This window comes from Passer montanus, unplaced genomic scaffold (assembly GCF_014805655.1).
Source record: "Passer montanus isolate IOZ18808 unplaced genomic scaffold, ASM1480565v1 scaffold84, whole genome shotgun sequence".
Taxonomy (NCBI): Eukaryota; Metazoa; Chordata; class Aves; order Passeriformes; family Passeridae; genus Passer; species Passer montanus.
Genome location: NW_024373701.1, coordinates 1,930,527 through 2,071,974, shown reverse-complemented (window position 1 = coordinate 2,071,974; position 141,448 = coordinate 1,930,527). Strand labels below are relative to the sequence as shown.

Below are 141,448 nucleotides of genomic sequence, written 5' to 3'. Positions count from 1 at the left end.
CTGCACAAGAATCTCTGTAGAGTCAGTGGTGCCTTGACTTCCCAAGTCTGCACTAGACTTTGCAGTGACGAGCTAAGTGGAGAAAATAAGGGGTTTGGGTTAAATCCAAAGGCTGGACCAGTGAACTTTTTCCTGATTACCTTCATGCCTCTCATACGCATGAAAATTATTTCCAAGAATTCTTGCTCCATGATTTTTCCAAGGATGGAGGTATTGCTCATAATAATTTTGTAATTACATTTTGTAATTGCTACAGAAGGATGGAGGTACTACTGCTGTTTCACATATCTTTATCCTTGCCCCCCCTAAAGGTGGGCATAATATTAGGTTTTTCATTCAACCTTTTCCCATTTGCCATGATATTCCACCATGACTGACAGCAGCTTCATTGGCATGAACTGATAATTCATCTGGGTTTGTGTCATCTATTCTATTCTTTAAGCAGTCCTTAAGCCTCACGTTTGGTCTTCCTACCTACTTCCAAAACCAAGCTGGTGAATGCAGACATCTGGGAGTCAGCTTTGCCTCCGAAGATGCTACAAAAATCTATTGATCATTGTGTTTTTTTTCCATATTGTCCAGTACCATAGTGTTTCCTCCATCTGTCAGTGGATGTGCATTTCCCCCAACTTCTAGAATACCTATAGGGTCCTGTTGTGATACCTTTAATGACCCTTTCTAGTCTGAGTTGTATGTGGAACTTGGCCATGCTCAATACCACCTCTAAGTACCCAAGCAAGCAATGTTTACTACATTCTTTTGCTATTGTAGTTCTCATTCTTACATGCTGCTTTGTTGTTGTCTTTGTTGTTTTTTGGGGGTTTTTGTTGTTTGGGTTTTTTTGTTTGGTTGGTTTTTGTTTGTTTTGGTTTTTATTTATTATTTTGCTACAAGAAGTGCTCTATTTAGTCAAGCAGGACTTCTAGTGAAATCCCCAATTTTCTTGCAGAAGGGAAGGCTTGGGATATTCAGGATGAACACTCTGAAAAAACCCTTCCCAAGGATGCAGTCCTGGGACAGCATACCGAGGTGCCACCTTGGGAGGTTTCAAGGGTTGATCAGTGGCTCCTGGGCTGTGTGACTGACACAGCAATAAACCAGACCCCCAGGAGCTCCAAGCCAGAGCCAGCAGAGCAGCAGGAATGCTGTCCCTGTGTGAAGGGACACTGCTGCACTAAGGTCATGGACAATGACAACAAGCCTGGAGAAGCCTGCAGAGCACTTCCAAGGAAAGAGCAGGGGGTTGCCTGTGCTTTCCAAACCTGCTTTACACTATATTTTACTAATCAGAACTTGGCATGGTGTTTACACTGTGACCATCTGCTGTGCTGCAGGAGAGAAAAGGAGGAGCTGTGAAACTTTCCAAGGCTGTGTCCAACTCACCCAGAGCTGGCAAACCTGTTCAGCCCATGTCTGGGACATGTGGAGGTGCTACTCACTGTTGGCACGTAGAAAATCACATTAAGAGCTCACTGACCACTGTTTTTGGTTTGTTGTTTTTTACATCCTCCAACTTTCTCTCAAGAGGGAGAGCAACAACTTAGTCAAAAAATGCAAAACATTGGTAGATTCCTATGTGAAAAAGAGTTTGAAAAGTCATCCCTCCAGCAACACCCCACCTAGCAAATGCCTCAGTTTTCTTTCCAAAAATACAACTGGAACAATTTTGGTGTTTTTTTTAATGGGGAAAAAAAAATCCTAGCCACTGTATCTCTTTCCCATGGGATTTAGTGACCCCTCTAAGGGAAATGTGCTGACAAGTCTTCACAGGGAAGAGCAGCACTGATGAAGGGGGTCTGGGGTCTGAGGTCACAGCACTCCAGAGCAGCCTGTGTTCCAGCAATGTGGGAGATGTCTCTGCAGCATAACTATTCTCCCCATTTCCAGAAATACTGTCAGAGATATGTGTACCCAAGGAAGAGTGAGATGTGCCAGAGAAGCAACCAGGACTGGAAAAAATCTGTATTGAAGGGAAAAGAGATTATTCTTCTGTTTGTGGTCCAAATTTCTTTGTCCTTCTGACTGTAGTACTACCAGAGCTGATGTGTTCTTACAGAGGAGGCAGTGGTATGGTCAGCCCTGGCACCTGGCATTAAATTAATGAATTTAATGCATCCACTCATCAATTATCAATGCCTGAGGATGTGCTTGACACAAGGAAGTGCAAAGGCTTTGTAAGGACAACAGTGGCACAGGTGAGGTGGGATGTGTTGGTGAAACAAGTCCCCAGAGGCAGGCTCAGAATGTCACAGAAGCATAGAATGGCTCGGGTTGAAAGGGACCTTTAAAGACCATCTAATTCTAACCTCCCTGCCATGGGCAGGGACACCTTGCCCTAAAGCAGATTGCTCAAAGCCCCATCCAGCCTGACTGAGCACTTCCAGGACTGGGGTATCCATGTCTCTCCTGTTTTGAGATGTCATGTGAGACAGTGTAAAACTCTTTGCACAAGTTCAGGTAGATAACATCTGATGTCCTGCAGAATGCCAAGTCTTGCTCATTTCAGGTGGAAAACACTGACTTTCTGCCTGTGTCTCTAAAACTTGCTTTCTCACCCAGCTGCTAGAAATTTGCTTCACATATTTACCAGGCCTGGGTGGTTTTCCAAACACAGGTCTAAGCAGGAGTCCTACAAGGGAGCTAAGGGGACAAGTTGGATGTCTCTGAAGCAATAGGAGGATGAAGACTACATCTTTCACTTCAACTGGACAAATCCCTGAGAGATGATAAAGTATGAATTCAGATTTACACTAGCTTTGAGTAAAGGGATTGAGCAATAGCCCTCAAGAGATATTCCCCTGCTGTAATCATTCTAAACCACCATCATACCCTTAGAAAACACAATTACAGAGTCAGCAATTGACTGTGTTTTGGTTACCTCTAACTTACATCAACATTGTGGTACTTCTCAGCAAGAATCCTGGAGAAATAAGGTCTCAGCACACCTTGTTGATGTAACAATGATTGCCCAGACAATACAGAAACAGGAATGGAAACTGGGATTTCTCAGATCTACTCAGCAGCCCTCCAAGTTGTGATCTCACTGCAATGAGAATTTCTGGCGGACAAGATGACATCTGATTTCAGAGGTGCCATGAGCCTTTAACATGTAAAGGGCTGCTGAATATCAGAGTCAGTGTTGGCTACTGCAAGCAGCAAGGCTGTGACTGGCTGATGTGGCTCTCTGCCTGAGAGTCTGCTCTCTGCAAAATTAGCTGCTTTGAGAACCAGCATGCCTAAACCACTGCCACTGGCCCGCCATTGAAGCATTTTGCTGCTCTGCAAAATTAGCTGCTTTGAGAACCAGCATGCCTAAACCACTGCCATTGAAGCATTTTGCTAGGGAGTGCTCTGTCCCACATGTGCTAATTATAATACTGCCCAAAGTCATGATTACACACATTGACATAATGCATTAAACCCATCGAGACTTGGAGCATTAGATGGGCACAAAAAGCTATGCTCAGACACACTCATGGCACCATGCACCCGCTATTGCTGGCTGAAAAGGGTTCTGCAACCAGGCAGATGATGAGAATATCCACCCTTAGAGATGTTCAAATGCCATCTGGACATGTCCTGCGTGATTGGCTCTGTGTGGCCTGGCTTGAGCAGGGGGCTTGGACCAGACAATCTCCAAAGCTCCCTTCCAACCTCAGCTGTGTGGTCCCCAGGAGAGCAGAGACGTGTGGAGCAAAGCTGTCCACAGCTCCACAGCTGTGGCACAGAAGCCCCCAGAATCACACCACATTTGGCATCCTGGCACTTCTTCCAGGCATCTGAGCTTCCAGACAGTTCTGAGCCCCTGTCCTCCAGCCCCTTTCCTGCACGCGCTGGCGGGTGCTGCTCTCCCAGACCGCAGCAGGTGCCTGACCCTGTTGCTCAGATGTGTTTCTCATTGCTCAGCTGCTGCTGGCTTTTCTTTGGAACACTTAACACAGGCTCACACCTAACCCACTGCCAGTGAGTTATTTATAGTCCTGGAACCTCTGCTTCTGGCCTGTTCCAAAACTCTCAAGGCCCCTGCTGCTATCGTGCCTACCTCACACATTAATAACAAGAGACACCTGGCACCACAGGCCAGTTCACACTCCAGGCACTCATGAAGAGTTGGCAACATGTATAACAGGCCACAACAGGGTCTTGGTATGCTGAGCATCCACTGTTTTAGTGTAAAGGCTGGGACTGTTACCCACCAGCATCAATGTTCTTTCTCATGGAGCCCCAGGTGACAGCAGAAAATGGCAAAAAACCAAATCTCAGAAATCTCAGAGCAAAAGCTCATCTTGCAACAACACAGCAAAGCTCACTGTTGGACTCTGTGGGAAGAGGGAGTACTTATTTTGAAACTAAGCCACTTGCCTCTTACTCACAAGGATTTTCAAGCTGAGAGCATCTGAGTGGTCTGTCCAGGAAAGCACCAAAATGCAAGCAGTCTGCCCAAGGACACTGAATGCTGATGCAGAGTTAAAGGGACACTCACTACTGAGATCTTATGATGGCTCCTGTGTTGTTACCTCAGGAAATGTGTGCTGCTTTTGTCTTGACTTTTGGTACCTGTTAGGAGCTGATGGTGACTGTGGTCTCTTGTCCGTGCATTTTCTTCATCTCTGCTCCTCTTCTGGGAACCACTAAGAAATACTCACTGTTCTTTGTCTCTTTGTCAGGATGCTTTACGTCTTGTATTCCAAAGACAACTTTTAGTGCCTTCAGTATCTCTTGCTTTAGGCTGTCAAATATTTGAGACCATCCTGGGGGTTGGAGTGGTCTGGAAAGCAGTTGGAACCTGTAGTCAGTTAATGCAGACGACATCCATGACTGCCTGCCTTGTGGCTGCTCCTGCCACTTGTTCCTGCAAGTGCTCCTGCACCCATGTACTCTCTATCCAGTCAACGAGTTCCTGACAGAATAAAAACAGTCAGCATAGGATTTCCATGAAGACAGAAGACCTAAGTGTAAGAGAACAGTTGGCACCTTATACAAATGTTGGTTTGACACTCAAGATTAACAAAGAAACTGAAAAAGTCACCCATGAGGCACAGTACTGTCAAATAAACTTGTTTTATTCTATTTTCCTTCCTTAAAGCAAAAACCAACAAAACCAAACAAAATAAAAACAACACAAAAGAATAAAAAGCAAGCGGTACAGGATTACTGCTTCAATCCAATAATGGGAATGGTGTTTGTGTTATATGATCAGATTTCCTCAAAGCATTTTTTCACTTAATATCACATGATGCTTCAGTAAGACCCATGCCTTATACAAAAGAAACAAGAGTTTTTAAATGGTCTGGCAACCTTTCAAAAAGTAGCTGTTGCAAAACCTGTAAGAAGTTTGCAGATGGCAGAAACATGGTGGCATGGCAAATGATGTCTCTGTTCCAGGAGGCTCTGGATCTAACCAAATCATTCCAGTTCGGTGAAGTAAACTTTAATAAATTACAAAAACATAACTGGAGGCAAATAATGTCAGATGTGAGATCTGCCTTGTTAAGCAGTGTTGCAGAGAGATTTAAGTGTATCTGTGGGTAACACCATGAGCTCTTTGTGCTGCAGTTAATGACAATAATGCAACCCCCAGGTGTAACAAAGTGGATAACAGCATTAGAAACAGGCAGCTTTTGCTTCTGTGCACAGCCCTGGTGGGCAAAGTACTCTGTTGCTGTCTGTATTTCCAGAAGATGAAGGACACATGCATATTCAAAGGACTGCAGAAATGAGCAAGGAGTGCTACAAAAATTAACCTTGTGCTGCACATCCAAGAGGGAAAGAGTGTCTCTGAGCCCAGTTCAGAGGTACAGGCAGCACAAGGGAGAAGGCCGTAATAGTCCCCTCTAGCCCCAAGTCAATAAAGTCTCTGCTGTGCTCCTCTCTCACACTGGGTGTATCTCTGAGGAGGAGGCACTGACAACTCTAAAGGAAACTTCTGTGTCTCTGTTGCAACAAGACTATAAGCCAGGGCTCAGGCTGCAGAGCTGGACACTGGCAGGAGTCAGGAAAAATTACTCCATGCCAACTGCATTTTATATTTTAGATCCTCACAAGTGTTTTGTAAGAGATAAAAGTGCTGAGCAAGTTTGGAAAAGCAGTGAGTTAAAATGATCAGTGTAAGAAGTATGCTCAAATGGCACGGGGTGGACAAGCAAAACTGAGCATACCTCAGAGCCAAGATGGAACTACAGATCTGAAGCCATTCCTCTGGGTGGATAATTTCACCTTAAAGGGCTGAAAGTATTAATTCCTAGTATTGTCTCAATACTCAGGGCATTTCCTTAGTTTCTGTGTGCACAGTATGAGCCCCATCACTTGGGTGTGTTTGGGACAGCCAATGCCTTGCGTCCACCTACCGAGGCACTCACTGTCTGTCCATCTTACCTCTGCAGCTTGTCCAGCTAGTGAGCCTATTTTTTCATATCACTTATTTTCCAAGCTACAGATGTGCACAGCCTCTTGGCCCCATCTGCCACCAAGAATGGTGGGATATGGACCTCGGCTCTAACAAATCCCTTGCTGCCTGTCAGTGAGAGAACAGCCCCTCTGCATGTGTCAGGTGCAAAAGCCCCAGTGTGGAGTCAGCAAAAGTGGACGCAGACATCTGGCTTTAGCAAACAAATTCTTCCTGAACTCCAAGCCAAGAGCAATGCAGTTTTTTCTTTATCCCTGGGAGGAGAGAACAAGACCCCAGATGTTTTCCGGCAGAACACTTATACAAAGCCTTCAGCAGTCTGCCAGAGGAGTGCCACATGTCCAGATAGATGTTAAACAGAGGTGGACCCTGAGGGGATTGGTGGTGAGACAGGGAATCTTGGCAGTTGAGAGCAACACAGCCCAGAACAGGAAGAAAAACAGATACGCCCCCAAAATCCCTGTGACAGTGCAGTACAGCTACTTGGCTTCCCAAAGAAATGCCTGAAACCTGCACGTGCTCTTACTGAAAGCGTCTGGTGCCAAAAAAAACAGAGGAAGCCCAGTGGATGGCTGCAAAGGAGAGGAGTTGCAGAGCAGAGTGGGAACAGATGCCCCTCTACCACCCTCACCCCTCTAGCTGTATTTCACCTTTCCTTGCAACTGCCTCAGAGCTGCCTCCCCAGCCCCACCAGCAGAGCTGATGTTAAGGCAGCACTGTGTCACCTGGGGCACAGGGAGGTGGGCTGATGTTTCATCCTAAACAAGCCAGGAGGCAGAGGAACTTGCACAGTTGTCAAATAACCAACCTCTCCTTATCTCTGTTGTGATTATTTCCTCCCTCTGCTGCATTCCTTGAATACCAATACTTGTTTTGGAAATTCCTCTCCCCAACAGTTTCAGGCTGGAAATCTTTGGGGATGCAGGAGCAGTCTGGTGTCAGAAGTTGCACTTACCCTGGATCTGTGTGACAGGCTGCCCTGCCCATGTGGACCCATGGGAATTCCTAGGGGAAGGAATGTCCCAGTCTGGCAGCTGCTATGTCATTTTTGTTTTTGTTGTCCCATCACTTACATTCCTTTCAGCACCTTGTTGCACAGCAGTGGTGGCACAGCAAAGCAGCTCATTCCTTCCAAACCTGCTGCTCCAGCTCCCAACTCTGCCTTGGCTTCAGGACTGTGCCAACCAAAGGAAAACTGTCTCCTATGGCTAAAGTACTGCAGCTCAGCAGAAGGGATCTGGCAGTAGTGCTGCCAAGCCATTTGGCATGTTTTGCTCTCTCTGGTGGCCACCACATGGTATTTCACGTTTTGCCCTCTAAAACATTCATGTCTGTACTGGGTGAGGGAGACCTGCAATCACAGCTGAGTCTGAGAGTATAGGTGCTTCCAGGGACAGCCCGGTGGTTAGGTGGGGGCTCCTGGCCTGTGTTTGACTATGCTGGCAGGAAGAGTAGTCTTTGGGCTGAAAACCACATTCTGGGAAGTCAAAAATCAAGGGAGGGAAGGGACTGTGGCATAGTTGTATGCTTTTCAACCCTGAATGGCTGGTTGGTCTCCTCAAGAGACAGCTGCAAACCAAGCACACAGAGAACATCCTGACCCCAAGAGGACTCAGTAGGGAAAAGGGCTGTTGGCACTGAACTGAGCAGATGTGTTCTTAACCTTAGCCTCATGTCAGCAATAGCTCACATGACTAGAAAGCAGATCAGTGCCACAGATCAGGGGCTTATCTGACACGTTTCTGGGGAGCAGAAGGCACAGAATGTGCTGATGCACAGGACAGTGCCATGATGCAGCACACACGGAACTCATCCCCACCTGTGAGACCCCGGACAGGCTGAAGGAGGGAAACCCAGGTCAGTTGCTATGCACACGCAATGAGTGCACACCTCATGCCAGCAAAGACCGTGCACATGTCTACAGGCCAGACCACCCGGAGGCACTGCTGTTGGGACCCCCAAAATCTGCCTGCTACAAAGCTGTACTGCTGCCAGCAGGCAGCAGACTTCTGCTTCAACCAGAAAGAGGCACTTCATCCACATGAAAGATCCTTAAAGTAAGAGAGCAAGTCCTTTGAACCATAAACTGACCCAAATGGGTGAGCAAAAAGAGATGGGAAACAGCCTGCAGAGCACCCATAAAGCCAGGTAGCATGGAGCTGGATCAGAAGCTGAAAACTTTCACCATACCCACACTCTCTCTCTCCTGCCCAAACACTGTGCAGCATTGTGCTGTGGTCCACACTGCATACGGAGCAACATGTCTGGGCTTACTGTACCTGGCAAAACACCATCCTGAGGATCGTGTATGTCTCTGTTCATACATCCAGTTCTGCAAGGTCCTTGTATATAAAAAGGCAACAGAGACATCTTGCACTGCAGCATAGGACAAAGAGTAAGGCTGCTGGGCTATGGAGGTGCCATAGCTCCAGGCAAATCTGGGTAGTTTTGGAGGTCAAAACCCCATTATAGGAGTGTTAGTCCTGTGAGTCAATTCATAGAAGAGAACCAATACAGTCCTGCACACCAAAATCCTATGGCAGAGAAAGCCTGAATTGCAACATTTGTTTTGGCAACTTCTAAGAAATAAATTACCTTCACTAATGCTAATTCACTTCACTGCACACACAGAGATTTATAAACACATTGTGAGGCAGATGATGAGTCATGGGAGCTGTGGCTGTATTGAGAAGAGGAGCTTGGGCAGGTTCTGTTACTGCGCTGGACAGACATTCTCGGCGGCAGATGGGACAAGGAGACTGGTCACAGGTTACAGGAGTTCAAAATCCGGACACACCTTTGGACGCGAGGAGGTGTGAAACCAGGCAAAGAGCTGTTAGGAGGAGGTGCCAACCACTTTACAGCGGAGAGGGACAGGGAACACACAGCCAAAAAGGGCGGCAGGGGGTTGGGGATGGACATGAGCCCTGAGGGATGGATATGGGACAGATTTTTCCACATTGTGCTTAATAAGAGCTGGATCTTGCTAGCAATCCTGTGATGCACCCAGAGGAAGAAAATGACCTTTCTCAGAGGAGTTTCATGTTTCAAGCATAGCTTGCTCCCAGCACACCAGTGTTTACTCAGCGCTTACTGGTCTCAAAATAGAGCACTTAAAGAAACACTGGGGGGTTTTCCCACATCCTTACAGTGCCATTTGTCACTGATCTGTTGTACAGGGGGACACAGTGAGCTCGTAATTTGAATCTGTTCACACATTCATTAGAAGAATGCCCCATCAGAACAAAATATATTTTGCTGCACAAGTAAGATTGAACCTTATCTGGAATGCCAGAAAATGTTAACAGTGCCCAAATGACTAATTATGTCTTTTCCCAGTCCCGGGAGGGGGAATTATCTCTCCATTTCTAATTGGCTTGCTTTTGGCCATCCTGAGCAGAGCCACTGAATCTTTTCTTAAACTCTGCACAGTGAGTGCTGAGGATATTCACCGAGTGCATACCCTGGCCAGGGGACCAGCATGGATGGATGCATGACGGATGAAGTCTTGCCTTTCCAGACAGACTCTCTCTTGACCATTCTCATTAAAAGCAGATGATCAGAGGCCAGGGCTTGTGGTGAACTGCCTGAGAGTTTTATGCCCTCTGACTCCCATGGATGCAGAAGGCAGAGTTTGCACTGCTGGTGGTAATGATAATTTGCAGGTCCCTGCTCAGTGCACAGTGCACAAAACTGCCTCAGTTGCAGTGGGCTATGAAGAGCTCAGAGTGGTGACTCCTGCTCTCAAATTGCAGCTGCAAAGACAAACACAGTTATCTCTGTGTTTGGGATGAGAGAGATAAGAGAGAACCATGAGAACCATGCTTCAGCTCTCCTGCCATCCAAGAAGTTTGAGGCAGCGCATATCTGGACACAGCATTTCACACACTTGCACAGCCCCAGCCAGCACATGGCAAGAGCACAAGCAGATATTCTTGGAAGAAGCTGGAAGGAGCTTCATGCTAAAGAGAGCACTCACCCTTCAGGTGGGCACAGCCAACCCCTATTATTCAAAAGGGATCCCCACATTTAGCTGTGAGAAAAACTGATTTGATCTTCTCTTTGGTATATTTCCTGCCCTCAGGGTGTACCTCAAACCTTATACACACTACCCTTGCCTGTTCCAGTGTTGTGTTTTCATGTGCCATGCCTGGAACACATCTTTCCAGCCACAGCAGCAGGGAGATGCTGACTCAGGCCTTCAGGCTGCTATGGCAACCATAGTCATCATGCCTGAAATGCCATCATACTCCCTTATGCAAACGAACCCCTTAAAACCCAGCGTAAAAGTCAGCTGTGGGCCAAACCCCTGCCTGGAAGGCACAGCTCCAACCCACTGGCAGCAGCTGAAACTGCAGGGAGAGACTCGCTGTGGCACTGCTGCCTGCAGGAGATGGTGAGAAAGCCCTGTCCTTGCCACCATCTCTCCTAACCGAACTCTGTGGAGAGGTACAGCAGGAGGGCAAACGAGGCTGGTCTCAACCTCAGGAAGTGCTTTTTCTGTTTCAGCTGCAGCCCCACTACAGACTACTGTACTGGGATTCCTTGCTACTTCCCCATGCAGGCTGAGTCACAGATGCCTCCCTGCCCCAAGACTCCTTCCCAATGGGCAGACAGTGCTTGTGGCCTCACTTCCCACTGCTGTCCCTCTGTGCCCAAGGAAGAGGATGTGTGTGGCAAAGGCACATGTTTATTTTACCATCATTTGGGCACAGAGAAACTGCTGTTTGGATGCAAGAAAAAAATGCTTCCCTGCAGAAGGGATGCAGACAAGTACCAGAGGGCTGGTAGCGTCTCTGGTCTTGGAGATACCACAAACATAAATTGATAAGGCTCAGAACAACTGGACCTGACACTGGGGTTAACCTGCTTTGAGCAGGGGATGTATTGAGAGCACTCCAGTTGTCCCTTCTGGTTTATTTTTCTGACTGCCTGATAGTATGAGCTGCCTGGTTGTCTAAGTTCCTGGAGGACATGTTCCATGGAAGACTGCCATTCCCTAAATTCAGGACTGTAACTTGCACAAGACCTAGCACTCTTCCTCCCTCTGCCATGACTGAAAACAAGGAAAAAGACTTAGGTGTTCTGGTTGACAAGAAGCTCAACAGGACCCTGCCATGGGCACTGCCAGCCCAGAAAGCCAAACGTGTCCTGGGCTGCATCCAAAGCAGCGTGGGCAGCAGGGGAGGGAGGGGATTCTGCCCCTCTGCTCTGCTCTGCTGAGAGCCCACCTGGAACCTGCACCCAGCTCTGGGGTCCCAGCACAGGGAGGACATGGAACTGCTGAACTGACTCCAGAACAGGCCACCAAGATGATCAGAGGGATGGACCATCTCTGCTATGAGGACAGTCCAAACAAGTTAGGGTGTTCCGCCTGAAGAGGAGAAGGCTCTGAGGTGACCTTGTAGCAGCCTTCCAGTACCTAAAGGGGCTACAAGAGGACTGGAGAGGAACTTTTTACAAGAGCACATAGTGATAAAACAAGGGGAAATGTCTTAAAACTGAAAAAATGCAGGTTCAGACTAGATATCAGGAAGAATTTATTACTGTGAGGGTGGTGAGGCATTGGAACAGGTTGCTCAGAGGTGTTGTGGATGCCCCAGCCCTGGAAGTGTTCAGTGTCAGATTGCATGGAGCTCTGAGCAATGAGGTCTAAAGGAAATGATCCTGCCTTGGTGGGGCCGGGATGGGGGGAGCAGCGGCAGGACTAACCTTTCAGTTTGCTTCCAACCCAAACCATTCTATGATTCTGTGATGTCCCAGCATAAATTGCTCATGCTACTTTAACACTGCAAACATGCAAAGGTTAACAGTCCTACAGAGTGACTGTTCTCTGGTGGATGCTGAAGGTACCAGCCACAGCAAACCTACCAGGAGAGGGGATCTCATGATTTAGCTTGGTGCCTTCCCCAGAGAGACAAACGAGGGACAACAGCTGATGTCAGATGACGTAACGTTTCACCGTTTGGGGACGTGACCCAGAAAGAGAATTAGTTCACAGCGGCTGCAAAAGCCCAGCCTGCAGGTGGATCATTAACACCTGATTGATTTAATCTTGATTGCCTCTGGCAAGGGGCCGGTGAATCATCTTCAAACGTGAGCGTGCAGGTAGAGAGAAAAGGACACATAAACATCACTCCAAGGGTTGAGGCTGTGAAAAAAGTAACCGGGGCACTTCCCAAATACAATTAAGGTCAGGTGCAGCCTTTAAGGAGGACTGAAGGCATCCCGCCCCTGCCCCAACTCTCGCGCTTCCCGTTGCGTTCGGGAGGTGCTGCCTGCAAACACGGGAGATGCGCAGGAGCGGCTCTGGGTGAAGCCCCACTCGCGTTTTTCTGCTCCACTTCCAGAATGACAGCAGGAGGAAAGCGGGCTGGCCCTTCACTTTGGGGTGTCTCCCGTTGGTGTGACCCAAGCTGAGCCATGCCCGGGCAGCACTCTCCACCCTGTTCCCCACCACAGGTCCAGCTCACGCACCAGACCCACGTGGGGACAGAGACCCAACCCAGCCCCTCCTCACCGTCCTCCAGACCTGCTTAGCTACCACGTAATGTTTCTCTGCACGAGCATCTCTTCCTGCCGCATCTCTTTAGTTCCAGCCAAGCCCAGGGCAAACAGCTCCACCCCAGCTCGCCAGAGTTTCATTCCCCTCGGGAAGCTGACTCCTCCCCGTCTACTTCTTCTTGGGTCCCTCAGTCCTAGGAATCCCGACCCAGGGATGCCCAAGCCGTTGGATGTGTTGACTGTAATTAATTACTCGTGCTGATTATGCATTGCTGGTTGACTAATATCCCCCAAACCAAACACCCATCTGTCTTCACATTTAAACATAGAAATGTTTTTCAGACCTGGTGTTAACAATCAGTGTTACCCATTTGCATTTGGGAGAACAAGAGGAAGACTGAAGAGGAGAAAAGGGAAGATGGCTCTTTTATAAGCAAATCTTTCTGTCATGCCTGGTTAGCTCTTGAGTCTCCGTCTCTCTGTGTGCAGAGGGGAGACAGATGTTGCTGATGCTCTGCTGTATTAGCTGTTGGTCCAAAATTTGTGCCTGGACCTGATTAAACTGAAATCTTATAGCTTCTCCAAAGTATTCCATCTATGGTAATGTGAACACACTAGACAAAAGAGTCCAAAGAAGAAAAATCTTCACCATTCTGGCATTTTTGAGCTAAGAATAATTACCAACAGAAAAAAACTTCAGACCAGGGCTCTTATTACAATACCAAGGAACCCTGTCTTCCATCCCCTCACTGGGCTCTCTTGTGAGAATAAACACAAAAACTGGAACAAAGGGATAAATTTAATTACTATGTTTGGAAAATTTTTGTTGGAAAAATAAAGCAGTAAGGAGTTCCTTTGTTTGCAAAGAAACTGCTGCTTCTTTTGTTAGCAGTTTCCATGTGGTCGTTGGTTGCACATGAGTAAGTGATTATCCTGTTTCAGTAACATCCAGGAAACTCTGAAAAAACCCAAGACATAATGCCATTGCAATGTCTTAACAAATCAAATTTCTAACCCCTGCCGTCAGAGTTACAGTATTTCTGGGACTACAACAGAAACTAAGGGCAGAGCTATAAAGATCCCCCTTCAGGGGAAATAGGCAACTCCTGCTAGTGTTTAATACCATGGCGGCTGCTGCACCAACAGCTTAGGGCAGAGACTGTTTCAGCCATTTCAGCAACCCCTGCTTCATGCAATATGAGATGGTGTGATAGTAAGAAACCCACCCAGCAGGAATCACAGTGGTATCAGAAAGAGCAAGACTGGAAACGCTGTGGCCAAGTACCCCAGAGAAAATGCCACCTAGCAGCAGCAAAACATGAAAATAAGCTGAGGGACAGTAGACAGTGCCAAAAACCTGCCATTTTGACTGAGAAGAGAACAGGCTGTATTGCAAGACTTACCTTAACCCTTACCTCACCAGCATACTGGAAGTGATGGGAGGAAGCGAAAAGGACAGTGTGGCTGGTACCCTGCATGCTGGCACAGCTCACAGGGCTGCCCTATCCAGGCAATGAGTTGTTTAGGCCATGCCAGCAGGCTGTGTATTGTTGATTCCAGCGTCTAACATACAGCAAGACATTTTGCCTGCTGTCTTCTGCTAGCATGCAGACACGCTTCACTCTCCCTGCTTACACACTTGGGTTTCCACTGCTCTGACTACCTGTAACCACAGCAGTTTTGCAGAGGGCTGTGGAAGAATCTAGAACTTGGCCAGCATCACTAGCCATTTCTCCTCACTGTAATGAATCATTTGGAAAAGCTTTCTGGAGTTGCAGGTATACAAGAGTTTCCAACACCCCTTCACTGGGCTGGCTGCAGTCCTCCTTGTACAGCTTAGTAAGCAGTTTGCATTATACACAATGAGAATTACTTTTGGCCCATGTTCAAGCTCTTTTCACAGTTACTTCCAAGTCCTATCCCCCAGTCACTTCTCAGTCTGAACCAATCCTCAGGGTTATTCCTCCCTCACCCCTGTGTATCAAATGCCACTGACACTTCTGCTTCCTGAGCTGTGTAAAACCCGTGGTGGTCCTGTCCTCCCGTTTAGGGATACCCGTCTGGGTATCTCTATCCAAGAGAGTACCCAAGGGTACCCAAGGCTCTGTCTTTCACCATGTCAGCCTCTCCCTCATAATGATTATTTCCAGCACTGTAAAAAACAGAAAAAGAATATGTAAGTATATATTTGCATATATATGTGTGGTGAAACAGACATATAACATTTCTGTCTTCTGCAGACATGTGCTGTTGCACTTTTGAGTTTTATGTTCCCTGGCACAGAAATACTTCCACTAAAAGTAATAAATATAAAAATACTCAAGGAATAAAATGAGTACAAAACAGGAGTCAAAGTTTTATTGAGGTTCATACCTGCAGATGCCAGTAACCATTTGGGACCTGTACTGGATCATCTTCTAAAACCATGGCCTGTGTGTACTGGAGTGGTGCTGTGACTTGGCCAACAAGAACAAAAAGCCCCAGGTGATCAAAGGACTGATACCGGGTGGCAACTTGCCATTTTGGTAAAATTCTTCTGGGGTGGCAATTAAAAAAAAAGGCTCTGTACAACCTTCTCACTCCAACAGTAGTCCAGCTATGACTAATTTGGTCTCAATAAGCTCTTGTTTAGAGGAAAATAAACAAAACCTAAGTACACATGCCATTACAGAAGTGTCCTGTGAAAATTTAGGTTGGAAGGGAACCTCTGGAGGTGCCCAGCTCCAAAGCTGTGCTCAGAGCAAGGACAGCTGCACGGGGCTTGCACAGCCAAGCTGGGAAGGCTCAAAAGTCTCCAGCAGGTCTCCTTCCCTTGTAGTGCAAACATCAGACTCACGGCCAACACCCATTGCATGGTGTGCCTGCTCAGACACCCTCAGCACAGGCAGGTGTTGTGCGTGTGCTTATTGCCATTGTTGCAAGCACAGGAATCCACCACCACAGCTGCCACAACTTGGACAGGAAAAGGTACAGTGCACGAGGGAGGGAGAAGGTCTCCATCCCTGGGGAGTGGCTCCTGGACACGGCTGCACAAAGCCACATCTATCCTGACATCATTCTGGGAAGAGAACTGTCATACGCCAGAGCAGGAGACCTTCAGAAGGCCCTGCTGGTTTTCGTGCTGCTGGGTCTCATGCAACCTTACATGTCACCCTGTGTTCAGCTGCAGACCCTGGCCATTCTGGGCAGGTGAGAGCAGGAGGAGTTGTGTGCACACAGAGGTGCACCGGGGGCTGCCCCGGGTGTTCACCTCTACTACCCCAGGGATATTTCCAACCCCTGTCACCTCCGAGTCGAGCTGCTTCAGGTTACTCATCCCTGGTTTAAACGGAGAGCTGTGAACTGGAGAACTCCAGAGGCTCCACCACCACGAGCACTGCTGGGGGGGCTGAAATCAGTCAGGTGAGACAAATTGGTCATAAAAGCAGTGGTGAAGGTGCTATACAAAATTACTCAATGAAGCGTAAAACGCGGTCTGTGGCAGACAATTGAGATTAAATCACTAGGTATTGCCTACAGCTTCTCAAGTTGCACAGATAAAAGAAAATCCTACCTAAGTGCAAATGCCTGCAAAGTTTGTCTTTGTTCTGAGATGAGTGCAAACTGACCCACCTGGCAGCCGTGTGTTCCCACCCTGGCTTAGAAGGGACTTTGCAGGCAACTGGGTTGTGGGATGGTGGGGTTTGTGGTTTTTGTTGTGTTTTTGTTTTTGTTTTTGGTTTTGGTTTTGGTTTTTTTTTCCTGCAAAGCTGGCTTTCCTCCCTTTTCCACGACGAGCTCGGCTTCCACCACTCGGCTTGGGGTTCTGACTATGAAAACAGTAGGAGGAGAGTGCCAGCAGATATTTCCAAGACTCTCAAACTTTTGCCTTCATCCCTTGTGAGAGGTGAGAGTGTGTGTGTGTGTGTGTGTGTGTGCGCTTCCCAGTGACAGGGACAGAATATCAAGGATGTCATCCAGCCACCCTGCAGCATGATGATATTACAGGTATTGATTAAAAACCAAATAAACCACCTGTAGTTGAAGGGTTATGCTAGTCAACCAGTTGTGCCTTGTCCACTCTGGTTTGTCATGGCCAGGCTACACACAAAGCAACAAGGACACCAGCTCCCATGCTGCCTCCACAGCCAAGCAGCAGTACTGGCTCCTGGAGTCTCTGTCCCAGTGCCAGTCCCTCCTGTCAGCTCAATTCTCTCTTGCCATCTGGGAAAAACAAAACAAAACAAAAAAAAGAAACAACTTGCTAAGTTTCCTCCCTTGCCAGGCTTCTACACAAATGGGTGAGAGGAGCAGTGGTTGTTGTGGACTCCCTCAGCCTGGGAGAAAGAACCCTTCTCCAGCTGGACACCAGCTGGTCTCCTGCCCTGAACCCCGCAAGAAACACCCGGAGGTGGAGACATGGCCAAATGAAGGACAAGCTGCTTGGACATTTTGAGGCACCGAGACTGCTTTTGTTTGGAGTACCAGGGAGGAACAGCCTGAAGGGAGAGCTCTTCCAAAAACAAGAAATTCCAGCTACCTGGATGCTTTCTTGCCATGGTGCACCAGGCAGAGTGGTGGCCAGTGCGTGCTATCAAACCCCTGCCCTCCAAGTCTGCAAACTGGGTGCAGATTCAGCCTCACCATGCTGTCAGACAGTTTGGTTTTCTCCAAAGCCAAGCCCCATCACAGGCTAAAAAGCATTTTACACTGGTGACAGAGCAGTGAGACCACTGGTCCTGGAGAGCAGACTGAGTGTCGTGCTGGTGCTGGTGATTTCAAGGCGAGGACTGGGCTGGGGCTAGCTCTGAAGAACAGCTGTTGCCTGACAAGGCACAAACACGATTTCCTGTCCCTTCCTTACTTTTACTGCTCATTTTTTTGCCTCTTGCCTCATTTTTATAAGCATCCAAGGGCCTTGTCCAAGATTACAGCTTGGAAGTGTAACACAGCCTGCAAGTTAAATATACTCAATCCTATCAAACGTCACCAGGGAGTGTCATTACTCATGATTAGTCTACAGTTACACAGAAATTAGTCTTCTCACAGTTCTCCCTTGTCTACAGTCCATAAAAATGAAAGACAATTGTCTTGATTCAGTTTTTACCTGTGAATAACAACTTTTCAGCCTAATTTTTAATTTCACTTCTAACCTTGAAGCAGTTTTGACATTACTCACCCATTAAAAACACTCAAATGGGTTGGAAAATCCAGCTTCTAACATAAGTATGTAGCATGGTCTCCCCCTCCAAGACGATACAGCTAAGTACACCATGCCACATTTTGTTTTCATGAGACCTCCTGTGCCCTGTATGTATCCAAATCACTGCCTGTCTGTCCTTGCATCACAAGCTGGTTTAGGATTTCAAAACTACACAGATTAGAAACATAGCAGCCAGCTCTGTGTAAACTGTGCTGGGGTGCCTGTGGCTTGATTGGTTTAATGCATCCAATGCCCCTGCACTGGTGCATAGCTGCAAACATGGCTTCTGCAGATATTTTCTGTTAATTGCATGTGGAAACACTACCTGAAAGCTGTCCTCTCTGGCAATCCCAGTGACTGCCCACCATCTGTGAGCTGTGCTGGGCCTCCCCATGCCCCTCACGGCAAACAGCAGAAAACCAACCTGCACAAAGCAGTGCTCAACCAGCCTCAAGCCAGCGAGCTGCTCCTTGCAGCCTGGGGAAGGTGGCAGTGCCTCCAAGATGCCCAAGCCAGGAGTCAGCTGGGCAGATGAACTCAGATGAAGCCAGTGGGTAGTCTGAGCATGGTCCCTTTACATGCTGCTGGAGACCCCCACACAGGCAAGCTGGAGACTCCCTGTCAGTCACCAGCTGTTTACCCACACCAGAGCTCAGCCCCTGCTGCGGCTGGACTCAGTGCTCCTCCCTGCAGCTGTGGGGCAGCTTTGGTATGAAACAGGATATGAAAACTCCCAGCCTAAGGACTGCAGGTGGGCACTAAATGTAGCTGTAGGAAATCTCTGACCACACTTGGGCCATCCTTTCACCTCTCAAAAGGAGAAGTAAGAATGACTCGAGCTCTAAATACACTCTCCACCAGTCATCTTTTGCAGCAAGGCCACTTTCCAGGGAAGCAGTAGTTCCTATTGCTCTCTCTGGATCCCTGGCCAAGAGAGATGGAAACTCTGGGCAGTTGTCAGGACCCGTGCCAACCCTCTGCACAGGCATCCGGTGTAAAGCAGATTTCAACCCATCACAAGGAGAGATAAGAAAAAGCCCATAATTAATGTCAACTGGTTGCTGTGTTTCAGGAGGAAGGCCTGTCACCTGATGGGATCTCAGCAGGTGGAGGAATGAGCCAGAAGCAGACTCATCAATTTCTGCACAGGAGAGTGATTCCTGCTCACCACTTTGTGCTGCTGAAAACTTGTCTCACTATTGCATCCTTCAGTTTGGGCCTACAAGGAAAACACTGACACACTGGAAAGGATCCAGCAGTGACCAGTGGAGTGGTGATGAAGCTGCAGCACAGGGTTCATGAAGAGACATTGAGGGAACTGGGCTGCTACAGCGTGGAGATGAGACAAGTGGGGAGTTCTCAAAGGTCACCCACTTCCTGAATGGTGGTAATGGAAAAAGCAGAGACAGACACTTCCAGAGGCAGACAAGGACAGGGCATGGGGAAACAGATAACATGCTGCAGGATGGGACATTCCAACTGAGCATGAAACAGTTCCTCCACTGAGGGTGGTACAACTCGGAGGCCAGGTCTCTGTCTTTGGAGGTATGCAGCACTCAACATGGCCGAACACAACCTGATCTAGCTTTGGACTGGGGAGTTGAACTGCACACCTCCAGAGATGCCTTCCTACAAAAACCTCCTGGAAATTTCATATTAGGTGGAATACAGCTGCCTTCCTTTGGAACTTTGGGTTCCCCCCTGCTCTGAAACATCCCTAGTGCCTAGGACATATCTGAGACACTATGTGCCTCTCCCTCACCATCCCTGGGCTGCTTGCCTCCTCGTGCTAACGTGGAACTGAGGTTTAGTGTGGTTTCTTCACAGCCTAGGAAAGGCTGGAAGCTGTGTCCCAGCAGGCTGTCCTGGAAGAAAGGTCTCAAAACCCAGAGCTGAGCTGGAGCAGGCACCACTGTACTGCATAGTGCTGTGCACTTTGAGTGGGCCCAGGAAATAACACAATGCTTTAACTCAGAGCCCTCTAACATGCCTTCTCTGCTACCTCTTTGAGAAGCATTTGTGTCTGTGCATCTACCGTTTTACTGATCAGAACAGTGACGAAGCAGCCAGGGGAATTGAGACAAGGATGGAAAATGACTGCAGGCATGTATTAAAGTATTCAGCTTGTCCAGCTGAAAGAGATTTTTGCCAAACGATTTTATAAGGAATGAGGCATTTTACAGGAAAAGTAGGGCCTCTCCTCTCATTTCCTTTCCCTTCTCCTCTATGAACTTCAAAGGAAAGAGGGGTCAAAACAGAGGCCAGGCAACTGGAACTGAATTCCTGAGCCCTAAGGCCTAATTAGTCCAAGATACCTTTCACTGGGTATCTTTCAGAGACTGGCCCAAATTACCAATCTCCCCTGCTGTGCTGCTGAGGGTCAGATGCAGCCAGAGTGTGGTCCACTGTTTGCAGGGCCCCAGCATCGCCAGAGCTCTTGGGGGGAGGGGGAAATGTTTCCGTTCAAGCCACACAGACACAAAGGCTCTCCCAGCCCCCTCCAGGCTTTCTGTGGCCACAAGAAAAACCCCCTCTTCAGGACAGAGAGTGTCTCCTCGACTAAAACGCCCTCTCTCCAAGGTCCCTACTTCCCTGGTGCTTGCCCCAGGGCTGCTGGTGACTGCAGCTGAAATGAATGGGGCAGGAGATCTTTCTCCTTTTTAATGCCTCTGTTAAAAAGAATCAGCTCAGGTGGGGAGAAATCGACGGGTCGCGCCCACGCCGCCGTTGCTTCCAGGAGTGGCACAGAGGAGGATGGTGCAGCTTTGTCCGCTGGTCTGCAGACAGAACTGGGGATTCCGTCCTCACAGGAGTGCAGGAAATTCCCACTTTTTTGGTCTAACATTCCAGGTCCTCTTTCTAGTTAAGACCGTAGGTTAGGGTGAGAAGTAAAAGGCTCTTAGCAGATACTGGATTAAGTTCCTCATCCTTAGACGTCACTTAGGTCTCTTAATTCCATGTTTTTAGGGTTTTTTTCCTGGAACGTTACAAAATCTGGTGAAATGCATTCTCACCTGCATACTAGCTCTGATGTCACTCCGCCCCTGCTACCTGCAGGGGTCTGGTGTCACCCCTGGCAAGCATCCAAGTGGGACAATGGCTAATTACCAACCATTAACAGGTAATTGCTGGTCCCCCTCCAGCTTCTCCACATCCTCCCCTACTGGGTACCCAGAAGAAGGGATAACCATGTCCTTTAATCTGTGTCTCCTCACGTGGCCCAGCACTTGGTTTGCCTCACCAGCAATGACAAGTAAAACTTGGTTTTGCACACAGGTCTAACAACTCTCTGGAACCACAAATCAGTCTCAGTTCATGGGTGTCTCCCTGTGAGACATGCTGGTCTTGGGGTGGGGTTTTTCTTTAGGGATCCACAAAAAGTATTCTCAAGAACTGAGAAACCACACAGGCTGCTTCCCCTGCACAGCCTCTCTCAAGAGGCTGGCCTCAGAGGTCAAGGGGTGCATCTTATTTTGAGACTACAGTAAATGCACTTTGACAGAAGGAATAATTTCTGGCCTTGTGGCCTAAAAGCTGAGAAAAGCCAAACTGCAGATCACCAGAGTAATTCAGAGAGCAGGGAAAGGACATCATTGTCACTGTAAGCTTATGCAGCCTCCTGGTGCCATGGCGTAGTTCTGGAGCATAGAAAACAAGCCTTGCAGCTTGTGGGGCAGCAGACAGCTGCTCCTGAAGTCAGATATCTGACTGGTGGGGAATGTGATGTCCTCATGGATGTGGGGTGGGCTGCTGCTCCCATCCGCTTCGTGCTCCTGCTTGACAGCCAGTGCAGATGCTGACCTGGCTGGCAGAAGGCACACCTCACTCCTGGTGCTCCAGCTGCTCTCCCAGAGAAGCAAAAGAGCAGGATGCATGAAGGAGGGAAAAGCAGGAAACTGACTACTTTTGAATCAGGAGGTATTAAAAAAATATTTTATTAAATTTTCTGCCAGAAAGCAAGGTAAACATATCGCCTTAAAAATTTTGATTCCAAGGTGCTGGCTCACATTCCATTTGAACAATGGGCCTGGGACCAACAAGGACTGGGGTCAGCTCCAGTGTACTACAGATAACTGTGCTGCCTAACTGCATCAAGACTGTTTATATCCCTTTGCATCCACTTCCCAATGGAGCCAAAATATATAATGGAAACCTCTCCTTCCCTTATGTAATGCTCCGCCAGAACTGGCATCCTGTGAGTGTTGGCTGGAAGGATCTCTGGAGGTCTCCAGACACTGGACTGGTGCCAGCACCAGATGAGATTGGCTGTAGCTGTGTCTAGCCTCGAAGTCTATGTCTGATTCTTGTGCGCTTGCACAGCACTTGGAGCACTGTGACTCTTTTCTCAGATGGAGAGCACAGGAAGGTTTACCTGGGGTGTCCACCTCCCTCGATCAGGGAAGGAGGGTCAGAAGGACTAGGTAAACCAGCACGCAGTCCGGTCTGTTAGCAGGTTCCTGTGCTGAATTCACCTCCCAGAAAAATGCCATTCTGAGGACAGGACAGTTCAGGACCAGATAACCTGTTGGTTTTTCCTGCTAGAGGCCATTAACACTGGAGGGAGAGCAGCAAGAGAGCACCAGTTGAATTTACTGAGGAATTGAGCCAGATTCCTATGTGCTGCCAGCACAAAAACAGCTGCCATCTTTAGCTTTTATAGCTTTTCTTTGTTAGAGTCTGGATCAGACTTGTTTTCAAAACAACCTTCAAACAACACAAATATACCTGTCATTGAAAACCATTAAACCTGGAACAATTAAACAACACTTCCCTGAAGTAATCCCTGCACCTCTGTAAAAGCAGTTAAAAAAATTAGTTGGAATCACAGAGAGGAAACAACAGAATGCAGAATGTTAGCCATGTACTTCACTCACTGTTTTTTCAACTTCATGCTATTGGATTACTTTCTTAAGTACTCTGGGGACAGAGACAGCAAAGAACAGCTTTCCTTGGCAAAGGGAGGAAGTTTCTCACACACCGCTGTATTTTCCATGGCTCATCTAGCAAAATGCACACGCCTGAAAAAACAGCAGGAAAAAGTCCATCTAAGAAGGGCCAATACCATGGATTCCACAGCCCCACGTACTGGCAGTCTAGCTCTGGTATCAGGCTGGGTGTTAGCACTGGATCACTGGGTGCAGGTGCTGCATGCCAGAAAGCCATGAGCCGCATGATCTTGGTGCTGCCCGGGGAACAAAGGGCCTCTCTTCCTGACAAAGAAGCCTGTGTGCAGCCAGGAGGGTCACAGTGAGTTGTACTCCCCTTGTAGCACTAACCAGGGCTACCTCAGTCAGAGTCCAAGCAGGACAGATGGACTGCCAGAGCCACCTTAAGTGTGTTTCAAGGCAAGTTGTCTTCTCATGCTCATCCAGGCACCACTGAAGGGCCCTGCCCACTAGGCCATAGTTTTCCCAATTCTTAGCCCATAATTAGAGCAATTAAGACTATGCTATTGATGTCCCTATTCATACTGCTTTGTGCACTGTCATTGTTTCATACATGACCACACTCTTGAGATGCAGAGCTCACAATGGCTTTTTAAGGCTTGCAAACTGCAAGTAACACCCAGGACTTGCACCTGCAAGTGCAAAGAAACACGTGCCCAAGGAAGTGCTTGTTCATCCTGTCTTTGCCAGAATGCCTGACCGGCAGCCTGCCATGCCTGTGTCACCACAGGGAATTCTGAGATCCCTATGAATGAACGACAGTAGGTGGAATCACACAATCATTTCGGTTGGAAAAAACCTCTGAGATCATTGAGCCCAACCTGTGACCAAACACCACCTTGTCAACCAGACCACAGCACTAAGAGCCATGTCCAGTCTTTCCTTAAACACCTTCAGGGACAGCGATTCCACCACCTCCCTGGGAAGCCTATTCCAATGCCTAATCCCCCTTCCTGTAAAGAAATCCTTCCTGATGTCTGCCCTGAAGATCTCCTGGTGCAGATTGAGGCACCACGTCCTCTTGTTCTGTCAGGGTCTGCCTGGGAAGAGGGCAATCCCCGCCGGGCTGCACCCTTTCAGGGATGAGCAGAGAGTGATATGGGCACTCCTGAGCCTCCTTTTCCCCAGGCCCAACACCCTCAGCCACTCCTCCCAGGGCTTGTGCTCCGCACCCTTAGCAGCTCCACTGCTCTCTGGCATCTCCATGTCCTCCCTGCCTTGGGAGGCCCAGAGCTGGGCACAGAACAGCACTCGCGCTGTGCCCTCAGCAGTGCCGACTGCAAGGGCACCGTCAGCCCGGGTCCTGCTGCTGATGCAGGCCAGGACACCTCTGTCCTTCTCGGCCACCCGGGCTCCGCCAGTCTCCCGCGGGGCTGAGGGCAGCAGGGCCGCCATCGCCGCTCCGGCGCCAGGGGGCGCGCAGGCCCCGCCGCTGCTCTGGACGGGGCCGCCCCGGGGGGGTGACGTCACCGCGCTAGGGGCAGGGCTGGGCGGGCGCGCGCGCCTATTTACGCGCAGGCGCGGCACGGGAAGGGGCAGTCTCTCTGGGAGCCGCGGCGGAAGGACTGGCGGAAGGCCTGGCAGCGCACCCACCTCCACTGCGACCACTGCGACTACTGCTAGCGGCGGCTCCGGCAGCAGCGGCACCTCAAGATGTCCATCGAAATCGAGTCCTCAGAGTAAGTGTACCGGTGGCGCGGGGTGGCCATGCGGCCCCGGGAGCGGGGAGGGAGCGGCTGGGCGGCCCCGGGCCTGAGCCAGGCCCCGGCGGCGCCGGGAGCGGGCGGCCCCGCGGCCGTGAGGGGGCCGAGGGTTGCTGACGGCGTGTCCGGGGCTGACCGAGCGCTGTGTCCTGCCCGCAGCGTGATCCGGCTGATCATGCAGTACCTGAAGGAAAACAGCCTCCACCGGGCGCTCGCCACCCTTCAGGAGGAGACCACCGTGTCCCTCAACACCGTGGACAGCATCGAGAGTTTCGTGGCGGACATCAACAGCGGGCACTGGGACACGGTGCTGCAGGCCATACAGTCTCTGAAGCTGCCCGACAAGACGCTCATCGATCTGTATGAGCAGGTGAGCAAGCGCGGGGCTCCTGCGGGCTCTGGTGGTCCCTGTGGAAACCTCTGTGCGGTGTTTTCCAGTAACCCTTTGCTGATGCAGACGTTTGTCTTTGGGTGCAGGTTGTGCTGGAGCTGATCGAGCTCCGAGAGCTGGGTGCTGCCAGGTCTCTCCTGAGGCAGACGGATCCCATGATCATGCTGAAACAAACTCAGCCAGAGCGCTACATCCACCTCGAAAACCTTCTGGCCAGGTCTTACTTTGATCCTCGAGAGGTATGTTAATCCTTTCTTTAAAGATCTCTGGCATGAGCCTGGGCATCATTGCAAGCTGCGGGTGGCTCACGGCTTTGGTTTTTTCCCTTTCCTTGGGGAGTGGGAATGTGCAGTTTCACAGCTGGGTGGTTTTACACCCTCTCTGTGGTGTGTGGGAAGTAGTGCATGATGCTTTATCGGGAGGGAGCACACCGGTGCTGCTTTTGGAGTTTGGGGATTTGGCCCTGTGTCCTGCCGCAGGATGACCTCTGCAGCTTGCCTTTTCAGTGTTACACGGGCAGCAGAGGAAACACAACCCGTGTGAACACACACAGTGCTGTGTAATAACAGTAAAAACAAAGCTTTTTTCCTGACTGATTACATCAGTCTGACAGTTTTTGTGAGAGCTTGTTGGGTTAGCTAACTTAGTTAAGGGATTGATTTTAGAGATATTTTCCAACCTGATGGCTCTTTGCTTTTAAGAGTGGTGTTAAAGAGAAAAGCTGTTTTGGAGGTTTGACAGAAAATTTACGTGGGAGGGGTTTTAATTTCAGAAAAACTGAGGTGTTTTTTGGAAAAAAAAATTACTCGGAGCAATAATCTCATGACACTAACTTTTCTGTAGGCGTACCCGGATGGGAGCAGCAAGGAGAAGCGGAGAGCTGCTATTGCACAGGCTTTGGCTGGAGAGGTCAGCGTGGTGCCTCCCTCTCGTCTCATGGCACTCCTGGGGCAGGTGAGTCTCGAAGGATGTTTTAGTAGCTATGTCTTTAGCTGGTTGCTGCATGAAACTAGTTGTGATGTAGTTGAGCTCAAGCTGTATAAAAACAAAGTTAAAACAGTTTTCCCATGTAGCGAGGATTTAGCAGCTGTAGAAAAAGCCATCACTAGCAATAGGTTTTTTCCAGTGGAACAAATATGCAGCACAGGGTGCACTTTGAGACTAACGTTCTGTAACACACGTTTTCTGGTGTGTTTTCAGCCCTTTCTGATTCTCAGAATACTTGGTGCAGACAGTGTTTCTGTGTGGTAGATCTGTGTTAACGGGTAGCTAATGGTGTGGCTTTCATCTCCAAAGGCACTGAAATGGCAGCAGCACCAGGGCCTGCTTCCTCCCGGTATGACAATTGACTTGTTCAGAGGCAAAGCGGCTGTGAAGGACGTAGAAGAAGAAAAGTTCCCCACGCAGCTGAGCAGGCATATTAAGGTAATGTTTGCTTTTGTGTGTTTCTGCTGCTCTTTGCTTTCCGTGCTTAATGTTGGGAGATAAAAGGAAATGTTATGAATACTTTTTTTCCCTTTATTGTAAGTAGTTCCCCCCCCCCCGCAGCTGTGTGTTTTACTCCCTTTTCTCTGCCTTATCTCCTGGGAGTCTGAGATTAGGTTTTTTAACAAGATTGGGTGCTTATGGTATTTGGCGTCTTAGACTCCACGGTTCAGAATCAATTATTTTACAGGAATTGGCATGGTCCCCTTTATTTTTGTGAGGCAGTACTTTTGTCTTAAACTGTTTTTCAGAAGCCATGAGCTTCAACTTCTGAGATCAGTTTGTGGTAACAAACTGTAACAACTTGCTAAAAATTCAGTAACAACTTGCTAAAAGTCTTTATTAGAACTTGTTTTGTTTGTCATTGCTGATCTTGTATTTTTGTTTAGGCTAGTGAAGTTTTTTTTTCTGTACTGAGTTGTCATGGCCACTTGTATTTAAAAATTTAGAAATCAAAAAATTGGACGCCTAAAAAACCAAACAAACGTTTTCTGTAAAAGTTACACTGGAGAAACATTACTCCAAATGAAGCAACTTTAGAAATTTTTTTAAGTTCCGAAGTCTGACTGCGATGTATATTAGGTATTGAAAAGGTGTTTGTTAACAGAGAATTCACTGCAAAAACAAAAATATTTGTGTATACATACCTGTAGAAGATACTGTATTTTTACCATCAGAATGATGGTACAGTTTTGTTTTAATGAGTTGTCTTTCAGATTGCTTATTAATCTTTATTTATGTTCTTTTTTAAACAGTTTGGGCAGAAGTCACATGTGGAGTGTGCTCGGTTTTCTCCAGATGGACAGTATCTGGTTACTGGCTCAGTTGATGGCTTCATTGAAGTATGGAACTTCACTACTGGAAAGATTAGGAAGGTAAGTTACTCCTTATTTCACACAGAGTGACTTAGGCATGCCAGAGTGCCTGGATCTATTCTTTGAGATTCTTTTAATTTTTTGGCGACTGTGAACCTGAGAAGATTGTCTGTTTAGGTACTGCAAATCAGTCTGGAATGTTATGTGGTGTACTTGTCTGGTTTGTCATAGATTTCTCTCTGTGATAACTTTACCTTCCTGCATTCTTCTCGTTGCCGTTAAAATGGCGACAGTGGTTAATGCCCTGTATTACAAGGCTATGAAGTCTGATTTACAGTAAGTTATAAAATATAAAACTGAAGTTAAAACTGTTAATAATTTTGCACTTTGCCATAAAATAGACTTCGTTGATTTCATTACATTGACCCATGAATCTTCTGCTTTTGTTTAGGATCTGAAGTATCAGGCACAAGATAACTTCATGATGATGGATGATGCAGTGCTGTGCATGTGCTTCAGTAGAGATACAGAAATGCTAGCAACTGGAGCACAGGATGGAAAGATCAAGGTACAAATGTTTTTGTGCTGTACTTTGGGAGAGGTGGTGACCAAAAAGACCAGTTTGCAATAGCAGTAATGTTCCCATTATGTATAAATTCAAAGGCAATTTAACATCTGTTTAACATATCTATTGGCTCTGATGTTTAGTCTCCTGTGTTGTCATTACAAAGTAATCACTTATTTGTTTCCTTTTCAGGTGTGGAAAATCCAGAGTGGTCAGTGTCTGAGAAGATTTGAACGAGCTCACAGTAAAGGAGTTACATGCCTCAGTTTCTCTAAAGACAGCAGCCAAATTCTGAGTGCTTCTTTTGATCAAACAATCAGGTAAATAAACTGAAAATGTGTGAGCTACAGTGTGGGAGAAAAGAAAACAGACTTTATTAGAAAGCAGTTTAACTATAAGATAAGTGTAATCTAGAGGGTGCCTGTAGAGGTCTCTCGGCCGCAATGCTTCTCAAAGCACAGCCAGCCTTTCAGTTAGGACAGCCTGTTCAGGGCCTTCTCCAGCTGTGCTTTCAGAATCCCCAGGGTGCAAGATCCCACTACTTCTCTTGGGAAAAATCCTTTTTGGGTTTAGGGAAGGATGTTTTGGGTTGGTGTGATTATGCTTGTTTGTTTTTTGTTTGGTTGGAGTTTTTTTGGTGGGGTGGTATTTTTTAATATCCCTTGCCTTTTGTACTTCAGCTGTACACCTTTTGAGTAGTCTAACTCCATTTATTCTGAAGACATGTTAGGGAGTGATGTTAACCCAATAGTTACAATTTTTTTAGGTGTTAAGGTGTTAAAATTATTTAGGGTGAGCCTTTCTCCTTTTCTCTTTCCCCCTTTTTTCTCTCCCCTTTTTCTTATTTTTTCCCTAAGGGTTTTGCAGGATAGGTTAGAAGTGGGAATAAATATACTCAGAAAAATACTCAAACACTGTTCTGATCTTAATAGGCAAGAGGCTCCTCATCAAACCCCTTTTCCTACAGTTCTTAGCATCTGGAAAGTGTTGATTCCTGTTCGTGTAATGCAAAATTCTGATCTTGCACCTGCTTGGTTACTGAGTGGAATTTGCGTACTCATTTCCACATCTGTTGTTTGACAGGATTCATGGTTTAAAATCTGGGAAGACCCTAAAGGAATTCCGTGGTCATTCTTCCTTTGTCAATGAAGCTACTTTTACCCAGGATGGCCACTATATTATCAGCGCATCCTCCGATGGCACAGTGAAGGTAAGATGGCATTTACCCTTATCTCTCCTTTGTTACAATTGTTGCAGTCATTGGAGAAGGACACAGGGTAATCTGCAGTAATGGGTGTGCTTGTGACTTTGCTGTAGATTTGTGTGAGAAGTGATGAAATCTGTTACAGTCTCTTGCAGAGCATGTCTCTGCTGCATTTATGAAATGGAGACATAAGTGCAGTGCTTTACTGCCTGTTCTGCTTTATTCTAGACTCAGAACTGACTGTGACTCTTCTTGTCCTATGGTGTGGGGATTCCCTTATCTGAAATAATTTCATATGAGCTCTTTATTGTAAGTTTTTAAAGCTAATTTTGTTTTATTTTTTGCACTAGGTTTGGAATGTGAAGACCACAGAGTGCTCCAACACCTTCAAGTCTCTGGGTAGCACTGCCGGGACAGACATTACTGTGAACAGTGTCATTCTGCTGCCTAAAAACCCCGAACACTTCGTTGTTTGCAACAGATCGAATACAGTCGTCATCATGAATATGCAAGGACAAGTATGTAGTCTTACTGGTATCCTTTCAGGTCACTCTGTCATTTCAAGAATGTAGAAAACCTAGTTAATAACCTAGCAGGGTTAAACCTGATTTCTCTGGTTTGCTTGACAAACTGTTTTGAACTCAAGTTTATAGAACACAAAAAGCTCTTGAAGCTGTGGAGAGATCTGTGTTCTGAACAGACCTAGTACTTATTTTACCCTATATAAATATATTTTTTACCCTATAAATATTTTTACCCTTAACATGGTATTGATATGCTGTTGTTTAATTCTGCTGTTTAAATGTTTTTGTGTGTGTGTCTTTTCAGATCGTAAGAAGTTTTAGCTCTGGTAAGAGAGAAGGTGGTGACTTTGTCTGCTGTGCACTTTCACCTCGTGGTGAATGGATCTACTGTGTTGGTGAAGATTTTGTGCTGTACTGCTTCAGCACAGTGACGGGCAAGCTGGAGAGAACTCTGACTGTAAGTTTTCAGCTCTGAGCTTTTCCAAAGTTTTAAACACAGGCATGATGTAAATGTTCATTATGAAGTCCAGTCTCAGACCAGGCAATCTTTTGTCTCTAAGAGACATGATTGGTAACAAATGAATTTCAGGAATTTAGCCATAGAATGTGTTTGGGGTTTTTAGAACTATTTAATTGTAGAAATTAGGGAAGTATTTACCCCTCAAGCAAAGACTGAATTGGTTCAGACTTCCTTGAATGAAGCCATATTTTGACCTGGGCTCTAGCTGGTGGAGAACCTGAAAAAGCCATCAGATTGAAAGCTGTTAAGTTTAAGTTTGCTTTAGATTGGATTTAAAGAGGAATACCAGTTGAATGTCTAAATTTAACGGGGAACACTTTGATATTGTGGATTTCAGTGGATGTAGACCTTTACTGAACCTTCCCTTGCCCAACAAACTGCCATGTCACAGAAATTATGACTGAAATTGAATGTTGGTGGGTGTACCTGTTTTTGCTTTATGCATAAAGCGCCTTAACTCTCAGTCCAGCTTTCCTTCACTTGTTTTTTGTAGAGTGTATTTGTCTTTAATGTGCTGAAGGAAGAGTCTCTTAATGTATCTTTCTGCTTACTCTCTAGGTCCATGAAAAAGATGTCATTGGCATTGCTCATCATCCCCACCAGAACCTGATTGCCACTTACAGTGAAGATGGCCTCCTCAAGCTCTGGAAACCATAGATTTGATTTTGCAGCAAGCTCTGAAGCATGCCTGTTAGTTGCAGGTTACTAGTGTTTGTGCTTTGACAACGTCTAAATATGCAGAGTGTGATACTTGCTCAATTTTCAGTTCAGGTTTCCAGAGAATTAAATTTTTACCTACCTAGAGTGGATTGATGCATAAATATAGCATCAGCTAATTTCATATACTTTTATTTTTACTAGAGTAGTTGAAGCAACTTCAGTGAGAATGCTTTTTCTGCCTCCTGAAGTCTGTACTCTTCCTACAATGTTTGTAAAAGTTCATGGAACCAGCAGCTGTACACTCTTAGGAGTGGTTGCTGACTTCCTGGAATACAGTAAAACGCCTTTTTTCTTTTTTTTTTCTTTTGAGAAAAATGTTGAATGGAAAGCTGTCTCTTCCCCACTGCTGAAACAGGAATAGTTTCCTGGAATGCAGATGAGGATACAGTATCATCAGCTTGAAGATGGGGTTATTTCTATGCCATTGGGCTTGGCTGTGTTCAGTTTTCACTGTCATTTTTCCAATTATTTTGGAATGTAGTGTCACACAGCTGCCTCAGAATGAAACTATCCTTCCCCATCTGCCAGCACTTCCTACTATAGACTGTAAACCTGCCTAATGTGGCAGTGAGATACAGTTGATTTTGTTTGGGGATTTTTGTTTTGTTTGTTATTTTGTTTTACTTCACTTCCAGACTAAAAGGAGTTACTACCGGGGCCCTCTTCCTATAAGTGCAAAATGTTTTCAGACCAGCTATAACTGAAACAGGCTCCAGGGGATCAATATTTTAAAACATGCAAAAGTTGCGTGTTTACATAGGCTGAGTTCCTAGTGCTGTGATAATGCTTTAAATAAATATTTTTAAGATTTTTTTTTTAATTTCATATGCGTGTGGACCTAGCTGAGGTTATGCTTAGGGGTCCCACAAGATGATAAAAAGATACTTGCAGGCTCTTCAATTTGAAGCATATGATTTTTTGTTGAGAGATTCTGACTAATGTACACTGTTCTGAATGTACACCAGAGTCTTCTAAAGTCTGACTGTGTCATTTCTAGGATGCAGAAAAATGAGTTTATTCCTGTAATGGTGAATCAAATGCATGTGGATTTGAATCTGCTACATTGTGTTCTGTCTTCATCTCTTGTAGAATGCTTCCTACTGCAGTAATAACTTGTCTTCAGCTTAATAAATTAGTTTCACTTTAAGTATTTTGTCTGTGTGTTCAGTGGTGTGGGGAAATGTAGAAGAAACTCAGCTGGAATTCTCCCACAGCACCTGTGCTGCAAGTGTGGTGTTCAGTTCTGTTGAGCTATCATGTCTGAATTTCCAGGTTGTTTCTTACTTCCACAGATATGAGGAAGTAACAGAGGGGGTTTTTAAATACTAAAAAGCAGTTATTTTTCCTGCCTGAAAAACCAGAAGTATCTGTCAGTGATACCTGACAAGCTCCATGTGCAGTTATTAATTCTGTTAAGGGGGAAGATCTTAACAAAATATTTTTAATAGTACTTTGCTTATAGAAGAGAGGCTCCCATTCTTTCAGCATCTTTGGCTGGTCTCTCTCCAGTACAACTCTGTCTCTTTTATGGGGAGACCCAAAACTAGATGTAACATTCCAGGTGTGTCCTCATTTTTGCTGAGTAGCTGGGAAGGATTTCCTCCCTCAACTGCTGTCAAACAGGACACCATTTGCCTTATTTCCAAAAAAAGATGGCTCAAGTTGAGCTTGGTGTCCACCAGGACCGTCAGCTTATTTCTTGGCTGTTTTCCATCCAAGTGCCCCCAGCATGTGCTGTTGCATTGGGGTGCTCTTCCCCAGGTGCAGCACTTTGCACTTCCCCTTGAATTTCATTATGTTCTTGCCAGCTCATCCCTCTGGATGGCAACTCTTGTTTTATCCGCTAGTTCTCCCTCTTCAGTGCCATCTGCAAGCTTGCTGAGGTGGTACTGACCCTGGGCCACTGCCCTCCTAGTGCACTTTGTTGCACTCGTCGCCATGCTCTGGGCCTGGCATTCAGCTGGTTTTCAATCCACTTTTCACCTGTCCCGTACCCCAACACCTCTGCATGGATTGAATGGAAGATGGTGCCTTACAGAAGTTGAGGGACACAATAGCCACTTCCCTCCTGTCGTGCACCATTGTAAATGTACCAGGTTGGCTAAGCATGACTTTTCCTTTGGTGAATCCCTCCTGACAACTTTGGATGGGTTTCCTGCTCTTGAAGTGCCTGCAAATGGTTTCTGTTTAGCTGCACTGTTACCTTCCAAGGGAGTGAGGTGAGGTTGACAGACTATTTCTTTGGATCCCTCTATCTTGCCCTTCTCAAAGACACATGTGACATTTACTTTCCCCCAGTTTTTGGGCACTTTTCCCAGTCACCATGATCAAGCAAAGATTGTCAAGAGGGGCCTTGCAATGACATCTGTCAGCTCCCAGAGCATGTGTGGATGCATCCTATTAGGGCCCATGGTTCTGTGTATGTTCAGTTTTCTCTGACCTCATCATCCTTACACAAAGGGAACATCCTCATTGGTCCAGACTTTCCCCTTGATCTCTGGAATTCTGAGAGCTTATGTTGTCACTAAGACTGAGGCAAAGAAGGTACTCAGCACCTCAACATTTTCCATATCATGTATGACCAGATGCCCCATTTAATTCTGTAATGACCCCACATTTTCCCTGCCCTTTCCCACTTTTGTACTTATAGAGGCCCTTCTTATACAGTTAAGCTTTAATTTCCATAGCTTCATCTCTGGATGCCCACACACTGCATCTGTGTTCCTCCCAATATACCAGACTTGGTTATACCCTCCAGATAATTCCTTTTTGTGTTCTAGTTTGGCCAGGAGTTCCTTGTGCATCCCCACACACCTGGCCATTTTTTCTGTCTTGCTGTTCACTGGGATGGACTGCTCTCAAGCCTGGAGGAGGTAAGCCTTGAATTTTAACTTTCTTGGGCTCTTCATTCCACAGCCTTATCCTTTGGAGTGCTTCTAAGCAGATCTTTGAAGAGAGTAGTCTGCTTTTCTGAAGTCTGGAGTTGGGAACTGGCTTTTCATCCTAGTTCTTCCTCTCAGTCTCCTGAACTTCACCATCTTGTGGTCACTGCAGCCAAGGCTGCCTTTGACCTTGACAGTCCCAACAAGCTCTTTGGTTTTGACTACAAGATCTAGAGCACCACTCCTAGTTGCTTCCACTATCAATTGTGTCAGGAAGTTCTCATCAATGTACTTCATGAGCCTCTTGGATTGATTATCACAGAACTAGAGTTGGAAGGAACTGCTGGAGATCTAATCCAACCCCTCCCAAGGCAGGGCCACTTAGAGCAGGCGGCTTTTGAATATCTCCAGAGAGGAGGAGAGCCAGTGCTCTGCCACCCTCTAAGTTCTTCCTCACATTGAGGTGACCTCAGCCACTCCTCATGTGGCTTCCCCTCAAGGCCCTTCACCATCTTATTTGCCTTCATTTGGATGCTCTGTATTGGCCTAATGCCTTTCTTAGACAGTGGCACCCACGGGACTTGAGGTGAGAGAGCAGAGCAGAGCAGGACAAGCCTCTCCCTTGCCCAGCTGGTAATGCTGTGCCTGGTGCACTCCAGGACAGAATTGATCCTCCTGGCTGCCAGGGCACACTGGAGAATTCTCACCCACAAACTCAGCTTGTTAATTTGTCCCTGGGTAGAGCTTGATACATTCCAGTTCCTCTCTCACATAAAGAGAAACTCCACCACTTTGCTTCTCTGACATTTCTCTGTTGTTTACAAAAAGGACATACCCATCCATGACTATTCCAGTCATGTAAGCTCTTCCACTATGCCTCAGCATTGCAGTGAGATCATGGCCCTGTGAATTACACCTTGTTCATTCTCCATGCTGCATTGTTTTGTATACTGACACTTTATGGATAATCAAAGAATGGGGTTTCCCAGAAGGGATGTGAGAGGATTCACCGTAGCCATAAGCACCTATGATATGTTTTTTGTTTTGATCCTCAACTTCAGGGGCAGCCAAGGAGCATCTGACTCTGCAGTGGTTGCTATGACCTGCTTCCCAGGAGGAAGCAATGGCGCAATTGTTGCCATTTGCACCCTGACTCCCAGTCCTTCGGATTAAAGCCCATCTCACCAGACTGGCCAGCCTGCTGCCAAAGACTCTCTGCCCTTTCTAGCTGGGGGATCCCCTTCCCTGTAACATCTAAAAACGATAAAAACACAACCCACCAAGATAAAAGCCAAAACTTTTTTGATAGCACCAGCCACAAGCCCAGACACTGATCTGCACAATGTGTCTGCCTCAGGCTGTCTTGATTTCTCTAACAGAGAGGACAGATAAGGAGATTATTTGGGCACAGGCACGACTTGTATATTTTTCACCTGCCTTGACAGGGCTTTATAGTCTTCTTTGATCCTACCTATTTCTTGGCTTGTGACATTTGTATCCATAGGAAAATGTGATGAGGGTAGTGGTCTTTGACAGGTCAGGGTGGCCTCTTGGCAACACCATGGATGCCAGTTCCTGGAGGGCAGGATGCCCCTTGTGACTGGCTATTAGGCTGGCAAATAGACAACTGAGTCCCCACTACAACCACTTCATCTGTAATCTGTATCATTATGATGCACTGCTGGTGAGGTTCCCTTTGTTGGCCATGATCATGGATATCTAAAGCCTTTCAAGCATCAGATTTGTACTTTTGGTCTGCAAGTTGAAGGGTAGAGATCAAATTGGAGATTGGAGCCCTGCTTTTGTGTGTCCCCAGGGTGCAAGGTGCCTCAGGCTCAGTGGTATCCATTGCAGGTGTGTGGCTCTGAACCCACTTACCTATCTCTGCTTTAGCCCCTCTATGTACTGCACAGCCAACTATCTCTTGTCATTCAGCCACCCTAGCAGCTGGTCATCCACCTGTGCACACGTTGTGCAGGTACCAGCCTTTCCTTCAGAAGTATCTGGGCATCCATGAAAATGTACTGCCTGTACTGACACCTGCCTCACCAGTTCTGTCTGCGTGGAAGCATCAGGCTTCTCAGGGGCTGTATCAGTAGACACACACTGGCTTTGGCTCAGGAATGCCTGCCATTGTGGCAGAGACCTAAAGCACTTAGCACTTATCTGAGATGTGGATCTACTTTTATTATTATTGTGTTTTCCTGACAGCAGTTAACAGGGTAGTTGAAGTCCCATTCTTTGAGTGCTCATTTTACTCCCTAACAAAACAGTAAGCTTGGCATTTGTTTATATGCTGTTTTCAAAAAGAGTGGTTTAAATCCAACCTCACTTTTCTTAGTGTGCTTTCCTAATGGTCTGAGCAGGAATCAATCACAAACATGTCTACCCAGGAAATCATAGGGCAAGTTGCTTACTTGCTTGACCTCGCATCACACTGCAAATTCAGAGCAGATTTGGGATGATTGAGTTTACACCCTTGGGCTGAACCAACCTTTTCCACTCTTGCTTGCCATCAGGTATTCAAAACTATGGGAAGGAGAGGACCTGTAGACTAAGGGCCTGTACACTGAAAGCACAGCCAAAATGAGAGTAGGCTCTTTCACAGCCAACTTGTGCAATAGTGGAGCTCCTAGTCTTATGGGAAAAATATGAAGTCCTAAATGTCTGGTGCACAGTGAAAAAAATAATTGTAATACACTAAAATATAAGTTTGATCATATGAATTAGATGGTGTTGAAACACTGGAAGTAATTGCAAACTCAGATTACAATAGGTCAGGTTACTATACTGGTAGTTACAGAAACAGCTCTTTTGTGCTACTGTATCCTCAGTTTCTACAGCTGTCCATTCTGTTTATTTCCCTGAACTAGAAACTGTATCCCACATCAAGCAACCAGCCACGAAAAAAAATCTTAATTTTTCAGTGGCACAGAGTACGTCCAGCTGCTTGCTCTTAGTGTATGATACCCAGGGCATCACGGGAAAACAAAGTCCTACTAGCTCTTGCCACCCATTCATTTTTGCCAAAAGCTTATTCTTCTGCTGCCAGTATGCATTTAGGGCACAGATTCTGTATCAGTAACCAGCTCATTTCAAAACAGAATACTAATCTGGTAGGGTTCCTACTGTCCTTCCTCCACTAGCAGAGCATCCTTCCTTGGACTGCTCTGCTAAATCTAGAGGCAGCTCCTGGTCAGCCACCCTCCTCCTGGAACCTGGCCAGCTGCTGTGGGGTCACCAAGCATGGAGCAGAATTGTCACCGCCTCCAGAGTAAGTCAAGAATGTAACCTCAACTATGCCAATGCAGCTATGGGCGAGTGTGGTGAAAGGAAAACCAGTGCTCCTGAGAAACTTTATGTAATTCAAAAAAAATATAACACACAGACAGCTGAAGCAAAATCATGTCTGTCAAGTTCAAGGCTATGAATGGTGTGTTGTCCTTTCTGTTTTGATCTAGTGGCTAAGGAAAAAATACCCCAAGGGTGCTTAGTGAGCTGGAAAAAAGTAGCTTATTTTACTGCTGTTTAAGTCTCAAGCACCTGTGCAGGAGTGAGCCCTAGTCAGAGGAAGATTACTTTCCGTTTCCCTCCTTGACTCAAACCATCCTGGTACAGCACATGCACCTGCAGGTCACATTTTTCAGCTCACTGATGAGCTCACTCAAGTAAAATTTGGAAAAACACTTGGCCTACAGGATTTTATTTCTATTGAGAAAGGAAACAGAAAACTAGGTGAAAGATGACAGTTCCGTAGGTACCTGAAAGGGACCTCATTTGAGGTACAAAATCCATGGTATACCAGCTGTCTTTATACAATGAAACTTGTAATGCTTAGATAAGTCAGAGATGTTTTTTTCTAAGAACTTCCAGATATTCAAGTTACAACACACGTATTGCCACGCAGCAGCTACTTAGATCTGAGTTCTCCTTGTGACGCTTTTGCTTCAAAGCGTGAAACTTGTAATGCTTAGATAAGTCAGAGATGTTTTTTTTCTAAGAACTTCCAGATATTCAAGTTACAACACACGTACTGCCATGCAGCAGCTACTTAGATCAGATTCTCCTTGTGACGCTTTTGCTTCAAAGCAGTATGAAAAGTGTAAGCTCTGTCTCAAGCCAGATGGTTGAGCAAGACTAAACTACCACACTAGAGGTTAAATCTGGACCTGTCCTCTCAGCATATTTTCTGAAAGAAGGTTTTAAAGATTTTTCTGTGATTAGCTGTCTAAAAAGAACGGGGTGGTGTTTTTGAACCAACATCTGGTCTAAGAAAAGAGGCAATGAACAATTTTGTAATTATATCGGAAACACTTCATCTACAATAATTAGAACATTCATACAGAAATTTAAGAGTCAGCTTGAAATAATGCACACAATACATTCATTTCAGAACATCCTAGACGCAGTGGTTGGTTGTATTCACTAGCCTTGTTTCCTCTGCAGGATCACAAATATCCACTAAGAGGACTGGTACTGCTCTCCACAACACACCAAGGGTATCCGATTTCAGTAACCAGGGTGTAAATCAAGCTTCACCTAGCAGCAGTCTGATGTTCCAAGCCACCTGCGTGCTGACAAAGCCAAGAGGATTTTACTAATGCACAGCAGCCAAGGCAGCTCCAAGCAACCACTGGCTCCACAGGCAGTGTGGCGCAGGACAGCAGGCCAACGGGAGTCACTGATGAAACAAGGCAAGCTTCACATCTAGCTCTGGGGTCAGCGCCAGTGAGGGCACAGGAAAGGACTATCTGACCTCACGTGCAATAGCATGGAGAGCTTGGGCATCTCACTACATTAATGGGCCTGTGAAGATTGACCACATCTGTGTCAGCCTCATCTGCCACGTGGGTGCATTACAGCCAGGCCCTGTTTAACAAACACCAGTACAAACCCAAACATTATTATCCTAACTAGTACAAAACTTTACTACATCTTACCATGGATTATAATTACTTGTGCATACTTTATTCACAGAGTTTAAGATCTAGAATTCCTAAAAAGCACATCACAGAATCTTAGTTTAAGCCTGGGCAATTGCACACATACAGGAAATTACAAGGTTTGGAATAAAAGACAAGCAGGTAAGGGAGTTTTCTGGACCAAGAGGCAGGGGTGAAGTGCAGTCAACTTCATTTCAGCTTGCAGCCTGGAGCTTTATACAAATCGCAAAGTCAGTTTAATTACTTAGTTTATTTCTTTATGCTTTTAGAAATTACTATGGCTGGATAAAACAACAAATAGCAGGTGAGGGCAAACTGCTTGTAGTCCTTCACTCATCCACTACTGCATATAAAACAAGCATCACAAGTTATTCACTGGCCCATTTATGATGTCTGGCACTGAACACCACCTCTAGGCTGATGCTCATCATCTTCATACACTTCCCCATTGTAGTGGTGTTTTCGCTTTTGAGATGGATCAAAGTCCACTAATTCCACCTGTTCCATTTCCTCAGTTTCTTCTATCTCCTGCCTTGTAGGTAGCAGTTTTTCGAGTAAGGACAGCTTATCTGAGGAGAGGAAGCCACTCTCTGGGAAGATCACCTGAAATCAAGAGCTAAGGTTACTAAAGTCTATCTGAATTGTTTTTTCATTAGGTCAAACAGACTTACAGGCTAAAGACCTGCCAAAGTCAGGTTTGTCGTCACAGATTACTTAAATTCAGAGCTTAAAAAAATAATCAGCATCACTAAGCTGCTTTTTAATGCCTACATGAAGTTAGCTTCTAACTCTGGCAACTCAATCAACACCTTTCTTCTGGCTCAGGCTGCCCTCTGGAATCAACCACAAAAGCAAAGTATATATGTAATATAATAGCACATACTACTACATATTTATTATACCATATACAACTGCATATTTAAATATAGATATGAACAAAATTTCAACTTCAGAGATATGGTTAAATATATTCGAAGCTGTAGCAGATGGGGCCCATTGCTATAGCTCCCAGTATTAGCTTCTCCCCAGAGAAGAAAACCAGCATTTTCCAACCTAATCTTCTGCTCCCGGGCAGAAGTTGAAATTACTCATGCATCCTTTCTACAGGACAAGAGAAACTAAAGAATATGTCAAGAAAATGGAAATTCACAAGATTGCTGAAGAAACTCCTCTGGTACCTAACGTATTTTACGCACACAGTGTTCTGGAAGTTTCTTTGCTCTGAACTGTAATTCTGATGAGTTGCATATTCCCACCATTGTAAAAAATGCCAAACAGGATATCTGATTATTGGTATCTCTTTTTGACTGAGGTAGTGCTTATTGGTTGAATTTTGGATGGATGTTCAGTCCTGGAATGCTGTGGAAGTGAGCTGATTCACTTACCCTGAATTCTATGATCAGACGTCCTTTTTCATATGGTCTGCGATAAATGGGCATACCTTCATTCAACACACACTTAATAGCCCCATGCTCAACAACCTGGCCTAAAAAAAAACAACAAAAAATTACCAAAAAAGGAAGGGACTCATGGAAGCAACAGAAGCAGCTTTAGTTGTAATTCCCTTCAATATTTATGTAGCTTTCTATATTGTGGTGAGGCAGCAACACCAACGTGTAGTAGTCTAACAGGAACTTACTGCCTGGTAACATATGAGTAGGAAAGCAGATTGATGTCTACATTACATTCCTGTAAACCTTGTTATGCTTCCCAAAGGAAGCATACTTACAAATTTATTAAGTGCTCCATCGCTTCCAGGGCTGAAAAAGTGGTTTTCAGAGACCCACGGCCTTCAATTCTCATGAGATATCCTCAGGATGCAAGTATGTCCATGAGGTAAGGTCTGTTACTACGTCACGCAAAGAGAAAGTTACTGCTGACTGCTATGCAAAAATCCTTTTTTATTTTAAGATTCGTACTGCAAAGACTAGGGCAAGGAATTTGATACCAGCACACATCCCTTCTACATCAAGTATGGGGTGCTTCTGTTCCTTTAGATTTCTAGCTTACATTCACTGTACGCTAGAACTTCCAACAGAAAGCAAACCAACTCTTACCAGGACGGGAGGTAATAATAATAGTTCTGTTATCCAGCGTTGTGATGGGCTTTTGAAAGCCACACAGTGCTTCAACCAGCTGAATATCCATAGACAGAAGTAGATCTTCATCTCGTCTAAGGCAGAACCAATCAACAACAGTCACAGTGAGAGAGAAGCAGTACAAGGATCATACCCAACTTCAACATTTAAAATCTGGAAATTACAAGAAGCTGTAATTATAACAGAAACCCAGGCAATTAAACAAAGAATACCAAATTCTAGTGTAGCTCTTCAATTACTAGAATGATAGCCTACTCTGAGAGCCATTATGATTACGTAAAGCTATCTAAAATGTTACAAGTGTTTATTGAAAATAAATAAATACAGTGAGGCCCACTTGCCTCTGGTTTCACTTCACTGCTCCTTCCCAATTAAAAAAAAATTTCCCAGCCTCATAAATACTCAAACTGGGACAATTAATTCATTTGTTTGCATAGATAAATGCCTTCTTAATTGCACTAGTTTGCACTATGGTGATCTGTTACACCCTGAAGATTTATTACCATGGAAATTTGAGCAGGTAATGGCCACTCTGGGTAACGATACAAGTACCAAGAAGTATTTGGAATAGATAGTGTTAATTACTTTAATTGTGTTCTGACTTCAGTATGGCAATGCTAGTAATTGTCTACATGTTCAAAGGCTACAAAATCCTTCATCTTATTCAAAGGATATAGAGCACTCAGTCTGTTTTTAAAACATCTCTGGCAGGAGACTTGAACGAAAAGCTAATTTTAGACTTTGACAGGAGAGGAGGAACATCCCACTTGTGTGAGAGCGTGACCTCAGCATAACCCCACAAGACGAGTCATATTAAGGGTTATTGAAAGACTCTAGAATTGAAAGCATCGGGCAGAAGGATAGACAAAAATAATCTAGCAGAATTGTGACTTCAGGTCCCAGGAAACCAATTTAGCATATCTGTATCAATGTCTGGTTTCACTGGAAGTTAAGAAAAATCAGCTGAGTAAGCTCATCCAAAGCAAACATAAGTGATTCTTAACCTGTGAGCTCAGTGTTCCTTGGCACAGAATTCTGGCACCAGCTTCAAGAGCTCAGTGCAATACATGACAGTCAGGCAGACCAGCTGCATGTTTCCCAAGAACCTTTGGCTCACCGCTCCTATTTACAAGCACAAGGTCAGTGCTAAGTTCTTTCTCTAAACCCACCACTTCCTTTGTAACTCCTCTGAGCAGCAGCGAGAAAAAAAACGCAACACACTTCTGTGAGATCATCAATGGTGCTTTTAACTGGACCAAAATATACTGGACAGACTAATTCCACAAACAGAAAGGCAAAAGAGGGAGGCATGCAACACCAAGCAGTACTGCCTGGGAACACAAAATAGTTGAGATGTGGTCAGCACTGCTTGAGTCACTTTTGCTTTCACAATAAAAAACAGGCAGGACCAATTATCCTGCCCACAGAACCCGGGCAGGAAATGAAGTGCACACTATACTGAGTAAGTTTGTCCTAAGTAAGATCCACAAACTCATGTGCACACACTCCAAGTTTTCCGTGTCTTGAGGCCATGTGGACAACAGTGGACTACTTTAAATGGCAATCTTCTGAGCTAAGTAATTGAAAGCAAGGAAACAGTCACAAATATTCAAAACTACTGAAAATCTGAGTATTTCAGTAACTTCTTAAAATTAAAGATTTGTAAACTCTTAACTCTAACTACTTTTGTTTGCCTTCTATCCCCTTCTGCTGCCAAAGCTTACAGGAGATTACCTCATGCTATTAAAACACAAGTGGCCAGACTAGTTGCACCAGAACTCACCTCCAGCACTCCTCTGACCACCCAGACAAATTCAGGATCACATGACTGTCACTCAGCCATATCTCCTGACACTCCAGTACCTACAAGATGAGTGGTAACCAAGGAAGCATGTGGAAAAACATCACAAGAGATAACATAAGAGAATTCAAGAGTCTTTTACCTTGTAAATACAGAGTGATCTTTCTGATCCAAGACAATAATAATATCCCCTGGCTCCAGACCTGGCTCTTGATCCCCTTCACCATGGAATGTTATTTTCTGACCATCCTTCATTCCTATTGCACAAAGCAATAAATATTTTTCTTATTTTTAAGATAGAAGCACCAACAGTGAACACTTTTATAGGCATGAGCTGGTGTCAAGATATCTCTGGATCTTTAAGCAAGAACATCAGGATCTTCTCTTGAAACATTTGTTTTTATTTTTTCTTTTAATCCACTCACTTGTTCAACAGATCTTAGCGGTGCTAACCTGATTTCAGTCTCAAGACCATCAAGTTTAACTGTACTGCCAAAAGAGCCACCAACAAAAAGTCCTGAAGGGAAATATCATCAAAACAACTTTCATTATACACACAAATACAAGAAAGAAATCAGAAACACTGCATACAAACTCTATTTCAAGAGCAATTGACCAGTCAGCTTCTTCAGTTTCATAAATACATGGCACATCTTATGAAGCATCATCTCAGTGCATGCCAAGTCAAAGAAGCATTCCCCACGGACTGAAAACCTCCTGCAAGGAACTTGTTTCACCCACACAAAAAGTCTATGAAACAAAAATACTGGCTTTCTTATGCTCTATCAGTCTCTTTTGCCTTCCTTCTTCAAAATATCAGTACTTCAAAATATCAGTGATATATCCCTTCTAGTCCTCATTTTTACTACTACTACTGTAGGATTCCCCCTACAAATTCAGGCATTGCATAAGCTGTGCTTACAGATGTAACAGTTGCAGCTCATAATCATGAGTGAGTCTGCAGAAGTCATGTACTTGTCAGCTTGCTCTGTCTTACAAGCTGCACTACTCCAAAGACTTCTCCCACCAGCTTTTGGGCAGCCCCCTCAACAGAGATGCATCTGTCACTCAATATCATTACGTTCACGTTGAGGGTTTGTGTATTGAGCTGCATTTTGCCAGGCAAGAAAGTAGTACCTGCGCTGGGCAGCACTGTCAGGGGTGTGTAGCCAACAGAACTCTAAGCACGAGAGGCTCAGCACTGTCTCTGCCCCCTATCACTATAGCAGACCTGGTTCCCCTTCGCACTGAAACACAGCGGAAGTGATCGGAGTCTGCAGGGTTTTGCTGCAGGCAGTGAAAATTTATTAGGCTACCTGATCACAAACTGGGCTTAGAGGGACCTGAAAAATAATTCACTGTTTAAAATAATGCAGGTTTCAGAATTCATTCTTAGTTATGCATCAGGCCTTAGAAGTGAACACAGAGCTTTCACCTTCCCAAGAAAACAACTCTACTTTTTGTAAGGCAGCAATAAGCAATTTTACTATGTATTCAGCACTGTTACTTACCAAATTAACATCACGTATTTCCTAAAACTGCTGTTTTAGTGCTGCCAAGTCAGTCAGTACATTCAAGTTCAACACTTCACCTCAGTGAGACACCTCACCTTTGTCAATGTGAACTTCCAGGATCTTCTTCTCTCGAACAATTTTTCTGCCATTGCAGCTCTTACACCGGTCCTTGGGGCTGATGCGCTCCCCATGCCCCTGACACTCCATACACACAGACTGGATCTGCTGCACCATTCCTGGCCCAATCTGGTGAATTCTGATCTGCATGCCTGTTCCCCTGCAATTGGGGCAGCATTCTACTGCACCTTTCTTACCACCACGACCTGAGAACAAAAATTGGAGATAGGAGGTTATGTGCTACCGGAAAAAAAACCCAAAAGCTTTACAAACATCTTCACTCTAGCTTCAGTTTCAACATTACCTTCACACTTGTCACAGATAACATTTTTCTGCAGTGCAAGTTTCCTCATTGCACCATTGTACATATCTTCTAAACTTACTGACAACTGGTGGACCACGTTTTTACCTGTAAAAGAACAGATATTTACTCAAGTTTAGAAGCTTGGTCTGCACACCTCCCTGCCAAGCCATGATAAACCAAGTCTCTGGGCTTTAACATCTTGTCTCAATAGAGCTTTGTCTTGTTTTGCTCGTATTAGTCAAAAGCCCCTTCTCAGCTGCTAACATATTAGATAACAGTTGTTATAACTTTGACAAGAGACCTTCTAGAAAAGTACAAACAGTAACAGCAACAGAACATACAGAACCTCAAATGTTTAAGTTCTGTAATGCAGGACCCTGGTTTCAACAAAGTCACCAAACAAATCTCCTACAAACAAGCGAGCAACTCTGTCTGGAATCTCCACTTCAGCACTTTCTTCCTCTCACCACGTCAGCATCTGGAACCAGAAACGACCAACTATATTTTTATCCTCAGGAACTCCTTAGCACTTCAGCTGCTGTAGGCTTAGTTTTCTAAAGGATGCTGAGCTCTAGGTTGTTACAAGTACTTTGACACAGTTAACACTTTGATACAAAACAATTTTTCTTCCCTTTTTCACCAGATCTGTCCTAAGAGGTGATGGGGTCAGCACTGCTCTTAACAAGTTTAAAGCTTCTCCCAGCGTGACTGAACTGGAGCCCAACTTCTGGGCAGCATTTTACTGCAGCTTCAACCTAACACCACGGCACAGTGCAGGAACACAGAGAAGTTTCACAGACTGAACTGGACCTTGATATCTTGTTGAGATAGCTGCTTTTAAATACTACATTTACAGTAGCTTAATTAATAAACCATTTTAAGCTACTTTACCCTTCCATTTCCTACTGTGTCTACTAGCAGCTGGGCTTACACTCAGCTAAAGGTACTGCGAACGCACCTGGTTAGCGATTAACAGGGCACAATGCACAGGAGACCAAACTACCACTGCACCAAACGCCCTCCCTCGGGGTTTCAGGCGATAAGGGACAACAGTCTTCTCCAATTTTCAGATTACGCCCGTAACTTCAGTTTAACTCTCTTTAAACTCCTACATCCACAACATCCTCCTCAGAAAACGCGATACCCCCGCCGACACGTTACCTCGCCTCTCCCCCCTCTGCATCCTCCCTCCGCTGAAGAACAAATCGAATATGTCCATGGGTGACCCGAAGCCGCCGCCGGAGCCGCCCTCCTTGATAGCTTGCTCGCCTCCTTTGTCGTACAGCTCCCTCTTCTTCGGGTCCGACAGCACTTCGTACGCCTGCGAGATCTGCTTGAACTGCGGAGAGGACAGCCACGGCACTCAGGCACCTGCAGCACCCCCACCCCGGCCCCTCCCGTCCCGTCCCGGCCCGGCCCGTCCCGTCCCGGCCCGTCCCGCCGACCTTCTCGCCCTCATTGGGGTTCTTGTCCGGGTGGTACTTCAGCGCGAGCTTGCGGTAGGCCTTCTTCAGCTCCTCGGCCGACGCGTTGGGCTTCACGCCCAGCACATCGTAGTAGGTGGTCTCCTTCACCATGGCGGCAGCAGGCCCCCGGGGCGGCGGGCGCAGATCCCAGTCCGCGCTGCTCCGATCCCGACTCTTCTGGAAAGTTCGGGCCGGTCCCGCAGCCCCGCCGCTTAGCAGCCGGCTCCACCCCGGAAGTCCTGCCCCGCCGCGCGCCGGGCCCGGGAGAGTGACCCACCAATGGCTGTGCGGGAGGGGAAGGCACTTGGCCAATCAGCGCCCGCCTTCGCCGCCCGCACTGAGCGCGGACCCCGCCCCGCCCGGCGCGGGCGGTGGCGTCCCCGCCCAGCCTTTGCTTCCCCTTGCGCCTGCGCGCTGGGCCGCCCCCGCCCTCGGAGGCACCGAGCTGCGCCGGGCACCGGACGTCGGCCCGGCCGCCGCCTTCCCGGCACTTTCCGTGCCTTTCCCCCCCTCTCCCTACGCGGGCCTGGCTCCGCGCCGCACAGGCCGGCCGGCGGCCCCGTCCGCTCCACTCTACCGCGCTTTTGCGAGGACCCAGTGCCCACTCCCGGGTGCGCGGGCCCAGTGCGCCTGCGCCGCGCGCCGAGGCGGGTGCCTCTGCCTGGTCACGCGGGGGACGCGCCGCAGCAGCTGATTGGCTGCGGCGGCGGCGCGAAGGTCGCGCGCGCGCGGTAAGGGGCGGGGGTGTGGGGGGGTGTGGGTGCCGGCGTTGCCATGGGAACGGGCCCGCGGGGGCGGCGGTGGCGCCGCCGGGGCCGCAGCCCTGGGGACAGCGCCGGGCAGGCCGGGCCTGAGGGATCCCTGCCGCCCTGTCACGGTGGTGCGGGCTTCAGGGCCTCGTAGCACGGCCCGAGTGCTGGCTGTTGCTGGGTGAAGCTGTCGCGGCTCTCTCGTCATCTCCTGCCTTCTGCTGCTCTCTCTTGTTTTGGTGGCTAAGTTCATCTCTCGGGTGAACTCTGATTCAGTGGGAAACAAATTGAGCTTTTTTTATGGCTAGGCTCTTCTGTCAGATGGAACTGTCAATCCAGTCGATTTTTCCTATATATGGTTCACGGATGTGGGAATGTATGGTGGTGTAGGAAGGAAAACAGGACTGCCCTTTCAACAGCTACCTGCCCTTGGATTATGCAGGTGCTGGTGACATGCTTTGCTTTGAATTTCAGAAACTTGAACCGAGTTAGCAGAATTGGCTCAGCTGATGGATGGGCTGGCCCAGAATTCATGGGCCATGTTCCGCAGGAAGGTGGCCCCTCTGCAAGTGGCGTGTTGGTAACACACTGTTTATTTTGCTCTGTAGCTCAGTGATGCGTGTGTGCTGGCTCGTGGGCAAAGAGGAATGCACTCAGCGAGTGAAACTGCCGCACTTGGAGGCTGTGGTGATTGGGCGTGGCCCAGAGACTGGGATAACGGATAAGAAGTGCTCGCGGCAGCAAGGTAACCTGATGTAGCTCAAATCCTGCTTTCCACCTGCAGCAGCAGCTGAGCTCGCCTCGTTCCTCTACGTGGTCTGCCATGCTGCCTGTTCCTGGAGTCATCAATCCTTTTTAATAAGCACTTACAGAGATCTCTGGGGCCTAACAATCAGAAACACCCAATGACAGGATGTCCACCTCCATAAACTAAAGCTTTGAATCTTCATGTGAATTCCCAGGCCCACAGTTGTGATTCACTGCCTGCATCCTTGGCTCATGAGCAGCACTTCTCCCTAGTATTCCACCAACTGATTTTTAGCATTGCTTGTTATTTTATACATAAAATAACATGATCTTGGATAATATATAAAAGTATCTGTCACCTATACAATACTGCACATCTTCCCTGCTCTATCTTCCGTGCCTCTGGACACAGTCTTGCTCTATGCCTTATTGTCCCAGAGGACTGGTAAGAATGTCAAGAATATGTATGAGACATGCACAGAATGCACCTTTGTTCTGAAGTAATTCTACCCTGGGCTCAGTGTGTGGGTTGGCTCTGTTTTACCTGTGGTCCTGGAAAGAAGAGACAAGGCAGAAATATTCTTGGCACACATTCACAAAAACCAGCTCCAGAAAGAAACAGCTCTTCAAAAAGAGGAGTGTTTTCTGCAGTGTGACGTTCAGCAGAGTTCTTTTTATTTGCATGGTTTTGTGACACTTTGTTCTTTGTTTTCCAGTTCAGTTAAAAGCAGACTGTAACAAGGGGTATGTCACAGTTAAACAGGTATGTTTTTATGTATGGATCTGCAGTATTTCTGGTACTTACTGGGACAGTTGTACTTAACTCCACAGATGCTCCAAATGATGATTCTGATCACTGAAACTTTCTTATCACCAAGGGAGGTTACAGCAAGTGGCCCTCAGAAGTGAACTGTGTTCTTTGTGTACCTCAGTGAAAGGCTGCACTATTCTTTCCAGATACATTCCAGTCTAAGACAGCCAGGCTAGCAGCATCAGCTGTTGTGAGTCCTCAGTCAGTTCTGTTGGGCGCTGCATTTGAGAGACTCTGGACTTCTTCTACTAAACTTATCTTTCTCCTGAGCCTTGGACTTCATAAGCTGAGGCAGCCCTTTGTTTAAGGTTGAATTTCCTGTGTTAATGGTACTACTCAGTAGCAGAAGATTTTTGTAGGTGAGCTGATAGAGCCAGAGATGTGGTTACTTGTGGGAAGAGATGGGATGTCAGACAGCACTGCAGGAATGCTCATGTCACCAGGTGGATGGAGGCAGGCCTACTCCCTCACACTTACGAGACCCAGTATCTCTGAGGTAACATGAAGAGAAAGGTGTCTGGTGCTGAGGATTGTGAGTGTGTGCCCACAGCACCAGCCTGCGTGGACAATGCAGCAAACAACATGTTCTACCTGCCGAGGGGGAACGTCTTTTCTCAAAATTCTTCCACAGCCCACTAAGCACAGGCACCCCAGGGGTGTCTGATCACTCTGGCAGAGATATCTAGGACAGTTTTTCTCAGAAATCTACCCTATGATTTGAATATTGTGTTACTGGAATCTCAAAACTGGGAATACTTTCTGGTGATGGGTGCTGGCATGTTTTCTCTGCCTGTTGAAGAGTTGCTCCCCAGGTGTGTGGCACAAGGTTCCAGTGGTCAGTTGTTTGATACTTTATTTGCTGATGGGAAGCATCCTTGACCTGAGTGAAACTGCAGAGCTGTAGAGTAATGAGATCCTGGCTGGAATCAGGTGTGAGCTTCATTGCAGTGAATAGCAAGTGAGAGGTATAGTACTGCCCTGTGAAGCACACAGGTGTGGCAGTGACAAAGATAATGAAAACTCTCTGACTGAGTTCATCAGTCGCAGGAGAGAGCTGATTTCCCAAAGCCTGTTTTGTGCATAAACGTTAACCAAAAGCATTGTGCTGAAGACTCCTAATTTTTGTAGGGTCACCCACATGATGATGTGGAATCCATCTATCAAGCAATCACTGTAGGTTGCCTACATCACAACATGATTGCACTGAAATAATTTGCTACAGTTACTCCTCAGAAACAGTTGCTGCTGTTACTAGTTGTTTAATAGGCTGTTAATTTGTGAGGGAAGTGCAGCACAAGTGACACTGTGACTGTGTAACTGCTGCATGCCCAGGCTCCCTGTGGCACCAGGCCCAGAGGTTGTGTGCTGACAGCTGTGACTGCAAGACTGGGGCACAAACAGATGCCCACAGTACTTTACTGCCTGGTCTGCTGAAGTGGGTTGATGTGGCAGGGTGGGCGGTGAATACAAAATGCATTTCCTTTCCAGGATAATGGTATTCCAGGAGAACTGAGCAGAAGTTGGCGATTACACTTAAAACATAATTTTCCACTATTTTTCCCTTTTTCTGTCTACCAAGATAGGGGTCAACCCAACTAGTGTTGATCTTGTGAATATTGGCAAGGATGAAGTGGTGAAAATGAAGCCAGGCCAAGTTCTGCATATTGTAAATAACCTTTACCCCTACATGGTGCAATTTGCCGAAGAGTCTGGGAAAACTGTTCCAAAAGCAGATAAGATTCCACATGAAGAGAATGATGATATAGAGCTTGTGCCCAGAAAAACCATGAAGCTGGAGGTGGTGGATACACAAGGCAGTTCTACAAATCCAAAGCTAAGCAATACCAGTGTATCTGCACAGGAAGGAACTTCGAGCAAAAAGGCAAGTGTGTTGGTATTAATACTTGTGCTGTTTCTCCTGGGGTTGTCTCCTCCTTGAGAGGAGACCTGGTCTTTTGCTTTTGTGGATTCTGCTGGTGGCAGGCATCTCAGGTGAACACAGATCCTCAAAGTATACAGAGCATGAGAGGTGTTATGTGCTCCTGACATCAGCCAGACCCTGTGAAAGTTACTTGGGACCCATTCTAACCTGACTTGAGGGTTAGGTGTGTGTGAGGATGAGCAAATGAGGATTTAATCTCTGGTTTCAGCTGCAGTTGCTGCTAGAAGGACAGTCCACGTGAGCTCCATTTAACTGCAGTCACCCAAGGTCCTGGCTCTTGAGTGGTTATCTAAAAGCAAGTGCACAGAGAACAGAACAACCTGAGCCTTTTCTCTTTAAAATCTCTTTATTTGTAATTGCATGAGGCTTTTTGTCTCCTCCTGCTTTGTTCATTCCATATGGCAGAACCATGTTTACATTAGTGAATGTTAGCAGCCAGAATCTTTGAAAGGGACTTTTTAGCCCTGTGACATGGACCAAATAAAAGACCTTAATGCATTTGGAACTAGTGCAGTGCTGGAGGAGAAGGCACAGAAATGAAACCCCTTAAGACAAAATTTTATTCTCAGGTTGCTGTGAGTTAACCACTTACTTAATTTGTGGACTTGGGCTAGTTATATTAGCTAGTTATATTGTGCTTGGGCCAGATTTGTGGTGGAATAAGCAGGGAGATGACAGCTCACACTATTTCCCTGCCAGCACTATAATAATTGAACGTCTTCCTTTCTAAGAATATTATGAATATCATTACTACTTTCAACAGTTAAAACATGTTTTGAGAAAGGTGCACTCAAGACACACCTTCTATTAGGTGTTCAGTAGCAAAGTTAAGAAATAGCTTGTGTTGGCTTGATCTTCCTGTGCTTTTATTCTTTTCTCTACAAGCCACTGCACAATATAAAAAAATCAATATATCTAATGATAAGGCCACACACTGCAACTACTTTTTTCTGTGCAGAGCAGTATGGGATAAGACAGTTGATGGAGATCTTTGTTCTTTCTTTGGTTTTTGTGATCCCTGAAGCAGAGGGCCTTGTGCCATGACAAGTGCAAGCAAATTATTAAATTTAAACGCATTTATAGGCTCCCTGCTGTTGAATTTCCAATGTTTGGAAGATTGAACTTTCCATCTTCACAGTATCTTGTTAAAAGTTTTCAAAAGTAGCTTTTTGGGGGCAGTTGGAGCAGGTATGTTGGCATTTTATAGAAGAGAAATAATTGACCTCTCATTCAGCTGTTACTGTACTGCTGTATACAAATGAATATTCTTAGCTGAATCCTTTGAAGTATATAATTGGACGCTTCATTATCTTACAATTTATTTTCCCATTCTGTGGTATAGGAACATTTAGGACACTGGAGTCAGGGTCTGAAGAGCTCCATGCAAGATCCAAAAATGCAGGTGAGAGGTGTATACTTTTACTTTACAGTAGATCCTGTCTAGTAAAGCTAAATGAGCTTTCTTTCTTCCTTCTGCAATTTGCTTTAACAGTCTGGTTAATCAGTGGAGTCCTGTGTAAGGGCTGAAATGTACTTGCATCTCTCTCTATAGTAACATTAACTTGGGAGTCGCTACTGATTTTGCAGGTTCTCATTGTGTTAAATTATCTTTGAGCTCTCTGTACTCTGAGATTTGGCCAACAGATTTCAAAAAGTTTGATTGAAGAGCCAGTGAGCCATGCAGTTACTTTGTTTCCTCAGGGAAACAAACTAAAATGGGGTTATCATTTGAAGCTGAGCAAGCCACAAAGGTTCCCATTCTCCAGCAGTCAATGCTGTCTTGTTTCTTAGTGCAGTTTCCTGGTTTCCAGCAAATTTTTAGCTTCTTAACTTTCACATCTTTATGTCAGCTGACATGATCTGACTCCTGGCCTCACTGGGCCCCTTCAGGTCGTGATCACTGTTAGGCTGAAGATAATTTAGAGTCATAGTGTCAGGATCATTGAATCCAACTCTTAGCCCTCACAGGACATCCCCAAAAATCACACCATGTACCTGAAAATGCTTCTTGAACTCTGACAGACCTGGTGCCATGACCACTTCCCTGGGTAGCCTATTCCAGTGCTCAGCCACCCTCTGGGTGAAGAACCTTTTCCTGATATCCAGCCTACACCTTCCCTGGCTCAGCTTCAGGCCATTCCCTCAAGTTCTGTCACTGATCATGAGAGTGAAGAGATCAGTGCCTGCTGCTTCTTGTCCCCTCACAAGGAAGTTGTAACTGCAGTGAGGTCTCCCCCCAGTCTCCTCCAGGCTGAACAGACCAAGAGACGTCAGCTGCTCCTCATATGGCTTCCTTTCAAGACCCTGCTCTAGCAGTGAGGTCTCCCCCCAGTCTCCTCCAGGCTGAACAGACCAAGAGACCTCAGCTGCTCCTTATATGGCTTCCTTTCAAGACCCTTCTCTGTCTTCTTAGCCCTCCTTTGGACATTTTCTAAGAGCTTTTTGTCTTCTATTGTGTGACCCCAAAGTGCCCCTAACCCTGGAGGTGAGGCTGCCCCAGAGCAGAGCAGGACAATCCCCTCCCCTGCCTGGCTGTGATGCTGTGCCTGACTGATGCCCCCAGGACATGGGTGACACTCCTGGCTGCCAGGGCACTGCTGGCTCCTGTTCAACTGGTCACTGACCAGGACCCCCAGCTCCCATTCCATGGAGCTGTTCTCCAGTCTCTTGCTCCCCAGTCTCTCTGTATGTCCAGGGCTGCCGTGTCCAAGGAGTAGAATCCAGCACTTTACCTTGTTAAACTTCTGCCCAGCTCTCTGATTTGTCCAGGTCTCTCTGCAGGGCCTTCCTGCCTTCAAGGGAGTTGACAGTTCTCCCAATTTAGTGTCATTAGCAAACTTCCTTTCTATTCCTTCCAGTCCTGTGTCCAGGTAATTTATTAAGCTGTTGAAGAGCACAGGGGTAAGGATGGAGCCCTGTGGAACCCCACCAGTGACAGTCACCAGTCTGATGTCACTCATTCACTGTAACTCTTTATGCCTGACCTGTGAGCCAGTTCCTCACTTAGCTGATAGCTAAACAGAAGGCTCCTATTTCTTGACTGATTTTTCTCCTAATTCAAGTGTGAAGTGTTGAACTGCATAGATTTACAGGAGAACTGGATGCCTATTGTCCTAGAATTGCCAGCACTTTCAGTTGAGTCTATCTATAAGGAATGATAAAACCATGGAAATTCTTCCGTACTTTTTAAACATGAAGCTTAATTTTTATCCCTGAAGCAGAAATCTACGTACTTATCAAAACAGGGTTTTTTTGACCCAAAATGTAAGCAGGTTTGAAAACCATTCTTTTAGTGTTACACACAAATAACTGTTTATGAGTGAAGGTTAGCTTTATTAGTTGCAGTTTCAATCTGAATACACAAACAACAGAACTCCTATATTTTCTTTTTAATCAAATATTAAATGGCAATATTTCTTTTTTCTGAAAAGATTTGAAGGTGATCCTGTTCCTTCTGGTGGCAGGAGCAGACACTACTAGTATGTATGTACAAAATATCTTGCTGCTGAAAGAATCTGTCCTATGATTTGTGTACTGATGGAACTCTAATCTTCTTTTCTGTAGAGTAAGACTGATGTGTATATAAACATACAAGAGTAATTAGAAAAGGTGACAAAGACATCATCCCTCTCTCATCAACTGGTGCACTGCTAAGAGACCAGAGACACAGTACACAGTTTCTGTGTCACAACCTGATGGCTTTTTATTGCTGGGCTCTCCCCACTGTTGTACACAAGCTTCCCAACCATTTCTCTTCCTCAGCTGTACTGAATTGTTGCAGAAGGCAAAACAAAATGAAAACAGGAAGAAGAACATGATAGACAGGAATCTGTTCTCCTTCTTGTGAGTGATCTTACAAAGCAGCAAACTGGGTAGGACAAACTGAAATAGCCCAGATTTGAATATTTTAATCTTTGTAGTGCTGGTGGAGGTCTGCAGCACACTGCTGGTAGCACATCTGAGATGTGTGCTTCACTCTGGATATCTGCAACCTAGTGCATTCCGACATATTCCGTATTGAGCACAGTGGTTTTGTTTGTGACTGCAGAGCTTGAACATAGCCTGATGGAAGTAGAGTTCTCTAGGCCTCACTGGTATCTCAGTCCAGGTGATTTTCAAGAACTCATATAGCTCTGTACTTATGGTTAACTTACTGTAAGTTAGATTAGAAAGCTTTTGAGCTTGAACATAGCCTGATGGAAGTAGAGTTCTCTAGGCCTCACTGGTGTCTCAGTCCAGGTGATTTTCAAGAAACTCATACAGCTCTGTACTTATGAGTACTACTTAACTAACTGTAAGTTAAAGTATATGAAGCCTTTTATAATAAAGTATATGAAAAAGGATACTGGAACACCTCTCCATAGCTGCCTGGTATATGTTATGGAAGAGGGTACTGGAGCAGCTTCATTCCAGCAGAAGTTTTCATTGGATAGCATCTCTCCACTAAATGTAGTGCTTATAGGAATAGTATATATAACTTTCAATCAGAAAGTAATCTAGTTGTTTCGTTTTTTGCAAGGTTTACAAAGATGAAAAGACTGTAGTCATCAAGGATAAATATCCCAAAGCACGTTACCACTGGCTTATCTTACCATGGGACCCTATTTCAAGTCTGAAATCAGTCACCAGGGACCACCTTGAACTCCTGGAACATATGCATGCTGTTGGGCAAAAAATGATCGAACAGTGCCCTGCCAGAGAGAGCCTGGAGTTCCGACTGGGTTACCATGCTATCCCCAGTATGAGGTAAGACCTAGAGGAGTCATGTGGACTTGCTAATGTTCTTCCAGTTACACAGATTTGGGGCTAAATCCGTGAGGAGATTTGGCATTGCTAAAGGAAAGGCAATCCTCCTCAACACTAGAGACAGCTTGGTGTGCAGTCCTCTGCCCCACACTGCTGTATAGATCCTGATGCACGGGCATCTTGGGCACACGGGGAGATGCCTCTTGGGCTTCTCTAGCCGAGGTTGGTGCCTGGGTCTGTGGGATGCCTGTGGTCCAGCCCCAGTGACAGGAGTACTGCTGCCATTGCCAGGGCATCCTGTTCCCAGGGCACCAGCATGAGATTAGAGACGGACTCCTAGATCTGTCAAGTACTGCCTAATACCGAGCAAGGATTTGAGTCTTTTGTCCAAGTCCAGACATGAAAGTGTCCAAGAGTTTCTTGATACTGCAGTCAGTTGTTCTCCAGTTCTTGAAGGAAGCTTTTGAGCTTTGACTGATCAAGTCCCATTCAGTTACTCTACAAATTATAAAACTTTGGTTTATTATTAAACCTTTATTAAACCTGTGGTTTGCTAACATTATGGTCTCCGTCTTTTTGGAAACTAGCAGGAATATAGACTGCAGAGAGGGACCAATGGAATATGCAGACTAGTGACCCTGACTGTTTATAAGTGAAATTCTTGGCAAGAGACAGTGCTTCCACAAGAAACTGTTTCCTCTGTCACAGGGTCAGGACTGACCCACAAGGCCAGCACCCTGCTGAATCATGTTTGCAACAGACACAACTGCAAAACAACTTTGAGCATTAACCTTCTTCTCTCATATCTACATTATATTTTTTTTCAGTCAGCTACATTTGCATGTAATCAGCCAGGATTTTGATTCTCCAGCCCTGAAAACCAAAAAGCACTGGAATTCTTTTACTACGGACTACTTCTTAAACTCTCAAGGTAATGATTAGAGAAAGTATTTCCTAACATATAATCCCACTTGCAGGTTATGGCTTTGGGCTTTTCTAAATGCGCAAGTCATTGCAGTAAAAGAAAGGTTTTATTTAATTTAATATATTGGGGAGTAGCACTGAGTAAAAGTCAACAAATTTTGCATCTGGTTTAAATTAGAATGCAGCAATGACACACTGTGCATGCAAATAATGCACAGAGATTTGCAGTGTCATGTGTCAGTGATGCTACATGGTCTCAATACCTATGGTCTTTTTTATTTTTATCCCCAGATGTGATAGAGATGGTAAGAAGCAAGGGAAAAGTGATGGTGAAAGACCATACCTCTGAACTTCTCAAACTTCCCCTCAGATGCCATCGCTGTAAACAACAGCTGTCCACAATCCCACAGTTAAAGGAACATCTTCGGAAACACTGGCCAAAATGATTTTGCAAAAAATCATCTTTCAGTCTGTCTTCAAATGTCAAGACAACACAAGACCACAAAATGTTAATGGAAATGTATGCTGCTGTTTCCAGGCCACTTTTCCGCACATTGCATGACAAATGTAATGTGGGGAAAAGTCGCCTGGAAACAGCAGCATACTAATTTAGTAATAGCATCAACAAAAACTCAAGCCCTTTTCTTCCTTCCTACTAAAAATATAAATAAAGTGACTTCTGAAATTGGACCTTTTTGGTTGCAGCTTTATTGTGGTACTGCCACACTAATCTGTAAGTGAACTGAAGTCTGGGAGAAGTGCTTTGTTGGGATGAAATTATTTATTTTAATTCAGAAGCTGAACTGAGCCCAGATCTGGGTTTCTACTGTGAAAGGAAACAATGATTTAGAGATCTTTCTCTTGATGTTTTCTGCCTACCACTGAAGTTCCTCCTGCGTGATGTTGCAGGCACTGGTGTGACTGACAGAACGTACTGTCAGTGGAGAGGAAAGAGCAGCAGCTGATCACTCCCACTTTGCTGTGCCACTGACAGGCCTGACAGTTCAGTGCTGCTGAACTGCCGCTCAGCTAGGGGACAGCCACTGCTCAGGCTCTAAGTGGAGCAAAAATCTCTTTTGGGTACAAGGATGTATTTAAACATTTTTTATGTAATACATTTGTAATACACAGTGACCAGCTTTACTGCTTCCCAGAGTAATAAAACTCTCAAGGTGTGCAGCTGCCTGTCTGCATATGCTGAGGATGGTGCAGAAGTTCTGTGGTTTAATCCCACACTGTTTCTCCAATCAGGATTTTAGTGAGCCTCTAATAATTTGATTGTTGTCAAGATGTGAACTTCCAGAAGCAGCAGGACAATACTAATAAAAATCTCTTGAGTCCAGATCTGGTTTGTACAGTTCAGCTTCATCCTAAGCCCAGCTTTGAGTTAAGATGCTCTCTGGGTGAAATGGCTTTCAGTAAAAGAGTGCACAGAGCTTCTGTTATACAAGCAAAATGCTGCTCCCAACAGTAACATTCTCTAGGAAGAGGGTGTTCTCTTCTTACATTCCCCGATGCAGCAGCATGTTGCTGTACCCACTCAAATGGGGCAAATAATAATATGATGTTGCTGGAAAATAATAAAGATGTTTCTGTCATAAAGTTGTCCCAAAAAATGTGTTCTTTCAACCTGGTATGCAAGAAACCAATCCACACAGAGGGTCACGTTTATTTCATGCTTGTGCAGAGATGAGTGCTGGGTGGTGAATCCACAGAGCCAGCACACCCAGTTCCAGCCAAGCGGTATAACTAAGATATTTTCAAAATATCTTAAGTCTGCACCCACCTGAAGTCTACCTGCCTACTCAATAGCTTGCCTGGTTCAATTTAAAGGTACAATGCATTTCAAATTTATTGTTCATGTTTCAGTAGGTAGGATTCTTCATTTGGAGGTGGGTAGTCTAAGCTTTAGAGATATGGCTTTCACATTATAATGAGTTAAGTTCATCTGAAGGATGTTTTTTTAGCTGATTTAATTAATTTCAGTAAAACCAGAATGTTGCCATATGGAATGCTGCCAAATGCAGGTGTCGAGTATCATGTGCACGATTTCTGTTTGTGTTCTCTACTTGTTTCAAAACTATTCTGCAAGACCTTGCCATTTCCCACTTTTCTGGGTCTTTAAAGTATTTATTGTTCTCCTATGACTCACTGTGCAAAATCTCTTTTTAAACCATCTTTCACCAGAATGGGGTACAGTAAGGTGAACAGTTGGCCATGGCCTAATTTAAAACACTAGTCACAGGTCAGCTATTGCTGACATCAGTAATATGCCTTAAATGACAACATTAAGCTTAGAGTAAGGAAAAATGACAAAAGCACTATGACAAAAATTCAGTCTGTAAATCCATTCTTGTCACAAACTAGGGCTTCAGCTGGCTCAAGGTAAAGTGATAATGCTTTGCAACTGGAACTGATTTGGACCAAGGCCAGTTGCAAATGCTCAAGAGCTGTGGTCTTCATCATAGCAGACACAGGCCAGAAAGGGAAGCCATGCTTCCTCACAGTGAAATGTGCTGCTTATGGCCCATGGGCCATCACATCTGCTTTAAGTACCTCTCAGAGCTGGTCAGAGTGAAGCATAAAGCCCTGCAATCCATCTGTTTGGAAGCAGTGTGCAGCTGAGTCACAGTTGCCACACACTCAAATGCGGAGCTCAGATTCAGAGGGACAAGCCTATGTACGATGTTGTAAATCAGTGACATCACCAGGAGAACCACTGTCACCAGGGCTGACCCAGGGGGAGGGATGGCAACACTGTGTGAGGTCACCACTGTATGGGAAAGGTCTGCAGGAATGGCAGCAGTGGACACAAACTCTCTGAAGCCAAAAAAGGACAGCCACCTGTAGGGGTAGCCTCAAGGCCACGAAGGAAACTAAGGCAGAAAACATAGATATTGTCACAAATTACTTTGTGCGTGGCTTTGCAGGGGAATCACAGCCTTCCTCCAATCTTTCCTCTACAGCTGGTAAGTGCATACAGGAGACTGAAAGCAACCAATACAACACCTTGGAAGAGAGCCACAGAATAGCAGCATAACCTTAACACTAATCAGCAGTGATGATAAAGCATCTCACTTCCCTACCTGGCTGTAATTACATCTCTTCTGGAGTTGTATTATCTTCCATGATACTGTTACAGGAATGGGGCCTAAAGCCAAGGAAGATGTGGTAAAGGATTTTCCATGAGAATGTCATGAGGTATGTGAAGGGATTAACATGGGCTGATGGGGTGACAGGTTATCAGGTGGAGGGCCAGATGACCCCTGCCCCAGCAGCCATCCAGGTGGAAGAGAATGGTACGAGAGTTCTATTCCACCCTTAGGAAAACCCCACTGCCTTTGTTCTCTTTGTAACTCTTAATACTCATTTACAAAGAAAGTTCTCTCCCCTTCCTCTCTGTTTATAATTGCAATTATAGAATATGAGACTATTGTCTCACCTCTGCTTCTCCCAAACATACTAAATTTATTCTTTGAAAGCCTCCAAGGCAGAGGATGAGAACATAACCACCTTGCAGAAAAGTCAAGGGTCTTACTCATCCCTCCCCCAGAGCAAGGGTGCCTCTTTGGAAAGATCTGTGAGTCTGACTACACTGGAGTATACCTGAGAAGACTTGTACAAAGCACTCCACACTTGTATCTGGCAGATGTGTTTATCACTGGCAATCTAACAAGAACTACAGTCTACTGCTCCAATGAACCACGCTGTTTGTGGATCTGTTCATGAAACTTCCTACTGAACTTGATGGATTTATTTTCCTTTTGTGTTTAATGAAGCTAATCAGCAGACAGGTGAAAAATATCTAACAAGAGAAGCAGGCTTCCATATAGCCATATTTGTTCAGAGGTTGAAACATTTTTAAAGTTAACTCCATATTTTTGCATTAATGGTTTACTTCCTGGTAACTCTGTTTGTAGGAGCCCCCACAGAATTCCTAAGAGTAAATTCAAAGTGTCTGTAATGACAGTAAGTAAAGCTGAGTATATTTCAAGATTACACACATCACTAATAAAGCAAAACAACATGGCAGCAGAAATCAAGGGAAAGCTGAGACTCCTAGCTGCTGCTGAGAAAAAACTAAGGTTCAGCAACTGCAGAAGTAGTAAGCAGGATCTCCCCCGCTGAGGCTCACCCACACTGCTGTTAGTGCTGCTCCCCGCTCAACTGCTCCCTACTCCAAGTTCACTCAGGAGAGAAAGAGCTAGGGGAAGACAGTAAGAATTTGATAAATGATTTAGAAGACTGGTCTTTCACTTGGATAGCAGACTTAAAGGAGTTTTGCCTTGGTGGGAGAACAAGAAAGCACACCTAACACAAAAGGATCTTAGGCTTTCCACCATCACCATGATGGAAAAAGAAATAGTACACATACTTAGGCACAAGCAGGAATCCTCAGTAAACCAGTGGGAATTTTATCTTTTCTTGTGTTCTCTTTCTAGACAATAGATTCGGTTGTGCAAGACCTCAGCATTTCTTGGCATCAGATTTAGGAATGTCAGGAATTACTGGTGTCATATTTCAGTTGCAGGGCCAGAGTGCTCTGCAGAGGAGCACAGACTCCCTCAGCAACCCTTTCTCCAGATCTGGTAGATGGCTTCTGTATTTCACCATGGACTATGCTCGGCTACCATTTTGAAACCCAGATTTGGTGAAACAGTCTTGTCCCATAAAATCTTTCATGTGTTTTGCCATCTCAAAAGGCTTTACTCTTGGAGAATGTCTTTCCAGTGTACTCACAGTATTTGACAACAGTCTTAAGTCACCCCCACACATCTCAGAACAGACCACGCAACTCAGAACAGCTGGAAACAAGATGTGCTCCAATGCTTCATGCAGAAAAAAGACTTTCACCACTCCCCTCCAGCAAGCCCAAGGCAGCACAACACAGCTGGTGCAAGACTAAATGGCCACCCCAATCTGATGGAGTTCTTGCCACACAAAAACAGCGACCTGCAGCACTGCACATGCTGTGCAGTCAGAACACAGTGCACTGCTGTGCCATTAAACAACTCCAACAAACAGTAAGCACCTTGTTTGTAAGGTGTTTTTCTGCAGGCCCCAATGGAAATGGCCTGAACACTGCAGCTGCCAGGCCAAAATTAACCAAGAAGGGGATGCTACCACTGAGAGGGTTTCCAGCCTCGTCTCCTTCCTCTGCTCTCAGAACTACTGCTGTCACATCCTGAATCAGACGACAGAAGTGTTCTGGGGTCCTAATTCTCAGTACAAAATCTAATTCTCAGTACAAGATCAGTTTCCAGATGACACAATTCTGCAATAGTGCACAGCATTATCAGGATACAGCTGCTTAGTCAGTGCCATAAAGCACTCCATCTTCTTTGATCTCAGATAATTAGGGTAGTATTATCCAGCATAGTGGGACACCAACACCTCTGCCCTGCTTTTATTCGTGTTTTCCTCTGTCCAAGACCTCCCTGCTGTGAACAGGCCCAATTTCAATACAACAATGGCTGTTGGCACTGCAGGATTCACTCTCATGTAACAAAGCAATGATGAAAATCTGGTATCAGCAACACTCAGCTTCAGCAGAGAGACACAACATTTGTTTGGCAACTAGAATAATTTGCTATTGGTACAGTCTTACAGCAGGTTCTCTAAAGCAGGCTGAAGTGCTTAAAAAGTGGCCCGTTATCATGGCAGGTTATCAGCTCTGGAAGGGAGGGATGGCAGTGAAGATAACCCATCCATAACTGGTGGAATTGCTTCATTCAGAAGGGGGGAACAGTAGGAGCTGTCAGAGCTGCATAACCTGCCTCATAAACCATCTCTGCAGTGGACATGAGTGGCTGTGCCCATAAGTGTGACACCATAGGGGTTGCAGTCACAGCTGCACCAGGTGGAGGGACCCTTCACTTGCACAGCCCTAAGAACAGTGTATCAGAAACACCAGAACAGCGATGGCTTCTGCAAAGATACAATGAAATTATACGAAAAGTTAAAAGAGTTCAGAGTCCACAGGGATTCCTTGGCTTCTGGTTATTGGAAAAGATGCAACTTCCACTGTAGATTTTTATTGAATTTTGGTGGAGTCAGTACTTCTGGATCTGAAAGACAAACGGACTAAGTGTCAGAACAGGGGGTAACAGCATAGAGTTTCCTCAAGCTGTCAACTACTTTGTTCACTTTTCTTACATCAAAGGATGCTGAGAAATCTCGACCATTATCCATTATCTCCCTGTAGTGACTGATCACCACCCTGCGCACAGGAGAGTGTCCTCAGAAGACCTGCTTTCACCAGGAAACGTCTGGGCACACCAAGTCCCCTCTCAACCGTTAAGTGTTACTGCTCAGAACGAGGAGGCACAGGCACAAAGGCACAACCATTGGTGACACAAAGCAGAACTCCATTCATTCACCTGTCACTGGCCCATCATGCACCAGTGAGTTGGCTCCTTCTGGAGTGAGTAAGAGACAAGGCTTTTTCTGAAGCCAGCCCTGGCAAGTGGCAATAAACAGGTTGCATCTATAGATTCAATAGAGAATCTCCTCAGGCAATTTCAGGACTAGCAGGGAAAGAGGATGTAGGACTAGGGGAAAGATGGATGACTGAGGAGTTGGGACCACCCTTTGCTAGGTCTCTCAGCCTTAATTTTGTATTCACTGCAAGGACTTTGAGATGGTAAAGTGACACAACAGATTGTAGCCTGGGCAAGGGCCTGGCCTGACTGCCAAAGCCAGAGAGAGAAATTCAGCAGGTAATTACAAAAAGGATTATCTAATACATTCCTTAAGAAATCAGATTTTCAATTCTCTTATAACAGACTGATATTACACACACAGTAACCCAAGAGCAGTTGAGATATTTTAGCACAGGAGACAGTTTTAAGCTGAAACAGTTTTAGAACACAAATTCAGAGCAAAATAAACTTTGTTAAGACAGCTGCTCACTTGCCACAAGGCAGGATGGAACACCATAAAGAAAGGCGAGGAACCACATAGCTGAGTAACTGGTACAACTGTTGGTTGGTAGCAGTGCTTGGAGAGCCTCCAAGCCCACTAACCTCCCTGACATTTCACACCCAAACTTAACTCAGAGCCTCAACTAACCTTGTACAACAGGAGGCATCATCCTCTTTTGCTGATAAGCAGCCATAATGCTGTTTGCAGTTGAATTGGGTCCCAAGACCTGAAAGAAGAAATAGCCATGTTCCAACCTGAACAATGCAAGGCACAAGCAGGGACACAATCAAAGGAAACTCTTGCTATGATTGTCCAAAACCAGAACACCTCACAGTACACAAAGTGAACAGGATCAAAGTGTGATTGGTGTGTTCAAAGCCCAGTAATGTCTCACAAAAGTTAACACAGGGGCAGAAAGAGAGAACTGCTGTCACACAGCTTTTCATGACACAGAACTCTTTTTCCAGCACCTACTTCTTCACAGCACCATAAATGTCATGATTCAGCAGGACTGGCTTCATTACAGCACCATCAGTATTTAAAGTTCATCTGGAAGTCTCTGTTCCCTGTCACACAGAACAATTTAAATCTGTCTTTAAGAGTCCTACTAATCAGCAGTTGGGGGGAAGATACTGGGGAACATTTTGTGTTCACCATAAATGCTCAGAAACCACTTATTCAAAATAAAGACTTTTTTTACTCTGGAAGGGAACTAACTAAAGCTCTTGTGATTTCCTTATTCTGCATTAAGCTGAAGCTTAGAAGCCTGACATAACCCTTCTTTATGTAACCTACTCCTTATAATATATATGGTTCAGACTTAATTGACCAATCCAGTAGCTTTTCACCTCACAAAGCCTACACCAGTACACTTCTACCATTAGGCCTAGAAAAGAAGGGAGTGTTCCCATATTCTACAAATTGCTTAAAATGGAGCTTACAAAAACAAGTCACCACTAGGACAAGGCAATACAAGCCTCAGACCTCATCACATCCAATGTGGCATTTAGTGCAGGGGTCACAGTAGGCTACACATTCATACCCATCTACAGTGTACTGACTCGGCAGGTCCTGTCCAGAATATTACTGAACCTCTAACAGAAAAAAACCCCAGATTTTGAAAGCCATGGAAGGATTCTAGGCTCTGTGCTGGAGAATGCAAAATACTGCTAAACACTTGATACTGTCTAGTGAGAGCAATAGGTATTGTGGATGAGCACAGACCAGGCCGACAGAGCTCTGTTGCAGGTCTGGAGTCCAGATTTCTGGGACTGAGGTCTCCATCAACTGCAAAACCTCTTCCAGGACTTGCTGCAGTGCTCCAGCTTGCTCATCATAACCAAAGAGCACAAGCTGCTTCAGAAGGATGTGTATCTCTCCTGCAGGAGGGAACAGAAGCAATAAAATAGCAATCAACACAGGTATACTAAATAAACAGCTGCATTTCTTTGCTATCAGCACACATGAAGGAGAACAGCAACTCAGAACTGGTTCTGTTCCAACTGAGCCCCAACAGTGTCCGAGAACAAAAACAAGACAAATCTGAAACGGTACTGAGGCGGCTTCTTTTCTCTGCTCCCACCTTCAAATGCAGAGAGTTCACATTATTCTGAGCACAGAGGCAGATTAACTAAACCAGAGTTGAGTGCAGAGAGCTGTACAGACCAGGTAGCTTTTCTCTCCAGCACAGACAGTAAGAACAAGAGGGGGCACACTACCTTAGCTGTCCTCATCCTCACAAGCTGCACCAACTGTCCTACCTTTCACAGTCTCAACAGCACGAACACTCTCTCCCAGGACTTCCAGAAGGGCAATATCTTCAAAAGGACTCCCCTCCTTCAGGCTGTATCTCTTACGCTCTGCCTTGCGTCGGTTCTTTGAGGACCGCCTGAAAAGAGCATGCTCAGTTACAGTGTGCACAACAGGATTAACTGTTAGAAGGGCTAAGTCTGAAGGAACATCAACAGTGTGCATGAAACTTGTCACTCAAGTCCTTGCCTTCTCCAGTGACAGAGGACTGCGTGTAACCTTAGGTACCTTGACAATGTTTTCAGCTCTATTTGACCAATATCCTTAGTGGTCTGAAACACAAGACAGGAGTCAGGCTGTTTCTCTGCTCCAAAAAGGACTACTCTATGTTCCAGCAAGGTTAAACGATGTCTGCAACACAAAGCAGGAGCTGCTCCAAGCACAAAGCAGTAGTCACTATCAGGCAAAGTTGAGGTCCACTTAAAACACTGGTGGCCAGGGTCTGTGCTTGGCTGTGAACATTTTCATTTCTGCCCTCTCCAAAGCCTGCTCAGCTTCTAACCATGACCACAGGAAAGCAACTTCCTTCATAGACCAGACCTACTTGCATAATGTTCCTAAGTCATCTGCACACTCTGATGCTGAATACTAAGGCTGCATTCTCCTTCTTGTTTTCACCTGGTTCACAAGAAAAAGAAGTGTCTAAAAAGTCCACATTTTCCCAACTGTATTCTTCCACAATGCAGCCAGGGAATTCAGAAATGGTCCCACAGACTACACCAGCCTGTTACACACTCCCCCCCCGCCGCCGCTCACACTCTTGACAGCGCTCAAAAACAATGCACACAGCCACCGTGGGAAAACATTGGCATGAGATCCAGTAGCAAGCCCCACACACCAGGCGTGAAACCTGGGCCAAAGAACACAAGACATGCGCACAAGCTGTTAATGTTTTAGAGGCTCTGCCTGTATTCTGCGTCTAGCTTTCTACAGCCAGCCATTCTGGCCACATGCCCAACATCCATGGGAGCCAGAATCCACCCAGAATCTGTACTTTTAGCTCCTCTGCTGTTTCTGTTGCACTAACAGCTTTTGGCTTTTTCTGCTCCTTCCCTTCCTTAATGAGAGTTAAAATAACCATGAAATGCCCATAATTAAAGCAGCTACAAGGCACGCACAGCTGCAAGGAGGAGCATGCCAAACATGAGCAAGCTAACCTCCCGAATGCTGATACGAGAACAGTCACTACCTGATTTGAACGCAGATACCTACGCTGATATTCTTGAATTGCTGTGTGTGTATTTGCTGTTCATGTCACTGGCTGTCACAACACTGCTGGTTTCAGAGAAAAGTTCCAATTCTGGGCAATTTGGCACTTCATAATCTGCAAAACACGGTAACAACTGTCATAGTATGGAAAAAGGTCATAATTACTTCAAGCTTTCTGACTGCTCTGTGTAGCTTGCTGGGCAGTGTCATTCTACCTGCTGGTGTTCTGGAGCCTTATGGCTCCCTACCCCACACAAGAGAAAACAGTAATTGTGAGAACAACACTGCTCCTCTGCCCTGGTGAGGATCGTGACATTGAACAGCATAATCAGAGGGATGACGATCTCAGTGCAGCAGATCTGGACTAGGACACAGTATTTTCAGCAGCAAGGACATGCTGAGCACTGTCTCACCCAGTCAAGCTGGTACTGTGGAGACAATGCTGTGTCATTTTGAAGAGCTTTCAGGTGCATTTTCATTGTGTGAAAGCTGTGATCCAAGGAAGAATTGAAAATACAAGGAAAACCACATTCCAAATATGGAGTGAGGAGGGGTTGAGAAGGGTGCTATTTTACTGCTGTAGGTCCCATTGGAACTAAAGGAGAGCACATCTCCATCAGCAAACAGAAACCACACACAAAAACATGATCTCAGTTACTTATGCAGTAGAAAGTCATATGCACTTCAATACCAACCCTGAATATTCTCACAGGCCTTCTCCTTCAGCTCTCGCACCACTTGCAGGCGATTCTTATGGCGAAGAAATGCTGCTTTCTGGGAATCTAGGAAGATCAGCTGACTTTTCTGAGCTGATCATTAAGAAAATCAAAACATAAACATTTGTGCAAGAGAAACAGGAAAGTATTTTTTACACAAGCACAGTCCTTCAACAAGCTCAGAAAAAAATCCCTCAACTCATAAAGCATGAAAAGGAAGAACAAGCAATAGTAATAAAACATTCTTCCTGCATGGAAGGGAGAAAAAAGCTATCAAATAATTTTTTAGCTCCAAAAACTACTCATCAAAGCTTACAGGACAGATAGCCATTTTCCTGGTCCATAGCTCTGCTGCCACATATGCTTTGGAACAAGGACTATTCTGCTTGTTCATGGACATGCAGACACAGACCTCTTTGCAGCTTTTGACTGTGAGGTCTGGAAAAGCTCCAAAGGAGCCTGATTAAGCTAAAAAGATCCCATGACACTGCAGGGCTTCAAGATGCACTGAGGACAGCCAAGTGCAGCTAACTGAGCAGCATCAATTAGATGGAAGCAAAGTATCCTTCCATACACCTTCCAGTACTGGAATGCTGTGACTTTTCACAGACCCAGCAAAGATCTTCTTTAACCTCTATGGCACAGAGAAATATCAGACACTTGCACGGACTCACCTTCCAAAATGGCAGGTTTCAAGTTGGTTTCCAAGATATCCAGTCTATCATACTTGTGAATCTGGATCAGGGAAAGAGAAGGTATCATTCAAGGATCTAACCCACATTACATCCCTCTGTTTTTGCACTCTGAAGGTTTATTTCCACTTCTGTTCTTGTGGTTTGAAATGTCTTACCAGTCTCAAAGCCTCTTCCCAAAGAGCCCCTTCTAAGAGCAGGAGAACAGCCTCTTCATAGTCCTAGAAGGAAAGAGCAACCATGGGTTGCTGCTGCTGTTACTAATACATGTTCAGGTAGAAGCTATTCGGATGGGTATTTCTATGCAGCAGTATTACAATCAAGAGAGGAAAACACTACCATGCCAGCTACTTCGAGGTGTTGACACAAAAACACAAACAAGCAAACAAACAAAAAAAAACCCACAAACCAACTCAGCAAAACTTCTCCCACGCTAAGGGGAAATCCCTCTGGAACTCTGTCTTCTTTATTCGAGTCCTCATGTTTCAGCTCTCTGAGAGAGCTCTCTGGGAATCTAGGAAGATCAGCTGACTTTTCTGAGCTGATCATTAAGATCATTCAGCTCTCTGAGAGAGCTGAAACATTTTTCACACCAAAGCACGGGAGACTTCATGAGTGGAAAAACTCAGGGACACAGCATTGATCCCCACCCTGTTCATGGCATCACCCAGGCCTGCTCTGCCCTCCCCAAGGGGCCGATGGCACAGACTGTTCTGCTGTCAGCATGCATGGAGTCACATGTGGTGCAGGAAAACAGAGAAAACATGGATAGCATATCTGACTGACAGATACTGGGCATTACTGGGCCACAGGCGGGAGGTTGATGACATTACCTGAGTGTACTGCTCCAGAAGTATGGCTGCCTCTGCATACTTTCTCTGTTCAACTAGTTTTCCTACAATAAAAAGTGGAGTTTCAGCTTTTCAGAAACAGCTAGATTTTGTGCCAAAAAACTACAAAGGAGAGGAAAAATACCATGCACTGAGACACTTTCTATCTGCTCACACATGTACTCAATTGTGAAATTACAGGTGTAATTTAAAAAGGACACCATAAAAAAGCATTAAAGGCATGAAGGATTTAAATCACACTAAGTGATGGAAAAAGCAAATACTGGAGTATCCGACTCTGGAAGACTGGACTTCCAGAAGCCATACTCCCTCTGTGTTAAGCGGCCCTTCATAAACTCTGCCTCTGAGTAATGATGGTCCATTCTCTTGCTGAAATAGATGAAATTTCTCTCGCTGAAATATAGACCAGATCCACAACACACCTCATGTCTGACATGTGCTAGTGAGTACAAATTCTGTGACCAGCTACCTTCTTCCCCTTAGGACAACATACAGATTTATGTACCAGCTGGTCCTAGCTGCTAGCTGGCTTCAAGGAGAAAACAACATGCAGCTTCAAATTATCCAACCTCTAAGGCTGGTGAACAGGCACAGCACTTGCATAGTTAATGTCTAGAGGCCTCAGTTACATCAGACACTTCAGCACAGGTACATTCCTTGGGGTTAACTAATGAGGCAATTTGGAAGAGCAGTCTGGCAACCAGCTGCAGGGAACAATGCAAGAAGCAGTCAGCACTGGGCAGCCAAGGGTACAGTTTGCTTGGTAGCTCCTGTGTTGCCTACCAATTCAGCTTCAGCATCTTTTGGTTCCTTTGAGAAACAAAGGTCATGTGGAAATGCACAAACCTTTTGGGGAAACATGGGATCTTTGTTCTCATTTAAGAAAACCGCTGCTGAATAATGAAGTTTTCATTCAATTCCAGGAAAAATTGAAGTGAACCATAAATAACAGCAGCCACTCTGCTCTGCACATTTAGATCTCTTCAAGGCCTACCTGCCATGCTCTGTGCCAGGCTGGACAGCTTATCCTTTGTGTAACCAAGCCGTGATGCCATGCACAGGGCTTGCTGCCAGTTGCCACTGCTCTGAAAAGCATCAAGTGCTTTTGCAAAGATGCCAGCACGAGCAAATATCAATGCAGCCTGTTCATACAGCTGCTTCTGAATCAAGTACTCTCCATATGAATCACTGATATCCTGAGAGACAGGGACAAAAAAAAAAAAAAAGAAAAAAAAGAAAGGTCAGTAGCAGTCCTCCATTAGTAAAAATTAAGGGCCCACCAACAAAAGCCTCTTACCCAGCTTCTCCAAGGAGTTTCTAGGCATGAAGTTTCTACCTAATTTCAAACTATATCAAGCCAAGGGCTGATCACAGCACATGGAGACTCTTCACAGAGCTACAGCAAGAGACACGGGGAGGCACCTGACTCTCCAAACCAAATGCTGGGTAAACTAGATCCTGCAGGAAACCAGACCCTTCCTCCCCACCCACATGAGCAGTTTTTGTTAGAATGTCTCTCTGAACCAACCCACTTTAGGAAACAAACACTGGCACAAGTGAACACGCAAACCCTGTAACTCTATAGGCACAGGCTACTCAAAGCTCACTATCTCCACAAAGAAGGGGCAAGTGGATTTCTCTGGAAGGATAAAGGGCAAATAATAAATTACTCCCAAGGAGTCATTCAGAAACAGACCTCCCTCATGCATGAAGACTCCTTTCTGCTTTCACTGTGCTGTAAATAGACTGATTTTCTCTATTTCCCCTCTCACTCAACTCCTCCTTGTACAAAGGCTTGAGTGTTGTGTATTTACAGTATCTACATTAGCTTGTACTAAATGCATTTACATTTTATCTCAGCCTTGGACAAGCTGAAGTTCTTCAGCAACACTGAAACCAATGTACACTATGTACTAGGAAACACCATATCTAAATGTGTCCAAATTCATCAGCACTTTTCAGAATAGTTTACGGATAATAAATTGTCCCCACACAATCTGCAAGCCACACAAAGGTCAAGACAGGGAGAAGTCTTCCTGAGGTTATAGGAGTTATTCAGCACACTACAAGATCATGCAGCAGAAGAACCAGGACTTCCAGGTGCTCTCTGAGTCACAGGATCAAAGGAATAACAACCACTGATGACCAAATCACACAGGGTTAGTGCTGAGAATCATTCCAGCTGTCATCTGAGAAGAGGGTCTCAGACAACATTGGAAGAGCAATGACCTACACAACTTGAACACAGGCAGCTGCAGTTTCATTCCTGGCCTCATGCAAGGTGTTGAGGAGATCCTAACACATGCATAAGGGAATATAAATCTTTGACACTGCACTGTCATGAGCTTACGCACCTTGTACTCCTGAGTGCTAGAAGGGTACAGCTTCAAGGCCTCAGAATACAGATTCTGATCTTTCACCAAGTTCAGAAATTCAGAGAAGTGTTCAGGACCTGCAGAAATAATTTACTTGTTGTAAAAATTAAAGAGAAAGTACATGGCCCTCCTGGCTCTCAGACAGTCTGGGTTCACAACATGAAGAATCAACTAGAGGTGCCTGGGTGGAAGATCACTCATTCTACTACTGTAAAATCAAAGCATTCACTTCCTTGAGGTTTTGCCAGAGATATTAACCAGGCACAATTCACTTGAACAGGAACAACACAAGACTTCATGTACCTCATGACCACAGAGGAGTAAACATTTCTTTCTTTCTGCACCATGCTACAGTACAAAAAGCAAGTAGCAGAAGTTCACCACCCATTACCAGATGGGAAGATGATCTTATGCAATCATTCTCCTTCTTTAGCTATTTCCTCTCAAAGGCTCTCCAAAGTGGACATGTTACACTGCATAAATCCTCCTTAGGACACCTACCACATTTGCTGAGGTGGCCAAGAGCTTTTGTGTACCTCTTCAAGTGTCTGTCTATTGTATATCGCTGATAATTGGTTTCCATCTTCCGGAGGGTATTTAAGAAGGGCAAGTATTCTTTTGGGTCCTGCAAAGAACAGTAAAAATGGCAATTGAGTTAATCTGCTAAAATGCTTATTTGCCCCCATCTTCACCAACAGACAGTTCCATATTTGAAAAAATATGACAATACACCAAAAAGGCTTTTTCCCCCCCAAATGTAAGCTATCTTAATAGATTTGTGCACATACTCTTGCCAGAAATAACTAACTTGAATTACCAGGCTCTCACACGGACTTCAACAGTATCTAAAGGATGGCAACATTTAAGATTCAAGCCTATGTGTCATACCAAATGTTGTTTTCTATTATCTATGATTATGTATAAATTTGCAGCCATAAAATTGATCAACTTCCCCACACCAAAGGCCAGAGAATACGGTGTCCTAACTGATGGGCAGCAGAATTTGCTGTAACATGAGGAAAGTGAAGATTCACATGGCCATTTCCATTCAGAGATTTCACACTAAACCCACACGGAAACACATGCTATTATCGGAACAACTAAATAAGCAAGAATAAAGAGTATAGAACAGAGAATGGAAGGCATGCAGTCACAAAACTTCCGATACAAATCCCTCCCTTCTCCAGAGCTATTTTGCCCTGCTGCTCTAGAAGAGCACTCTTTCACTGAACGCAAATCTTCAAAGCTGTGCTCAAGAAGAACCAAAGGATGCAGAGACATGACACTTGCCCTGCATCATCCCAAACACACATAGGATTTCTGAGCAACTAGAATCCTGCCTGGGTAGAGAGCCATTACTAAGAAAACATGCAGGCTGATCTGCAGACCACAAAGAACCTTTGAGAAAGTAGAAAAATAAGTTCCTTAGCTGGAATTATAAGCCAAGACCTTTTGAGACTTTTCTGCCACCATGACGACTAAATCAAAGTCATATGTCCCCAAGGAATAATCATACAATTCATTGACATCCACAAGGAAAAGCAGGTACTTCAGTGCTTCTTCTGCACTCACAGCTTGGACATCTGGTGTCATTCTTTCTGCAACAAGATAAAGCAGCACCTGTTACACCATCAGCAGGTGTGAGGAAAGGATGCATCATCAAGCACAACCTTGACATCAGAGACAGACCATCAGACTAACAGCTTGCTCTGTCTTGCACAAAGGTTACTTTGCCTTTACTGGGAAACTTCAAGGACCATCCCACCCATAGCACTGAGTGTGCAACTGTGCTGAACTCGAAGGATCAGCACAGAATAAAGGCCAAGTTTGCTAGTTTGGGATACCAGAATCCAAAATAGGAACTTCCTATCCCATGCTGGGAGAGCTAGAGCTCCAACTGGAAAGTGAGAACAGGTCCAACTCTGGGGTACCTGCCAACAGACCTAGTCAAAAAGGTGAGCTGAGGGCATGTACAGCAGCCTATCTTACCTGATAAGCTGCTGTACCTAAACACAGCTGGTTTCAAGACTATTTCGGGTTTTTGGCTTGCTCCACAAATAGCAACCTTAAAATAATTTTCTTGGTGAACCATGCTAATGATCAAAGTGTTGAGGAACACACTCAGTGCAGGATCTCAGGGTGCAGCTGTGCTGGGAGCTGCAGGTTGAGCTCTGAGTGGTGAGAACTCCAGTTTGAACTGCCAACCCTTTGCCTAACAAAGGGGACAGAGAGCTGTGAGACAGTGAGACACAGTAGGAACTGAGAGCTGAGGATTGCCAGATTTTTGCAGGGATAGACTGCAAAGGTATAAAAGTTCTCACAGGCCCAGGGGTTCCTTTGCTCAGGGTCCCTTCTCAGAGGTACTAGCTGGAGCTGCTATTTTGTTACTTAGTTATTGCACTGAGACTAAATTATACAAAGGATCAGGATGTCTGAGACTCTGCTATGGGAAACCTGAGGTGGAGCTGGCAAGGAATCCTGGTCTGACTGTGAGTGTGGGGGATGTAGCTGTGGGGGTGGTCCCAGCTCAGGTGGTGCTAATGTGACTGCCAGTCTGCCAGGCTCCTGGATGGTCAGATGGAGAAGTTTTTCCCTTAACAGTTTTGGTTGGACAGAGAAGTTTCCTTAACATAAAGCTCTTGCAAACCACTCATTTTCAAAACTTTTGAGTTTCTGATAAAACACCTCGAAGATTGTGAACCTTCTGGAGAGCAATTTCCAGTTCTGGAGGACTCTTCTTCACATGTGCTGTCAGTATTGATAGGCAGTATCTGAAGAAAAGAGAAGAAGCCAATGAGAAAGTGAGAAGGCAGAAACACAGCTTATTTCTTTTTTAGCACAGGTTGTGCAAGTTCTAGTTTATGTCCTAGTTAAAAAAAAAAAAAAAGAGAGAAAAAAGAAAGAAACTGCTCAGGCACTTTGATCCTCCTAGAAGAAGGCAGCAAAAAGGAAGAGAATATACCAGAAAGGTTCTTCCACTCAGCATGTCTTCCCAAACATGTAACAAAGCTGGAGGTGTGTTTTGAGTAGAATGAACTTCCTTCACCATGCCAGCCAGCATGATGAAGGAACTCAGAGAAAGTTCAGACAGCTGGATATGGTTTTCCAAATGAAATCTAGCAACAAAAATAGCCTTTTTTTAAAAAAGGACAGCGTCCTAGAGTGTTATTTATACTTCTATTCATCTCACATTTACTACTTCAAAATAGCTTTTCCAGCCAAGCAAATGCTTTGTTTTCTGAAACAGTTTGCTGGAAAGTGTCTAAATTCTCAGGGCTCAGCAGCTACTCACCACCTGTGCTCCCCTCTCCACTGTTTAACAATTAAGCTGCCAATAGTTTGGCACCATTTCACCAGGCATTGTTATTATCCTATTTTCTCGGCTTTGATCTTTATCTGGTGTTGATTCATCCAAGGAGGATGATTACCAAAAAGGTAATCAATCAGGAAAATGGAGCTGATAATTTACAAAGCAATTCAATCAAATGGAACAGCTGATATCTTTCCAAAGGTCTAGCTGCTTCAAACAATCAGCAACTCACCAAGATGAAAATCTTGCTCATGTCTCCATTCCCACAAAGACTGATCCTAAAGTGATACTAAAACTTTATAAGCGTCCTGCATCTATTATTTTAATTCTGGTAGTAAAATGTTGGTATGCTATCTATGGAACTATTAGATGTTTCCAGGACAGCACGCTCAGCAGAAGCAAGGCATGGTATAGTTAATTTTGTAGAGCACAAGCTCACCTCAGAGAACCTAGGGCCAAATAACTGACGTCAAGGACAGCTTTGCTTCCTGCCAATGACTTACTAGAAATCTCTCTAATGGTTCCTTCACCTACAGTAAGAAAGTGCTCACTTTTGAGGGTCAATGTGTTCCATGGCAGCTCTCATCACGTCACATATGAGGTTTACTTTTTTCTGATCAGGATGCTGGTATGGCTGGCTGTTACTGCTACCATTCAGAGACGGGTACATACTCTTCGTGAAATCTTCATCTCTACATAAAAACAGTTAATGTGAATAAGAGCACTGTCTACCACATAGCCCAGAACAAAGACAGTAAGGTTAAGGAACTCAAATGCATGCAGAAAATAACTACTCATTAACTGCCATGCTAACAGGAAGCTCTCCAAAAAGCTCTGTCAGCCCAAACTGATTGTCAGCCAAGGCATTAGAAAAACCCCTAAAACTGGTCAAACAATTACTTCAGTAGCACCAAAAAATCAGAAGACAAGATTTACACTGAACAATTCAGAAAAATAAGCATTTCCTGTTATTTCTGGCCAGGTCAAGACTGACAATCAAACCAAACACCTAAGTGATAGTACCAGTTCCTACAATTATTGACTTCAGCAAGCTTGAGAAGTCCTGAAACTACTATCACTGTAAAGGCTCATAACTGAGCCTTTAAGAGAGAAGTAAGGGGACTTGGTTTGAGGATCCAAGCAAGTATCTTGGCCTCAGATGAGATATGCACTGCCACCTTGCTCCTCTTTATGAGGGAACAAAACTTTCTCTGTTCTTACTTACTGCTCTACAGCAAACCAGCAGAGAAGTCAAAGCACACAGATAATGTACTAATTACTTGATACAAAAATCTAATGGCTGCCTGCAAACGGGAATTTCCAACAAGACATGCTATCCCTAAAACTATTGAGCCTACTTAAGCCAGTATGACTCAACATGCCAGTTTTCTGATTCCTTGCACCCACACTGAAGAGTTGCCAATATTTTGACAAAATAATGTACCACCACTGATTACATGCATGCTTCGATTTGCAGACTTATACTTACTTCAGTTCTGTGAAAAACAAGTTGATATAGTTCACAGAATCTATTTGCCTGATAAAAGTTTCCGTGTTTTCCAGAAATACCTGAAATGAACAAGAGTATTACCACTGATATTCTGAACAGCAACAACATGTACATCAAGTATACGAATAAATTCAGAGACCTTGTCTGAAAGTACAGGATGAAGGAATGCTAAATCGGATCTGTCTGTATGATAATGCTGCAGTGCAGAACAGCCATCACTGCTGAGAGCAGTACCACCTACACTTTTGAGCACACTGTTCAGTGGATTCCAGGGTAGATTAGTATGGCAAACAACACAAGAGAGCTGGGCAGACTTGCCTTGGGATTGTGGTCGTAGAGAAGATTGAGGTTGATTCGCAACTTCCTCATACACTGAAAAGCTTCCCTGAACATAAGCCTGGAGGAATGAGTCAAGCAGGACAGTTTACTTAGTGGGTAAGATGCAAACAAAGGCAACTGACTAGAGCTAAGAACAGAACCAGTGGGATGAGAACAGCCTACACAATAAGCTGTGTAGACAGTCTTCTGGAAAAATGTGCAAGGTCAATACAGTTCATTGCTGACCCTTGTAGTAGGACACACCAGCTTGCAAGGTTGATGAAACAATACAGAACTTAGATTATTTTTATTTCCATTATAAGAGTGTTACATTTTGTATCAATTTCCCTTTCTGAAAATTTCAATGTAAATGAATTCAGTAAAAAGTGGAAAACAGCCAGCTTAATCCTAAAGTGATTGAGATGTCTGGAGAATGGAGCAATGAAGATTTCTCCCACCCACGCAATTTCTGCACATGTAGATGAAGATTTCTCCCACCCACACAATTTTCAGCCCTCCAGTGGTGAAGTGAGAAGTACCTGGCACAGCTGAAAGCTAGACTTCTAGGTGGTCACCCACTTTTCCAGGTCAGTCAGCCTCTAATAGCTCAGACTGGAGGAGGGAAGACAAGAATACACCAGCACCATTTACCTGTCTAGCCACTTCCGAATCTGGGCAAGAACCAGAGCACGGTGGTGAATGGTCTCCAGATTTCCTCTTGGCATCTATAACACAAGATCCACACAATTACTTACTTTAGTTACTCTGCCTACATTGTGGGAAAAGTGAGGATTGGCCAGTTTCTTAGGCCTGTCTGCTACCTGTAAGTGCATGGGCTTGGCTGCTCACTTCAGAGGACATGCAATTTCAACAACTGTGGAAAAATACCTGAACATTCTCTCAGTCCAGAAACATTCCCTCCTCAGAGGGTTGGACTCTACCCAACCAGGAATGACCCAGAGCAACCTGATCAAATTTTCATGTTAGTCCTGCTCTGAGGAGGATGTTGGGCTCCACACTTCCGAAAGTGCCTCTCAAATTACATTCTTCTTCATTCTGTGAATCTCTGGCAGTTCTGAAGAGTGAGCTCAGCAAAAATTTAAGTGCCAGGGCTAATGGTGGGCTGCTAGTAAACATTAGGAAGTGAGTCTTGAGATTCGTGGTGAGAGGCCACAATATGAAGCACTACTCTATTTCAACCATTAGGAACTCAAATAGTCCTTCCAGTCCTTCCAGGACTTCCAGTTCTGCACATACCTATCTACCTCTACTGAACCTAACTCCCACAAGCATGTTCAAAATCCTTCTGCATCCAGCCAGGCAGCTGGAGATTTGTGAGGTGCTCTGCTACAGCACTGTAGGACACCAGCTTTGTAGCACTGGACACACTGTTTGCAGGTTGCCAAGGTTCAACAGAGAGACCCCTGCACATCCTGATAGCACATGTCAGCAGACATGGGCAGAGCACTGACCTGCAGCACCACCTTGGTGTCCTGGGGAACGACAGTGACGATACGTGAACCTCGCTCCACCTTCCGCAGGGTCTCACTGCTGGGTGCAGCAGCACTGCTCAGGCTAGCCTGGAGGGCTGAAGACAACATTTATCAGCATAATGGCACATGCAGCACAGTGCCCCATTTAGGACCTCCTATGTTTTAGGAGCCAGACAGGACCAACCAGGCCACCAGTACAACAGTCATCTTCAACAATTCCTGACAGGATGAGACCTTGAGGAGTGCTGATCACTGCTGAAGTTGTACACAAAGCAGAGCTACGTCTTCTGTATGTCATCACAACAGGTTGACAAAGCTCAACAGACCAGGTAAGAGTAGCATGGAAGGGTGTAAAAGGACCAGTAAGTTGTTATGCCTTTACCAAAGTCATCACACTTCTCAAAGCCAGACACCACAAGAAACTCTTTCTACAGTGATCCCCTCCCTATCACACACCCTCAAACAGCATACAGACTTCTTTTGAACATGGAGGGAAGGAAGACAATGCACGGCTAGGCTGTTGGAAACAGTGTAAGGGTCAACTACAGCACAAATTCTCTTCCCTGTGAGAAACACCTATACTTATATATAGTCAGCTCCCTGAGCTCCTTGCTCTCTGGTAGACTTCTGAAAGCAGCTGTCTTACTCTCATATCTTTAACACTTCCTTTGAGGAACCCAAATACAACAAGTTTGGATGTCAAAAATGGGGACATCTTGTGTTTCCAAGACAAATGCTACGAGTGAGCAACAGGGAGCCAGTGCTGATATTTACCCTTCACTGACAAGTTCTTCAAGCAGAAGCACTGACAGGTGTGTGAGTTGGTTGTCACCAACAAAAACTCATTGTATGTTGCAAATGATGTGATGTTAGAAGCAACCTGTAAAAAGACAAAGATTATCACAGTTTAGACCAGAATACAGAAGCTGCCTTTGGCAGAGGAAAAGGGCAGGAAACAAGGGGCAAAAGCTTTGTACCTCAAAATCATTAACAAAAAACCGGCATCGATCCGTGAGGCCCAAGATCACCTCCTGTAATTAAAATAATGACAACTATGAGCTATCACAACCTCCAGACTTCCACAACACTGACAAGCACTGGATTGAAGTATCTTATAATTAGGTAATGGGTACCTCATGTGAATTACTTAGTGAAGCCAGACAGAAAGTCATCCAAACTCTCTTCCATGACGACTTGAACATCTTTAAACACTGCTGGCTAAAAATCCAGCTTGGCCTACCCTGTAACTGCACAGTCACAAAATGGAAGCAGAAGCCATCTAGAAATGCTAGAAATCTAGGCTCTTCTATTCAGCAGTACTTGGTCTAGGATACCAGAGGAAAAGCTCCACTACAGAGCAGAGCAAAGCAGCTTCCTACAGCTGGGTGCATACTGAAGGAAGGAAACCCCTGAAATACCAGCAAAACAGCTGGTCATTTGTAAGCTGTTGTAACTATCAAGAAACCATCTCCAACAGGAAAAAGCAGTAGCAGGACACATCTGCAGTAACTCAGTGCAGCCATATTTGCTAATAGGTTAAGTTCAAATAAAACCAAGCAAGACAGTAATTTCAAAAAGAGTGTGGCAGTAACTGCTAGAAATTTCCAATCTGAATTTTCTCACTTTTTAATGAAATTATTGTATTCATAGAACAGGGTGATTGGGTGTTAACTGCAATCCATCAGAAATGCTCCAGAAGGCATGGGAAGATAAGCTTTCAGCTATACAAAGGGCCTTATGAAGAACATCATGAACAAGTATCACTGGGCCCTGGGTAGAAGACCATAGTGTACTTTTGGCACAGAAAACAACTGAGTAGGGAATTTAATCTGCTTGCAGTGTCACTTACTTCACCACTGATCCTCGTGATGGAAGTCTGCACACAACGGTAGGGGAACTGAACAGCAGAGCTACTGCTGCTCTGCCAGGGCTCAAGGGCTGGAGTAGAAGCCTCTGCGGAGCAAAGAAGATCTAATTGTTTTCCAGCCAAACAAAAACTCAGACATTAAAACCACATGACACATATCTTAAGAAAACCAGAACTGGGAATAAGCTATACTATTTGAAAGAAGGGAGGAATGCTGGCACAGAAATCCCTGACACAGTGGACAAAAATGTGGTAACTTCTAGGTGCCTTTATTCTACTGTGGAATGAGAGTGAAGAACAATTAATGAGGCAGTCAGCACTGAGCTCTGTATGTGCATATTCGTGTTAACATATGCATGTGTAAATGTGGTAACTTCTAGGTGCCTTTATTCTACTGTGGAATGAGAGTGAAGAACAATGAATGAGGCAGTCAGTCAGCACTGAACTCTGTATATGCATATTCGTGTTAACATATGCATGTGCATATATATAAAGTTACCTTTAACTGAATTCTGACACAAACCATTAATTTCAGCCCATTTCTGGGAGGAGAGGAAATATAAAAGCAGCACCAACTACACAGCAAGAGTCACTCAAGTCCCTGGGTCAAATCATCTCATTAAACCTTTCAAGAAATATGTTAACAACTACACCGAAGACCAGATACTTTAACAGGGCCTAGCTTACCCCACAGGTATTTTAGGATCCGTCTATCAGTCAGTTGCAGAGCTACAGTTTTGGTCACTGGGCTGCAGCACAGGCTGATCACTTCTCCATCTACAGGCACTGACAACCTGATGCAAGACAGAGGAAATACAGAATGTCAATCACAGCAGACACACTTAAGAGCAGGTATCTTGTTCCTGCCTTTCTTGTAGCCAGATGAAAAGATGCACATCTCCAGCATGGACATACTTTGTTCATGTAAGGATCTTCTGCAGTCTTCTCACACCTATGTTAGCTGCCAGTGGCAGCACAGAGCACCAGCAACTCCAGCCAACAGCCATCTGCCTAACTGTGCTGGTCACTGTCTGCACTGCAGCACTCTGCAAACACACCCCTTTTTCTGTTCTACAGTTCACATGCAAATCATTCTGTCTTTGCTGGGTGAGTGCTGCAAAAAGCAGCTCTCCTGATCTCTTTGGGAACCATTTTTCTGCAACCCAGGTGGCTTTCTTCTGTGTCTGGTTTTAGCTCAACTGGCCCCACAAAGACCAGCAGGTGAAGAGGAGGAAAAGAAGGAGGAGGATGGCAACTTCAATGGCTACTGGTCCCCTCCTGGACCTTGATAATGGTGGGCAAAGGAATGGAGGAATTCAGTGTCATGTGCCATGCCCTCTCCCCTCCTCTACAAGGAACAGAGCGAACAGAGTCCTCCTGTACTGATACAGGCATGTTTAGCATGCACCCTTGCCAGGCTGGGTGTAGGCATCAGGACTGTAGCCAAGTGCTGACCAGTAGGCAGCTTCATGAGCTGCTTGGTTCTCCTGTCGGAAGACAGCCAAATTCCTTAACCCATGGCCTCCAGGCTAATAAGAGACTTAATTCCTTCTAGGCACTGTACAGAAAGCGTTCTCAGACTTCAACCACAACTGACAGATCTCTAGTACCGTAAATTCAGGAACTCTTCTTCAGCTCCAGCCACGTGAGGCACTGCAGTCAGATGGTGAAGGACAGACTGAGCAGCATGCTGACCTTGACCAACAACCAGGAAGCTGTCATCTGGCAGCCAGGTAAGAAATCGGAGCCCCAGAGGATTCATCACTTCATTGCTGCTGCTGCTCACATCAATTCTGCCACAAAACAGGAGAGGTTGGGACACAAATAGAACCTGATTTCAATAGGCAACCTCACTAAACAGGCAGAGTACTTGCTAAAGACAGCCTGGCTGTTTAAATACACAGCATGGCTGGGAGGGCTCCAGTGCAGAAACACCAATATCCAAAGCATTAATCCTATCACAGGCTGAGCTGGAGATAAAGAATGAGACCTAGAAAGCTCCATCTGTTTCCCTAAGGAGTACTGCTTCCATGCCAACTACCTCTAGGAACAAACAGAGAGCATGGTGGGATTTTTAACATCAACACTGTCTCTACCATGCAAGCAGCTCTGTTGCTCTGTGTGATGTGATCATGGGTCTGGGCACTGCACCATCATTCCTTTGTGCACCAGGCACAGGAAGGCACAGGAAGAGATATTTCACTGCTGTCATTAGCAGTCATTGGTTCTGCTAGATTGAGACCTCAGAAAAGGGTGTTTCAAAGCACTAGTTGCAGGCACAGTGTCTACAAAATGAAATCATGTTATCCGATAGCCTCTTAATAATCTTAGGAAAAGCTTGGTAAGAGCTGTGACCTCTAAAGCATCCAGTCAGGTACAACCTTCTTCTCCTCTCTACAGCTGTAGTAGCTCCGTATTACCTATAGATTTTATCCAAGTACGGTGTTTCTACAGATGCTTTAAAGCCATCTCCTCCCACAGCTCCAAACTTGACAGAAGGGTCATTCACTGTACTTTGTCCTAGCAAACAGGAAGCAAAACAAAGCAGAGTTTAGAGATCTACCCAACAGAGCCCCTTCCATCTCCAATCTTCACAAAAAGTAGATGCTACGTGGAAGTATTAAAAAAGTCAGAAAATGCCATCCCTACTTTTACAGCCAAAATGTTAATTCTCATTAACATTCACTTTGAGGAAGACAGTCACATTCCAACACTGCAGTACAAAACAGCCGTTTCCTCATAACACTCTGTGTGTGGGAAGTGCTGGGTGCCCCAGACACGTTCTCAGACACTTCCCAGTGACAGTCATCATCATGGTATCAGAGCAGCTTATGCAAGATACCATGTGCTGCACTCAAGTTGAAGCTAGGCAGGGGAATATTACCAGCACAATGACATAGTCAAGCGCCAAACACTATCTTCTCACAAAGTCAATGCATCACCAAAATGCTTCTATGTCACTCAAGCTACTGGAAATGAGAGCAGAGCTGGAACTCACACTTAAACTACGTATGTCTTGCGTAAAGATTTAAGTGACCACTACCTTATTAGTCTCCTAAGGAAGAGTTCTCAAGAACACAGGGTTTCTTTTAACAAGGTTGCAACATGCTCTCACCATATCTGTACACAAAGATCCTGTTATCAGCATCCAGGACAGCCATGTCCCCACTATGTCTGGGATCTGTGTGAAATGCAACCTGATTGACTGCCTGTTGGAGCTGGAGCTCATAGGTACACATGGGTGGAGGCACCACAGCGTGCTGGAAGGCTGTGACAAGCACTTTATCTGTGGAAGAAAAGAGAAGAAATCCAAGATGAACCTCAGTCCAAATGTTAGTGAAGCTCTTCCTGGATTCTTTATTTGAAGCAGAAATAATGTTACAGGAAAATGGCTGCTGTGCTTAGTGGTTATCTTAATTGAGCTAACCCTGAAGCATCTATCAATTACATGGACCCCTTCCTGAAAGTGTTGTAGAAACAACTAAAAGAAGAACTGAATACAAAAGGCTACCCCACCTCTTCTGACCCTAGAGCTGGAAAGCTGTCCCACTGCTTACCTCCATCTATAACAGCCACATTTGCCATATGCTGACTATTCTCCCCCAGCCCATGATCTGTGGTCCAGTGCCAGTCATAGAAGAGATAATGCCAGTCCTGGCAGAGGATATGTAGCCTGTACAGGTTCTCTCGGTCCCACAGCAGTGACACCAACCGATTTTCCTCCAAGCTACCGAAGTGTAGGCTTTGCTTTAGGTACCAGTGATAGTTCCCTGTGGTCCAGAGCTGAACTGCAGAAAAACAAATAGTTACTACAGACTAGTATTTGAGACCCAGCTCAAACCCTCCCTCCCAATCACCACTGCCCTTCTACGGGTGGGTTAAGTGCAATTAAAATAAAGGTTCTAGTCTTCAGTCCATGAGCTATGTCATACAACACACAGCACAAGAAAACAACATACTGTGCAAAAGTCAATCCTAAAATTCACTGAACTACCCTTTGAGACAGTACCCTTGTTTAATGAAGGACCCAGATCTTTACTATTCCATTTGTACCACTTCCATTTACAGCAGCCTGGAAGATGCCTTGAACTCAGGCTGAACTACCAGTTCCTCCTCACCAGCTGAGCTGGTTTTGGTTGGGATAGTTAATTTTCTTCACAGTGTCAACTATGGGACTGTGTTTTGGATTTAAACACAGCATGGATAAGTGATGTTTTAGTTATTGTTAAGCAGGGCTTACAGAAAGCCAATGTCTTTTCTGCTTTTTGTACTGCCAAACTGCCAAGCTGGCAAGCAACTTGGGGATGCACAGGAGGTCAGAAGGGCACAGTCAGGACAGGAGACCCCAGCTGATTAAAAGGATACTTCAAACCACATGACGTCATGTTCATATGTAATGTGAGAGGAAGAATGAGGAAGAGTGGGCATTTGGAGTGATGGCATTTTTCTTCCCAAGTAACCATTACATGTGATGGGTCCCTGCTGTCCTGGAGATGGCTGAACACCTGCCTGCCCATGGGAAGTGGTGAATTAATTCCTTGCTTTGCTTTTTATGGCATGCATAGCTTTTTTTTTTCATAGTAAACTGTTACTATCTCAACCCATGAGTTTTCCAGCTTTTACCCGCCTGATTCTCTCCCCGATACTGCTGGTGGGGAAGTGGGCAAGTGACTGTGGGGCTTGGCTGCTAAGTTAAACTGGCTGCATGGTTAAACCATGACACCAGCACAGTGGTCTCAAAGCCACTGGCAAGCCACCACAGTGTCTCCTACCTTGCAGGTAAGTACCTGCTGCTAATGACATTTTGCAGGCAAGCGTTAAGAGCCAGAGCCCCATGGAGTGCTCTCACCATAAGTGTTTGGGTTGGAGTTTTCCACCTTCATGTCTTCCAGCCATATAGCCAGAATTGTAGAATCTGCATTCCAAAGCATTTCATTAACCTGCAGAAACAAACATGGCTGTGGATGATAATTCTTGCTCCCAGAAAGTTTACAAGACCAGGAGGTGCTCCAACAACAACAGGTACATTGGTTAATATACAAACAGAGCCCACATGTATCGCAAAGCTCCTGACAAGGCATCCTGAGAAGACCACAGGTGAAGAGGCCACAGAAATGCCAGCAGCCTTCTCTCTGCTTTCCTTGACACTGAGTTAAGCATTTGCCAAAAGACAACTCAGCATCCAAGCACGGAAGCTGAAGTAATGCCCTAGCAATAGCTTCTCACTCATTTGGGATAATATGAGTAGACAACCTCACTCTTTGCAATGGCTGACATGCTGAAAAGTACTTTTGAATCATTTGTCTAGTATAAAGTAGATAGAGCACAGAAGTACCCCAGGGCTACAATCATCCTTTACTATGTGTCTTTGTACTACGGGCTTGCAGAGGGCATTGCATCTTCTCCACAGGCCTCTTCATTGTTCTCTTTTCAGGTCACTCCTCCCATTAGGATAAGCACAAAGTATTAGGTTAAAAACCTCTTCCTAGAATCTGGAAGATATCTAGTCCTCTTCTCCATTACACTCTCATCAAAGAAGCCCAGACAAGGAACTTACTTTGACCTGCCCTTTCTGGAAAGGGAGGGTGAACTCTCCATGAAGAAGTCCATTCTTTTCCAAAAAAACCACATCATGTCTGTTGGGTTTTTCTTGTGTAGATGCTATCAGGTTTCCTGAGGGCCTTAAAAAAGAGCCAAATGAAAATTCATTGCTCACACAATCACTGACTGTCATTCTAAACCCCAGTCATCTCACATTTTTTCCAGTGACATGAAGAAAAATGCAGCAGAGGATGTGTTTTCCTCAGCACTGTTCAGACAGTCATAGATTCAGCACAGATCAGAGCTTAGGATAGCCATAGGTGACCAAATAAATGTCAGCACTAGGAAAGGAACCTGTAATATTTCTTTTTATACAGCTGAGCCCAAACCCACTTGACACTGACTTTATGCAGAGACTCTACCCCTTCTTCCCACTTGTGATGCAAGTATTAGGATTTTCAGGGTTTAAAGGGCTACTCTTTCTCATGCTGAATCAGAAGGCAACTTTCTTCAAGTTTTGGGAAAAAATCAACAAAACACTGAAGAAATTAAAATGATGCTGATCAAAGACTGTGACCAGGGAATAACAAGCACCATGGCTGTTGGCATGTAGACTACAGTACTACTCACTTCCAGGACAGTGCTTGTTCTAATCCTGAGATAGGCTCACTTGTTGACTGCAGCACAAGCTCTCTGCTCCATACCCGGACCTTCCGAGCACCTACAGGTTGAGAGAGCAATGAGACAAAAGTCTAAGAAAACTGGGAATAGACTTTCCTAATTTTATGAGTAGAAGAGCAAATTTTCATGCACATGCATAAAAAGGAGATTTCTCTCGTACACCTTAAGGGCTAAGAATTTATTCTGTGTCAGGCAGTTCTCCCATAGCAACCAAGTGATTAAAGGAACTCTGTTAGGAATTTCAGTATGATGTAGTTCAGTCATAATCATCTGCTCCAGCTTTCACCATGGAAACGTTAAAATCTTGCTATAAGTTTACAATCCTCCCTTATCTGAAGGGAAGAGCAGTGCAATCTGATGCAGTTCCATCTGCTCCAGCTTTCACCATGGAAACGTTAAAATCTTGCTATAAGTTTACAATCCTCCCTTATCTGAAGGTAAAAATCCAAACCAGTGGAAGAGCAGTGAAATCTGATGCAGTTTGATATGTTAACCAATATATTTAAACTGCTCAGAAAGTAGCATTCATCATGGAAAACACCAGTTACAGTCTTAGAAGTAATGCATATGTTCAGCATCTCTTTGACTTCAGGGCAAAATCAAGGGAAAAGTATCAACATTATCTTAAAAAAAGTGTGCAAGGCTAAACTCTAGTATGAGGGACAGTGGGTATATGAACCCAAACATATTCATCCATTTGGCATTAAGAGCCTATCAGGTATTGCTTAAAGCTTGAGCAGGTGAAAGAAATAGTTCAGATAGTATCTGCAAAGTAGTACTCCCTCCTGGCATCTCACTGAACTGAAAACCAAACCACAAAGAAAGTATTCAAAATATCGTATCCATAAAATGGCTCTGAGAACATCAGAGCAGAGAAAAGGGTGATTAAATAGCTCAACTCACCCTCATTCTAAGTGGTCAACAGATCACAAACACTCCTTATCTAGGCCTTACCTAGATTCTGCTTAAGAAGCCCTTTACACAAGCTGATATTTCAAAGAAGTGTGGTGCCATACCTGTCTCTGGACAGACAGCACTCACTGCAACAAACTGCCCGTCTCCTCTCCACGTCACGCGAGGCCTGCCATCATCCCAGGCTGATGCTGGTAACACTTCCTGAAGTCACACAAAAGAAAGTTGCACCAAAGCTTGGGAAGGCAACTGCTGTCTTTGTCTACACAGACTGCTCTTTCAAGAGCCTTAGGATGAAATCCATCCATCCATTAAAAAGAGTCAAGACTAGTAAGTTAAAAGCTCACTATTCAAAATGTTGTTTCAGGCAACACTAGAATTAAGACTATTTAATTCAATCTGTGCCTCCTCCAAGTGCATATGTCTCTTCACATGACCACACACTATCCTTCCCATCCACTGGGGTCTCTACTTATAGACAGCAGTGAATAAGGTGGACACATGGCCAATTGAGATTTGCTCAAGATTGCTGCTGGAATGGCTGCAAATCTTACTTTTAGCTCTGTTTGAAAAGTAAGTACTCCCTGATGCTTTCTGGAATTCAAAGAAAGATAAGAATGTATGATTTCAGACAACACAGAAACAAACAGAAGTAGCATATGAAGACAGCTACCAAAAAAGTGGTGGCAAATTAGCATCACAGGAATAACACAAACTCTTTTTATGAATGTTTTTTTCTGAGAGCATTGGTTTGACACAAAAAAAAGCAGTATAATACCGTCTGTTTGCGATGTGCTGCCTGTTTCCCTTCTGATCCATGGAATTGTGTCTCCTTTTTACCCCAGCCAAGAGCAACAAACTTTCCTGGAAAAAGAAATAATCCTTGTAGTGGAAGATTTACAGATAATACCTTAACTACTGTGCACTATGTACACAACCACAGCCTTAAGCAACCCACACCTTTGTGGACGCCACAGTCTGCAGACAGAAAGCCAGATAAACTTTCCCAGGAATTGTTCTGGGGAGTTTTGACAAGGCTGAGAGAAAGCATTAAAACAATCTTGCAGCTGGTATTTTGAACAGTTGTTTTCCCATTGTATGTTTACCAAAGAGCTTCTTTTTAATTAGCCACTGGTTACAGTTGTTTCCCCATTGCATGTTTACCAAAGAGCTTCTTTTTAATTAGCCAGTGGTTACAGGGTGCTGATTAAATGGCCAATCAGGTCCACCTGTATTGGAACGGTGCATAAAAACAATGGGTTTCTAATAAAACTCATATTAGCCTGCTGAAGAGACTAAATGTGTCACCTCACTCCCGTTCTAATAAAACTCATATTAGCCTGCTGAAGAGAGTTAATGTGTCACCTCATTCCCATTCCGGACTCAACGGTGACACACCTTCTCCCCAGATTTTATTCTAAAAACTAGCTGGGAAGTTATGTAGTCTAGAAAGTACTTTGGTACGTGGAACTTACTTGAATTTATGCTGACAAACAAGAATACTGACTTTACCCTTTGGCTGTCCAGCAGAATTACAATCTAAAGAAAATGTCTCCTGAGGCATCAAAGTGCTCAGCTCCATGTCCTTATTTTCCATGTGCTTACAACATATCAATTATATCAGCTAGGGCAACTTAATTTCAGTGCACCTCTCACCTTCTCCAAACTCATCTTGGTGGATTTGCTTCTCAGTAATTGGTTCAAAATCCCTTGTCATCATGATGAGTGTCTGCTGACCTGCAAGACAGATATTAAATACAGTATTGGTAATGGTATCTGCAGCAAATAAAACTCAACTGTTCTCCTGTATGCACCTATTGTTCTGTCATGGACCTGAATACAGAAAACATAGTACTAGAGAGAACATAGCCTTCAAAGCATGAAACCTCATACTGGAACAGAACACTTCCAAGTTTTTCTCCTCAAAAATACGCTTCCTGGCCTAACTTTAGTAAGTTTTTCCACCTTCCTGGTTCCTTTTCTCTGGAGATATGAAGGACCAGAAGGCTACAGGGAATAGTCACCACAGATTCATGAAAAGGAAATCATACCATCCAACAACCTAACCTCCTACAACAAGATGACCAGCTTGTGGATATGGGGAGAATGGTGGATCTCATTTATCTTGACTCTAATAAGGCTTTTGATGCTGTGTGCCACCACGTGATCACAGACAAACCTATGAAGTATGGCAGAGATAAAAGGACAGTGAGAACCAGCTGAACTGCCAAGCTCAAAAGCTTGCCAGCACTGTCAGTACATGCAGCTCAAGGTCAATCACTGGTGTGCCCCTGGACACTAGGGGCAATGATTAACATTGTCCTTAATGACCTCTGGGTCATTAAGGGACCCTTTGCAAGTTTGTACATGACACAGAACTGGGAAAAGCAGCAGGTACAGCAGAAGGTTGTGCTGTGGTCCACAGGGACCCTGTCATGTAGGCAAGATGGGCTGCCCAGAACTTCATAAAGCTCAAGAACAAAAACATGTCCCGCATATGGAAAATAACAAGCTCAGGAACTAAGACAGACTGGGAATCAAGTGGCTGGAGAGCAGCTTGGGAAAAAACGACAAACTATGTTTCCTGAGGCACCAAGCTGAACTAGCTAGCAGTACGCCCTGCTGCACAGGTGGACAAGAGCATCCTGGCTGCATTAGGAGTGCTGCCAGCAGGTTGTGGGAGGTGATCTTGCTCCTCTACTCCGTGTTGGAATGCTGACTCCATTTTTGGGCTTCCTAGTGCAAGACAGACATACTGGAGTGAGTCTTGCAAAGGGTCAAAATGATGATTCAGGGCTTGAAAAATCTGTCACATGAGTGGAGGCTGAGACAAGCCAGACTGCCCTGGAGAGAAGGCTTCAGGGGAATCTCACTAGTGTGTGTAAATGTATTATGTGGGAGGTGGGGTACAGTAAAGAAGACACAGCCACGTTGTTTGTGGTGCTGAGGGACAGCACAAGATGCAGTGGGCACAAACTAAAATACAGAAAATTCCCTTAAAACCTAAAAAAAGGTGGTTTTTTTTTTTTTTTTTTAACTCTGAGAGTGGTCACAGATAGAAAGAGATGCCCAGAGGGTTGTGGGTGTCTCAAACCTAACTGGGCAAAATCCCCAAACAACTTGCTCTAGGTAACACACATTGAGCCATGTAGTTGGAATAGGCAATCTCCAGAGTTTTCTTTCAGTCTCAACTCTATGATTCTGTTTTGTCTGAAGCTAATTTTATTTTCTAGATGAGTCATACCTGCAGTTAATTAGGGCCTGTGACACATATATTTCATCCCAAAGGCCAAGACACAGTTTTTGCCATGAAGAAGCCAAATGGTGATATAAAGGAGTCTTTATGTTTTTGAGGCAAGATCAAATGTACTCCCTGGGAAGATTTTAAGGACTAAAAACTCTTCCACAAAGCAGCTTTTTGGGCATAACCAATTTCTGCTTGGATCTCTGAAACACCTTACGAACCATGAAATAAATCTAATATACAGGATCTGGTAGAGTTTTTTCCACTTTAAGTCCCAGTCCCAGTTTTGTAACTTTTTCATCCTCTCTCTCAATTTTGGTTATGTTTTGTGCTTTGGCCATAGAGAGTTTCACTCCTACAGGCAGAAAGCTTACAGGCTGTTGTTGATACCTGTTGCAAGCAGAACAAGCTCTTGGTCAGGACTCCAGCTCATCACACTCAGACCGCTATCCACACTTCCAACACATTCCACCTGCAAGACCAAAACAAGATCACAGGAACATGAGTGCAGCACTATCCCAGCATAAAAGCAAACAGTCACCAAGGGAAAAGAAAATTGTCTTCTACTTAAATAAAGATCTAAACTTCACGTTTGTGTTGAACAAAGACACATTTCTGACTAAAAACAGTTCCAGAATGCTTACAAATGAGAGCCCAGGTAAGGTAAAGTCTAGCACATTCTACTATACAATGTTTTAGAAAGAGCTTTATTCTGCAAGTCTCAATCTTATGTCAGCACATATAGTGCAATACTAACATGGCCTGATAGGGCTTGTGATTACATTGGTAAATATTCCTCAGTAACAAAACACAAACATAATGATTCTTACCTAGAGAATTCCAACACACAGGTAAACTCTGACCAGCCTGTGAATGATGAACTTGACAACTGTATATACCTGCACCAATGTCAAAGTTTATGGAAAATTGGGCTAGTTTTACTGGGCCATCATGAGCAAGTACTAGCAGCAGGTAGAGAACTTTTGTTATGGATGGTTACCCTGATTTGCAAAAGGCATGGAACAGAACAACAAATATACCACTCACTGTGATAAAAAGCAAGATTACGCCATTCAAGAAATTAAGCTTGGGTGTCACAAACTTTCCAGGTAAGAAAAGTGAGACTGGGCACCTGTCAGCAAAGTAACTATCACTCACACAGAGTGTGTGGGTCTCAGAATAAGCAGAAGAGTCTTCCAGACCTCCTTCTCGGTGCCCAGAAAAAGCAAAAACCAGAAAAGCAAGCCAAAACCCCACAAAATAAAGAATGTGAAGTTAAACCTGTTCTCTGATGCAACTATACTGCATCTATACTATAATTTTTATTCCCGCATTATATATTGTAAATAGAACATATTTTCAACACAGGACACATTTTTCCGATACAGCTAACTGCATATTTAAGTGGTAAGCAAGCCAAAACCCCACAAAATAAAGAATCTGAAGTTAAACCTGTTCTCTGATGCAACTACACTGCATCTATACTATAATTTTTATTTCCTCATTATATATTGTAAATAGAACATATTTGATCTGCAAATCAAGTGCAAACTGCAAATAACCACAATTTTACAGCTAACCCAGACAGACTATCATCATCTCATGCCCACTTAAACCTGCACTGTTGGACTGGTATTGTGGGAGCTGACTCAAATTTCAGAGGGTGCTGCTGTGGTGTTTAAGAGTCTTGCTGAAGATGATACAAGACACTGAGGAAGGAACAGAAAGCAAGTATCTCAGTTTCTGCCACATCCTAAATCATGTCAACATGTATCAACTGATAACAAAACGGTAGCTACACAGTGGATTATGAATGGATTACTTTATTCTTTACCTAATCTCAGCAATATCCTGTTTCTGTAAAACTCTCCAGCAGATCCTTTGCTGCTAAGAACCCACTGAGCAAACTTAGAGGCTGTGCACAGGCAAATCATCATTTCAATTCAAGTTCTTTCAATTCAATCCATCCATTCAATTATTCTTTAGTGAGTATATATTCTGTCTTTAGTCATTCCTAAAGCTACCACAAAAAATCAGCTGTCTGCCCAGAAAATGGAGACTAGCCACAGCTCAGTATCTATGCAGTGAGTGCACAACTGGCCCCTGAAGAAATTTTAAGTGTTACTCTCTCCTCTGAATTTCCTCAGTACTGTTGAGTCTTTCCTGCCACGTTACCTGTTCCGTGCTCAGATTGCACAGGAGGATGTCTCCAGCTGCTGTAGCAACACACACACTCTCCTGCTCTGGAAGATCTTCAACACCCACGATGCAGCCACTTCCATCCTCAGGCAAGAACCCATCCACAGTCAGGGAAACTTGTCTTGACACCTTGACACAGAAAAGCCAATGGCTTACTAATTATACATCACCTCCCTGGGATTTTTGCAGAAATGACAATGCAAAAGACACAGGTTTATTTCATCCTACTGCAGTTACACAAAGCACTACACAGTAGAAGAGTGCGTGAATGCCACCAGAAAAAAAGCCAGCCTATCTTCACTTATGCTAAAAGTGATAGAAGAAAATGAGAAAACCCACATATGGAAGCAAATAATACACTACTTCCCATTTGCCCTGCTAATTATCTTTCAACATCTTTTTCACATTTCACCAGAGTATCAACATTAAGAAATGCATGGGTGGCTGCTTAAAGTGTCCCACTGCTCTTAAGGAGACATGCAAACTACTAGACACAGCATAAAATATGATTTCTAAGGAAAATCATTTTGATAGTTAAGGTACAGCAATCTTTGAAAATTAAACCCCTGGAAAGGTCCAAAGGTTTTTTGTCAGTTAATTTCAGAACTGAATGTACTGAAGGAATTAGATACCTCAGAGTTGCACAGTGAGAAGAAAGCAACCCAGCTCTAACAGGAATTCATTATATTCATATAATATTAATTTCATTCTAAAGCATTCTATTACTTTAGCGGTATGTTGGGCTTTTCCCCCCACCAGTGCAAAGTTTCCAAAGTTTCTTCTTGTACTGTTCACCATCTCTTCGCCTGCTTGGTTCTGTTTTGTGAACCTATCCGGATACAACTGTTCGCCAGGTCGTGCTTAAGACTAAACCACGCGAATGACACGCGTCTAACACAGCCACGCTCTTAAAAAGGCAGATTTAGTATTTTAGAAGCACAGAAAGCCTCTTCAGCCACGGAGACCACAGTGCAGCGGCTTCCACGGCACCGTGAGACGGCAGCAAGCGGCGGCGGGGAGCAGCGGGAGGGTCCAGACCGCGCAGACACCGCCGCGAAGCGGGAACCGCAGGAGGAGACAGGACAGCCGAATGCCCGGCGAGCTCCCGCTGGCGGAAGCTTTGCAACCAAAGCCGACCCCAACACGCCGGCAAGCACCAGAACCCTGCCCGCAGCCGCGGCGCTCACCGAGTCCCCGCCGGGGCGCAGCTCCACGAGCCCGTACTGGGAACCCACAAAAACCGCGCCGGGCTCGGCGCCGAGGCAGAAGCACTGCGGGGTGCCTGTGGAGGCGGCGGAGCGGCACCCGCCGGCCCGCAGCAGCTGCAGGTTCCTCATGGCGCAGGGAGCGAGCGATGGAGGCCGGGCAGCGCGGGGCGCCAGGCACCGGGACCGCCTCAGGGCGCCGCCATGTCGCGCAGCGCGGGCGGGCGGCGCAGGCGCCGTGCGCGGGTGTCGCTGGCAGGGCGGAGCGCGGCCCTCAGCCGCTGCCGGGAAAGGCCGCGCTGCGAGCCCTCAGGAGCTCGGCTCTCTGTGAGCCCGCACGAGTAACAGAATCGCCGAGTCTGGAGGAGAGCTTTATGGTCACCCAGTCCGACCATGCACCCGGCACTGCCACTGTAACCCTTAAACCCCGTGTCCAAATCCAGATGCTTAAACACGAGGGATGGGAAACCCCACCGCCTCCCGGGGAAACCTATTCCAATGCCTGACCATCCTGACAGTGACAATTTGATTTTTTTTTTTTTCTAATATCTAACCTGAATCTCCGATGTCGCAGATTAAGGCCATTTCCTCTTGTCCTCTCACTGCAGGCACGGCAGGACAGACTGACCCCCACCTCACTACACCCTCCTTCCAGGGAGTTTACACAGCAATGGGGTCAGCCCTGAGCCTCCTCTTCTGGGGACTAAACAACCCCATCTCTCTCAGCTAGTCCTCATAAGACATGTTTTCTATCCTTTCGTGAGCCTTGTTCCTTTCTCTGGACACACTCCAGCACATCAATGTCCTTTTTAAAGTGAGCAGCCAAGAACTGGACACGGCACTTGATGTGCAGCCTTGCCAGTGCCAGTGTATAAGGAGACAGTGGGAGCAGGATGATTCTTTTGGAGCCATTTGGGCACTAGCCAGCTGAAGCGCTCCAGCTGAGGCTTCCAAGGCACTTACAGGCCAGCCTTCACACAGGTTAGTGCTGTCCTGATGCCACTGCTTCTGTCACACTCTGCCACCTCCCTCCAGGTGTGGCCGAGGGGGAGAAGGTAGTTCAGCCTTCAGGGCAAAGAAGGACTTTGTGCAATCAGTTAAACTCCTCAAACTTCCCCCTTTTCCTAGTGGAGCTAGACTCAGTCAGTACTGATGATAAGAAAGACATAGAGCTATTGGAGAAGGTCCAGTGGAGACAAACATAATTTGGGGCCTGGAGCTTCTCTCTTATGAGGAGAGTGTGGGACCTGGTCCTGTTCAGTCCAGAAAAGACTGAGAGGGGATCTCATCAATACACCCAAATATTTCAAAGGCAGGTGACAAGAAGATGATGCCAGATTCTTTTCAGTGGTGCCCAGTGACAGGATGGGAAGCAATGGTCATAAACTGAAACACAAGAACTTTCACCTTGGCACGAGGAAGAACTTTATGTTGAAGTCGGCAGAGCACAGAAACAGGCTGCCCAGGGAGGTTGTGGAGTTTCCCTCTCCAGAGACATTAAAATCCTACCTCAATGCATTCTACTCTGGGCGATTCTGCCTTGGCAGGGAGGGTTGGACTAGATGGTCTCCAGAGATCGCTTCCAACCCTAACAATTCTGTGTGATTCTATAATCCAGTCTACTGGCCAAGTACCAACAAAAGACAAATCTGAGACAAATTGTTTTTTGCTATGGCAATCTGTAAACTTTGCATGTTGTAATCAGCTTTATGTGCTCCACAGTTTGGCAGTTTAGGCCAGTGTTAAGATGGGCCACACCTGGACAGGTTTGCTTTTTGCTGTTCTGGTATGAAACTTGGCTAAAGTCAGTGATAAAACTCAGTAACGCTTTCTGAACTCAGAGAGTAGCTTTTTTGAGACCAGTGGAAAAGGTACAACTGTGACTGCACACGAGGAAAATTAAAGCCATCCAGACTCCTTATTTTTGGGATAAAGGCATAAGAAGTGGTTTCCCGGGCCAGTACAGCACCTGCCAAGGCCAGCAGTGCCTGGCTGTACTGGCAGGAGGAAAGGCGAATGTCAGAGAGCATGTGAACCTGGCTGTGCTGTGTGTCTCGTCCCCTGTGCCCCCAGGACCTACACTGCTTCATTAGGGTGGTCTGACACCCCTATTCCTTGCCGTACCTTTTCCAGAGGCTTTTTCCTTTGGCGCAGCTTGATCCTATCAGCTTCCAATATCCCAACTCAACAATTTCCCACTACTCTTACCCTGTGAAATGGGCTTGGCTGAGCTGAGCTGCCGCAGCTGACTGCACAGCCGTTCGTCTCGCAGCGTCTGCATCCACCACCCGGTGGTTTTGCAGCTCAGGGGAGAAGTGCCCCCACGGCAGACGGCACTTGCTCTCCCGTCTAGCCCAGCAGCTGTCCCTCTCTGCTTGCTTGCCTTCCGTGGGTCGCATCGCCCTGATTAATCACTTTCTTCCCGAAACGCCCGATATCGTTATTATTTTTCCCGGGGCTGCAGCCGACGTCCCCCGCCCCGCTGCCCTCCGGCTCCGCCGCCGCGTCCCCGCCGCTGTCCCGGGGCCCCGCCCCGCCGGCCCCGCCGCAGACCGGCCCGGCAGGAAGCGCGGGGCGGCGGCCACCGCAGGTATTCCCGGCAGGAGCTGCGGGCTGCCGCGCCGCCACTTCCCTCCCCCCCTTCCCAAAATCCCCGAGCGGCGAGCGGCTCGGCTGCCCCCCCGCCCCAGCCGGGCGCTGGTACACGCGGTGCCAGGCTCGGCCAGCCCGGTGCCAGGCTCTGGCCAGCCCGGTGCCGGGCTCGGCCAGCCCCGTGCCAGGCTCCGGCCGCCGTCGCTGGCAGCCCGCGCGGTGCAGCTGGGCTGGGCGGCGCCTCTGCGGCAGGCGCGGGCAGTGGCCACGGGGGCTGCCTTGTGCTGATCGCGCCAGCAGCTCCGGAAAGGTTCTTGCAAGGGAAGAACCTTTCCGCCCTGATCCGTTTTCATTGGTGAGTCAGAGTCGGGACAGCTTTCGGCTAAACATATCTTTCAGAGAGCTCCCCGGCAGTAGCTGGATCGGAGAAAACCTGAGACAGACGCTGCTTTTCTGTTGCTGTTGGATTTGTTGCTGTGTGTACCTGCTTGGTGGTGCTTGCAGCAATAGCTTTATGCCAGGAGACGGTGATTTCCAGGAGCTCCTCATTACTTCCCCTAAGGAGGTGAGGTCTTATCTAGAGGTCTTGGAATGCAGCTCTGACATGGTTCCTAATAACTTGTTTCTTGAACCTAATGCTTACTAAATAACTTAAATTAAATTACCTAAAATGCTTGCTTGGTCCTGTTCATGGTGTGGACCCATGGACCATCACCCTGGTAAGAAGTAGAAGTGTGATGGAATCTGCAGAGGGTACAGAAGATACTTATACTGGTACTGGCATAAAAGCCCCAGCGTCTCTTTCAGAAAATTGAGTGTTTGTTCCTCCTGATGATATTACCTTTGTGACAAGCAAAAACAGCTTGGAAATGAAGTTTTTTTGTGTGTGTTTCAGAAGCGTAGTTGAGGCAACACCTTCTGAAGGAGTGCTTGTTGTTGGCGTTTGTGAATGTGTTCAGCACCATGATCCACAGTGTCGTGGGAGTGAGCTAAAAGAATTTAAGTAGCTTTTCACAAAGAGTGAACATTATTGATAGTTGTCTGTAAAGCTAATGTGGGAACAGGAGGGGGCAGCAATAAACATGATGGGGCTTAGCCAGTGCTAGGATGTATAAACCTTCTTTCAGTCTTGAGGACAAGTTGTTCCTAAGAGCAGAGGAAAAAGATCAGCTTGGGAAACGATTTCAGTGTGCTCCATTGTATTATCTCTTTGACATGTTGCCATACAGCTGGATATTGTGTTGAATACTTTTGTGTCTGCAGTTGGATTCACAGTAACTTAACACTGCAGTGATTTATTTGCTCACATATTTGCTTCAGCTATGTTAGTGTCGGGAATTGAAGTTTCAAAAAATGCGAGAACTTGAGATTTACAAAGATCTCCTCCAGCCTGAATTTCATCTTTTTCTTTTACACTTCTGGGACCCAGGTGGTTACTTTGGTCAGTAAGGCAACCAAGTCTCTTTTGCAATGACCACAGAATTACTTTCTCTGGTGCATAATCCATCACATGAATCCATCCTACTGGATGAAGAACTAACATGTAACATGTAGACATTTTAAAAGCTGTAGTCAGCTGACACGAATTATTCATAAGGATACAGCATAATACTGGATTTTTCACCATATGCCATGGTTTAAAATATTAGTTGAACATTCAGTGCAAATACCAGGACACACTTACCTGCAATTCCTTGACCTGACTATGTGCCTACCCCCAGAGCTTGTTATCTTGCCATGTTTTCTGCAGTTGTTCCTTAACGTTAAGTACTGAATGCCCTGGTTATTGCTATTGATCTGGTATGCTCACAGGCTCTACATATTTTTGCCACAAGAGATTATGGTACTGTTTCTTGGCTGCTAGTGCAGCCTAATTTAGGCATGAAGAAGGGAGAAAACAGGTATTAGAGGTCATCTGAGCAGAGGAGGGCAGGGAGCAATGACCAAAAGTAGAGTTGGAGACCTTGTCTGGGTAGTTTGAAAGCTAACAAGTATCTTTTGTCATATAGCAGACCTGAACATATTACTTCCTTTTCTTGTTGTCTGCAGGTTCTGTGACAGTAATAATATAATGAGGATCAGCTTATTTATCTAGAGAATTTCCTGTTTCAATCTACTTCCTTAAAGAGATGAAGAAAGGACCAGAAAGTGGAGCATGTACGCTTGCTGCTCCAGGCAATTTAGTGGAGTCAGATCCAGATACTAACAGCAGCAATGGAACCTCAGCAAGAGAGAAAGACATGCTTCCTTCTCCTGGAGAACTGGCAGATGTACCACTGAAAACCAGCACAGAAACATTCAAAAAGAAACTCTGTGGCTATTTAAATAAGCTGGGCATCAAGGGGCCAATCAAGACCTGGAAGTCTCGCTGGTTCTTTTACGATGAAAACAAATGTCGTTTACTGTACTACAGAACTGCCCAGGACATTAATCCTTTGGGGTCTATTGATCTCTCCAGTGCCAGCTTTGACTGCAAAATGGAAAATGGGGAAGGAGTTTTTGAGATCAGAACACCAAGCAGAACTTTTACTTTGAAGGTAATGAAAAATTCTCACTCAGGACAGACATATTTGTGCTAAGCTATCTTTTAGCTTGAGTTTCATTTGAGTCCTCATAGCTTGGATGCTACTACTTGGACGTAAATTACTTGTGTTGTTTTGGCAAGTCTGGGACTCTTTACCTGTGAGATGGCTGTTGTTTAATAGTAGGAATAAAAGCTGAACTGTGTGCCAGATTAAAGTAATTGAGGAGTCCTGCAGTCCATATGTAATTTACAGACCAGAAATGAACCCCTCTGTCTAAAATGGTTGTTCCAGGAGGATTCTTTGCTGGACTTTTATTTCTGTGTAAGTAATTGTTAAAAAGCTCTGGGAATGCTTCCTGTCTAAAATGATTGGGACATTTCTGCTTAGTCTTGGACCATAATAAACCAAAACACATTTGAAATTAGGTCAGTGGTCTGCTGAGATTCTACTTCTTAAGGCCATACTTAAGATTTCCTCTGTCTTCCCAATTCAGTGTTAGGACCAGAGGATACAGATATAGCATAGGCTTGATACAGCTGACCTCTTTTCCTGCTGGCTTGTGCAGGAAAGTGGTGGTCATCTCCTCAGGCTGTGTCTTGTGTTGATGAGATGATTCCCCTCCCTTTCCTGTTTTGTTAGGCAATCAGCAAACAGGCAATGATGTACTGGCTGCAGCAGCTGCAAATGAGACGTTGGGAATTTTGCAACACTCAGAGCAGATTTCCTGTGGGCAGCTCCCAGCTTGTGAATGAACCTCTGGCTGGAAGAACAAGTAGGTGTTGCACATGTTAGCCTTTCTTTTGGTTTCAAACCCCTGGTGATGAATGTGTTCCTCATCTGGAAGTGGGTAAAAGTTTTGGCCAGGCTTTTAAATGCAGGTGCCAACTATCAGTACTTGGCCAATGTTTGACACTTCTGCCTTATTATGTACAAAAGTGAGTAAGCTGCTTCCTAATCCACAGCATGTGTTTGGAGATTTTCAGGTGTCTTGTGATCATCTTGATTTTCCTCACTCATGTGAAATGTACACATTTGATATATCACCTTACCAAGGCCTCTGAAATTTAGAGCAAGTAAGGTTTTTTTCAGCAGTGGGCTGAAGATATCCATTCCTGAAAGTGGTAGTAGACAGGTCAGTGGATCAGGGGAGGGCACAGCCAGGGTATCCACCTGTTTGGTAATGACTAGATGCACATTTTGTTTGAAACAAGTAATACCCTCCCTAGTAAGTGTCTGCTCTAAAAGGTTCTGGCATCTTGCTACAGCAGGCAAAAATTTGGTAACAGACTGTCCTTGCAGGGTGATAGCTGCACATTAAAACTATCAAATGTGATTTGGAATGTCGGAAGAGAAGCAAGATTCTCCTTCCCTATACCTTTGGGCAGTAAAATTTTGATTAATTTTAGTCATGCTCATATATATGGTTGAAATCACTTGATTATCCTTGAGGAGATCATTCTGTTTGTACATGGAAACTTATGTAATTTGACCTAAAATTAAGGAAGCCTACCCTACTGGCCTTGACCACTTGAACATGTAATGTATACCTATAGTAAACTGTTGTGGCTGTCAGATTACACAAAGGACCCAAAGCCCAATGGAATTCTGTCTTGCTAATTTGCTTCTCTGTCCTACTTTGTTTTTACATTTGTAGATGTAGTTGATAATGAAGACTTTCTGCCTCTTGTGAAAACACCAACAGAAGCAGTGGGTTTAAAGGCAGCATCTTTGCCTGCACCCCAAACATCTACTGCTTTGCAGAACATCTCCCTTAAGCACCCTTGGACAGAGATACAGTAAGTGCATGAAAAGAACTGCAGTATGGTTGACATGCTGGCCTGCCACTGTGTGCCTTCCTTGCCTGTCGTGTATTGTGTGAAATGGGACTCTTGCCTAGGTGGGAGAACTGTGAAGCACCTTTTTGGAGGCTAGTCCAGGCCAAAGTAAACTTCCTGCAGATGGGTCTTTCACGTCCCCCTGTTCTGATGCATTTCACATAATCTAGTTCTCTTAGCAAAGATCCTGGTAGCAGACCTAAGACTAGGTTAAGCTCTCTTCAGTGTAGTCAGTACTTTGCATGCCTAGTGTGATGCATCTGCACAGCAGTCTTGGAAGGGCACATGGTTGTGTTCAGCTGTACTCAGTAGGCAGTCGTAGAAGCCCATTAGTAGTTTCAAAGGACCTTGACTGTAGTGTATTCTCCAAAGCAGGAACTCCTGGGAAAAGGAGCTTGAGGCTGTAACGTGGCCTGACTGCACAACTTGCTCTTGCTTGCTGAGTTTTGAGGTTGTTAGTATTCCTACTGCCTGCTTCTATCTGCTGTTGAAATGGATAGCCCCATCAGGTTAAAAGTTTATAGTCTTGGGAAGTTACAGTTTCACAAAGACAACCTCATCAGTATCTCTGTAAGTGTTTCCTAGTCATTTATTTACACATCATCAAAAATGAGGTAGCCATAGGTGTGGTAGGCAGCTAGGCTCCTGCCAAATACTGTTGGTGTGGAAGTTGCCTGCAGTTTTTTTACCACCACTGCTGCAGCTGCAATCTGATGCTTATATGAAGAAAGATTCCCTCATGAGACCAAAATTTTTTGTTAGCAGCTTCATTTACAGTTAGGAAAGCAGCAGGCACTGAGTCTTTTACAGACCTCAAAATAAGAGACTTGTTTTGTTTTAGCTGATGGACAGCACAGGAGGAGAAGAAAAGGACCTGTATTGCATACTTTCTGGTATAGGTTTTACACAAACTACCTCTATATTTGTAGTTCCTCAAAGTCAGCTGTTCTGTTTTTCAGGCTATGCATTCTTTCCTACTTACATTGATTAAAAATTAACACAGACATGTCTTTGGCCTCTGCTCTCGTGCTGAGCTTTTACTCAAGCGTGAGCTTGAGTAACAATTATCTCTTTCCAGCTTCAAGCTGTATTGCTCCCCTTGTTCAGTAAACATTTTGCCAGACCCTATCACCGTTTGGCTGGCTCTTTATGAGCGTAGCACATCTGGATCCCTGAGCTGCCATAGATTCATGGAGAAAACGGTGCAGCATTTAATAGGGAAAAGTAGGAAAATTGGATTGCATGCGTTGGATTGCATGTATTGCATGCATTGGATGAGTAGTAACTGCAGACTACTGAAGGTCTGCTAGTCTTACACACCAGTATGTTCTCCGAGGTCTGCAATGTCTGCTCTTCTGCTCCGGAGCCTTAGAGTAGCAAGGCAAAAGGGTAATAGTACCTAAATGGCAACTTCATTTACAGTTAGGAAAGCAGTGACCACTGAATCTTTTATAGATCTCAAAACAAGGGACTTGTTTTTTGTTTTAGTTGAAGGACAGCACAGAAGGAGAAGAAAAAGACTTGTATGCATGCTTTCTGGTACAGGTTTTACACAAACTACCTGTACATTTGTAGTTCCCCGTGTTTCTGTAAAGTCATCTCTTAGTGCTTCTGGCAATATCTGATAGCAGCAGTTGTAACAAACTGTTCCTGGGTCTGACTGCAGTTTTGTTCCGGAAACTCTTTACTACATTTTAGTTTATGACTTTGTAAATAACCTTTGGCAAGGTTATTTATTAAATGTTTCAGAGCACAGGACCTATGGCTACTTCACATGTGATCATTTGTCCCAGTTTTGGCTGTGTTGTAGGTAACTGAGCTTCTCTTGGCAGCCTTTCTTGGCAGCTGGGGATTTCTGCAGTGAACTAAGGATAGGGATGGATGAAGGAAGTGAAGGAGAGAGGGAAGGATGTGATTGGTCTACTGTTACCTTTGATCCCTCTCTTTGATCTGATGTGTTTATGTATAGGGCTCAAGCACATGGGGAAAGATCATCTGGTTTGACATTGCTGTGCTGTACTGATTCTGTGGCATCTTCCTGCTTTACACTGGTTACAGCCTTGCTCTCCTCAAATCCACCAATTCTATAAAGAGTTCATTTTCTCAGCATATGAAGGAGATAAGTTTTGGGAGGAGAGGTGAGAAGTAAGGGGAGAGGTAAGGAATTGAATAGTTTGAATATGCACTGGCTGGTTGCAGTGATCATGACTTCTGTTCACTAGGCTGTCTTTCTTGATATTTTCTTGTTTCAGAAACACTGTCTACAATATTTGTGGCTCCAAGCAGCTCTGGGGGAGCAGCAGGAATGTCTTTAGCTTTGATGAATTCCAAGAGCATCCTGAGAATGTGGATGAGGAGCAAGAGGCAGAAGGTGCAGGTGATTGTTACTAAGCTGTGTGAGCTGCCTGGGATGCCTTCTAGCAGGGATTAGCAGGAATGGAAATGAGATGGTGGCAAGTTTTCAAGGGATATGAGACTCTATTACATTGTCTCAAGTCTCTTGTGTTGTTGCCACAAGACTGACTCTTTTGGCTCCACTTCAGGCTCATTCTGTGTCTATCTTCTACGTCTGGAACCTCCTGCAGAAGCCAAAAAAAGCCCCCAAAAAACCAAAGAAATAAAATCTACCAGATTTATTTCTTTGAGGTAAAAGTATAATTGCTGTACAGTCACAAGCTAAGTGTGGCATCTCTACTGCATGCATACCTTTCCATGGTGGTAACTTCCATTTGCTTTTGGCCAGATTCATGAGCAGGGTGCAAGGTGGGTTTAACAGGTCCCATCACAATTTTGTTTATTGTGGGCATATCGGTGTCTCATCCCTACTGGTTTTGCACCAATCCTGTGGGTCAATTTTCCGTGTCCTGTATGTCAGCCTTCTCTGTGGAACTGTTGAGTTCCCATAGCTAGACTTGGAGTCCATAGTAGAAAAGTAATTCTGTCTAAATGAAATCTATCTCCCCTCAGTTAAGGAAGGGACCTTGGAAGATGGGAGGATGGGGCCCAGGCTGAACTGGATTAGGAAGGCCAGGTGGATGAACAGTGGCTTCCTAGGCTCTGAAGAACTGTCAAGAGAGAAGACCTCAGTGGATAAAGTGAGTGTCCTTCAGCAACAGATTCTGACGCTCACAGAGGAAGTCAAGTCACAGAAGGTGAGTATGGTGAAGAGACTGGTATTTCTAAGGGTCAGGGCCCTGAGGCTAGTCACAGGGACTCCCTTACACATTGGTGTGGAAAAAGCACTAAGAAGTACTCAGCAGGCAGTAACAGGAGACCAGTTGAAGCTCCTGATGTTAGCACCTTGTGTGTGCCTAAGTGTGCCCAGCACAAAAGAAGACCTTCAACCGTATCTAGGAAGTGCAGTAGATGTAAGAGGATGGTAAAACAAATCCAAGTGTACTCTGCTGTTATCTTGTTTCTGCATCTCTGTTGCTCACTAAGTACAGTCCTGAATAGGTACTGTGACACTGGTGAGAACTGCCAGGTGGAGTCACGGTGGTAACAGCAGATCATTCTTTTTGAACACTGACCCACCTTTAAGGTGTGATTTGGCTGTAAGAAGTCAGGGCATAGGTCACTGCAAGGGCTGTCTCTCATGAATGAAACTGTTCTTCAAAGCATTGAGCAATGCCAGGTTCTCTGCTAATGATGCTGGTAGCTCTTCCAGCTGAAGAGGCAGGAGAGCCAAGTCCCATGTAGGGCAGTTACGTACATCCTTGATATGCTTTCTTAAGTGTCTGAGATGGCAGAGCCTGAATCAGCAGTGTGTTATGGGGTATGGTTCCATGCCTTCATGCAGGATAGAGTGAGGGAGGGCTCTGTCAGAAGGAAAGTTAAAATGAATACTGCAGTTTCCTTCTTGTAGCACAGGTAGTTGCAGACTGCATTATTTCCCTCCCACTTTACCACACTGCTGACCAGATCTCCATGTTCGCTTCTGGACCTCCCAAGAATGACTGTAGGAAAGCCAGAGTTCAGATAGTATGGGCAGCAGCTTTTATGCTACCAATCCATGTCAAGTCATCTGTGAACTGCCACAGAGACCTTTCGGGCCCAGCTCTGAGAGCAGAATGTCTCACCGTGGTGTCACTGTGGATTCAAGATTTCTGTATTGTTTTCCTTCTGAAAGGAGTCAATTTCAAGATATTTCACTGTTGGGTCTGTGCTGTCATAATGCCATTGCCCTGGACAGCACAGTGATGTGATGGTTTTGCATTCCCTTTCCAGGAACTGGTCAAACTTCTCCACAAAGCTCTGGAAGCAGCCCAGCAGGAGAAGCGAATATCTAGCACGTATCTCACTGCAGCAGAAGATAAGGACAGGCTGGAGCTGGTGCGCCACAAAGTGAGACAAATTGCAGATCTGACAAGTCGACTGGAAGCTCTTGAACAAGAAAAGAAGGAACTGGAGCAGATACTGACTTTGAGAGACAGCCATATTCAGGAGCTCAAGGAACATGTGCAGCTTCTGATGGAGAAGAACCATGCCAAACAAGAAGTCATCATGACCTTGACAGAACAGATGGCCCGAGAGCTCTCTGACCCTCTGCAAGAAGCCAACACTATCACTGTAGAGACATTGTATAAGCAGCAGGAGGAGATTGAGCATCTGAAGGTGTGTGAGATGGCACACGTCTTTTGGGTCTATTTTTATGCCCTCAGGTTCAGTGTGAGGATGTTCTTTGCACTAAGCACAGAATATACTTCTGCTGGTTGCTCCATCCCTCTCCAAACGAGAGGAAGGTGGAAGGAGCTCACCTGATGCCAGTAGGGTCCTAGAAAGCATCTGGGTCAATTTCAGCTTCAGCTTAGAGCCTGTTTTGTTTGACTTCCTGTCATCATTCAGTGCCTGCCACTTTCTTTTCTTTCTTTTTTTCACAGCTGCAGCCTGACTTGCTGCCTTCACTTACTTCGTTGCTCTATGTTTCTGTCTTGCAGTTTCCCAATACATCCTGGTTCTTTCAGGCGCAGGCTGTTGTATGTGCATGGCTGTAATTATGGGTTAGTGTCAGGTGGAGAATTGCCGAAAGAGCCACTTTCTTGGAGAGTTCATTTTTCCTGCCAGCCATGGGGCTAAGATTTGTTTCATATAAAAAAACCCCAAAACAACCAATCAAAATTAAACCAATTGACCAAACAAAACCCAAACAAAACACATATATTCTTAATCTTATTTAAGTGCATCCCTGGCTTTTTATGATCTGGATCTCTCCAGTGTTTTAAGTGTATATGCACATTTAGCATTTTCAAGTGTCTTGCTGATGCATGACAGTATTGTGCCTTGATTTCCTTTTTAGGCAATATTTGTACTGGGGAGTCCTGTCTGCTCCTCAGAACACAGAAGTTTTGAGATATTTTATTGTCCTTAATTTAATCTGATGTCCCTGAAATGGGAGGGATTTTAAGCATCTCAAGAGCTCTCCTTGTGTGACTGTTTTGCTTCATGGCAGGATGATATTGATGCGTACAAAACCCAGAACCAGTTTCTCAATTCCGAGATCCACCAGGTAACTCGACTGTGGACAAGTGTTGCTGAGAATGAAAAAGCTCTTCTAATGAAGGTAAGGCTGAATGACCTTTTTCCTTGGTGTGAACTGTTAGTAATTTATTTTCAAAGTTTCTATTCTGTGGCACCAGAATACATTTTGACCCACAAGGAATAAGCTTTCTTAGTGTTTTTCTTAGTGTGACCTCTTTACTGCTTTGTGTTGTTCCCAAATTAGACATATAATTAGATAATTTTAATTCTTCAACAGAAGTAAAATACCTGAGAAGCTCAGTCTTAAAGGTGCTGAAACTTAACCCAAATTTCTGCATTTCAGTTATGCAGATTAATAAACAACCCTGTGTAGGCAATCAGAAAAGTTTTCTGAGAGCTGACAGATTGAGTCCTGGCTCCATCTAGTCATGGTTTCTCTTCTGGACTTGGCACTGCTAGTTGGCAGCACACTTAAGTCAGAGTTCTTATGTTTTCCTAAGTTGTATTTTTATTTCTAGCTCTGTAAGTGTGAAAAACCTGGTTACTATCAGACTTGTCTAACCCTATTTTCTGGTCCTGAACCACTCTCAAGGCTGGAGCTGTGTGCTGGCATTTGTTTTGTGGGTTTGCCTAGGATTTACTTCCCTGGGTTTTAAGGTATCATTGTGAATGAGTGTCTTAGGTTGCTTAAAGAATCACTGGCAAAGGTTAGGCGTAGCAGGTTCAATATTGAAGTGAAAGCATGGCTAAGCTCTTTGCCAAGGCTCACTCTACTACTTACTAGATGGTTAAAGCACACAAAGATGAAATAGTACTAACCTATAATCAGTCAATCCAAAACTAAAATCAATTAAAAATCTATATGGAAGCTGGGGATGGAAAAGGGTAAGGATGGGAAAGCTTTAGCATAAAGGGAATAAGGGAGGCCCTCCCATTGAGCCACAAGGTTCAGTGTGGACTCCTGTGCAAAACTTAGCTCTGGACTTGAACAATAGTTTGGGCCTAAAGATTTTAATGCATTTAAACTTAACAGCACTTAAACAATGGCTGAATTTAAACAGTTTACAAAGATTCTATGGAATTTACTGTAATCACAACAGTAACTCACGTATAGGCCTAACTTACTTGCTAACCTAAAATACTTGAGAAACTAATATTCCAGGTACATTTTCTGTAGCATATTCACACAGACCTAGAGTACGTACAAGGTACCTGTGAAAATTCTCCCTCATGCTCAGTGAAGTGCTCATGTCAGATGTCTGCATCTTCTCTGAAATCAAAGGAATGAGCCTCAAGGAGTGGGGGTATTGGCCCAGGCTTTGTCATCGTTGTTTGGCAGTGGTGCTCCAAGTACAGCAAATCTGAGAGTTCTCTGGCTCTGAGAGGCCCCACTCAAAGGGAGGTTCCTGGTCACAGCCCACTATGGTCCAGGAGAGCTCAAAACTGTTGGGACCACTGTTTATAGGTTTATAAGAGAATTGCCTTTAGTCATAGTAATTTGCCATCCTGGCTGCAATTGGTAACTTTTGAAAATTTGATGACAAAAATGTTCCTCCACCTGAGTTTACAAGAAAATTAAGTTCCCAATTGTGTTTGTTAAAAACCAAAGCTGATTAGCACCAATTCCTGGGAGCAGACAATATTTCTAATAAACACAAGAGCTTAGTCCAGGTGCTGCTCATCAAGACTGAGGCCTAACAAGCATTTCCGAGATTGTAATGTGGCCTCAGATGGGGCAGTGCACCCTACAGGTATGTCTTTACAGTCATGACTTCTGGGACAGGGCAAAAAGCTGCTTCTGGACTGTTATTGTCATTCTCACATCTGTTTGCTTTCTACTTCTTTGAAGCCCTGCCTTCCTCCTAACTTACTGCCCTCTCATCCTGACACTTCCATAACATTCAAAAAGGAGGTAATCACATGAGCCCAGCATGCTCAGTGTGAGGTAAAATGCTGACTAAAGTGGTAGTATGAAAGAAACCATGCTCCTTTCTGTCCCCTCTATATGCAACCTAATTCTCTGTGTTTTGTTCTTGTTTTCAACTTCTGCATCCCACTGAACAGGAGTCTTCACTGAGCTTCCTGTGAGACACTGGGTGAGTCTTGTCACCTATGTGGCCTCAGTTCCCCACTTGTGGAGTGCATTAATAATCCTTATTCTTTTTTTTTTTTGCTTTCTGTGAGCAGGACTAAGGTGGTGGCAGGTACTGTCCAGCTGTTTGATCTCAGTTGGGCTTCCTGTGCGTGAGAAATGATGTGTACCAGTGCCATGGGACTGGGGATGCTGAGGGGCATGTGGTCTCCTAGTCTGTGGTGCTACCATGTATCCTGAAAATGCTATACCTACAGCTCAGTCTCTGGAGTGGTATGTTTTGTCAGGATACAGCTCACTGTGGTGTAGAGAGCTTGTCTGAGGATGAGGGGAAAAGGCAGCAGAGAACTCAGTTGCAGAGCTGGCTCTTAGACTGTGTCCTTAGTTGATCTGGTGGGGTGTGGCCATCTACTGATGCAATGCAGTAGTTAAAGTAGGTGATGATGTAGTAGGTCTCCCACCCAATAAGCAACTTCTGTTGCATGCTAGCTACTGCAGCTTGTGCTTGTTCATAGGCTGTCATGATTTATTCATGGCTGCAATTCCACTGGTTGTGGAAAACTACTAAATGTGTTTCCTGGGGCTTTGCTCTGCAGAGGTCTTTACTTTAAGTGCAGACCAGGCCAGTAGCGAGCAGTGGTAACACAGGAAGGACTACCACTGAGCGAGCTCTTTCCTTCTTGTTTCCACATCAGTGTGCTTGTCTGCAAGCAAGAAACTGCCAGATGGAGAGCAAATATCTGACAGTCTTGAGAAAGCTGCAGGAGGCTGTGCCTGGCCTGCCCAACTCGCATGCTGAATTGGTGAAGAACCTCATCCAGGAAGCTCTCCAGTGGGATGTGAAGGAAGAAGCAGAAGAAGGTTTTAACTTGAACCCTGTAAGGTAAGAGTTGAGAGCACGGGGATATTCACAGCTTTGTAGAAGCCTGTCTGCAAAGGGAAGTTTGCAGGCAAGATACATCTAACAACATTTTAGAGCAGGGCCTACATTTGTGTCTATGCCTTCCTGCACAGTCAGGGCCCCTGTTCTGTAGCAGTTCCCATTTTATCTGTTTGGTCAGTCTTACAGGTTCTCCACATAGCTTTGGAGATGAGACCCCTTAGGTCTCTTTATCAAGAATATGATGATACCTTATAAGTTTCCCACCTTGTGGACAGATGGTGTACAAACCTTTACAAGCTGTACTATCTGTACTCTTGGTGTGTTCTCATCAGTAAGATATTCGCATTGTGTACAAGGAGACATCAGAAGGGACTGTGGATCTCTGTTCTTTGATCTCATGTCCCAAAGCCTTTCTAGTCCTCTCTTACTGAGCTCTGCACTGGGACGGGACAGGGAGAAGGTATACAGGGTGAGCTCAGTATTTCTTCAGGAGCTGATGAGGGGTCTGCTGAGGATGGTCTGCAGCTCAGAGCAAAGTTACATTTGAGTTAGTGTGTGTATGCCAGTGCTGCAGGTTCTCATTTCTCTTTAAGGCTCTGAGGTAGGCAGTCACATGCAGAGAAGCGAAGGAGTACTGTTACAAAGGAGTGTTTGAGATCACTTAAAAAAATCCCTTACAAGAGTATCAGAAAAACCCAGATTTACTATTAAGTGACAGCACAACAAAGTGAAGTTGAGGCCTAAGGAGCATTTCTCAGATCATAGTGCAGCCTGGAAAAGGAGCGGGATAGGAGGATGCACACCCACAAGTTCTTGTGCTCTGGTATTGGTGATGTGAGCCTGGCAGTAGGCTGCAGCTGGGATGATCCCAAACAGTAAGTGTCCTTGACACAGGTACCAGCACTGTCATTTGGACTAAACACTGCTTTGTGTTCCTCCAGTGAGTATGATGAGTACGGGTTTATGACTGTACCTGACTATGAAATTGAGGACTGGAAACTCCTGGCCAAAATTCAAGCCCTTGAGATAAAGTCCAACAAACTGCGGAGCCAGGAAGTGGTGGAAAAGCCCCTCCGTGACAGATGGAACAGCATTGGAGAGCTGAACCCCTGTGCAGAGCTGAAGAGTCTGATCCGAAGTGGCATCCCAGTGGAGCATCGTCAGCGGGTGTGGAGGTGGATGGTCAGCCGGCACTGCAGCCCAGTGCCTGGCCACTACCAGCGGCTGCTGGAGCAGAGCAGGAGCACTGAGCACCCGGCCTGCCGGCAGATTGAGCTTGACCTGCCCCGCACACTGACCAACAACAAGCATTTCTCCTCTCCCACCTCCCAGCTGATCCCCAGGCTCCGGAGGGTGTTATTGGCGTTCTCCTGGCACAATCCTGCCATTGGATACTGCCAGGGATTGAACAGGTATGCTGTTTCTTCATGAGATGGCACTGAAAAGGTGTAGACACATGCTTTAGGCTGTGATGCAAACAGCCTCAGACTCTTACCTCTCTACAGTTCTGTCCTAGCTGTAGGTATTTAATTGCAGAATTCTGCATTTGGTGACTTATTTTTCATCCAGTGTTGTTACTGGGATCCAGAAAGCAGCAGGATGCACTTGCCTGACATCTGTATAGTTACAGAATGGGAAAGAATAGCTGTAGGTGGAAGAGTGAAGCAGTCCCAGAATAACACCACGAGGCTGGAGCTTAATTTTAGTAATGTGAAGTAGTGATTCCCTTTTTACCTGAGAACAGTTGGAGGAAATGTTGGGAAGTGTTAACATGCAAGGGAGCATGCAGCAAATGACGCAAAGAGAGACTGAGGAAACCACAGTTGTTCTGTCAGGAAAAGAGAAGATTTAGACAATATAAAAGTTTCTTTCACTTCCTAAAGAAGGAAAGATGAACTTAAATTTCTTAGAATTGTGCTGCCAAGTAGAAAAGGCAGTAGGCATTAGCTGTAAGAAGGAAATTTCTAGTTAGACCTTTTCACATGAGGGAGGTCTGTGTAAGCTATTTATTCCTAATGATTTTTGGATGGTCTTCAGAAGGACAATAGAAACTTTCCTCCAGAGAGCCCTTAATATAAGGTATAATCTTTCTAGTCTGTCTAAAAGGCAGTAAGTCACAGCTGAAGGAGGTCAGGGCTGTAAAAGAATGTATGGAGAGATGAACTATATCACATAATATGAAGTACCTCTGTGTGACTTCTATTTGAAGTAACCCAGATCAGCACACTACTAACTTCAGCAGATCTACAGAAGATTCCATTAGCTGGGAAACCTGGCTTTGTCACACCAGTTCCATATGTTCTGACAGAGCCACATGAGAAAGACAATCACATCCCTGTGGTTCCTTCAGAACCAGATCACTTGCCTCTGTCTGGCTGTCCTGCCACATTTGATATTTTGGATGCTGATGGAGCTGGAAACATGCAAAAAGACCTCTTGTATTCTTCAGTTCCTGTGTTGATGACTCCTCCTGCAGTACTGAATTCTCTCACTGTGTCTTGTCCATCACAGATTGGCAGCTGTTGCTCTTCTGGTCCTTGAAGATGAGGAAAGTGCTTTCTGGTGTCTAGTCTATATTGTGGAGAACCTAATGCCAGCAGACTACTACAGTGACACACTAATAACATCACAGGTGAGCTGAGTACCCTCGCATCTGCTTGGACTCTTGTACCGTGATGTGCAGTAAAGATTTAAAAGTCAGTAGTCAACCTACTGTGTGTTTGATTTCTCACAGGATAGTGATACCACCTTACAATCCCTTCCATTGCAGAGGTATTGGAGACTTGAGAGTGTAAAATTGTTACAATCACACAGAGCAGCAAAATTGGTCACCAGCTCTAGGAAATGAGGTACCACTCCCGAGTAATAAAATGAAATCAGGTTAGTCAGATGGAAAGCGCCCATTAATTGCACAGTTACTTATGTTAAAGAAGCTTTAATAGAGGTGAAGCAGCAAATTCTGGTATGTATAGACTGAATATGAGGAGGGCACCGTTTTGCAGCCCTTCAGTTTTTGAAGCTGCACTCTGTCTTTAGAGTGCCATATACGCATGGATGAAAATGCTGAGATTTTTATATTCACTATATTTGCCTCAGTTCATGATCTAGCATGGTGTTAGTTCTCACTGTGGGGCTCTCTGCACATCAGAAAAGATGGCGGCCTTTTGATATCAACTGTTATGCTGCAAATAGCTTACCCACCTGATTGAAAATTGTTGGATTTCAAGGTTTTCAGTGTGTCTTGTGTCAGATATACTATGTCCTCCCAGCCAGACAGAGATAAATGAACTCTTCAAAGGAATTGTAACTGTGTGCCCATACCACCCACACCCATCAGTGCCCGGTCTGGTAAGCCTTGCTGTGACCATGGTGTCTCTGTTGTGTGTGATCTTTTCAGGGAAAAAAAAGGTTTGTTTTTGTCTATGGGCCCACAGTAGAGGAGGCTTCCAGATCAGTAGCTGAGTGTGACTGATACCACTGAATTTGTTGACTAACTTTTACTGGGACAGTGGTGTGGTAGTGGAGAGGCCAACTCACAGATGGGGGAAACAGTTAAAATCACCTTGAAGAGAGCAAAATGTTTCTCCAGAGGAGGTTGTGTTAGCTGTGGGATTTAGGTGGCAGCACTCAATACTGAACAAGTAGAGAATGACAGGGAAAATATTATAGACTGAAGAGGCTCGCCTACATTCGGTGAGAAAACACTGTCAGCTGAAAGTCTTCTTTGGAAAGAATTTCTGACCTCATGGTTGGTATCTGAAAGTCTAGCCAAAACCCATGTAAACAGGAACATCTGAGGTGATGCTTTGTGGGTTGACTTGATAAAGTGAGATGGCTGAAAAACGTAAAATTGCAAATTTTGAAGACAAAGCATATTACCTGTATGGTTTGTACCCCTGTGCCAAAGCTAAGTGGGCTGATACAGCTGGGGCATTAATATACGGCAGAGGGAAGCCCTGAACATGACCCTGCTCTTTAGCACTTACCCTCCAGAAAGCACAGCTCTGCTAACATGAAACCTTTACAAACCTGTATCAAGGATTTCACTGACTGCATGTCTGTGTTTTGGCTCATGCAACCAGAAGCAAAGCAGAGACAGTACTCAGACCACAAAGAGAAGCTTAAGTGAGAAGATCAGTTTCTGCTTCCAAAGTTAGACGTATTCAAATTGTTCAGTCTGCTGGGCCATGCAGAGTCCTGCAGACCTGGGCAGGTTTTAATGCCTGTCATTCAATTGGATGCTCATGGTATCACAGAAAATCCCAGTAAGACCAGTGCAGGAAAATGTGTCAGATTTTCCCTCTTGATTTTGAGATTGGGAAGGAATATGATTCTTTGCGTGAGAAGAACATATCTGCTTATATCTAGGCCTTGTTTCAGCTCCATGCTTTGCTCTGGATGCCACATACAAGTACACTGCTTAGTGAGTTTGAAGGTTTGGGAGACAAAGGATGTTCTGCTCCTTTGGATGCCAGCTGGACAGGGAGAGAGAAATGGCAATCATTTCTCACAGCGGCTTGTGACAATTTTAGGGAGTTGAAGGAATGTGATAACTTGTTAGTATAAACAATCTGCAGGTGGTGTTCTTCCACGTTGCTTTCCTGTCCTTCTTAAGGATGGTGTGTGAGAAAGCTGTTTTTTATTGACTAGCCAATCAAGTGGAATGTGTTGTATCGGTCTATAAAAACTGAAGGATCTTTTGTAGTAAAGCCTTCTTTTCTCCTCTTGCATTTGGGTCTCTCGTCTGTTCTTGTGTCATTCTTGGCTCAAGGGTGACACAGCTCCTCCTAGGGTGTGGTTCACCTTCTACACCTCCTAGGGTGTAGAAGGCAGTGCCAGTGGTGACCCTGACGTGCAAGGGCCATTGTCCTGTTGCACCACTCCTCTCCTCTAACAGCAGGACTGCTCTTGACTAGGACTTCATTGTTTTCTTTTTTGTCAATCTTAGGTAGATCAGAGAGTCTTCAAAGACTTCCTGTCCGAGAAGCTGCCTCGCCTCATGGCTCATTTTGAACAATATCACATTGATGTCTCCCTCATCACCTTCAACTGGTTTCTGGTGGCCTTTGTGGACAGCTTGGTCAGCGACATCCTCCTGCGAGTGTGGGATGCCTTCTTGTATGAGGGAACTAAGGTACAACTCTCAGTCTAAGCCTTCCTCCCATCTGTACAACCTCTGTGGCATAGTGATGATGGGCATACACATATATCAAGCATACGTGAGGTTGAACTGCTTGGTCTACCCTGCCTGTTTGGTGGCATGCCTTGATGTCTCCAAGCCCCTGTTTTCTATGTACTTGCTGCTAGTAGGCAGACCTAGTCTTTGATTCTGTGCACTTGGTACTTTTTAGCGGATAGTTGTGCTATGCAAAACATCTCCCCGATAGGCCATGATGTCTCCTGCTCTGTGACACAACTAAGAGCATTACAGATAAAGGGAACATAAGATAGACAGTATCTGAAAATGAGTCCTGCATTGTCCCTGTGCATAGGGCGAACTGCAGAACCCTTGTGAAATCCCTGTGGGGTACTTTTGTAGAGCCTGGTATTCTCTGAGAGCAGGAGCAACCCTGGATCTAGTCTGTACTGCAGTGCTATGTGTCCAGCACCGTCTTTCATTCCAGGATGGCCTGGACCTTAAGTTATTTAAAACTTTATCCACTCAAATACCTTTTAACCCTCCAGGTCATTTTCCGCTATGCTCTTGCGATTTTTAAGTACAATGAGGAGGAAATCCTAAGAATTCATGACAGTGTGGAGATCTACCAGTACCTACGCTTTTTCACAAGAATGATCACGGATGGCAGGTAGGACTGAGTTGCAGACAAGCTTCCATTCTGTATTTGTATTTGCTTGCCTGTTGGCAGGCAAGCTTAACAGGAGTTGTGACTATTTAGTTTATTAAGAGAGATGCAGATGCATTGATAGGACTATGGGACATGGATCTGTTTTTCTCTTTTTGACTTTCCCTTCATGGCATTACTTAAAATCTTTTTGGCTTAAGCAAAGGCATGCTACAGCAGAGCAAGACACAAAGTCTGGGTCAGTCTTCTTGTAGCAGCTGGTACTTGTGCTAGTGATTGTTGGGTTTTTTCAGCTGTAGTAGGGGTGTTTGGGAACATAGCATAACCCATGACCTCGAATGCCAGCATGTCTCTGAGATGAAGGTTTCTGTGATCAGAAAAGCTCAACATCAGGAATATTCCTCCCTGACAGGCCATCAGAATTGGCATCTGATCCATTTTCTCCTAAATGATGGCTGCACATTGATATCTTTAAAGGTGGGATGTGAAGTACTGCTTGGGTTGGTGTGTATGTGTGGGAAAGAATCCCTTTAAGACTTGGCTGTTTGGTGACTTCTTAGCTCAGAGAGCTGAAGTCTGCCCCTACTCTTTCATGCCACAGAATGCTCTTGGTATATCTGTTACCATGTCTTACCAGCCAGTAAATAAGTTGACCACAGCTGTCCTTTCTATCGTAGGAAGCTGATGAACATTGCCTTCAATGACTTAAACCCTTTCCCCATGAAACTGCTGAGGAACCGTCGGTCAATGCACAGAGAAGAGCTGGAGGCAGAGCTGTGTGAACTTGAACAGATCAAGGCAGCCTATGTGAAAGAGAGAGCAGAGCAGGGACCTCAGGACCTGGAGGAGGTTGTTAGTGAAGAAGAAGAAGAAGAAGAAGAGAGCTAACAAAAAGAGAGTTTGTCATCACTTCCCTCCCATATTGCAGAAGGTCATCAATAGCAACTGTCAGTAAGAAATGGACCAGAGGGGGAAGTGTGGTCACAGGAGTTCATCTGCCCCAATAAGCAAGGCTGTAGTTATGGGACCATTTGGAATCAGATTTATAATGGATTGGAAGGTGTCAGAGGAGTTTAATCCTCTTCTGTATTTCTCCCCATTGAGCCCATCCTGTCCTGTGCAGTTCAGGATTACAGCTGAGGGTGCAGAAGAAATATCAGTTGTGGTGTCATGACAGGAACTGACATGATGCAAAAGACCAAGCAGGGCTTTTATACATTTTGTGATATAGGCTTGAATGAGATCTTTACCGACAAGTAAAATCTCCAGAGATAATGAACCAAGAACACTCCCTTGTTACCTAAAGCTTCTGAACTGGTCAGGAAAAAGACTTCTCTTAGAGGGTGCCTTCAGCAGCTAGCTGCCAGGAGAGTGTTTTTAACATTGTTACTGATCAAGACACAGTCTCCAGATAAGTTTAGGTCTGTGAAGGCTCTGAAATCTGGAGGACGTCATCCCATGGGATGCAGGCTGGGACAAGGAAACAAATTGTGAGAGTAGAGTTGCTTCTCCAGTTTGGTTCCTGTAGGAAGTTCATGGGAGCACAAGGTGTGTCTCGTGCTTGGCTGGGAAATGTTGTGAGCTTTCTATCCTCATGTTTAGCTTACAGGCCCTGGCATCACTCTGTGCTGGTGAGTTTGCCCTATGGAGGAACTCTAATCTCTGCATGAAACCAGCCTTTCTGCAGGCACGGCCTAGTGTTATGTGGACTTTTAATGGGGACAGCTGGATTTTCTGATAGCCTCACTCCTGGCCATCTCTCTGCCCCACAATTACAGTCCTCCTGTGCTGGGTTTTTACATTGATATCCCTCTCTCTGACTTCCATTCATTATGGGAGGAACAAGGGCTTTTTCATAGGAGTTTATGATACTGGAGGTGTTTTGTCCATTGCATATGGCTGGTAGTGAACCTGAAAACCCTGGAAACAAGGTCAAAAAAGATGACTTGATATTCTTTAGAAAAAACCATTAATGTCCCCTGAACCAAGGAGCTGGACTCCATAGGTCTAGCACACAGAGATGCCCTCTCTGCTTCAGGGAATGGGGTCTGATAGCCTTCTGCCCTGCCTCACAGGCTCACCCATCCCCTGGCCTAGATACCCTGCCTGTGCAGCTCAGCCCTCCACAGACCCAGGATGAGTCAAGTATTTAGATAAATACAACTTCTTTTCCTTAACATGATGGCAGATCCTGCTGCCCCACTTTTCTGCTAAGTGGTATATTACTCCAGGTGTGCCTGCAGTGCTGGCACTGACAGCATGCAGCAGACCCTGCTATAAGGGGGGTCTGCTCTGTTTTTAGACTGACCTTGAACCCAAGTGGCTTATGCCTTCTTTAAATATCTGGTGGGGTTGATAACCCAACCCTTCAAGTTGTGAGTGCTTGTAGAGGAAGGAAGGGGAGGAATTCGTAGCCCACAGTGTTCTCAGTCCTGTGGACTGTAGCCAAGATGACAGACTCTAGGGGAAACATTGCTTGTTCACCTGAGACATGCGGTCTGCCTCACTGGACAAGTCCGCCAGTTTCAATGCATCATAGAAGACTGAGATGGGAGAGAGCTATGGAGGCTAACCACACAGCATAGGAGTAATCAAAGTGGAAGTGAAGTTTTGGGAAGACTGGATAGATCCCCTAAAGGTCACCGAGAGCTGCACACATTAAAAACATGGGATGAGAAGAAAATGTTACTGGAAGCCTACTACAGCATCTCAAAAAAAAAAGAACTCATTGTACAAGTATGCCATGTAGATAGGGAAGTCTAAAAGACAGAAGGTTTTTCTTCACAGATGATATTGCTAATCTAATTTATTTGATTTATTTATACTCTTATGTTCACAAGTGCACACAGAATTTTGCTGTTGTTACAGACATTATCTTCTAAATCAAGACTATGAAAATTAGAAGTTTACTTAAAATTTTGTTTCCTAGAGCTTTCTGTAAGAGCTTAAAAATCCTTCCTCCTGACTTACCCTTATGTTAATAATAAAGACATTTGAAACATGTATTATTAGACTAAACCACAGCCTGACATGTGTACAGTATATAATAAACATTGGTCTATGTGATACATAAACTTTTTTGACATAGACATAAGGATCAAGGTATTGATCCTGATGGGGAATTCTGAAAATAATTTTTAAATTAAATTGGAAGGGAAGGCATGTGAGGGTTGTTATAAGTTTCTTTTGTTTTGTGTCCTCCTTCTTTTGCATCTCTTGGTTTTGGTCCACATGTATTTGCTGAGGACCATCTTCTCTGGTCATATTGATAACCAGTCACTTGTGGTCATTCTTTATTAAACTGTGGTGAATGCAGGAATATCTGCAAGACCTATAAAGACCTGCACCTTGGAGCCAAGCTCACATGTCCTCATGGGCTCTCATCTACTTTCCTTCTACTTCATAAACTTCAGTGGTACTGAAAAGCGCTCAGCTCAGGTCACAAAATTGCAGTTGGGCCAGACACAAATCCCTCAGCTCCCTGCAAGACCTGCAGTGACTATCAGTCAGTGCCACGGGTGTTCTGAACCTCCTGGTTACCTCTGCATGAAGTGCTCAAGAATGATTTGTGCTGCCCCTGCCAACTGTTGTGGCTGGGAAACAGTTTGACCTGGTTATGCAGCCCAGCAGCTCCTTCTGCCTGTGCTGGTGCCTGTGGTAAAACAGATGTCTTTCTACCCAGAACCAGTCTTTGCTAAGCTCTGCTGTATGCATAACATTACGTGTGAAATTAAGCTTTCTATCTTTGCATTAACCTCAACCTTAGGGTACCAGCTCCAACCCTAAAAAGGAAGGTTTTGATTTCCACACCCACCCTCCTCCCTATGATGTGCCATTAACTTGTAAGTTCACTTTGTTGCAGGATCTTGTGGCCACCAAAAGTTCATAGGGTTTGAGGGGATAAAGTGATGGAGTAGTGCCAAACACATAAAGCCAGTGCTGGTTCAATGAGTCCCTGAGCTGCCAACAAGAAGAGGCTGTGAAGCTTCCCTTTTTTACCCCTTTTTGGCCTAGCTGGCGTTGGGCTGGCAGGATCTGTACCTTCATATGCTGTGGCTAAGCCCTGTATTCTGGCGTGCTGCCAGAGTGGTAAGAGGCTACTGGGGAGGTTGTTTCTGGTTAATGTTTAGTCTAAGCTTGAGCTTCTCATCCAGGGTGAAGGTGAGAGCTATGGGGCAAGGCATTTTCCATGGGTGGATACCAACAACACCCTGTAGCAGGAGCCATACCACAGTGATGAGTTTCTTTTCCAGTCTGCAGGCTGGGCAACCTCCCGCCAGACACAAGGCCTCGGGCTTGCTCTCTTCCCATTTAAGAGCTCACTTGTGGCCTGAGAAAATGCTGAGACTTTTCCAGCCATTTCCCAGTGCTACGAGCTCCTTTACAAAACATTATCTTTGGTTTCTCTAGGGACATGCCAAGTGCAAGAAGACAAACCACTTTCTCATGAACGAGCCACAGTGCTGGAGCTGATATAATATAATGCCATGTGAGATAATTTAACCCCTTTCCTAAGTTCAGTGAGAGGCTGGGGCCTGCACAGATATGCTAAATCATGAGATTATCTGTGTGCTTTCTGTTCAACCTCAGGAGCTCTCCAGAGGGGAAAACAGTACACCAGGTTAGTTGGTGGAAGAGAGGGTATCCCTAACCATGACACATTTGGGGTGAAAGGTACCGTACTTTACTAGATGTTTGTTTTGTCACATGGTCCACTACCTTTGAGGTGAAGTCCTTATTTCTCCTTGTTACTAAATGACAGCTTCCTGCGAAGTGCAAAGTCTGCCTTTTGAGACTCCAGCTATTGGATCAGTATCTGATCTAATTTTGAGCTTAATTTTTATAACACAGAACCTCTGGCACATTCTGGTGTCTGTTTGAAGCTTGAGGACTTGGAGCAATATCCAGGATAAGCAGAATTAAATTTCAAGCCCCCTTGTCATACCAAAATTGTCCAGATAAAAACTTTCTAACACAGGTCTGAGTATTAGAAAGCACCATTCTTTATTGCAATGTGCTTGTCACTCAAAAAATCCTTCCTCTAAGTGCCTTGAGCATTGGGTAAATGCTCAAAACTGTGAGTTTTTAATCATACACACGGATGACATACTCATTGGCTATCCCTGATTACTTGATGTACATGTATTACTTTATTTCACATAGTTTCACCCCTTATTGCAAGTCCCAATGTGGTTCTTTGGGGCTTGTCTTTAATGTCCAGTGTCCTTTTTAGGTGGGTGCCAGTTCCTCAACTCTCATTTTGAGTAAATGCAATATGGTTGCTTTGCATAACATCTGCTTTCTCAGCCTTGCAAAGCTAAGCTGGCATCCTGTTTGTGTTTTGCATGAGTTTTTTTGTCTACTTCTCCAAGACTACATTGTTCCCTTTATTTGGTAAGAGTAAAATGTTTTTCTGTTCTACTGTCCTTATCATTTGGGAAGAAAATTGTACTCAGCCCAACATCACAATTCCATGCTGAAAATAATGCCTATATTTTTTTCTTTTACAAAGTCATTTTGTTGGTAGAAAAGTACTGTCTATGGGCATCATTCTGCAGGGAGGAAAAGTTCCAAAACAAAATTAAAAACAATTGATATTTTTTGCTACATCTTCCAATAACATTTTTCAACATCATAAAAGCTCTTGCACCTTGATGAAAAAATGCCAATGCCACAAACTCTGAAAAGGCTTCCAGTTTTGACACTACCATTGCAATGGTGTTTTAATCAGTCCCAAAGCTGGTAGGTTTTGTGCCCTCCATGCCACCCGCCTGCATACATGTGACAGTCAGTTATAGTGAACTGCATGGGGCTGGAAATAATTACAGTACGAAAAATAGGAACCAGTGAAGTTTTTTGTTAAAGATGAAGCTAATTGGTCATAACTAATTAGCAGCTTCCTCTGCATGTCTTCATCCAGAGACATGTCAGGCCCCTTGTCCTCTGCAGGCAGGAATAAAGCAGAGCTGAGAGTTTGCTGCAGTGTCTCCCGTTCAGTGCAGATGTACTGGGCTGTGTGCTGGTATAACTTAGCCTTGAATTAAATACACCTGAGGATATCATATCTGAAAACTGGTCATGCCTTATCACCGTGCAGAAAGCTAGTTCCCTTCTGTCTCTTCTCATCCACCTCTGTAAATGCTCTATGCCAGTCAGGACCTTGCTCCCAGGGAGCTGTGCCCGGCTGGGTGAAGTGCTTCATTGCTGCACAGACACATGAATGTGGGCATGCTGATGTAGCTCCTACAATGCAGACCAGCCACAACAGGTGCTCTGCTCTTCCAGTGGCTTGCCACAGTTTGAGATACTGCACATGACTAACAGGAGTGTTCTGTTGCACTGCTCTCAGGCTCCCCTTCATAACCAACTCTGCTGGAATGGTACCTTTACACTTCTCACTATTTTGCATGGGCCAGAAATAAATGGGTGGAATACCAGCCTGCCTGTTGGCCTGATTTCTGGCACCTAATGGTGTGGGAAGGCAGAGAGTTACAGAACGTGCTGCTCCAGCTTCTGCTGCTGGATCTCAACAGAAACCACAAACATATTGGCTGTTGAAGGCCCTTTACACAGCAGAAGTGTTGTATGGGAGAGCTCTTTCCCAAAAGCCACTTCTGTGGACACAGGCTGTCAGCAGCGGTTGTTCAGCCGGGCTCTTGCTGCTGGATGACCAGTTGAGACATCTCAGGGAACGCAACAGAGATAGCATTCACCCCAGTCACCAAGGACACCCCAGTCCCAGCCACCCAGTTTAAGATTGCAAAGGGGACTGGGGGGCAAAACTGGGGAGCACTTTGTCAGCACCTAAAACAGCTCTCAGGAATGGCACTTGCACATGAGTAGCACAGCCAGATGCCTACAGTGGACAGAGCTGTAGGTAGAAGAAATCTTTCCCACCAAAGACCCTAAACAAAGATGTCTTTGTCTCCCTGTCAGTCCTGCATGCAATCTTCTACAGCTTACTCAGGGTTGGAGCACAACATGTGTTAAAGGAAGCACTGGAAATCATCTGTGCATTAATACCTGACCTGTCTTGTACTTCTCCATGGGGAACATGTGTGCACACACCGCGAGAATCCTGAGGGCTACCAGAAGTCATCTCAACTCGTGTAGGCACGGCAGGCCCAGAACAGCTGCTCCACTAGCACCCACAATTTGTGTCCACAGGAATTCCTTCCTGTGCTCCATCCATGGATATTGCTTCTCAACAGTAGTCTGGTGTATCTGCTGAAGTGCCTCAGTCTCCTGGGATGTCCTGGACTGGCACCTGGTAGCAAAGGAGGAAGATCACTCTTAGTGGTTGCTGGTTGGTTCTGAAATTCTGCTTAACACCCTTGAAGAGTTCAGTGGATCTGGACCTTTCACAGGCATAATTTTTCTTCTCTGAAAGGACTTGATGTGTCCTGATAGGCATGCTAATGACAACATCACACATGCAGTCTCCTCTTTTACTAGAGCTGGGGTCTGTAGTGAGGAAGTGGTCACTGGGTTGGTGGTTGTGATCTCCTCTTGATGGAATTACGTTCCAGCTAAGGACACACTTCCTGCCTCTCTCTTGGCACTGTCAGCAGTTCCTACTGTTCCAATGATTTCAATCCATTATGTTGCCTGTTGTTGCTTTGGTTGAGTGTTTGAGACGTTTTTTGAAGGGTTCACAAGGCCTCTACCCCTTCTGTCTTTGTCTACATCTGCTATGGTTGATATACAGCTTCTTGATAAATAGTACTTTGCCTTGAGGAGTTAATAATTTGTAACAGCATCCATGCAATCATTTGGGCATGTATGCTTTTCTGTTTGTTCCCTTACACTGATCTGCAGCATCTCACTTGTGAAGGACACTGAGTCTCACAGTCTTGTCACAGCTGCTAGCTCAGCCCAGAGCTACCCAGTGAGTGACAGGACCAAGGTATGTCGATGAGCTATCTTCTCTCAGACTCTGATTAATCAGGCAGGACCAGAGTGGTGTTAGCTGAGGTGGTGACCTAGCAAAGAAACCTCCTCTGCTATTTGATCTTGGGTGCTGCTACTTACCAAGTTCCTCATTCAGGGCACTGAGGAGGTTTGCAGTGCTGCTAAGGTACCAGCTGACCCCAAAGTCTGAGTGTGACCTCTGTGAGAAGCTTTCTAGAGCCATATGCCATCAATAAAGGGCCTGCAGCTTTGGACCGGTCTCTCTCCATCTGCCAGGGACTGCTGAGACAGCCAGAGGCTTCCAGCTAAGGCTAGTACATTAAAACTGTTGCAGGGGTGTGTGCAGTGTTCAGGATGTGAGGTGCCTGATGGACACACTGAGGATACGGCACAGAGAACCCAGAAGCTCTCTGAGCTAATGCAAGGCCTGTGGTACTCTCACTGCAAGCGACGGCAACGTCCTGATGCTGTCAGGTCTATCTCGTAGGAGAATCACGCAACCACCTTTCACCATGTGCCTCCGGGCACAGAGTCGGGGACCTGGTGACGGCGAATGGCGCACGTCAGCCCGGGTGGGATGCTCCCAAGCCCAGGGCAGCGGAGAGGCACCTGAGCACCTTGCTGTGGCTGCGGAGGGGCTCTCCCCGCCACGGCACCAGCGCAAACCCTCGCTGGCCACGGCAGGTTGCTGCCAGGGGCGGCCACGGCGGCGGACCTGACGGCGCCCGGCAGGCGCTCCGGGGCCGCAGGGGCCCGGCGGCAGCCCCGGTGCCCGGGGGCACCGGCGGCCCGGGGATGCCGTGGGCGCCCGGCGCCGCGGGCCCCGGGCATCCCCCGTGCGGGCGGAGGGAGCGGGGCGTTCCCGCTGGCCGCGTCGGGGCAGCCGGTGCTGCCCTCGGTGGGTGAGACTCTCTCGCTCGGCAGTAGCGCCAGGGCTGTTCCTGCAGGGGTCTGCCGGCGGGATTTTCTGCGCGGGGTGTGGCGGACTGGCAGCCGGCCCGCGGCGGGAGCCCTGCGACCCGGGGTCTGCAGGCAGCGGTGCGCGGAGCAACAGGGCTTCTTGCCACCCGAGCCATCCTGCTGCTGCTCGGGAGGGCCGCGCCTCCTGCCAGCCCGGCTGGCCGGTGCCGCCGGTGGCACGGTTTGGCATCTGGGCAACTTCGCTTATTATTTGTACAGAAGCCTCACCTATGGCTATGTGTGCGATGAGTTAAATTTGGCCTTTTTTTTGCTGCGAGTGGGGAATTCGGGTGCTTGCTGTCAGGGTAGCTCACATCTTGCACAGAGCATTACATCAATGACTCTCTGGCACCGGGATCCCCTGGTTCCACTTCACCCTGAAGGGGGAACTGGCGCCTTGAAGGAGTCTTATTTCCAGGCAGCACAGCTTTGAACACTGCTTCTTCCATGGGTCTGGCTTTGATGCCGCAGGTCTGGCAAAGGCAGAGACAGGCTGTTGCAAAGGGATGTGTAACAGACAGCACTTTGCAGACTGATGGCCCGGTGAGGCCAGCTATGTGCAGTGTCTGAACACATTGTTCACTTTGCAGGGAGTGGTGCCCTCCTTGTCGTGCTCTGGAGCATCCTGTCTGTTCCTGATTCCCATGCCACCCTGCCCCAGCCCTTTTTATTTATACTTTCTACTTATAGTCCTTGTAAAGGGTATTTACCTGGACAGGCTTAGCCTCTTTTGGCCCCTTGGGTACTCAAGGGAAGTGATTTCTGCAGAGGATTCAGGGAACATTTGGGAGAAGGTTGACTGATGGTTGCCTTTAAGCTTCTCCAGTGCAGGCTCCCCAGTGGGTTAACAAAGGAGCAGCCTGTGTAGCCCTGCTGTTCCCTTTGTTCTTCCTCTGGCTGTGCCCTCTTTGGAGAGCTCTGATCTCTCCTGGTTTGATCAGAGATAGGGAGTGACTGATGGAGACACGAGGGAGTTCATGTTTTGGTTGTGAGCATTTCAGGAAACTCTGGAGCATTGGGAGGCAGAATAGGGGAGAGCTGACCTCTTCTTAGAGAAGGAAAAAAAAAGATGTGTTTTCATCTGTGGTGCTGTTATTTGGTGAATTATCATTATGACATCTATTATTATAGCTTCGATGAGCTGTATTTCAAATTTATACAATCTGTTACTCTGTAGCAACAAATCAGTGCCCATTATCTCGGTAGAGCTGCCTTAGACAGGAAACGTGAGACCCAGGTACTGATGTTTGGACAAAGAGCCAGACAATTCTGCTGCCTGCACCCCAACTCTGCCCTAAGCTCCTCCTGGCCCCTCTTCCTCTGAGGCAAAGCACCTAAGCGTGAGTGTGCCTGTTTTGCAAGTGTAGGGGTGAGGGAGAACACTGTCCCCTGTGTGGCAGCTGCGCCTGCCTGACCAGCAGCACCGATCACCTCCATCCCAGGCATCCAGCTGGCTGCTGGCTGTGTCTGTGCAGCAGGTGGATTTCCTGGTGGCAGGTCAGGGTATCTCCAGATGTTGTATGTCTCTCATTCTCCTTTTCTGCCTGGGTAATTACTGCCTGTCTTTCAAGTATGCTGGTTTGTCCCCTCTGAGCAAATGCCAGTAATGGATAAGATTTTCACGTTTCTATGTCCGCTACATTTGTTAGTAGCTGGATAATGAGTGGATTTCCAGTTGCCTAAGCCTGTGAGTCTCTTTCTAGGTGGACTGGCACCGGGCAGGCTGCTGTCTCTGGAACAGGTAGATGCTGCCTCTGCAAGGGGCAGTTGTCTCTTGCCTGTGGGCTGTCTGGACTGCCAGATGCCTGCATGTGGTGTGAGCTGTGTTTTGGGGATGAAAAGTTGAGTACAGAGCAGGTCCCTGTGCTGTAAGCTTCAGGTGCCCAAGCACTCGCTGTTACGGAGGCTTATGGAGAGAACTGAAAATTTTGGCATATCCCAGAAAAATAGGTGATGCTTTGAGTGACAGACAGTTGCCTTGGGGCAGGTTAAACTATATGTTATGCATGACCTTGCAGGCTGCTCATAATTTGTGGTCAGTTTGCTGCCTCTGACTTTTTTTGTATTCCTTGATCCACAGCGGCTGCATAGCATGAAGTCTTCATGCTACCTTGTTAGGTCCTGATTTCCCCAGCAGGGTTTTGACGGGCAAACTGTTGGGGAATGGGCTCTGACAGGGTATGACAGAGACTCTGTGAAGAAACAGTGTGGAGGGAAACTGTCCTAGATCATTTCCCCACCATCTACTCTTGGCTGGTTCAAGGGGACTCAGCCGCCTTTCACAGCCACACCCTGTTCTCCACTCTCATAGGAAAGTTTGTTTGAAGTGTTTGCTTCAACAAAAAAGCCCCACAAAATGGCAGCACCTTATCTGAATGTTCCTGACTCCCAGTTATAAACACCAGTGATCGTACAGTCAGCCAGTGGGCTGTCTGGGTGGCTGCTGGACCTTGCTACTGAACTGCTGCTTGGAGCCAAGGGCATCCCTGGTGGGGCTGGACAGCAGCTGTGCTTCGAAGGAGCCGTGTCTGGCCACCTCTTGATGCACAGCAGGAGCACAGACGGTCTGGTCTCTTGCTTCCGTGGCAAGAAGGCACCAGAGCGATGGCGTGGTGAGGTGCTTCACATGCAGTCCTTGCATGGCTTCCCGTAAGTGCGCTGTAAAGCTGCTCTGGCTGTGGAGCTGACTGAGGCAAGCAGCCTGCAGCACACTGCAATTATGCTGACGCGCCTCCTGCCTCTCCTCAGGAGAAACAGGAAAGACCTTTACATCATCCAGGAGGCTGTACTGGCTGAGAGGTTTTGATACTCATAGGGTTATACTGGCGTGTAAGCAGAGGCTAGACTGGCCTAGTATTTCCAGGGATTTCCCCTCTGTGGTATTACAGGCTTGCCAGCAATTCCCTATTTTGAAAATACACCCTGCAGGGCTCTATTAGTGTAATGCTGATGCTTACTATTTCTAAAGCACTTTGAAATTCACAAATAGGACTTTCTGACCCTCAGCCAAGCAAAATCCTTTCTAAAGCTTGGAGACATGCTGCTTCCAAGAGTAGGACCAATGACAGTGTGCAGCTCCAAGCCCTTTCTCTCTCTCTTCTCTGCTGACCTGTTCCCTGCTCTGCTTCACACAGTTTCAGATTTTCCAGAGCGGTGCCCAAAGTTTGGTGCCTCCTCTCACTCTTTCTTCTGAGCATCCTTCAGGGCTCTGGTTCGTTGAGTTTCCTTCCAGTCTGGTGAATCGCCTGCTCTTTATCTCTGTGCCAAGAAACATGGACCTACCTGCAGAGAGGAGGTTGCAACTTATGACTGATGACTCTCTCCCTCTGTGGGACAAAGACACTTATGAAAATTATAAGGAAGACAAAGCAGAAGAAAATCCCCGCAGTTGTGGTATTTTTATAGCTGAGATTAAGACAAAGTTCATGAAAACTGATAAGATAGCTTTCAGGAAAGCAGCAGAGGCCAAACTCCATCTTGTTCTTCCTCCTGCAGTTCTGGGAGCTGTGCTTAAACAGGAGAGGAGGCAAAGCTGGGGGAGAGCTCCTCCCAGAAAAAGGTGGCTAGGCAAAGCTGTCCATGTCAGGGTTGCATTAATACAGGAAATATGATCCTCGTGACTTGAGCTTGTACATAAAGTTGAGCAGGGACAGTCAGGAAAAAAAGTGCAGGGAGGGGCCAAGGCAAATACTGGGTTTACTCCCAAGAACTAAAATTAATCAGTCCTTGCTCTACAAATATCATGATTTAAACTTGCCTTCCAGAGCATATGTTAAAAGGGCTGAATTCCTCCTTGGGAGAGTCTGAAATCTCTGGATCCCATCCCAGGTTTTCTGGGAATCAGTGGTGGGGTGCATGAGAAGTTTTTGGTGGGCAGGTGCCTTTTTCTCAGATGAGGCTCACTCTGTGGGCTGGAATATGGATTGTTACAGCAGGCAAACAAGAACACGTGCAAGCACAGGTCTGGGAGGAGCAGATCTCACCCTGTACTGCCTGTCCTACTCCAGCCTCACCTGGATCTTGTTTAGCCATGGAGTGTTAGCACGTGGGATGTTTGCCAGTCTGCCAAAAGGACCCCCAAAGGGCTGCCCCTGAATAGCCCCAGTGTCACACCACTGACCTGCGCGGAGTCCTGTAGCACCACAGCCACCCCGTTGGGTATCTGTGCAGTTTTGCTTTCTGGGCTGCAGCAAATTTGACTGTGCCAGTGCTGTTCAGCTCTCATCCACATTTCACATGGTTACTTTGAGGTTATTTCAAACCAGTTATTTAAACCAGTGTTTCACAGTGTTTTCCCTAAGCAGGAATACACAAATCTTGAAAAATGTAAACCATATTGTCTTAGAAAAGCATAGCTACCATTTTGCCTGAATTGCTAGCACACTTGCAGTGCTTATTTCTAGGAAGCCTAACACTGATGTTTTTAGGAACACCACCTGTAATGTGAATGATGCCAGGAAGGACCAATCTTCCTTGTCACCCTTGGTTTCTTCTATTCTATCTGCTCCGTAAAGGGAGCCTGTGCTTGCAACAAAATTGCAGGGTAATAGGCACAGAGAATCCAGACAGCTCTTTAATTGCAAGAGACAAGAAGAAGTATTCAAAGATTGTCTTGCTAACATCTACTTAAATGTAATTAGTTCATATTATTTTTCTCTGCCATTTTCTCTAATTTAATTTGAATACCAAAATGCACATGTAGAGGAACAAAAACAAAATCAGAATAGCATTGCTGCAAGTTCCTGCTCTTGTAATGTTCAGCTTCTTCTACATGAGAGGCTCTTTTCCTTGCAGTCAGGGAGGATCAGAGTCTGTCTTCTGACCCCTCCTGCCTGTGGTCATGCCTGTTTTGCTTTGAATTTGCAAAAGGTCTTTATGTCAGTAACTGATGCTCGAGTCTTAATTGAAAAGATTGATGATAGCCTGTTCATCTGACATAGAAATCAGTTGGAATTCAGTGTCTCAGAGTTTTAAAAATCATGGCATTTATTTAAAGGGTATAGGGATTGAAGGGCTTGACTTCACAGCCCCTTGCATCTATTTGAAGCTCATGCTCCTGCCACACATTAATCTTCTTGTGCAGTAGTTCTGGGTGTGATGCATCCTGCCAGGCAACACAAGTCTTGGAGCAGAAAAACCCAACCTCTCTATGAGATTTTATAGGTAAAAGCTCAAGTGGAAAGTTTATGCTTTTGTCTTTTTTGGTCTCCAGGTTGTATTTTGGTGAACTCTTGGTTTCTGTGGAATTGTAAAGATCAAAAATCACTTCTGTCTTTATAGATAATGGATTCTTCAGTTGGGCTGGCAAACCACAATGAGAGCCAGTAGCTGGAAGCAGAAGTTATTAGTTGGTAAAATAATAAGGCAGTTGTGTTTTTAGCAGCAAAGAGGAGGAATCGTAGGAAGAGCTTCCCAGGATGATGCATAGCTAGAAACTTGAACAGGATGATTACCTGAATAATGTCACTCAGTGCACATATCAGTGTTCTCTGGAAGCAGGTGACATCTCTCAGTCTGCCATTAGCCAAACAGCAGCTACCTGGCCTCCTGCAGAAATTTCTGTTCTCCAGCTTGTCACCCCTAGAGCATCTCGTCTCACGGAGGAGACCATACATGTCTCCTCTCCAAGCTCTCAGCATGTTCTGCTGGGCTTTGCCCTTAGGGTCCCAAGGTGGTATTCTTGTTCCCTAATACAACAGCTAACTTTCTTTCCTGAGTTATGTTTTATGGCTACTGGAGGCATGACAAGTTGAAGGCAGGAGTCCTCTGAGCCAGTCTGAACATTGACTGTAAGTGGAGAAGGACTTCGCTGTCTGTGTTGACTTGAGGTCTGAAGAGGGTGGGGTAGGTGACTCATCCTCATGGAGGCAGAGCACTGTGTAGGACCAGTACCTGCTTTTGTGATTGGTGTGTAATGACTGACTGAGTTCACAGTTATCCAGACAGGGGCTTGGCAGGGTGGTTTTCTTGCCTTTAGTACCTCCACCTCTGAAGATTTTCAGAATTCACACGAATGAGGCTGTGAAAAACCTGGCTTGACTTAAAGGCTGACCCTATTTTGACAGGAAGTTTGTGCTGTGGACCACCTGAGGTCCCTCCCAGCCTAAATTTGCCTGTGATTTGGTCATGCTACTAGAAGCAAAAACCTGGGGATGATATTAGGAGAGTGGAAGTTTCTCTGAGTTAAAGCAAGGAAACCCACAGCTAAAATCCACCTAGAAAGTCTGTCTTGGTCGTTGTGTTCCATGTTTCTTTCCCAACGTTCATGATGCATGTTGAACTCAGATGAGTGGTTAAGAATTCATATCTGCTTTATGGGCTGATGCACTGAATTAGGAAAAAATATCAAAGGATATCCTGTGTATGTTTTGGTCATCCTTGAGGTTTAAAAAAAAAAGCTATTTCACTAAAGTTTATCTTGCTCTTAGCTTGGGGAATCTCTGTTTTGAGACCTTTGATTTGGTGTCCAGTTGTCTCTCGGCTGTTAAGCCTGATAGAGAAAATGCATTTAATGTGTAAAGAGGGAACTGAAGAGACAATTTCTCTACCTTCTCTTTCTTTCAATTTTGAGAAACTAGTATGTATGGTTTTGTATATTTGAGAAGAGTTTTACAATATCTTACCTATACTTCCTTCTCTGACATGACTTGCAACATGAACTTCTCTATGACTTCATGACAGCTTACCTTACATATATTAAAAAAATAACAACATTTGTACTCTTCTTTTCTGCCTGTCTTGCAGTCAAGCTCAGTTGTGTGAGTTTGGAAGACTAATGGCACTAGAAGTGTTTCACACACCTTTCGCTGTTGTGGGTTCTGCTTCCACTGGTGCCACTGGCCACTGCCAGTCCAGGCAGGTGATCACACAGTGCTTTTAGTCTATTAGTCTGGAAATCTGCAGGTGTCTTCAGCTCCTGCAGAAAAACAAGACTTCCCCAGGAAATCCAGATTTTTATTTTGAGCTGTTTCTAAACTAACCCTTTTTTAACTTTCTTATCTGCCAGTGTCATTACCTGCTGTCCTTCCTATGCCTGGAGTTCTCTGGCATGACAGTGTCATGCAGGGCAGCTGCAGCACTCACCTGCAGTCCTTGAGCCTGCTCAGGGGGCTCTCTGTGGGACTCATCCCACTTGCTGTCATCTCTGGCTAAGCTAAGAGCACAGTGCTGACTCTCCACTGGCTCTGACCACTCTTCAGAAGTTTCCTGCAGCCTGAAGGCTATCTGGTACTGGAAGGCCCTGGATATACTAATGTAATTTCATGAACGCATATAAGATATCCACAGAAAACTGCATATTCAGATAGCTGCAGGGAGGCCCAGTGTGCCCTACCCAGTGCTTTATTTCTCACTCTTCTTCACACAGACAGTCTTTGTTTCTGCTCCCTAAGGCATGGAAATAGCATCCCAAGCTGGCCTGCATTATGTCAGGAATTCAGAATTCTGCTTTAATTCACAGCCAGATTTTAAGGGCTGTGCTACCTTTTTGGGTTTTCTTTAATTTTTTTTTCCTCTTTCCCACTGCACTGATTTAAAAAAAAAACAACGCAAAAACTGTCTGGATACATCTATAATGCAACCGGGTCTTCAATGCCTTGTGCCAAACTAGCTTCCTGCAGCTCATTGAGGACCGGGTAATGCAGAAGGGAATGCAGAGGAGGACAACTGTTTAGCTTGGAAAAGGTATGTCTGAAAAGGGATATGACATACGGCTTTTCACATATGGTGGTATGATGGGATGGAGAGTTCAGATAGGGAGTGATTGTTCCTCTGTTTATCATTGCCCAGGAACTACAGGATACAGATAAACAGTGGAACGCATTGACACAGGATGTTGGGGATGTGGTTCAAGAAAAGCCATTAGATGAATCTGCAGGCGGAAAATCCATTAGGGCTGGCTAAACAGACAGATAAGCCTTTGGCTCAAAAAGTCAGTGAGGCACAGATGCCCAGAGCTGACTCAAAGGCATAGAAAAGATCAGTTTGTCGGTGTGGATATCAGCTATGCTGGAGAAATAGGCTGGCATAGAAAGCAGCAGTGGTAGAAGGAGACAGAGCCTGTAGCAGGGAGGTCTGCTGGGATGTGGAGGCACTTCTGGAGGTGCTCCTGGCTGGAGGAGTTGAAGAGAAGGCTGATGTATTGGGACAAAGCTGGAAGATGATCAAAACTCATACTGGTGGAGATACGTGAAGAGGCTGGCAGGAATGAAGTATACAGAAGCTACACTACTACAGTGTGGTAGGAGAGGCTGATCTTCATTGCTGGGAGGTGTGAAGATGGAGAGGTGTGAAGAATGAGACAGACTGGTCACGGAGGAGAGCAGTGGTGCTGAATCAAATGATCCGAGATTGAGCAGCACCTGAAAGAAATACAAGAGTGCAGTACTTGGAAGAGAGGAGGTAAAGAAAATAGTCTGTATGAAGATAGGTAAGGCTGCAGGTCAAACAGAGAGGGATGTCTGTGTGCAGTGACTCACCTCTATGCTAACTGAAACATCTATAGTTCAAGAAAAGCAGATCTGGAGAGCGAAAGAGGTGATACCAGGACTTTTTATATCCACAGGCATTTTGGATGTTTTAATTTTACTCAGCTTGTTCCATAGCAGATGGAGCATACTGGGTCCTGATCCTGGAATTACTTTAATTTCAGCTGGAGGGAATCCTATCTGCATGTTCCCAGATAGCTTTGCAATGCAAACTGGAGTGCAGTGAATGGCAGCAATAAAGAGATTGGTTCCAAACCCATGCTCCAAGTCTGAACCAAACAATACTTTTGTACTTGTGCTGATGGAATACTTTCAGAGTGATGGTAGTGGTTTCCAGAAACTGTGTATTTGCCAAGCCCAGCAAGTGAATGAATTGGCACAGAATCTCTTTTCCCTGGCAGGGAAAGCATGGATAGTCTTCCCACTTAGTCAGCTTCAATCAAAGCCGGACTAAAAACCAAAAAGCGCAAAACTGAACCTGCTACTGATGCTCTAAACGATGAATTTTAAAATTTATGATGTATAGGGTACCATACTCACAATGGGGTGACACCAAACTGGAGACCTGTCCCTAGTGGGCTTCAACAGGGCTCCATCCTTGGCCATTGGCTCTTCGACATCTTCATTAACAACTTGGGTGGTGGAGGACTGAAAGGGATACTAAGCAAGTTTGCCAATGACACTAACTTGTAGGAACTGTTGACTCCCTTGAGGACAGAGAGGCCCTGTGGAGAAACTCTGATAAAATAGAGGGCTGGGCAACCATCCTTTAACAAGGTAAAGTTAATTGCTGGATTGTGCACTTAGGATGGGGCAACCCTGGATGTTAGTATAGACTGGGGAACGAGACTGGAGAGCAGCTCCATGGAATGGGAACTGGGGGTCCTGGTCAGTGACCAGTTGAACAGGCAGCCAGGAGGGTCACCCACGTCCTGGGGGCATCAGTCAGGCACAGCATCACAGCCAGGCAGGGGAGGGGATTGTCCTGCTCTGCTCTGCACTGCTCTGGGGCAGCCTCACCTCCAGGGCTGGGGGCAGTTCTGGGTGACACAACACAAAAAAGACATTGAGCTGTTAGAGAGTGTCCTGAGGAGGCAAACAAAGATGGGGAAGGGCCTTGAGGTGAAGCCAGATGAGGAGTGGCTGAGGTCACTTGGTTTTTCAGCCTGGAGGAGACTGAGAGGAGACCTCATTGCCATTACAACTTCCTTGTGAGGGGAAGAGGAGGGGTAGACACTGATATCTACACTCTTGTGGCCAGTGACAGGACTTGAGGAAAAGGCCTGAAATTGATTTAGGGAAGGTTTAGGCTGGATATTAGGAAAATAACCTGAGTGTGGTTGGGCACTGGAGAAGGCTCCCCGGGGAAGTGGTTGCAGCACTGTGCAAGACCCCTTGGGGCCCCCTGCATGGGAGACCCCTAATAAAAAGTTCTGTGCCAGGAGTAAGAGACGAATGGGACCTTTGTGGTCTTTAGGATGCTGTTTATTTTTATCTTATCAGAAGTTCTGTGCACCGTCTACACCAGACTCGGCACACAAGGAGAAGATAGAAAAAAAGGTCACAAGATGTACAGTTTCAAAATCTTTTAAAGCTGTTTTATCCAATTAACCCTTAAAATGTACTTTTTTTCCTACTTATCTACGAATAACTAATTATTTGCCTGTCACGCAACATCTGCATTGCGGCTCTTCCCCCATGCCACCAACACAGCAGAAAATGGAGCAGATGAAGGAGACCAGACAATGCCCAAAATCCTCCATTTTGTCTTCTATCTACCTCCATACTAAAAACCCAAAACTCAAAATTTTTCAGCATGTGATAAACTGTACTATTATCTGTTTCATACACATGCAGATTCTAATTCATCCCAAAGTCTTGGAAGCCAGCTCCATAGGCAAAGGTTAAAAGTAGTGTTTTCCTGGGAATCAGGACTTGTCAGGAGAGGCAGGGAAACATTCCCTGTGCCCTGGGTTCCAACACAGCACCAAGCCTGATAGAGTTCAAGAAGTGTTTGGACAATGGTCTCACATGGAGTGACTCTTGGAGATGTCCTATGCAGGGACAGGAGCTGTATTTCAATAATCTGGATAGGTCCCTTCCAGCTCAGCATATTCCATGATTCTGTGATGTGGTGGAAGAAAGCATTGGCTTTTGTGCCTGTGACACCTGCCTTTGCCACTCTCTTGCTAGCTTGTCATGCTTCGTACAAGTGGCACCTACTGTTAAGGAGCTCAAAAGTGTCTTTGGAGTTTTCTGGAGAACAGACAGATTTCAATTCTTACTTAATCAGCCACTCAAAGAGAAAAGCTGCAACTTGAATCATAATTCCACAGGCACTGCATGGGTGTGGGGGAGTTTCCCACACTTCTCTTCTGTGTGGGCCCCTCACTACTTTTTGTATGCAGATGATGCTGTAAGGGAGGTGAAAGAATTCTGCAGCTATGGGTTTCAGAGAATACCCCTGATGCTGCCTGCTGCCTTTCAAGGAACAAAGTCCTGCTGTCATTGCCCTCAGAAGGACAGGGACCATTTCCCTCTAATTCTGGCTGACATCTGGCAAACACTCAGCTGATTCTTCTCTTGTCTGTAGTAGTAAGTATCTGTGTCCTTTGCTGCCAAACCCATTTGCTAACAGAAATATACAACTTCTGGGAGGGCAGTTACAGAGCCAGACTCTCCTTGGCACTGACAATGTAATAAGGAGACCAAGAATGCAAGCTGCAGTGGGAGGGAGGTAGGTCAGACTTTAGAGAAGACTTTATCCCGGCAGTGGCACCAGGCAGGTGGAGGCCATCATCCTTACGGATTTTGAAGGTTCCACATCTGTCCTGATTTAGAGCTATGGGTAGGTTGACTGTGAGGCTTAAGAGGAGATCAGAGAGGTGGGGTCTCCTATACTGTTTCCTTGCATGGCAAGTCTCTCTGCTTTCCTTCCCAGACAAATAGGACCCTGGTTAGTGCCCCCCCCCTGCCACCAGCTCCTTAGCAGTTTTCATTTCCCCAGGCAGTTTCAGAGATGAGATAGAGATTTGGTGTCACTGGCAGGATCTCATCACATCCTGTGTACACAGCTCCAGCCATGGGGGAATGCAGTGACATGACATCACATTAGATGTAAGGGCTGTATATTGAGACATTCAGTTGAAGTGTGTAACCTCCAAACCTTGGCAGTACTCACAAGAAACATCTGCACTGGCTGTATTTCCATTGTCTCACCATCCTGCTGGGCACTTCAGCTTTTCTCATGTGTCTGTGTTCTGGTGGCAGCCACAACTGCTCAGGTAGGCAGAAGAGGTTCAAGAGGAAATCTGGCTATCCCAATGGATTCCACTTGGACTCCTGTGGCAAGTAACCAAGATACTGGGACTCCCTGGAGGTCAACAATCTTGAACCCTTGAACTAGTGATGCTGAAAGAAAACCTTTGCTGCAAGGAAAGCCTTCTGTACAGTGGCCTTTAGAAAAGGCACCCACTCTGCCAGATGTCTGCAGGCCTCACAATACAGACACGTGGACCAAGTGTCCTTGTCTTCCCAAAGAACATGGCAGGTTACTGAGACCCAGCTGCATCATTTTGACGGGGAGCTGAACTTTGGTTTCTGAAACCCAGAAGCCAGCTTGGCCTTGAATAGCAGGAAACTTATTTTTGAGAAACAGGAGAGTGAAAGTCCGGTGTTCTGGTTTCAGGAGAAACTGCTGAGCTTTGCAGAGTGTCTGATGACGAGTTTTTCAAGGTTGCCTTTCTGACAAGAAATGTGGCAATGTCCCTGAAAGTTCGTAACTTTTAAGCTGAGCTTTTGCGGTGGTGGGGGGGACAGAAGAGGCTTCCAGTTTTTATAGTTCTTTGAACCAGGATTGTTTTATTTGCTTTTCTTTTGCAATGAAGAAGGATCTTGCCAGCATATAAAAGGTCTCTAAGGTGGAATTTGCCCTCTTGTTGAATTCAGAAGCACATTAGTACTCACAAGGAAGTTGATAAGCAATAATATTTTCTTTGCTGCCCAGGTAACCAGCAAAGTGAAAGAGGGTATTGTCTCTGGAGAATGCAGGCAAGTTAGCTTTATCTTTCTGTACACAGGCTATCTTGGAAGGCTAGAGGTGAATCAGAGGAAGGCGGGACTTACCCTCCAAAGCAGCTGGCATTGCCCCATCCTCTGCTTCAGGAATACTGCCTCCTGCTCTTCCTGAGAGTTCTGATAAGCCTAATAAAACTGAGCTGAGGTTTGGGGTTGTTTTGGATTTTGCTAGTCTTCACACTCCCCTGATCCACTATGGTATCTTGTAAATGCCATGTTGACTGAAGGCACTTATGTCCTCAACTCACCATGTTTCTTTCTGTCAGAACTTGCAGAGTATGGCACCACATGAGGCAGAAAAGGGAGTGGTGAAGGGACAGGTTGAACTGCCAAAAAAAGGTATTACCACTGAGAGTGGAATCATCCCTGGAGTATTTCCCTATGCCTCCTAGGACGTACAAACTGACTTTGCACTCACTGAGCACAAGTGTTTTCACACACACTAAGGGATGGTCTGTATGCTTCAGCTTGATTTATAGCTGACGTAGGCTTAAAAACATTAATAAAGAAATTTCTGTGAAACTGCCAGCGTGGGGGTGATTCGTGATGTTTTACTCCCTGTGCCTCAGTGAGCAGTGTGGACCTTCAAGAAGCAGAGCTCCAGGTCCTGTTGGCAGTGGAGTAAGAATGGTGGTGCCTCAGGCTCCCTTGCTCCAGGGTGAACCACTTTGGTTGCTTATGGGAAGAATGGTGCTCGTCAGGCCACTGCAAGGAAGTCCAACGTCTGGCAACAGACCCTCCATGGGCACTTCCCAGCTCCTGGGTTTTCTAAGCAGGCTGGAGCCTCCAGACTGCTTTATGCCTATAACGAAGGTAAAACCAGCCCCCCTTGAAATTTAATAAGGATAAAAGTCAACTTCTGCCCCTGGTGTGCAGCCTCTCCCTGCAGTGAAAGGAGCGGCTCTTGTGAAGGTTGTGAGGATCCTGGTGGGCAGCAAGTTTGACCAGAGTAATCTGGGTAACTCTGCAGGGCAACTGCAGCATGAGCTTCTCCACAAGGCTCCAGATAGGCACATTATCCAAGGAGGCCAATGAGATCTCCATCCTCATCTCATTTGAAAGCTGAGTCTTTCAAACGACAGTCTAAGTAACCTGACCTCCCTTTGTAGTGAACTTTGTTGTAGGTTGAGGACAGGACTGACTCAGGACTTCCAGAAGGGCCTTCTGGCCTGAGATTTTCATGTGGTTCTGTGATTTAGCCCTGTAATTTCTCTTTGCTTCTCTCACTCATCCCAGGGAGGCTCAAGTACACATTTGGTGTCAAGATTGGAAGTGACCACAGCAATAAAATAAAGAAGGGTGGCAATTCAACCAGTACTTCATGATGTGCACTTCAAAGTGTTCTGGGGGGTTCTACCCAAAATATAGTCTTGGATTCCTCACCAGATCAGGTGACAGGAGAGCTTGAGCCTCTTCAGAGCTGCATGAGGCTGTGGTCTCTGTCAGTTTTTCTCTTTGCTCTCTTCACTGCTCTTCACTATCATTGCTGACTGTGCTGAGTTAAAAATAACCTGGCTGAGCTATTTTTATAAGGCACATGTATTCCCTTGTCCATCTCCCTGCTTTGCCAGCATGGCAGAAGAGCACAGAAGAGAAGTACCGGGCAGTGAGGATGTGGCAATGACACAGACAGGTGTCACCATGAGGGTGTTATTATGCTGAATGCCATTTAGTGTTGCTGCCTGCCTTGAGGAGTGCACTGTAGTTTAAACCTGTGACTGAACACAAGTGTAGCTGGAAAACTCATCGAGGAAGGCCATGGGATTTTTGCTGTCTTAACCTTGTCTTGTGAAGAGTGGTCTTGTTTCACTCCTGGCAGCCCTTGCCTGCCCCTGGACACATGTGCTTAAAATTATTTTGAGGGTCACAACCCTTGGTGTATCTTCTAAAGTAAAAAATTTGCACGATGTGCATTTTGCCAAGCTTGGGAGCGTGGCATGAATTTGGTCCTAGTTGGGCAGCCTTGGGTTCCATCATTAGAAAGATGCTCTGAGACAAAAAATGTGATACCAGGTGATGATGTTTGTGGGGTGCATGGCTGCAGTGGGTTTCTGGAGTCTTTCTATTCAGTATAGGCTGGGTCTCCATGCAATGTTTGCCTTCCCTGGCCTAAGCCAATGGGGGATGCAAAAGTACTGAAATACCCTTTTGCTTATGGTCTGAGCAGAAGATGCTTGTGTTAGTGGAGGAGCCACTGTCTCAGGTCTCCTGAGGCTGTGTCCATGTGGCACTACTGCCAGCGTGGGGGAAGGGCTGACATGTCTCTTGCAAGGACTCACATGAGACCACAAGTCCTGCCCTGGCCAGTGTGCAGCAAAAATAAGGGGCAAGAGGGGCTGCTGTGCACTCTCAGAGAAATTCCCTGGATGAGGAAATGAACCCATTATTTTAGTTTTGAGTGACTCCTTCACCTTCCTACTTCATGTCCTCTCTACTTGTGCAATGTTTATTCTAGAGCTGTTTGTTTTCGACAACCAGCTTACCAGAGCACCATATTTACCTGTGCCATGCTGAAGAGCTGCAAATATTTTGGAGTGTTATTTAGAGCTGGGTTTTCTGATAAGAGACAATATCTCTAGAATATACTGTTCTTTGAGATCTTGCTGCTGTGAATTTGTCCCCCACCACTTCTGTGGATCCTGGTCCGTCTGCACTGGTGGCAGGCCCTTCCTCAGGAAGCCAGTAGCCTGCAGATGTGCTGCTGCCTGTGCTGACAGAAGCAGAACTGACAGACCAGAACTCCTGGTGGGCTTCCCAGGAGAAGGGACCTTTGTGCTTCTGCAGAGGAGCAATGCTCAAACCAGCATTGGTGATGGGCATGGACAAAGCCTCCCTTTCCATCACCTGTTCTGCTTCTGAAAATGCAGATTGGAGCATCTGACTGATGCTTGGTTTGGTGAAGGCTCTTTGCCCACACTTCATTATGAGGCAGCTCTGTAGTGCAGGAGAAGGATGTGGTGTGTATGCTGTGTGTCCAGTGAGGCCACCATGTCCCTCTTGGGAAGGCCTGGCTGCAGGCTCCGAGCTGCTTTTGGGAAGAGACACGTGTCTATTTTTGAAAACCGACTGAAACCTTAGTCTGAGCTCCCTTAATCTGAGCTCCGGGAACGGTGGGTGTGGATCCTTATGGAACAAAAGACAAAGAAAGGCAATTGATAAAATCGAGGCCCATCGCGGGATGGCTGATTTAAAAGCCTGGTTCCCAGCTGGCCGATTTAAAAGCTTCCAGCTTTGGCCGCAGATAGGGTTGTTTTTCCAAGGATATGCCTCTGAGCAGCTGTAAAAAGGTCCTGCTGCCTGATAGAAAGGCGTGCTGAAAGGTTTTTATTTGCTACTGTGGATTGATTGGAGTACAGATGCTCTGGAAGACGTGCTGCATTATTCATGTGGTAGATACCGTTGCTAAAAGCTAATGCACAGCCTGGAGGCTGTGAGGCTGTGAGGAGTGGTACGGTCCTTTGTGTGGTTTTGTTGATTCACTAGACAGCCTGAACTGCTCTCAAGCTTTTTTTTTTTTGAATACTGAGATTGATAAAGCAAATCGAGGAATGTGAGATCACTTCACTTAGCTAATGGTCCTCCACCTCCTTTCTTGTTTACAAAAACTATTCCTCGCAGCTTGCCTTTTTTTTTTTTTTTTTTTTAATGTATTATTCATACAAAACTGCTTGCTAGGCTGGCCCTGTTTGCAAGACTTCATCAGTAACTCAGTTTTCTTGTGGCACCAGCTTAAACTGCTTCCCTATCCTGGCTCAAGTGTCTGCAGTAAGTGTCCCACTTAGGATTCTCCGTTAATGCATATTCAGCAGCCTTACCCATTAGATTCCCACTGCTGTACACAGATGCTGGGGCACCCAGCAGCAGCAGGGATATGGGACACAGGTCCTGTGTTTCTGCACACTGGCTGCAGTGGAAGGCCTCACACAGGGTTCAGCATGCAGTGCTGTGATACGCTGGCCCTGTTTTTGTGTGAAGAGGTGAAACTGCAGTGTGTGTGCTTGTGACTGGACTGCCTGAGATCCTCTTCTGGAGACTGAATACACAGAAGCCAGTCTGAGAACACGTGTTTTTCTGTGGCTCTCTTTGCTGACTGCTAGCAGCTGGCTGTCAATTGATATGGTCAAGACCGTGGTCTGATGGTTAGGTTCTCCATCTGGGGACTCTGAATCATAAACCTCACCTCCAAGTCAGCATTTGCTTCTCAAGGATTTTGCTTCTCAGACCACAGTTTTGGAAGAGACATGGAGACTCCATGTTACTTCCACAACTGTGGAACTCTCTCAATGGAGACTCCACCTGTCCTGCATTGGGTACAACCAAGTCATGAAGCAAGAGGTGAAAGCCACCATATCAGTGTTGTTTATTTCTCTTGTAACAATAAATTTGTAGCCCCTGAGCTTGTAGTGTTGTCTGAGGTGACACGTGCAGATGGTATTTAAAGCTCTGGGGTGCTTTATAATCATATGGTCTGATTGACTTTGGTTCCAAAGGAATTTATTACTGGTAATTTCCCCTTGATAGTGTGTTATAGCACAGAAGTGGAATTTGGATGGCAAGGTCTGTCTAGGGTGTGTCACCTACTGTACTGCAGATATGCTAGGTGAGTGTCCGTGACTTTGAGGAGAACCAGCTTAAGCTGAGAGGTTCACAAACCATTTGGTGTGATAGGTTTGTGGAAGGCAAGTCCAGTAATGAAATGGTCTGTTCTTATTTGGCATCTGAGGCAGAAGGTTGGTGTCTGGTGATGAAATTCTGAGGGCTCTGATTTTGTCTTGAAGGAGCAACTCAACACATACTGTGATAAACCAGGAAACTGTTTCTCATATGTGCTTCTTACAAATTGTAGATAACAATTCCTCTGTTTAAAATTCCTCCGTTTGCCTTCAGGGTTGCCTTTTTAAGGGTGTATTTGTATTCCGCCTTTGAAGATGGAAACTTGTGTGGGTGGATTTTTGGAAAAAAAAAAGCAAACTTAAAAATGTAAACCTGAGAGCATTACATCAGTTTAATACATTAAAAATGTTGCCTGGATGAGGGTGGGAGCCAGCAAACTAGTCTGAAACATGGGTGTGTCAAATGGACACACCTGGGCAAGAGGATTGCCAGCGTATGGCGTGGCTTCTGTGTGCTTATGGCCGTGCTCTGATAGTGCTGCTGGGTGCAGGGAAGTGACTGTCAAAGGACAACAGTCAGACATACAGGATTTAGGAGGTGTATGACTGATTACTTGCAAAGATAATGCATTAGTGTTTTAGAAGAGTGTTCTCAGGGAGCAGTTCCCCACCCCTGTCCTGGGAAGGAAAAGACAATTCCTATTTTGAAATTAAAGAGCTGTAGGAAGAAGAAGCAAAAATGGCAATGATAGTGTTATCTGCTGAGCTGTAAAGTGTGAGCTATAGTTGCTCTCTGGATTTTTCGAGTGTTGTTTTTCATTTGCAAAGGACAGATACCTTTGCTTTATCCTGTTACTACCACTGGGCTTTCCAGGCCTGTTTGTGTGGAATACATTTTCAGCAGAAGCTAAAGCCTGTAATTATGTTAATACAATCACACCAGCATTGCTGGTCCTCCTTGGCATGCTGTAACTAATCCAAAAGAGGTACTTCTTACAGGGGTTAAGGAGAAGATGCTTTCATGCCTATCTTGCCTTTAGAGAACCATGTTTGCACAGGGACATTTGTTGGTGTGCAAAGTAAAGCCCAGTGTAGGCAGAAGTGTGAGTCTGCCTGTCCTGCAGAGAGCTGCCAGGTTGCACAGTGCTGCAGGCCTGACTTTCCATAGTAGAAGCAGCAAGACTTTGTGCAGCCCAAGAAGGCAGGCTGTGACTGGAGGTGTTCTCTGGCTCACTGATTCTGAATCTGGGCTCCTGGGTGTTGCTCCAGATGTCCAGTCACAGGTGAGACAGGAGGTCTTCTCCCACTGCAGATAAGGCTTTCTGT

General features: G+C 45.4%; 5 protein-coding genes across 17 annotated transcripts; 3 read left to right on the top strand and 2 right to left on the bottom strand.

Annotated features, from left to right (window-relative positions):
• The first annotated feature begins 24,566 nt into the window (after positions 1–24,566).
• SMU1 (SMU1 DNA replication regulator and spliceosomal factor) lies at positions 24,567–32,112 on the top strand. Its single transcript, XM_039733182.1, has 12 exons — positions 24,567–24,717; positions 24,901–25,111; positions 25,219–25,371; positions 25,976–26,086; positions 26,429–26,557; positions 27,373–27,492; positions 27,884–28,000; positions 28,190–28,317; positions 29,081–29,207; positions 29,552–29,719; positions 30,030–30,182; positions 30,804–32,112. Exons 1-12 carry the CDS (start codon positions 24,692–24,694, stop codon positions 30,900–30,902), a joined length of 1,542 nt encoding a protein of 513 aa, XP_039589116.1. The 5' UTR covers positions 24,567–24,691; the 3' UTR covers positions 30,903–32,112.
• Positions 32,113–38,793: 6,681 nt separating this feature from the next.
• On the bottom strand, positions 38,794–46,297 carry DNAJA1 (DnaJ heat shock protein family (Hsp40) member A1). The gene is made up of 8 exons (XM_039733180.1): positions 46,071–46,297; positions 45,787–45,964; positions 44,626–44,730; positions 44,300–44,527; positions 42,833–42,947; positions 40,848–40,963; positions 40,176–40,276; positions 38,794–39,393 (listed from the first exon to the last, which is right to left on the bottom strand). Exons 1-8 carry the CDS (start codon positions 46,200–46,202, stop codon positions 39,175–39,177), a joined length of 1,194 nt encoding a protein of 397 aa, XP_039589114.1. The 5' UTR covers positions 46,203–46,297; the 3' UTR covers positions 38,794–39,174.
• Positions 46,298–46,339: 42 nt separating this feature from the next.
• APTX (aprataxin) lies at positions 46,340–57,608 on the top strand. Of its 6 annotated transcripts, XR_005630301.1 has the most exons (9): positions 46,340–46,822; positions 47,449–47,585; positions 48,304–48,350; positions 49,978–50,280; positions 51,683–51,742; positions 54,860–55,086; positions 55,914–56,017; positions 56,302–56,528; positions 56,604–57,608. XR_005630301.1 is itself a non-coding variant. In XM_039733174.1 (8 exons), the coding sequence occupies exons 1-8, from the start codon at positions 46,371–46,373 to the stop codon at positions 56,454–56,456; spliced, it is 1,485 nt and encodes a 494-aa protein (XP_039589108.1). In that variant the 5' UTR covers positions 46,340–46,370; the 3' UTR covers positions 56,457–56,696. The 6 variants fall into 6 exon arrangements, 5 of the variants coding, with proteins under 5 accessions (XP_039589108.1, XP_039589109.1, XP_039589111.1 ...); XM_039733174.1 differs by having other exon boundaries at positions 56,302–56,696; XM_039733177.1 differs by lacking the exon at positions 46,340–46,822 and adding an exon at positions 46,851–47,079 and having other exon boundaries at positions 56,302–56,696.
• A 3,212-nt stretch (positions 57,609–60,820) lies between these two features.
• ELP1 (elongator acetyltransferase complex subunit 1) lies at positions 60,821–93,085 on the bottom strand. Its single transcript, XM_039733173.1, has 36 exons — positions 92,849–93,085; positions 91,638–91,790; positions 89,853–89,934; positions 87,875–87,955; positions 86,997–87,082; positions 86,323–86,422; positions 85,256–85,346; positions 84,642–84,765; positions 83,934–84,024; positions 82,642–82,872; positions 82,200–82,370; positions 81,505–81,604; positions 80,695–80,877; positions 79,772–79,878; positions 79,067–79,170; positions 78,195–78,248; positions 77,992–78,097; positions 77,197–77,312; positions 76,376–76,449; positions 75,725–75,803; positions 75,386–75,465; positions 74,448–74,588; positions 73,272–73,357; positions 72,036–72,184; positions 71,088–71,211; positions 70,566–70,663; positions 69,206–69,407; positions 68,194–68,255; positions 67,519–67,581; positions 67,343–67,403; positions 66,648–66,761; positions 65,956–66,067; positions 64,695–64,822; positions 64,159–64,313; positions 63,082–63,160; positions 60,821–62,078 (listed from the first exon to the last, which is right to left on the bottom strand). The coding sequence occupies exons 1-36, from the start codon at positions 92,996–92,998 to the stop codon at positions 62,011–62,013; spliced, it is 4,005 nt and encodes a 1,334-aa protein (XP_039589107.1). The 5' UTR covers positions 92,999–93,085; the 3' UTR covers positions 60,821–62,010.
• Positions 93,086–95,452: 2,367 nt separating this feature from the next.
• Positions 95,453–117,090, top strand: TBC1D2 (TBC1 domain family member 2). 8 transcript variants are annotated; one of them, XM_039733157.1, is made up of 14 exons: positions 95,453–95,813; positions 97,508–97,995; positions 98,623–98,755; positions 99,638–99,779; positions 102,071–102,195; positions 102,786–102,970; positions 104,046–104,432; positions 105,268–105,378; positions 108,084–108,271; positions 109,213–109,683; positions 110,783–110,903; positions 113,220–113,405; positions 113,957–114,078; positions 114,753–117,090. In XM_039733157.1, exons 2-14 carry the CDS (start codon positions 97,588–97,590, stop codon positions 114,961–114,963), a joined length of 2,790 nt encoding a protein of 929 aa, XP_039589091.1. In that variant the 5' UTR covers positions 95,453–95,813; positions 97,508–97,587; the 3' UTR covers positions 114,964–117,090. The 8 variants fall into 8 exon arrangements, with proteins under 8 accessions (XP_039589091.1, XP_039589093.1, XP_039589090.1 ...); XM_039733159.1 differs by lacking the exon at positions 95,453–95,813 and adding an exon at positions 95,824–96,023 and having other exon boundaries at positions 102,071–102,189; XM_039733156.1 differs by lacking the exon at positions 95,453–95,813 and adding an exon at positions 95,824–96,023.
• Positions 117,091–141,448: the final 24,358 nt, after the last annotated feature.

Excerpts from the sequence above, each read along its gene's own strand:
- SMU1 (XM_039733182.1), top strand. The coding sequence starts at position 24,692 with ATGTCCATCGAAATCGAGTCCTCAGA. Across the intron at positions 25,112-25,218 it reads TCATCGATCTGTATGAGCAG|GTTGTGCTGGAGCTGATCGA; the intron begins GTGAGCAAGCGC and ends CTTTGGGTGCAG. Across the intron at positions 26,558-27,372 it reads AGCTGAGCAGGCATATTAAG|TTTGGGCAGAAGTCACATGT; the intron begins GTAATGTTTGCT and ends TTTTTTAAACAG.
- DNAJA1 (XM_039733180.1), bottom strand. The coding sequence starts at position 46,202 with ATGGTGAAGGAGACCACCTACTACGATGTGCTGGGCGTGAAGCCCAAC. Across the intron at positions 44,731-45,786 it reads GCAGAGGGGGGAGAGGCGAG|GTAAAAACGTGGTCCACCAG; the intron begins GTAACGTGTCGG and ends GTTCTTTTACAG. Across the intron at positions 39,394-40,175 it reads GTCTGATCATAGAATTCAGG|GTGATCTTCCCAGAGAGTGG; the intron begins GTAAGTGAATCA and ends TCTTGATTTCAG.
- APTX (XM_039733174.1), top strand. The coding sequence starts at position 46,371 with ATGGCTGTGCGGGAGGGGAAGGCACTTGGCCAATCAGCGCCCGCCTTC. Across the intron at positions 46,823-47,448 it reads GCGAAGGTCGCGCGCGCGCG|CTCAGTGATGCGTGTGTGCT; the intron begins GTAAGGGGCGGG and ends TTTGCTCTGTAG. Across the intron at positions 47,586-48,303 it reads GAAGTGCTCGCGGCAGCAAG|TTCAGTTAAAAGCAGACTGT; the intron begins GTAACCTGATGT and ends TTTGTTTTCCAG.
- ELP1 (XM_039733173.1), bottom strand. The coding sequence starts at position 92,998 with ATGAGGAACCTGCAGCTGCTGCGGGCCGGCGGGTGCCGCTCCGCCGCC. Across the intron at positions 75,466-75,724 it reads TCTACGACCACAATCCCAAG|GTATTTCTGGAAAACACGGA; the intron begins GCAAGTCTGCCC and ends TGTTCATTTCAG. Across the intron at positions 69,408-70,565 it reads CTAGCACTCAGGAGTACAAG|GATATCAGTGATTCATATGG; the intron begins GTGCGTAAGCTC and ends CCTGTCTCTCAG.
- TBC1D2 (XM_039733157.1), top strand. The coding sequence starts at position 97,588 with ATGAAGAAAGGACCAGAAAGTGGAGCATGTACGCTTGCTGCTCCAGGC. Across the intron at positions 99,780-102,070 it reads CACCCTTGGACAGAGATACA|AAACACTGTCTACAATATTT; the intron begins GTAAGTGCATGA and ends TTCTTGTTTCAG. Across the intron at positions 113,406-113,956 it reads TCTTGTATGAGGGAACTAAG|GTCATTTTCCGCTATGCTCT; the intron begins GTACAACTCTCA and ends TTAACCCTCCAG.